Genomic DNA, 141,594 nt, shown 5'->3' with positions numbered 1-141,594 from the left:
AAGGTAAATGTTCTCTCACCTAAGGGTTGATTCCAGAACCGATTGATTGTGCACACTTTTGAAGTTGGCTTACCTTCGGTTGAATCTTTCGTTGGGGAAGCAACGATGATTAGGGCTTATATGTAACGAGAAAGGTATAACGGAACAAATTGCGTTCAGTCCTGGTGGGTCATGATCACATACTGACTAAATCAGTGGACACTCGTTACGATGGGTCATGATCACATACTGAATAAATCAGTGGACACTCGTTACGATGAGTAAATATAATTCTAGTATCAAAGTTGGGTTCAGTCCTGGATTACACGTTGGAGTATTGTAAGGGACTAGACAATTCGATTAGAAAAGAACAAGGAATATTTTATCTTTTATCGAGATTGTTAAACTTCTACTACTAGGTCCATCGTCCCCGATTCGGCTTCGATAAAGGCGGATAAGAACACTAATATGATAGTATGTATTATTATTATAATATCACTTGCTATAATAGAGATTGGCAGCAATTAATTCCAAAAAAGATATTTTGGGAATTAAATAAATATTTATAGTAAAGCTGTTTATTTGTTGCTAGATCAAGTAAATAAACTTTATATTTATTGTTGGACAAGTAAATATGTGTCAAATGTGTTTAAATCTATTGGGCTTTGAAAAAGTAAAATTTGGGCCCTCCCTACCTGTGGTAGTTGATTTTTTATCTGGTGTGCCAACCAGTATTCTTTCTGTTCCTAAAATATAGGAGAATAAATAGGAGATATGATTGTCCTATATTATCTCCTAATATTTAGGCTAAATATAAGGAGAATATTTAGGAGAATATATTTTCCTAAATTTTCTCAACAGCAAATATTTTATAGTGTTGTATAAAATAAAATCCTAGATATTGATCTGACGGATGAGAGAAAAAATAAGATTCACTTGTTGAGATCCAAGTGCTGAGATTTAATCCATTATTGTGAACACAATAAAAGGAAATAATATTTTCTAGAATATTCTGGAATATTCTATAAGATACCTTTTGAACTGCTATAAATAGAGGGTTAATGAGAAGCAAAATTTAACCTAATTGCCAAGGGATTTCGTGGCCTCTCTCCGTTGAGTGTGCCGACCTAATTTTTCTATGGGATTATTCCTATTCTATGACCTCCACAATGATTTTGGACCAAAATCAAATAAGTTCAATTTAATCCTAAACTATGACTATCTAATTTCTTTAAGTACAAAAATACCCTCAATTTTATTAACAATGTCAAACCTGTCGGTTTATTGACATTGATGTCAATAAACTGTCAGGTTTATTGACATCAATGTCAATAAACTGTCTGGTTTATTGACATCAATGTCAATAAACCGGCAGGTTTGACATTGTTATCAATAAACTAGCTACTGTCAACGACCCCGACAACACCAAACACATGTTATCAAAATTGGGAAACAACAGCTTTGTTTAAAAAAAAAATTTGGGCACCAAGAGTTAGAGATGCATTTTTAGTAACATAATTAACATCTCAACAACATAACCACGCTCGGCTTTGACCCATCGGCGCTGGGATGGGAAACGCGAGGACTTCTACGCACCACCGGGGGCGATTTCTCAGGCGAGGGTTTGGGTTTCTTGGCGGGGGATTTCTTTGTTTGGGTTCATCTTTCTTTAAGTCGTTGAATTTCTGTGCTTTTTGAAGTTAAGAAACAAAGAAAAAACGATTCTCGCGATTCTGGAAAATTTAGAAAGTTTATGGAAATTTCTGGGTTTTCGTTGAAGATTTATTGACATTGATGTCAATAAAAATGCATATTTATTGACATCAACGTCAATAAATCTTCAACGAAAACCCAGAAATTTTCAGAAACTTTTCAAAATTATCCAGAATCCCGATAATCTTTTTTCTTTGTTTTTTAACTTTAAAAACCACATAAATTCTACGCGGAATCCATGGCGGGCTGTTTCGGCGGACACTTCGAGGTCGCGGCCACGGGCTGCTCTCCGGCGGCCATGACCGTCGTTCCCAGGAGCTTCAGCGTCGGAGATGGGAGAAGATGAAGGTTTGGGGATAGAGCTGTTCATAATGAATGAACAAAATGCTTAAAAAAACAAATTCATGGATGAGAGAAATGGGGTTTTTTGGACGCAGAGAGAGAGAGAGGGAGGATGTGGATTGTTTAAAAAAAAAAAAAACTGACTAGAGGGATAAGAAATGAAAAGAGGAAAAATAAAGAATAAGGTTAAAAACGTAATTTAATCAAATGGGTAGTCATAGATTTGGATTAATTTAGACATATTGGATTTTGGTCCAAAATTAGTGTGGAGGTCATAGTTTAGGAATAATCCCTTTTTCTATTTCTTCCCCTTGGAATTGCTTCAATTCCATTCTTAGAAATAAGAGAGAAAGATCGGAAACACCTCGTTTCCAGATCTAGTGAGATATAACGAAGACCACTCTTTTATCTTATCTTCCTCGAAGATTACGTTTCGGAAGACTTTGGTGTCATCACATCGAGTCCTTGAAGGAGGAGTTCCAGATCTGATCGTGTGGAGGCTTGTACGTTTAAGACGAAGACGGATTGTGAAAGTTTTCGATTTGTGAGCCAAAAACTGTAAGTTTTCTTAAACTCGTATTTCATCTGATTGCTTGATGAAGTTTCTTATGTTTAATTAATTAAGTAATCTATATCTTGTTTAATAATCATATTAATAAATAGCTATTGTTAGTGTAATTATTATTATCCGTATTCAATTGGTTATTTAAGGTGCAATAATCACCAATAATCCAGGTGTGGCGTGTATCAGTCATCAACCATGTTTTAGCTCACCATCCGAACTCAGGTGCCCAACACGTGACTCGGTTTAATACGGATGCTACGGATGATAATTTCTATTGATTCTGATATTTAGAATTCAACCCACTAATCATATGATGCTAATAAAGTAAACCATTATTCTATTTAGAAATCATTTATGATTTATTCATTATCTCTCGTGGGTAAAAATTCCTAACACTTGTCTCGTTTGAAACCATGCATTTAACCCTATATAAATTATTTTGAACATATCAAAATTAAGACAAATTTTGGTGTAAACGAGGTAATTAAAATTTGGGGTAAAATTGAAAAATCATTTTTAGTGTTTACTTAGGTATATCTCTTTTTTCTGACTGAAAAAATTCAATTTTTTTTTAGCTAGACAAACATATAAAAAAGCCTTAAGCCCTGCTTGTTGACAAAGACATATAAACGTTATTACACCAAGAGTCCTAAACACGTGTTCTTTCATCCAATTTTAGCGTCTTGTGTAATAGTAGATGGACTAAAATTTGGCATTACAAACTTTTGAATAGGCCTGTGCACGGTCCGGTCCGGTCCAAAACCGACCAAAAAATCGGACCGGACCGTTCAAAACGGTCGAGAAAAACCCAAATCGGACCGGACCAAAAAACTGTAAAAACCGGACCGGACCGGACCGTTTTGAATCGTGTAGACCGGACCGGACCGTTTTGAACCGTTTGGACCGTTTTGAACCGTTTAGACCGGACCGGACCATTTTAGTCCGTTTGGACCGTTTTACATAATTAAAATAAAAAAACCATTAATTTTCCACCAAAACAAAAACATATAGTCATGTATGGGAGGGACATACATGCACAAATGCCTAATTTGGCTAATTGGACATTAATTTATTTTTTTTTTTTAAATAAACCGGTCCGGTCCAGTTTAACGGTTTTTTTTTAAAACCGGACCGGACCGTTTGAAGTGAGTAGACCGGACCGGGGAAAAAACCGTTTTAAACCGGACCGTCGGTCTAAAAATCACCGATCCGGTCCGGTTTACGGTTTTTATGCGCCGCCCTACTTTTGAACATCAAGCATATAAATATAACATATCATTAATTATTTTTCTCGCCGTTTTCTTTTTAAATAACAATAACAGTCGCTGATCTTAAAAAAAAATCCTTCTAAAGAAAAACAATCGCAGTCGCTAGTTGTGTTTCTTTTTAAATATATTTCTTAAATTAAGTAATCGTGTTAATCCATATGCAGTAGAACATTATTTCTTGCCCCATTACGTAACCCATACGTTAATTTCCACTCCAAATAGCTACGTCTCAGGTGTCTTATTATACACACATAAAGAAAACGTGTTACTTCTTTGAAATTTGATTACAGTTAATTGTCTAAACTCTACAAGTATCTAAAAATTTATTCTCATTCCTAAACTCTATTACAAAAAAAAATAAAAATAAAAATAAAGGAGCACAGCGGGGTGGAACGGAGAGTTGAATTCAGATTCAGCAATTAAAAAAGAAATTCGTGAAAAAGCAAGCACTCAACTGCGAACTTACTCTATTCTATAATTCCACTCTCATCCATGCGCTATGTATTAAATAGTGATAGCGGTCTCTACTTTGTTTCTCTTTTGGTTATTGACTGTATAAATAATTTTTTTCCATTTTATATTTTTTTAATATCATAATTTTTTTTCCGACAACAAAAATACTTAACATTACTTTTTAATATCATCATTAATCTCAATCCGTTAAGATGACACATAAAAGATTATTGACGGCATAAATACTTCAACTTTTCGATTTTATACACTTTAATACCACAATTTTTTTTTCTTCAAATAACAAGGCTTAAAAGACGTGACGAATTTTGTAAGTCTTTTATTTCTTAGCAACTTAATTTAAATTGCTACAAACTAGTTATTTTATTTTTTTTTACAAAACTACAAACTAGTAATTATACACGCCAAATTTTATAATTAAAAAAATAATTTGAGTAAGACAAGCTTAGAACTCACATTGGTTCATTGAGAAAAGAAAAAAAGAGACGCCATGAGCGTTGTTCTTCAATTCAAAGGGTTTACCGTCTTCTCTCGATATAAGCTAAGTTTCGGTGCCCAACATCACTGTTGCTTTCTTCACGCAACATCTTCATAAACAAACCCATTGATTTTAGATTTGGGTGTCATTAAATAGGAAGATGAAGAGAGAGGTGTCGCTATCGTTGTCATGTGGTTCCCGAAGTTTTCTCCGCTTTTTTTAAATTGTTTTTTTATTATGATTTTATTACTTAATTTTTATTTTCTTTTTTATTTTCTTTTTTTTACTCAATATATTCGATTATGAGAGCCCACGTGGAATTTAACTGATTAAAAGTAATGATGGTGGTATTTTTGTTGTCGAAAAAAAAGTTGTGTTATAAAAATATATAAAATCGAAAAGTTAAGACATATTTATGCAGTCAATAACCCTCCACGTTTCATTTTAACGGATTGAGAGTAACGATGGTACTAAAGGTTAACGTTATGTATTTTTGCCGTCGAAAAAAAAAATTATGATACTTTTTTTTTTTTTTGAGTGACAAAAAATTATGATACAAAAGTGTATAAAATCGAAAAGTTGAAGTATTTATGCCGCTAATAACCTTTTTCTTTTTAAAATAATTTCTTTCTTAATTAATCGTTCTTCTTCCGGAAATGATTTCTTGCCCCATTACGTCACCCATACGTCTCTGTTGTCTTATTACACACACATAAAGGAGATTCACACGTGGCTTCTTCCGTTTACGAAAAGAATGCAAACCCACAAAGGAACGGAAATCCCCAAATCCCCGAATCCCAATCGCAAACCCTAGCCATGGCGGCGACGGGGTTCCCGGAGGACATGATCGTCGAGATCCTGAAGCACCTGCCGGCGAAGACCCTGGTCCGATTCCGATGCGTCTCAAGATCATGGCGATCGCTCCTGACGAGCCAGGGCTTCATCAGAGCACACCTCGCCCGAGTCAAATCCGGCGAATCAAACGGCGTCGCTCCGGCTGTGATCTTGTCCCGTTACGGCGACTCTCTGATCTCGATGGACCCCACGGCAACGGAACCGCAAGAAGCGACGGAGCTCGATTTCCCGATGGTCCCGTACTTTCCGTACTACGTGAAAGGCCACTGCGACGGCCTGATCTGCTGCGTCGTCAACGACGGAGCTCACGGCCATCTCCTCCTCTACAACGCTTCCATCAACGAGCACCGGAAGATGCCGATCCCGCCGAATTTCCGGAGCACTCGCGAGGTCTTTGGAATCGGGTTGGACGCCGAGTCTAACGACTACAAGATCGTCCGATTCCCTTCCATGTACTGCCGCCTCAAGGTCCCCAACTTCGTCGCCGCCGTCGAGGTCTTCAGCCTCCGGACCAACTCCTGGCGCCGGATTCCGGCGGAGGACACGCCGCCGTACTTCGTCGAGCACGTCTTCCAGGCCACCAACGCCGACGGCGGAATCCACTGGCTCGCAGAGGAAGGAGACACTCTCCGCTGCGTGATTCTGAGATTCGATCTCTCGTCAGAGAAATTCTCCGTGGTGGCTCCTCCGCCGGATCCGGTGCACGGCCGCGGCGTCTCCTGGATTGGGACGCTCCGCGGTAGGCTCTGCGCGGCGCACACCCAGCGGATGGAGACCGTCGAGGTCTGGGGCTCAGTTAAAGGTTGGCAAAATGATCTGAGTAGTTTAACTATTTTACCGGTGGTTAATCGAGTTTCTTAGAATGGTTAACCAATTAAATATGAGTTTCAATTCAGTAGCTATTTAGCTAATAACAAACTTAAAGTTTTGCAAAATACTCGAGATTTTGTTAATTTTGTATTTTACCCGTTTACCAAAACTATTTTACCGGTTAATCGTGTACGGTTAACCAATTAACTATGAGTTTCGATTCAGTAGCTATTTAGCTAATAACAAACTTAAAAGTTTTGCAAAATACTCGAGATTTTGTTAATTTTGTAGTTTACCCCGTTAACCAAAATTAACGCGGGTAAAAATAACACAAGTCATGGGGATCGGTGGTTATATTTGAAACTTTTAATGAAACGTTGGTTAAATAGCAATCTTTAACACTTGAGGTGGCTTAATTCGTCTAATTAATTTGGTTAATTTTGACCAAAAAAATCACTTAAAATGTAAATTATTCGACACGAATATTAAGGGGACAAAATGCTGACTTTTAGGGGCAAAGGGAAACGGGGGTTGGACGGTGATGGTGTCGGTGCCGCGGTGGTGTTCGTCTCCGGAGACAGCGGTGTCGCCGTTCGGGTCGCGGTACACTCCGCTGTGCTTCACGGAGGGCGGTGAGCTCGTGATGGCAGTGGGAGGGGAGGGGTTCGTTGCCTTCGACGGAAAGAAGGGCAGTTTCCGGCGGATTGAGGTTGGCGGGGCCGAGCATTACCTTCAGGAGACGGTGGTCTGCGAGAGCTTGGTGTCTCCGTACATGGGCCGCAGGAGAGCCTCCGTCGACGACCACGAGTGGCTCGCCGACACCACCTCCAACGACGGGATTCGCCAGCTCATCATCGGCCTCCGCCGCGGCTTCTCGTCCAGGGCTTCCCGGAGTAAGCATCGATAACATGCTGTTATAAAATTATATGAATATTGTACATATTTGTTTGTTTTCTGGAGCTTTTGTTTCGACTCTATACAAAATACGAATTGGGTGTTTTCTTTGTGTTTGTTCTTCTGGGAATATTTTACAAGTATGTCTTTTTGCTCTGTTGTGTGTCTATGTATAATAGATTGAGATTGAATATCCAAGATGTTTGAATATTTAGAAGGGAATGAAAATAAATATTATAGAGATGTGTGTTAAAATAAAATAAAAATTAAAAAAAAAATATGCATATGAATGGCATGGTATTAACTCTAGTAGGAGAACTGAAAGCTCCTGGAACCAATCTGTCTTCCGACTAGAATGTCATACTTCTTCAACCTACAAATTTTAGTAGCAGCTAGTGAAAAGACCAGACTTGGAAAAGTCGGGATTCTGAACTCACAAGACAAGGGCTGAGTCTAACTGACCTGAGGTAAGCTCATCAACTCGAAAACAGCTTTCTTCGGCGTGAGCTCGTTGTCGATGATCCGAGCCACGGCGGTGAGAACTGGCATCTTTACTTTATATTTCTGGGCCAGAGCGACGACCGCTCCGGCCGTTGATACACCTTCCGCCACCTATTAGATACAGTAAGTCACCTCATTCGTTCATGCAAATATATATATATATAGCTTTCGAGTTTTAATCACCTGATTCATGGAGCTCAAAATGTCGTCCAGTCTCTCCCCCGATCCCAGGCGTACCCCGACAGTTCTATTTCTCGACAGGTTCACGAAACAAGTAAGCATGATATCTCCGGTTCCCGATAGACCTGTTATCGTTGTTGGTTTGGCGCCCATCTTCAGGTTAAAAAAAAAAAACCCGGAAAATGTTTAATTTATAGCAAAAACCAGGATAAAGAGATTTGTGGGTGAGCAAAAAGTTAAAAACACCTTTGTAGCTAACCAGCGTATCTCGGAGCAACCCTGCGAAACGAGAGCTGCCATGGAGTTATTCCCGAGATTCATACCCACCACGATCCCGGCGGCTATGGCGAGGACGTTTTTCAGCGCACCTGCAATTTCGACCCCTGTGACATCGCTGTAGTTATCAGAGGTTACGAGCCTCTTTTGACGTTACAATACAATTAGAAAAGAAAATGTACTTGATACGATGATTTGCCGTTCTTAAGACCGGAAATTTAAGGAAAAGGATCAGCACCTTGAAGTGCTGATTCTCAGATGATTGGAAGCGAGTAATTGCTGAACCGCGTTCGCCAACTTCTTGTCTTTCGACGCGACCACCAGCGCTGCGAGAGGGCACAAAAAATGGTTTTTTTTTTTTAAAAACGCTGACTTCATTGCTTATGCTAATGAATCCAATGTCACACCTGTCGGTAATTTATTCATGAGCTCCGACGCGAACGAGGGACCCGAAAGCGCCACGAAAGGCTGTCGCTGATTATTCAGAGCGTTCGGGATAATCTGCGACATCATTCTCAGCGTGTTGAGCTCCAATCCCTTACTGAGGGATATGAACGGCAATCCCGGGTCGACGTGATCCGCGATTCCGGAGAGGAAAGACGAGCTGAACTGAAACGATAATTAAGATCGAATTCAGATACGAAAAAAAAAAAATACAACTCTCGCTATAAATGAGTCTGTACAGACAGATGTGAATCGGAAAAACCTGAACGGGGACAGCGTGGAAGCAATAATCGGCGTTAAGCAGGGCGAGTTTGGCATTGCTCGTCGCGATCACGTTCTCGGGCAGTTTGTGGTTGGGGAAGTATTTACTGAGCAAATATTTCGGTTTATCTGACCGTGAATTGATCTCGGAAAAATGTAAATTGGGGTTGATAATAATTTGTTACCAGTTGCGGTGAGCTTCGTTGATGGATTGGCAGACTTGTGGGTCACGTACAAGCATGTTCACTTCTAGCTCCGGCTTTCTGCTCGCAACATGGGCAGCCATGGCTGTGCCGAACGATCCTCCTCCGAGCACCACAATCTGAGCACAACCAAAGAACCAAAAACTCAGGTACTTGGGCTATGTTGGAAATCAAAATTTGAAGAAAAATCAGAGTGAAACCCTATTGTGATTGAAAGTGAAGAAAAAAATTTGGATACATGTTTTATGGCCTCCACGTGCAAATTTGCTTAGATTTTCATTTACATGGGCAGCCATAGTAATTTTAGTTCTAACAAAAACCTAACTTTCCCTCGAATTTTCTCTATCCAAACGTCACAAAGAGATTACAATAGATTCCATTTGTTTTCCTATTTTTTTTTCCAATTCCTTCCAATCGAATCGTACCTTGAAGATCTACTGTATAGTTTACTAATAAAAATATATAACGGTCAATATTTGCTTATGAGCAAACATCTCATCCAAAGGCCAATAGTTGGGAAACGAAACAGAAATATCCAAAAACAAAATGGAAAAACAGAACCATATAATGTATACATATAGATTCATAGACGTACGTATAGTTAGATAACCTTGTTAGTTCTCTCGAGAACGTCGGTCTTGGCTTTGGAGCGCAAAGACCTAGACCACCGGACGAGCTTTTCCCAGGCAAGCCTCACCAATCTCCGCCGATCTCTGCTCCGCTCCGGCGACGAATCCGCTTCCGAGACTGAGTCCAACTCCGGAAGAAGCTTTTCTTCTCCGCGCGTCGTCGGATTCGCGTCGGACGCTGCGGCGGCGGAGATTGACGGCGAGTGGAGGCGGAGAGGAATCGCCGGCGGCGGTTTCTTGGGGAGGATTAAGGTGCGACGGTGGGTACAGGAGTCGGAGAGGAATCTCGAGTTCAGCAAAGACGAAGACGAGGGTTCTATTAGAGCCACCATTTTTGTGTGCTTAGAGAGAAAGAGGACTAGTCTACAGTGTATATGGAGTTTGTTTTTCCAGCGAATAATGAAAATTGAAGGAATGCGTTAGAGAGGGAATGTGAAAATTGAGCAGAAAACAAAAATTGATATTTTATTATCCGCTCTCTCTTTTCTTTTTTCTTTTTTCTTTTTTCTTTTTTCTTTTTTCCTCCGTTTGATTTCTTAGAAATGATGCTTGGTCTTCAACAGTGTTCCATTGGGCCTTATCTTATTGGGTTTTTCTCCTCCGCCTAATAAGGTGCTGAAAAGGACGGAGATTAGCTTTTTTTCAAATTTAATATCTCAAATGGCCATTTAGTTTTTTTTATTTCATGATCCTATTTTTTTTAATAGTATTTTACAGTTTTATTTGACTTTTTTTTTTACTGCTTGTAGTTTCATTTAAAATTTTCTTTATTGCTTACAGTTTCATTTAAAATAAAGTTAAAATTGTCTGTAATTTAAATATAAATAAGTACTTGTGAAAGGTTTGAAAATGGAAAAAAATTTCATTTGCATCCCTCAATCTTTTGTCAAATGTATCCACCATCCAAATTCAAATATTCTTTAGAGAGTGTTTTCGAATGGCTTGCCCACAAATGTGTTGATGCGGAGAATTTGATTATGTATCGAGTGTGTTATCACCCATTTGCTTGGGATCAATATGCTCGTGTTTTTTTAGATCAACAACTTATTAGCCAATAGGTTTCTACTAATTGGTTGGGTACATTCTCGATTATAGGTGATATTTTGGCTGCTTTGGTCGTGTCAATGTGTTGGTACATATGGATGAATAGCTGGGTTTGGAACCCGAAGGACCTCGACTATCGACGACAACTTTATCAAAGCACTCTAGATGAGCTTCGTGTTTAATATGAAGCTAAAAAATTCTTGATGCTTCTCAACCATTTTCGTGTCATACACTAGCCCCACCAAAGTGGACTCAAACACACGTCAACATCGTGAAGATCGATGTTGGCGTTTGCCACCTTTGAAGAGGAGAACAAATATTTTTTTGAAATTGGAGTTCGAAACAACAAATGGTGTATCATGGACAGAAGTTATGTAGTAGAGCCATAAAGCTGGATTTAACAATGGCACAATCTATCGGAGTACTCAAGAAGGCATTGAATATGACGAAACTCTTGGTGGCAAGGGCATATGCCCCTTGAACCGGTAGAGCCAACTAAGGACTAGGAGGCATCTGTCCTTAACTTTTAAAAATTATAATTTTTATTTTAATTTTTTATTAATCCTTCGTATTTTTATTTCAAAATGATATAATATTTTCATATATACCATCTCTGATTTTTTTTACAAATTTGGCCTTTTCTACAATTTCTGATTGTGCGACTGTCTAAAAAATACTACAGCAATTTAAAAATAAGTGGAGTGGATTACCAAAATAGATATTTTGCAGATGGTAAAAGAAGTTTAGAAGTTGCTATTTAACCTAATTTATCTATCATTATAATTAGCTTTCAAGTTTTGCGATGGAAATGAGAACCTTATTAACACGCCAAGAACACCATTTTAAATGAAATAAAAATAAAAACACGCAAAGAACACGCTATATTTCCATTTGATTAGTTCAAGAGAAAATCAAAAGAGCCTCTTAAACGGATATTCTCTCTATTGTTCTTTAACAAACATCTACTCTTTACGACTCCCAAAACAATTCACCCAGATTCATAAGCCCCGCGAAAATAATCATAAGCCCCACGAAATTTATGTGGTAGATTCTCTTTCGCGTCTTATTATTCTCTGCACCCAAATTCCATACTACATTAGTCTAAGATAACATGACATAATCATAAAAGTTGTGAAATCCCGAAACCTCCGGCGTCGAATTCACCCAAGATCGTAACTTTCTCTATATAAAAGATCTGGGTACGCCTAATTCAGGTAAACGATTCGTGGGTCGGTGTTAGTTTAAGCGATTATGCAGAGGAAATGAATGAGCGCACATGGGCAAGAACAAGAAGAGCAATAAAAAGAGCAGCCAAAACGGAATAGAGAACTGCGGTGGTGGGCGAGAAGACCAGAAAATCCGGCCACGTCATCTTCGTCGTCGTTGTGATTCTTGCTGTAATCCATGTTTTAATGTCTCGTCGATGGTTAGAGGGATCGGAAGATGCGTGTTCGTGGGTTGTTATCCTGTAATTCAGTGTCTGGGTTTGGATGATCATAGGCATCGTCATCACAACCATCACCATAAACATTTCTTTTGATTCTTTGTTTTATTTACTTTGATGTATAGAGATTTATATTTGTGATAAATTTTCATTGTGTATTTGAGATTTTGATAATTTATTTTTTCGATGGGAAATTGGGTTTCTTAGCACTTACTAAAAATCTAAATTTATGGCCCAAAAAGTGATGGAAACGTAATTAGTTAAATTTTCTCATGATATCATTGTGTTGTGAGACAATAATTTCATATAATGAACATACAATTATTTTGTATGTTTTGGTTACCATTGTTTGCCGTAAGATGAATAATAATGACAACACGCTCAAACATTTTTTTTTTGACAAGTCACGCTCAAACATTAAAAATAGAGATATATCCGATATATCATTTGATTTGATGGAATTAGAAGCGAAATAGGGTTTACCAATAAGTCCTACACACGTACACGTAAGTATGATATATGTGAGGTACCTTTGAGATTGAGACTAATTTGGCTTTTCTAATTCAGAACAAAATTAGAAGCTTTGAAGGGAATAAATTCCTATGCCTTGACATTTGTTAAAAGACTAGATAAATAACGAGTCTTCTCCAACAGAAATTAAAAAAAAAAAAAAAAAAAAAAAAAAAAAAAAAAAAAGAGTGAAAACAAGCTTGGCATTGCAAAAATGTGAGACGCTTAAAAACTAGAGTCCATCCATCAAACGACATCTCAAATTCTTGATGTCAGATAGCTTTACAGGCTTTAGCATGAACATCTGAGCTCCTTCCTCTAAGCACCTATACAACAGCATTGAAACATTATAATTAGAATTGGCTATCTCAATTTCAAAACAAAAAAAATTAAATAAATAAAAATTAATATTCGGCGAGTCAAAAAAAAAAAAAAAATTACTTGTTAATACGAGTAGGGACGTTTTCTGATGACATAATCACCACAGGGACCTCCCTCAAAACTGAAGATTCCTGGTTCCAGAGTGGCAGATATATAGACTATAGTGGTCAACTTCCATATGATTCAAATAAAATAAATAAATACATATACATAATAATATATCACTCATAGCATATTTAGATACCTTGATCTTCTTAAGTAGGTCATAGCCTGTCATTCCTGGCATGCAATAATCCGTAATAATCATGTTCACCTTTGAAATCTGCATAATAATAATGATAATATTATTAATCAATATATACATGTATTTTTTATATTCAGATCTATGATATATACCTACATAAATTTTGTGGGTCTATTTTTTTTTCACTCACATTTTTATCTTCCAAGAACTCCATCGCCCTCAAGCCATTCTCCGCAGTAGTCACTGCATCAACAATACAACCAATAAAAATCATCAACTTTTACTTTTTTTTAATCTAAAATGGATCGGAAATCAGCATTCGTAAAGCACAGAAAAAAATAAGAAAAATAAGAAATGTTACAAATCTGGACAATAGACGTTATACTACCACGTGATAATCTCGCACCAAAAATAAATATGGAGAGAAGAAAGAAGAGTTATTCTTTTTTATATTACCTTTGCAAGAGGAGTTCTTGAGAAGTTTTTCAATGAGTTTCCGATCAACGAGATTATCATCCACAGCCAAAACATGGGGTTGATCCAAGTTCTCCATTAGAGCTTTTGAAGAGCTTGCAGAAGAAGATGAAGGAGATCCACCAAACTCCATTTTTATATGTAATAAATTGTATATAGATATAACTCTCTTGTCTTACGAAAATGAATATATAGATAGCAAAGAGAGTTATTTATACACAACGAGGCTTCTTTGCTGATTCAAACCCCTCTCACCAACATTAAAAGCTACGTAACAGAAAAGAGAAGAAGACAACAAAGTATTAAACACGCCTAACTTGTAATAAAAGAATACCACTGCAAACACAAAGAATATTTATTGCCACAACCAAAAAAAAAAAAATTCAAACCTCTTGTGTTTTTTTGGGTTTTAATTTTCTCTGACAAAAGTGTAAACCCAAAACACCAATAAAAAAAAAACGCACAGAAGCTCACATGAGACGTATGAGCCTTATAATGTGGTGGTCGTTTTTATAGAGAAAATGAAACACCGTTAATTTGGTGTGGACTTGGAATTCTAGAGAGAGAATTCAGAAGGCTGTTAATAAATATATCCGAAGTCACAGATATTTCGTGATCCTTTTCGGGTTTCCCTTGGATTTGTTCAGTCTCTTTTTGTTCATTTTTCTTTTTGCAAATTTATTTTCCACCGTATCGTATAATAATTAATATGCAAATGATAATGTTACATAACTCTTTGTCTGTTTTCGTGTCCACTAAAGAATAATATTTTGGGTATCAGAATCTGCATTGCCACGTGTGCAATAGATCCTCTCTTATTAACTCTTTAAGATACACCTCGTGACGCATTAACTAAGCTCGTACCAAATATCTTAAATACATCAAAGCATATCAAAAGTCTTTTTTTATTATGCTGTTTATTGTTTTTTGTAACGGGAGAGTGTATTCTTTGTTATTTTATTTTTTTCTAATATCATTATTGTGAATTTACACATTTCAAAATATACCATATCTTTGTTTCTATTTTCGGAGTAATAAGATAAAAAGAAGAGCTTTCTCTCATTACTGCATAGCAAATAAAACCTTATCCATATGTTCGTTTTTGACATCGAATATCTATCTAAAATATCAATAAAAATATCACTCGAGACAATTTATTTCCTTCATTTAAAAAATATTTAGAATATAAACCATGTCGCAAGAATTTTTGGCAACAAATGATATATATAAATAAACAAGTATATGTATTTAATCATTTGATCATGATATACTTTATTAATGGCATATAATTTTTGTAATATGTAATTAAGCGATAAATTTTGATTAACCTAGATTAATTCTAACATTTAATAAAAAGTAAATAAAATAAAAGTTAACTAGGGTTAAGGTTAATATATCGAATGTATGCCATATTAATGAAAATACTACTTAAGGATATTTGTTTCCTTTCTTTTAAGTAAAAAATAAATAAATTGGAATATGAACCATGTGGCAAAAAAATTGGTAATAAATAATTTAAATAAGCGCGTACGAATTTAATTATTTGATCGCAAATAATTGAAAAATAAACTTAGTAATGTATAATTAACTATGAAATTTTGCTAATTAAGTTGATCTTCATATTTAATAATAAAAAAGATTTTAATAAGGTTAACATTCACCTGTTTTAACCATTTTTCTTTAATATTTTATATACAAATATGTCTTTTTATTTCGATGAATTGGAATTTTAAATGTCTAATTTGAGGGTCTTTCCTAAAAGAATAAATACAAGTTTTAAAATTTAAGTAAAATGTGTATTATTTTTCCTTAAAATTTCGTACGCATTATTTTTTTAATTAACTAGAGCTAATACAAAATATACTACGTAACATAAATAGATGTTCACACGTGTCAATATAATCATCTCTTCAAGATATTTGCATTGATATCGAAATTGTTAAGTTAGAGGTCTAAATCACGAGTTGTGCATTTTTATTTAGACTTTATAAAAAAAAGATTAGATATTTATTTAACTTATAAAACTTGTGACTATTAATTTTAATATCTGTTGAAAATTTGACTTGTATTCAATTAAAAAGCATGCACCTTCGAATAACGTGACCTAGTGGATACAAGAAAAGAGATTAGATATTCATCTAACTTATATAAATTGTGATTCATCCTGCGCTTTCGGACGGGAGAAACACGGAAGGACGAAATTCCCTGCCTCCATTGCGCCTTGTGGGAGTACCGATTCCCGTGAGCTGGCAGACGGAAATGTTCCTTCCGAACAAGTGACGGAACTTGACAGGGTACAGACGGAAGTCAGATGTCGATAGAGGTTTGCGGTTTTTTTTTTATAATATGAGCCGTTGGATGTAAAACCAACGGCCCAGATGTCCTCCACCATTAACGACCATGTTCAGAGTTTGGAAGCTCGTTCTTCCGATAAGCTCAACCTCGGTCGACGGAAATCCGAGTTCCGTGAGCACGGAAGCTTCCGATACCGTCTAGAAGGCTCGGAAATTTTCCGACCGTTTTGAGTCGGAAAGGGTCGTCGTCGGACACAGGTCTTCCGATACCGTCCGATGCGCAGCTTGAATTGTGATTATTAATTTTAGTATGGGTTGAAAATTTGACTTGTAATCAATTTTAAAAAAAACGTGCACCTTCTAATATAATGTGACCTAGCGGGAACTGGGAACATGATATATAAATATATATATATATATATATATATATATATATATATATATATATATATATATATAGCTACAATGGACCCAGAAGGAGTTAGAGCCTCTCCACAATTATTTTTACACTTCTTTCCAATTTTTCAAAAATTATTTTTACCCTAAAATTTACAAATTAGCTCTCTCTGAATTTTTGTTTGCATATTAGCCCTCTTTTGTTCCTATATATAACATAAGTTTAGAAACGCCCTATTTTTGTTCTTATATATAACATAAGTTTAGAAACTTAATATTATAAAGATAAAAAATTCAAGTGATATCTAGTTTGGTTTAATATAAATTTATACTAAACTTGGATTTATGAAGAAAAAAAAATTAAAATAAAGTGATATCTAATTTGGTCTAATTTTAATTTATACTAAGTCCAATAATAAATAAATAAAAGGAAAATTCAATATTATATGCGTATCTCGTAAAGCCTATAGGCTATAGGGTATGCTAGATAGGATTAAAAAAAAAGGTATGCTAGAAAAAGGAGGCATCAGATCAGGAACAATAGGAATAAGTCGGCGTTATAAAGATCTTTGGGAATTTCGAAAGAAGAAAGAAACTACATCATTTACCAATGAGAAAAGAAAAAGAAAAAAAAAATAAAGCAATGAGAATCAAATGGAAGTGTGTTGTGATTTGTGAAGTGAATTTGGCTATGATGTTTAAGATAAAATATGTTATCATTATCTAATAACAAGCTTCCTTGTTCCAAGTCCAACGTTGGCTTGGCTTAGTCAAACTTGTCAAAATAATATAAAATAACTCAACATACCAAGACAAAACGTTGCTTCCTTATTTTCTTCCAACAAAAAAAAAATCTCATATGACAACAAATTCGCAATCTCTTGAGCCAAACTGTCACAAAATCTAGCAGATATGCCATCGTCACTCTCTCTTGGGCTTTGTTTCGGAAACATCACAAAACCCCATGTTTGGGTTGGAATTTGGGAACAAAATCAAATCTTTTTCCTTTTTATTAATAAATATGTTTGTGTTCATGGGTATGTTTGACTTTTGCATTTCACACTCAATTGATTGATTGGCTTAGATGTACGGAATAAAGAGGTATAGAGAGAAACACCGATCGAACAAAATTATTTTCGAGACATTCAAAAGAAGATAATCTGCAATATCAGAGAGAGAATATTAGATTTCTGGATCTGGATTTTTTAAGTTGCTTTGGACAGATTTGACAAGTCTCTGGGTATGAGAAATTTTAAATCTTTTTTTATTTTCTCTCCAAAATTTGGTTACATGTTGACTTTGTGTGCATCACGATTGAACGTGTTTAAACTTTAAATTAAAAGAAAATCGAATATTTTGATTTGAGTTTGTGGGTATTCAGAATCAGAAGAATATGGACAAAAATTGTTCATCTCATTATCACCTACAGGAAGAAGAAAAAAAAAATCAGATTTTGAAACAATTTCTTTACATTGCTGTTATTAGCTGTCACATGACCTAGGAAATCTCGTATTATTCAAAAGATTGATTAGAGAATTTGTTTTTATTATGTTGCTATATTAGATGCATCAGAATCAGAAGACTTTAAAGACGAAAAACACAATATTTTCAACCAAATATACGAATGGTCTATTTCAAAAAATTACAATATTTGTTTGTGTTAGATTTGCCATTTGGGCGTGCCTATCTTCATACCCAATCTTTGAGAGCATGTTCACGTCTCTAATTATACAAGTAAACCACTAATTGCATGGATATAGTGTCAACTGTCAAGTAGGTTGAAAATGAGTAATAGCTATATCAACATGTAATATGTTTAATGACGGGTAAATCCATTCAAAATATATGTAAAAAGAAAAATAATAATAACAAATGAAGAAAAACATATTTTCGTATGTACGTCTCTTAAACATTAACATCAAAACTTATAATTAATTATATTTAGTTCATTCCATTAAAAAAAACGAGAAACAATAGAGTTTGCGGCGTTTAATATAAACAATATATTCTATTAGATTAATATATTTTTGATGGGTATACAATGATATACCACATACCATCATGAAAATATTGATTTCACATGTTAGAGAATGTGAAATCTGAAGGAAAATGAAAATTATTTGTGCTTTTCATCCGATTTTCCCAGGAGAATGGTATCCCCGCCTTATTTTCCTCCTATATTTTTTGCTCATATATACCTTTCCTACTAAAGAATATCAATATGCTATTCAATCAAGAACGGTTTTCTTAATTTGCAAGAAACTCAAACACCGCACTCAAAATAATGAACAATCAAAGGGCACAATGATTGTTCGGAAAACTGCATGTGTCCGTACTAATGAAGTTTTTGAACTTTTTCACTATTAATGAATAAAATTAAAAAGTGTTTACATATCCATCAAGAAATCACGTCCATTTGCTACCCCAATGTGAATATCACCTAAATAGTCAACCTAGGTCTCCATAACCCATTTTGGCAAAGACATGGAAAATCCATATTCATCTTGAAGATTTCAACTTTTTCCCACGAGTTTTTTTTTTTTTTTTTTTTTCAAAATGCACTCTTCACATTAGTAATTTTTTTTTTTCATCAATTTGTGATCACCAAAATAGTCATCATTGGATATAGCTCTTTCACTCACATGACCAAGCCTCAAATGCCAGAGTCTTGACCTTTCATTCTTATCCTCTTCTATAACAAAAGATGATCCAACGGTAGTACTATAGTAAGAACAAATATAGATCATTCCTTCTATATCCCTTCATGAGACAATCACATAATTCTCAGACATTAACATGTTTCCATTTCTATATTATAAATTACACCCCTATTGATCTAGAGTGCTTATATATATTAGATTATTTTCCAATTCATGGACATTATTCACATTATTTGAGATCCTCTCAAAACTATACAGCACATTGATTCTAATATTGCCCTTGCCTATCACTTTGCAAGTCTTGTTGTTTCCTAAAACTATCAAACTTTCGTCTTCTTTGATGAGTCCTCAAATCAATCTCTATTAGATGAAATATGGAAAGATAGTACAGAGGTAGGTCTGTGATCTTGATAAATGTACATCTACTGTCTAATGCCGTTCTTGTCCCCTTTCTCAAAGGTCTTGTGCTTGTTACTTTGGACAATCTTTCTCTATGTAACCAAGCTTGAGGGAATGATAGCACTTGTAAGAAGAAAAAAAAAACTTCAAGATCTTGGTTTGAATCCTTTCTTTTTCTAACTTGTGTTTGACACTCAAAGCCTCATCAGACGACCTCTTCTCTGAATTGTATTCTCATTTGTCTTCTGGAGATAGATAATCCATTGCTTACTTGATGGCCTCGACAAAGTTGGAACATGAATTGTGAAGAGCATTGAAAATTATAACTTCATGATCTTGATCTTAATACTTTTCAGATCGATGATCTGGCAATTGAATTCATCAAGGCTCTCTGAAATCGGATTGTTTTTTGATATCCTGAAACCGAATGACTGTCGCTTGTTTGAAAGAGGGTTCGTCGTGTACGGTGACTCAAATTTTAGCCAAACATTAACAATAGTGTTGTACGCCATTTCTTCCTTCTCTGCATGACTCATTGTCGTTCGAAAAGCTTTCTCTAACTTTTTAAAGTTTTGTAAGTTTCTTTGTACATTGAACGATATGTTTTTGTTTACAATGATAGATGTGTACTCCAAATGCATAACATTGTGTCAAGAAGGAGCAATATGTAAAGCACCATTAAAGTTCTACTGCAAGGCAATTTTTTAAAATTACATAACGTTGGAAACTAAAATTACGTTAATAAACAGAGACAATATATCAACTAGCAATGTTTATTATCAAGCCATTATTTATTTAACATTAAAGATATAGCACAACTTATATCGATGTCTCACATATGCTGCAAACGCATTGTCTTAGCTTGGATTACTTTCTTTATTATTAGATAGTTGAGCTACAATTTTAACATAAAAGGTCTAAAGTGGTCATATGTCTAATTCTTCGAGGTCAAATTTTAGGTTAACCATGTTTGAGCCAGATTTGACCCATTTCTAAATTATGTCGATCCAATTAGACCCTATTAATTCTTTTCCTTTTGAAAATTCACGGATCATTCTATTAGAATACGATTAAAATACACACACAATTTTTTTTTTTTTTTGGATGAAAAACGAGCAAGCCCGCATAAAACTCACACATAAGTGCACTAGCACTAGGATGATGGCAGGGACTCCGGTAAAGGATCATGTCATGAAAATGATTAATTACTTTACGTAAACTTAACTCCATGGGGCACAGATGGATGAGGTAACTCAAGTTGGGAATCATACTAAACTCACTATCGAGTGATTTCATACAGTTCACATCCAACTATATCAAATAAACCGAGTTATGGATTGTCTCAGTTGTTGAATGAATTACAGATTTTCGAGTCTATTCTCGACATGGGAAGATCATATTTAACGTTAAGTACATGTGTTCGTCAGGAATATATTAAAAGGAAAATTTATTTGAAGTACATTTCTAATATGTGAAATAACAAAAGGCACAACGACAACATCACTAGCATGTTGAGCTATGGTACATTTCCAAGTTCATTTCAAAATACATCCAATGATTGATGTAAAAATATAAACTACGATATTTCGAGCTTAGAGAATATAGTTATATAGACGAAAATCTAATATCACTAGCATAACGGAATAGTGGACAGTGACTACTCCGACATAACTATTACACGACGACAATATAAAAATACTAACAAAAGATTGTACATGTTATTAAAAAGTCAGATTAATTATACATTGTATTCAAAAGTAGAGTATCAGTAGTTACAATCTTTTTCAAATGTTAAATATCAGTAGTTAAGCTCATCCAATTTTTAGAGTTTATCCCCTAATGTGGGACACTACCCCAAGGTAGTAGGACAATGCACAATTCAATTAGTCTAAAATTAAGCTCACACTTCAACCAAAAAACAAGCTTTGGCCAAATTGGATGCAATTTAAGATTACAAGTCAAACTAAAATAAAAATACGCTGTGATAATCTAGGTACAACATAAACAACTAGCAGCATTGTGCTTAAAGAAAATCACAGCGCTACCGTTTTCTAAAATTCAAGAAAAATATATATTATAGCATTTGATTTTCACAAGATCAAAAATGAAAAGCTTCATGATTTTCGGTTTAAGTTAACAAAGGTATTATTTGATGGTTCCCTTGGCAATCGAAGAAGTGCACGGCCCGGCAGACGTCATAAACGATATTCCTTTGTATGTAGCGACTCCCTTATCATCGGTAAAAAGATGCTGCGCCCCGAACCAATCAAACATCAAGAGACGATTATCATTTATAATAATAGTTTTAATTGTGTTTAAAATTCAGGATTACATACCGGGGTTATCTTGTCGAGCTGTTTCTTCTTGGGGTTGAGCACATCCTCGGGCTTTCCATCAATCCTGAATTAAAGTTAAGGAAATGAGGGAAAAAAACATAAAGTAATTGCGAAAAATCTACAGTAGGTACAATATTGTTGCCAGCCAAAATACAAATTAAGAGAGACAAAGATTAATTTAATCTGCAGTATGAGATCAATGTGTCTTTGCTCGATCCACAGCTTAATCCTAAAATATTTTATATCAAAGTTTAACAACCCGTACTCCAATTTTTATTACCGTCGTTCAATTTCAATGTAAATTCCAATTTCTAAAGAACCCATTGATAGCGGTCAAGTTACTTTGGTTTAAAAAAAAAACAGTCACCAATCCCCCCATATAAATGGAGCACAGATCATATACGAAATAAAAGGGATCTTAAATATAAGTTTTGTTAGAGAGTTAATAAGCGTTTTAAGATATTTTACCCATCAAACGAAACACGCTCCCCTGGTTTGGCACCTTGTGGAGGTAGCAACGGCTCGACAACCGAGTGATCTTCGCTAGAAGCACATAAAACCTGAATTCAAGTATCAAGACCAAACCCGTTTTATGGACATAGAATTCACCAAGAACACAAAAACTCCACTCGCAAATTCTAATACCACATAAGATGCTGATAAAAAAAATGACTTTTTTTTATATATTGTGAAACATCGGAATGAAGATTACAAGAACATTAAAAAATGCGGAGTCTAAAACAAGAAAATATACCAATCCTTCTGACACCACATCACGTAGCTTCCCGGGTTTTACATTTGTGATAAGAACAACAAGTCGGTTCTACACTCGGAATAAGAGAACAAAAGTTACGAGACAATCCTTGTGATAAGTTTTCATGAGATAAGAGAGAATAAGAATTGAAAGAAAACTATCATACTGTTAACTCTTCTGGAGTGCAATATTTAGCCAGACCGCTGACTACTTGTCGCAATTTAGCCTCTCCAACATCTATCTCCTCCACAAGTAAACTGACATTTGCAGTAACAAAAAAAATTAATAAAATAAAATAATAAAAATTGGCGTAAGGCTATCTCCGCAAGCTAGCAAACTCAGTATGAAATTGAGAACAGCTATTTTTCCTCTGTCAGTTGAGCCATTGTATATTGATGTACATCCCAAATATCTGACTACCTCAAGCAACCATTGTATATTGCCAGAATTATACCTATCTGCAGATGGATGTTTCCATGCTTTACGAATAAGTCCAACCTGAATATTCAACAAACTGACACTAACTTCTTCGTCTTTTTTAGTCTTATCTGCCTCGGCTGCTTTGTTCTTCTCTTTCGTAGCTTCCTTGTCCCCTGTAGCCTTTTTCTAAATTTCACATTGATAGGGAAAAAAACAGGGGGGAATCAATTTGTAGGAACATCGAGCACATTGGGTGTATGAAAGACATCTTTGAAACATTCAGAATCTGATCCAATAAGACTCAGACTAGCATTTCAGAAGCCAATATCAAAAGTAAACATCAAGGATAGGAGAAACCCAACAAAATATTCAAATTATCGTATTATAAAATTTGAAGAGTAGCTCTATTATCATACCACCAGTTTTCATCGGAATTTCCCAACTTTACTAAAAAAAAAACATGTAAGCTGTATATTTGCAACCATTTAATGCGTTTATGTACGAATGTAATGACAGTGGCCACAAAGTTGCATGTCCAAAGACTAGTCGAAAAACGACATCCACAATCATCATGCTACCCATCATCCAAAACCCACAAAAACCAGCTATATGTTTATACCATAACTTTTCCCTATTCTTAAACCCTAATATAATCCAAGTATAACTGCTTCATTCTACAAACGAAAAAAAAAAGGTCACGGCTGGAAATCTTACCGTGGCATCACTTTTCTTTTTTGAGCTTTGTTCAGTCCTTTTGGCATCTGATTTTGCTTCCACCTTTACCTTATCAGCAGCTTTTACGTCAAGCTGCAGATACAACCAAGAATTTAGCACTGTTAATTCTTCAGCGGAAATAGCTCAAGATAACAGTCCCCGGTAGCTATTGATTTTATGCAATGAGCAATGTATTAAAGAATTATTTATCGAAGATATTTTTTTTTAGAAATATAACATGCATATTTCAACCGGTTTTGTTTTTTAACTAAACATGGATAATCTCAAGCACTTCCATTTCGAAATTATGAGCTTGACTATAAGAGAACAAATCTCTTTTCTGTATCTTAAAGTAGCAACGATGTGAAGAGTGGAGTGAATGTCATACCTTAGGTTCAAACTTGGACTTCTCAAGCGATAATTTCTCAAATCTATCTGCCAAATCCACCTTGCTCTGTAACGATAAAAAGCATGATACAATGGTAATAAAAACAGTTAGAAAGACCGACTAGCCTGAAAGACTGGTTTATTGAATCGATTTTGTAATCTATAAAGGTTATGAGGAGCTAATAGAACATGTCAATTCTAGATATACCTGAATGTAATCCATCCACCTCATAACATGTGGCAAATTTTTCCGATCTGAATCCGGAAGGGAAATCTGGGACAAGTAATACTCCAGCTCGTTAGGATTTGGAATTTAAGGAATTCTCAGTTAACAATATTCCAAATGAAAAGAGAAATTTGAAAAAAAAAAAGACAAAAGACAGAGAATAAATTGAAGTTTAGAGTTCGGAAATAAGACAAAGAAAATAAAGTGTGAAACGAATATGTTCGTGCAAAAGGGAATATCACGTGTTTACCACCAAAGGATGTATTGCTGAAAACACGGCAAAGTCTTGGTCGGAGGGTTTCAAACCATTTCCCAAAAGCACGGATTTTGTGGCCAGCTCTTCATTTAGCCCTTTAAGAGCTTCAGAAGAAGACGAACCCGAATCCTGTTTCAAGCTCTCAGCAAATTCCGCCCACTTCCTTGTCTGAAGTCGGACATCAAAAACCCCGATTAATTACCGAAACTAGCCTTCACTGACTGATCGCTAACTCAAACTAGCTACTTTATAACTGTTCGTACAACTACTAAAAATGCCTGATTCTAGCGTTGAGCTAATCTTAAGTACACTAAGCTTTTTTCCAAAAAAAAAAAAAAAAAAAAGAGAGAGGAAAAAAAAATCTAATAGTTCGTTTGACCTGATCAATGCTCTCGGAAGACGAATTCATGTCACTGCTTCCCATTATGTCACCTGAAAAAAAAAAAAAAAAAAAAAATGCATTGAAACAAAATTGATAAACAAACTTTGCATTGATTGTAAACTGTAGGTTTAGAGAGAAAGACTTAGAAAGCAGGATTCATAGTAACAAAAAATCAGATTAATTTCGGAATTCCCACAAGTTAAAATGCTACAATCAAATTGATTTTGACGTGATTACAGTTCTTTATTGAAGACAACCCTACCATTATTCCATCAAAACACTGAGTCCTCTAACATACTTTGTATTGAAGCTAGTCATAATTCATTTCACATTACGAATCAACCTAGAATCATCGATTAAGATTAAGACAAAAGTATATTAAAGTATATGAGCAATAAAAACATAATTTAACAAAGAGAAAAAAATAAAATAAAAAATTGAAAACAGCTTACGGAGTCGGAGCTATCGAGATTATTTCTCTTCGGTGAGCGAATAATTTACAGCGACAATGTTCACCGTCACGACTGACTGGCCAGAAGATCCATAGGGTAAGAGAATTGAATCAGTGGGCTTATTGGGCCACTGATTTGGGCCTATTGGGCTTCAATATTACAACACATTCTAAATGAGAAATTTCATTTTCTATACCTAATAATTATCAAAATACCATGTTTAGACCCACTACTTGAAAAATATCCAAAGTTGGACTTTTGTCACATTTTTGGACGAAAATACCCTAAAGTTTAAAATAAACCCTTAATCTCTCCGACAAGTTCTAAAAAATTTCCAATAAATCCTTCATCTGATTTTCCGAATATTCCGACAAGTTCCGACACTCTCCGATAGTCTCCGACAAGTTCCAATTAAACACACCGAGAGATGAAGGGTTTATTTTAAACTTAATAGTATTTTTGTCCAAAATTGTGACAAAAGTCTAATTTTAGATATTTTTTAAGTAGTGGGTCTAATTAAAATATTTTGATAACTATTAGGTCTAAAAAATGAAATTTCTCTTCTAAATTTGATGGGATTTTCACTTTACAGCACTTTCAAAAAATCTATAAAATTCAAAAATTTACCATTCTATGAGTGGTCAAAATTTGTGGGAAGGTATGAATAAAAAATTTTCTAGTTTAACCTCACACAATATAATAAATTATTTTTCATTTAATTTTCCAACAATTTCAATCGATTTTTTTTCTCTCTCCCCTTCTATTACACTGCGGTTTTCGCAAATCCCCACATCACACTGCATATTACCGCATATCATAGCATTTCACCACATTAGCCTTGAATGTTACGACCAATATTGATTTGGTTTGGATAATGGTAATTGGGCCAAATAATCCAGCAGAAATATCGCCTTTGACAAGTGGGCTTCATTTTGCAATATATGAGGGTACGGTGTAAATTTCCTTAGCTATATCATTTTCAAAACATTTCTTATAATAATCCCCTTGTCATTATTATTCTGAGAACATTACCTCTTTTTATAAGGCACTGAGAACATTACTTTCCAATGTGCATTTTTTAGTGGAATTTGTTGTTGAAATCACAACACATTATTTCATTTGTATTATGAGTCTAAATTGGATTCGTGTCTTTTTTTTTTTTTTCATATTTGTCACATATACAATATCTTAATTACCCTTCTATTTTATATCCAACAAGAATTCATATCCACACACAAACTCTAATCTCTCATCAAATTCCCTCTCAAACCCTAATCTCTTTAACTTAAGCTCCGACTATCGCGCCGATCGCCGCTCCGACGAGGCCACCGTCGCCGTAACCCTCGCCGGAATCACAGATTCAGCCTTCTAGTCTACTTATATTTTGTAAATATTTAACTGTGGTTCTACTTTCTTCTTCTAGTCTATTCTTGTTTTGTAAATATTTAACTATGATTCTACTTTAAGGGTATTTTGGTCTAATAATAAATAAAAGTGACTTACTTGCAACACGTTTTTTGGTGGTGACATAGATGCAATTTTGTTCATAAGAAGTGACTTTGGTGCAAATCTCTCATTCTTTTATTATGGCCTTGCTTTTCAAACATAGAGGAGAAAAACCATCTTAGAAAATCAGAGTTAATCAAAGTGCTACCTTAAGATTCCTTTATTATTATTATTATTATTATTACAAAACAACTAACCTTCTTAATCCGAAAATTGGAGTAAAATAAGAAAACAGAAGTTGTGAAAAAGTAAAACATTTGTTCATTGTCTTGAGCAAAAATTATATGTTATGTGCAATATTTGGAGCGTAATTGACAATTGATTTGAGTTTACGAAAATGTCAAATTACTAATGCAAAAAATTGACAAGCAATTTAGGAGAAACTTAAAATGTTGATTTGCAAATTTCAATGGAAAATCAAAATTTCATATGAAGTTTCCCAAATCGTTGGTTACATTTTTTTTAATAGATAAATTTTAATCTTTAGTTAATAAGCAAAAAAAACTAAATTGAACCATTATACAATTAATTTTTATACAAACAAGGTTGGATTTAATTTTTTTTTTTTTTTATGAAAATCCAATCTTTGATTTAATCAATAAAATTTGATGTTTTAAAAAGTCAACTTAAAAAATACTAGTAGACGTTTGCCAAATTAAATTATAATCGATATAAGACACAAACACGACATTCCAAACTAAAAATTATTATTCGTAATCAAATTCCTACGTGTTTCTATATTTTCCGGTAGAATGCGAGGAAATTCCTAGCGTACGTGTCACATATGTGGTCACCGTACATTATTCAAAGGGAAAATAACACATTTATACCCTGTGTTTTAGTGAAATGTCGAGTTTAACCCTCGATTTTCAAAAATGTCGAGTTCATACCCTCTGTTTAACTAAAATGACGAAATTATACCCCATGTTTAACTAAAATGACGAAATTATACCCTGAAATAGACAACAGTGTCACGAATATTCTTTTTATTGACTTTTCATTGACGTTGATTATAATATGTATATATAAACACCAATTATCTTTATTCATTCGCGCCATATATGTAATTTATTTAAAAACTAAAAAATAAACAACAGTCTCTTAATCGTGAAGAACACAGAAAGAGGCAAATGGGTAAACGTCGATAGTTGATAGTCATCAAAATCGCATATTCGAACAGAGAATCCAGAATTTAGAGTTACAATTCGAACACGGAATGAAGTCATTTCTTAGGAGGTATGAGTTTTATTATTTAATTTCAATTTAAGGCTATTTTTATTTCAAAATTGATAATTTGGAAGTTAGGGCACTGATTTAGATTTGATTTGGTTTTTCTTATATAAGAGTTAATATCAATGAAAGAGAGATTTGTGACGCTGTTATTCATTTCATGGTATAATTTCGTTATTTTAGTTAAACAGAGGGTATGAACTCGACATTTTTGAAAACCGAGGGTTAAACTCGATATTTCACTAAAACACAGGGTATAAATGTGATATTTTCCCTTATTCAAATGTGAAAAACGAAAAGTACATTTAGTTCATCTTTTAAAAAAAAAAAAAATATTTATGCATTGCAGCTAAAGTGTTTCAAATCGAACAAAAAAAAAAGCATAATAAGGACAAGAAGGAAAACTACAATTCACGCATGGTCTTCGTTTCCGTCTTGGGGCGGGTGAGAGAGAATTATATATCTTTTTTGTTTTATTAAAATTATTGTTTCATTATTCATTTACGCGTTTATTTTTAACAGAGAAAACATAACATAAAATAAAAAGTCAGACACTGTCAGGAAACCAATTCGCGCGCACTAATACAAACACACAGACAGGCGCCAAAAAACAAAAAAAAAAATTGTTGAAATATTATTTTATTTTATTTTTTAATTATTTTAGCTTATATACTTTTTTTGAAATTTACATCTTTCTTGAGAAAAATACCTCCTTTCATGTTTGGAACATTTTCTTCTCGTTTCTTCTTTACCTCTCCGCTTTGTTCGGTAACTGAAAGTTTTTACCATTTTTTATTGTATTTTTCTCTCAAAACAAAACAATTTATGCTCAGTGCATATTGCAGCGCACTCAGTGGTCACATCTCAATGCTTTAACAAAAAACTCACTGCCTCAATTTCGTTTTCTTGTCAAAACCAATTATCTAAATACTGTTTTGAGAGTCAAATTTTAATAGTATGACATACGGTAAAATACATAAAAAAGAAGGAGGAAACTGTGCCATTTGGAATGATACCGAACTTACATTTTTCATTTTTATCTTATATTATATTATGTATGATTTTTATAAAATATTTATTCATTACATTTCTCTACGTAAGCACATCATTTGATGATATTTTTCGACGGTAACGATAATTTCAAAGACACAGTTTATCATTTCCTTTTCTGGATATATCATTCGTTTATCACCTGATATCAGTAAAATCTGATTCCCGAAACGATCATCTTTCAAAAATCTATAAATTGGAATAATTATGGGCTATACATTGCATTTACATTTAAAAAGAAAATCTGAATATGCTCAAAATTGATAATGTTTTTCACGATTCAGTCGAAACATGAATAATTGGAGATACTTTTCATACAAGTTGAATAAAACTGATTTGAGAAATGTGAGCTATTTTACTATATCTTTATTTAAATTGAGCTAATCATTCTGTTGGTTGGTTGGAAAATTGAGCTATAGCTGTTTAACAATATCTTATATTATTTTGCCACTTCATGAAGGTATTTTTTTAAAAAAAATTACAAAATAATCATTATATAGCGTTAACCAAAGTTTAAAGTAGTCTCCTGATTACTTAAATTTGGAATTTGGCATTGATAAAATTACACTATAAAATTTATGAAAAACAAAAGAAGACAAAAAATCACCTTAACAACAATCATCCCCTGACTTAAAAATCACCAAAAACAGTTACAAATTACAATAAGAAGGAAAATACAACCCCACAACGACGCTTCATGGAACACAATCTTATAAAAGTACCTCCAAGTCCAATATTCTCGATCTTGAGGGAATAATGTACACTTATGTTATTATTAATAAATAAAAAAAGCCAGTTCATCAACGTCCTTTACAGTCTAATTAAAATCTCGGTGATGTTTTATCGCGGTTCGCTAAAACTTCAAAGCTTGAAAGCTAAAGGTCAAATATGCGAGTCCATATATAAAGACAAATACATTTATGTTGCCTTAACAAGTTTCACGTTCACCTCCTCAGCCGCTCAAAATGATTATAATGGCTCTTTTTTTTAATTGAATAACAAATATATTTGCACTTTTTTTTTTGTTGCTCAAGAGCATTCCTTTGGGCGAATTATTTATTTGCACATGAATTGGTCCTTTAGTTATTTTATTTTCTTACAAATTTGCTCATAGTCTTATTTTTTGGACATCAATAATCTCCGATATATTTTGGAAACTTGTAGAATAGTGAATATATGCCAAATATATCATAATTTTTTTTTTTTTTATGATTTCATAAGTGTGCAACTTATTACACGACCATAATTTTTTAATGATGATAAGTGATTAGTTTATCTCAAAATATTATTACCGAACCAGCTATATTCAAGTGTTTGAGCTATGAAACTCTGAGAGTTGCACACTTTTTCTCCAATTTTTTTTTTTTTTTTTTTTTTTCACCTGAACTTGTCAGTTTATCCTTCAAATAAGGTTACATACGCCAAGATTTTATCAAATAAAAATTTGTAAAAATCTCATAAAATTGTTATGGGTGTCAAATTTTGAGAGTTTATGAACTATTCATAATAAGGACATAAAAATCAGTTTGCCAAAACATGTAACGTTCGAGAATTGCACAAATAAGCCTAAAAAAAAGCCACGCTCTATGTAATGCCTTCAAGGCTTCAACTATATATAGAGATCTATATATAAATGTTTATTATAAGGATTGTATATATTTCAAAATTAAAAAAAAAAAATAAGAAACTGTTCAAAGAATAGACCCAAGTTGGAATATTTTTTTTTTTTGTTCACGTTAATCAATCATGGTAGGTGTCACAATAAATGTTGAGTAAATATACACGACTATGGGACTATGACTCCTGTCCCTGTGGTAGATATAATAATTTGTTTCAGTTTCAACATAGTAATTTGATCTGAATGATTCGAGAGAATATATCACATGTACAGGAAGAAGAAATAATAGAGGTCCCAACAAATTAAAAACGAATGTACGTAATTTCAGGGGTTCATTTAATCAGATAAATAAATCTAATAATTGTGTGACCAACAAATATAAAGTCGCGCGTCTAGATATTGTTTTATTAAAGTTATTATTATTATTAGATTAATATTAACAACAAAAATGTTGTTAAAGTAAGAATTAATATTATTGTAACGATAATCACAAGCACGCAATGCTTGCATGTATTTATATCGAAGATTTATTTTAATGTTTTATTGTTAGTGTCCTAAAAATATTGTATTCCTGCCGTACTTATTTTATTATTTAAGGATGTGTTCTTCTAGCTAAACACACAATAGACACTAATGAATATGCAAAACAATAAAATATTTGTCTTAAATTAACAAAGTAGTTACAATTTATATAAAAAAAATCATCAAAATAGTATCTCAAGTAATTATATACTTTTTTTTTGCATATATTTATTTACGTTAATATACATAATGTCAAATTTTTTTGTTATAAACTTATAATTTTAGTTACTTTACTAATAAATTAATTTTGTATAATAAGTTTGTCATTAAAAAAAATTGAAGAGAGAGAAAGTAGACATAAATTTAAGAGAAAGAAAGAGAAGACGAAGGAATTAGGTGGGGTAACTTCTTTTTTTTTTCCATTTGCTTGATATTGGAATTGGAGATGGATGGAATTTAAGAAAAAGCTCAAAAGCTAAGTTCCATCGCTCTCTCTCACTATCCTAATCTCTGCACTGCAATGCATTTCACTGCACCACAACTTCTCTCTCTCTCTCTCTCTCTCTCTCTCTCTCTCTTTGCCCTTTTCTTTTATTACGTTGCGGTGTACTACCACCCACTTCTCCACCTAATTTCTTTCCCTTTATTTATTGCTTTCCTCTCTCTTTTTTTCCCTGCATGTTTATTACCAAATATCACGTACCAAACAGTTCTATTGATATCCCTATTTTGTTATATTTTTACCCTTCTATTTACCGAAATTGCCATTCACCACTGGATTATACGTACGTACATATCATGGTTCATGGCAAGAAAAGGGTAACTAAGAGCATAGAATAAGATATCCCTTAAAAAAAATAAAAATTCATAGATTAGATATCTATATCATACAACCGAAGTGCCAATAGATTTATTTATTTATTTTTCTATAAACATTGGTATAGTTATGCATGGTGATTTTATCACGATATTTGTAACTCATAAATTCATTATTTCAAACTAGTTTAGGACTGAAAAATTCACTATTTAAACTTTTTTTTTTTTTTTTTTTTTGAGGGAAAACTGGACTTCATCTCATTCCATCGCAGAGGACTTACAAATGTCCTTAGAAATACAACTTGAAAGCCACTGAGGGCATAACAAAAGAAAACAATCCGTCATCGGAGAATACAACCGAGTTTTTGCAGCCAAGTTAGCTGGCGCATTACAATTCCTGGGAATCCAATTACAATAAACAGGAAGATCAAAAGAGCCCAGCAGTAACCGGATATCAGAAATAATCGCTCCTTGCCGACCGAGCCTACAGTTCCCAGCCACCAACTGAGTCGCTCGAACGCAATCCGTCTCCACCGCTGCTATGTTCCAGCCTCTATCCTTGGCAAACTTGAGCCCCTCCCGGATGGCATGGCATTCTGCGGTCAGGGCTGAGTCCACCTGCTCCAGCGCCGTCGCAAAAACACCCAACACTGCACCTTCATGATCTCGGACCACTCCCCCCGCTGCACCGCGTTTAGAGTCCACTTCCCAAGCCGCGTCCACATTCAGTTTGAGCTCTCCCACCCTCGGCCGGACCCACACCTCCGGGACTGTCTTAACCGCTCTCGACGACCGCTCCACCTTGCCGGCGAAGACCTTGAAACTCTCCAACCATCCCGCCACTTCGCTGACCCACCGCTCCGGAGACTTCACGAAGTTTTCGAAGAGCCGGAGGTTCCGGTCAGACCAGCACGCCCAAATAAGGCCACAGAAAAATCCCAGGTGCTCGTCCGACATACTATCGCTCGCGCGGAAGCAAACCTCCTTGAATGGTATCGGGCCGGTCTTGTCTACCCATTTGTGAAGAAAGGATTGTTGCCAAATTGATTGGGCACGAGCACATCCCCACACCGCATGAATGTCGTTCTCCGGGAGCTCCCCACAAAAAGTACAAAACGGCAAACACTTCACACCTCTCCTCCTCAAGTTACCAAAAGTAGGAGTAGTTTCGAACCAACATCTCCAAACTAGATGTTTAATCTTAGGGGGGATTTGCAGAGACCACAGTTTTTTCCACCACGATTTCTCCAAATCATTCGAGCATGAAGGGCCTCCGCACTCCCCTGCTCTCGCCAAACGGTATCCCGAGCGAACGGTGTAGTGGCCATTATCCTCATAGTGCCACACCAAACGATCCTCTTCTTCCTTCTCACTCACCGGAATACTCAACACCGCCTCCGCATCATAAGGGGACAAGTAAGTATTCACGAGATCATGCTTCCAGCCCCCTTGTGCCATAAAATCCGCCACTCTCCAAGGAAAACCGTCCTCCGGTTCGTCCGAGGTGAGGAAGAAAGCCCCGGCTCTAGGGATCCACGGCATCGAGAAAGCTCTCAAATTACCCTTGCCAATCCGCCATCTCATCCCCTTCCGCATGAGTTCCAAACCCCAACACAAACTCTTCCCTAAATGGGAGAAATGGTCTTTGCTCTTGAGCTCAAGCACCGAGGAATGCGGGAAATATTTCGCTTTAAGAATGCGCGACATCAAGCACTCCGGAAAGTTGATAATCCTCCAAATTTGACGACCCACTAGCGCTTGGTTGAAAGCTCCAAGATCTTTGAATCCTAACCCCCCCTCGAACTTCGGTCTCGTGAGGAGATCCCACCGCTTCCAAACAATCTTCTTTTTTTCCTCCGTACCCCCCCACCAAAACCGAGCGATCAACCGGTGGATCTCATCTATAAGCGTAGAGGGGAGCCGGAAGAGACTCATGGAATAGGTGGGAATGGCTTGCACAACGGCTTTAATAAGAATCTCTCTACCTCCCGCCGAGAACATCTTGGCCCGCCACGCAAGGAGCTGTTTTCGGATCCGACACGTGATGTTGCTAAAGGCCAAGGTTTTCCTCTTTCCAATTCGCACCGGTAGTCCGAGGTAGCTTTCCAATTCCGGTGTAGAAGGTATTCCGAGAAGAGACACGAAACCCGGGATTTGGCTTTCTTCCACATTCCGAGAGCAACAAAACACCGACTTGTCCAAATTGACCACTTGACCCGACCCCCGCTCGTAAGTAGCCAAAACGGACCGGATTGCACGACAATTTTCCTCAGTAGCGGAACAGAAGAGGAGGCTATCATCGGCAAATAAGAGGTGAGTCACCGTCGGGGCCGAGGGGCCACAAGCAAACCCCCTCCAAAGGCCTAACCTCTCGTGGCCCCGGATAAGAGCGGACAAACCTTCCGCACAAATAATGAAGAGATAGGGAGAGAGGGGACATCCTTGTCTCAAACCTCTCCCGGGAGTAATAGCGGTGCCGGCCCTCCCATTGATCACCACGGAAAAGACGGGCGTGGAAATGCATTTGAGAATCACCGCGACCAAGTTCGGCCCAAAGCCCAATCTTCTCATCATAGCACCTATGAATCTCCACTCAACACGGTCGTACGCTTTGCTCATGTCTAGCTTAAGAGCCAACACCCCCCGCTTGCCTTTCTTCCGCAATCTCATAGAGTGGAGAAGCTCAAAAGCAATGGCCACGTTATCCGAAATTAACCGGTCCGGAACGAAAGCACTTTGTACCTCGGAGATGATCAACGGAAGGCAGCCCTTAATACGATTCGCAATCGCCTTAGTAACAATCTTGAGTAGGACGTTACACAAACTAATCGGTCTAAAATCCGAAACCTTGGAAGGTTTTTTAATCTTCGGGATAAGGACTATATTTGTCTCATTCCACTTCTTGACACAATCCCCTCGATTAAGTATGCCGAGACATTCCTCCGTTATGGATGGGCCTACTACCTTCCAACTCTTTTGAAAGAAGAGAGCATGAAAGCCGTCGGGGCCCGGGGCTTTCCGGGGTCCCATCGCAAAGAGCGCCTTTTCTATCTCCTCTCCGGTAAAACACTCCTCCGTACTCGCCCTTTGCATATCCGATAGAGACATCACATCGCTGTCCGTGATTAGCTTGAAATCCGCGTCGGAAGCCCCATTAGAACGGAAGATATTATGGAAATATCTCTCAAAAACCCCTCGCACCTCCGGTTCGGACGTAACCCACCGTCCATTCTCGTCGGCTATTCCCCGGATGGAATTTTGACTCTTCCGTCTAGAAGCCCTTGCATGAAAGTACGCCGAATTTTTGTCGCCACCCTTGAGCCAATCCGCCCTGGCTCGTTGCTTCCAGTAGTACTCGTCGATAAGGACCAAGGCTTCAAGCTCATGCTCCAATCGCTTTGCCTCCCTACAATTGGAAAAAGAGCATACCTCGTTGTTGATTCTCTCGAGTCTAGCCTCCAAGTCCTTTATACGCCGTTCCCGGAACCCGAACGTGGTACGTGCCCATTCCCGGAGAGCTGCCCGACACTCGTTCAGACACCCCACACTCCTGTCTGGTCTGTCCCGCTGCTCACTCCGGTTCCACGCATGTTGGATAATGTCTAAACATCCCTCGTCTGTAAGCCATCCCGGTTCGAAGGCCCAACGCCCCCTAGAGATCGACCGGGAAGCAGAGACCGGTTGTCTTGCTTCCGTTTCGATCAAAAGGGCTCGATGGTCAGACCCCCAAAAATCCAAGACTTCTACGGACCCTGCTGGAAAAAGCTTCTTCCAACTTGCATTCGCACAAGCCCGGTCTAGCCTACACTTCACATTCGCCTCTCCGCTTCTTTTATTGTTCCACGTCAAGAGTTCCCCTTTGAAGCCGAGGTCACAAAGCCCGCAGTCCTCCAACGCCGAAGCAAACTCCCCCATGTCACTAGCCCGTCTCCTAGTGCTGCTAACATGCTCGAAGTCAAAAAGGACCTCATTAAAGTCACCACCACAGAGCCACGGCGTCCCAGACCCGTCATCGAGTCTCCGAAGAAGATCCCATGAGATGTGTCTCCGGGACTCCTTGGGTTCGCCATAGAATCCAGTAAACCGCCACGCTCTGCCATCCTTGTCCCGGACCTCCACATCGATATGGCCTTTACTTTCACTACGCAAAGCCACTCCTACCTCGTCCGTCCAAGCTAAGTACAGCCCTCCACTCCGCCCCACAGCCCGAACACCGACCCCATTGGCATAACCGATTCTCAGTTTAAGTCTATCCATCCGTACTCCTTTTAGTTTCGTTTCCGAAAGAAAAAGGAGGTCCGGACGCCTCTCGCGGATAAGCCTCCGCAAGCGGCCCATCGCTCGCGGGTTTCCCAACCCACGAGCGTTCCACAGTATGGTTTTCATTGGGCCCGGTCAGCCTGCCCCTTGGCGGCTGCCGATATTTCTGCAGAGGAATCCATACCGCTGTCCATATCCCTTGCCGGAGAAAGGCCACGCGGAGAAGAGGTAGTCGATATAGCCACATCAGCAGCGGAGATAGCCGTGCTTTGTTGTTGTTGATTTGAGCTGAGCCCGCGGTTTTTTTTTGTTACCTTCAGTCGCACGGGTTCAAGTGAAGAAGAGAAAGGGGCCAGTTGTTGCTTCTCAATAACCAACCCAGCACCCGAAGAGAATTTTTCACCACTCAGACCCAGGGGCGATTTAGGAGGCGGCCCAGGTGATTGGCCTAAAATCAGTGGGCTTTGCTGACCCGTAGAGACTTTAATAGGCAAGCTGGATGGACTAAATTCGTTTTGGGCCTTAGCCAAAGCCAAAGGGGGGTCCCGGCCCAGGCCCACTTCCCTCTCCTTAACCCTACTAGTCTCATCCCTTTTTTTCGTTTCAAAAAACTCTCGAGCCTTGCGCTTTGCTGAAGACGCAGACCGGGTAGCAGGTGAAGCAAGAGGACAAATCGGTGAACCTAAAAGGGAAGTCTGCAACATTCCTTTTGCCCTTTTCAGCGGCCTCTCCTCCAATCCGTCAACCTTCGTGTCTTTCCCCTGCTTTTCCACGGTTTCGGGGTTGACTGGAGCTCTGTCCTTGCCAGGAACCTCGTGATCCCCACCAGCTTGGATTGGGTGTTGACGCGTGTCCTCCACTCTTGGCACCTCCCCCGAGACACCCTCCACCCTCGTCGTCTCCGAGGAGACGTTCAACAATGACGAGAGAGCTCGACCGCCGTTGGTGAAGCAGGTAGGAATCCTAGACCGAGCATCCAACCACGCTCCATACTTAGGGACTTCTTTAAATCCCTGTTTACGGATTAGGCAATCGCGAGCTAGAAGACATTCAGCGGCTTCGTGCCCCAAAATTCCACATCTGTAGCAGAAAAGCCCGAGGTTTTCGAATTTCGCTTGAATCCAAAGCGTCGGCAAATTCGCTCTGTCCAGGAAGAAACCCGGGCACAGAGGCTTGTCGAGGTTAACCTCGACCTGGAATCTCACTTCCGGTGAGAATCTGTTTCTTCTTTTCAGGCTTTCTTCGTCGACTTTCCCAAAGAGCCCGGCGTATCTCTTGATATTGGCTGGTAGAGCAAAAGCTGGTGGCACGTCCAGGAGTTTCACCCAGAAAGAAGAAACGGAGAAGTCAACCTCATCTATATTCAGCTCATTTGGCCATGGCTTGACTACCATTTGGGCTCCTTTCACCGTCCATGGTCCACGAGCGAGAAAGGCCTCCCGATCGGCTCGCTTGACAAAGTTAAACAGGAACAGTCCTGCCTTCACTTCCTTAACTGACCACTTGCATGTGCTCTTCCACACCCGGGAAAGAATTGCTACAATAGTAGATTTGCTGATAGTTTTCCTCGACAGGACTTTAGCCAAAAGAACCTCCCCTCCACCCTCAGGATGAGCCTTGGCCGAGGGATCAGCATCCACCGAGAAATCCTCGGCTGTTATCGACAGAGTTTGGTCCGGCGAATCGCACTGATCGTAGCATCGATTTTGTCTCCCACCATCATCAGCAACACCCGCTGTATTACACGAGGAACTCATGTTGAGTTGGAAGGCTGGTATACAAAGCACGCCACCCCCAAGGACTACTTAAAAGTATCCTACTGAAGACTGAAAACTGTTTCCCTGTGTTTCCCACCCTCACAAGCTCTCAACACTCAAGCCGGACACCAGCAACCAGACGGGGATGTACGGATTCGAGACTATACATAATTGGAGGAACATCTGAGAGAGAGAGAGAGAGTTAGTGGCCGCTTTTGTGACAATATTCACTCACTATTTAAACTATCACACTTGATCGTGAGTACGTAGTTACATTTTAGAATAACTGGATGTGATCTTTTTTATATTCAATCAATGGATTGGAAGTAAATTTATTTTCTCTATACGAATAGAGTGGTTAGTGGTTTATGCCAATTAAACAAAGGATTTTAAGAGTGATTAAAAAGTACGCAATAATCACAATTATGACAATACAATCATGGGGCGGACCCAACTAAGTATGCCCTTTGAAATTTTGAAAATTAAAATCGTACGTAAATTTTTATATTTTTAATTCAAAATTATATGATTATTAATTTCATATATATTTCTTTGAATAATTTTTTTTCTTACACATGCTTTATAAAATTTGGAATAATTCTTTTAATCAAATTTGATTCCTGCCTATAAATTAAGGCTCCGCCATGGGTATAATATCCTACATGTATCTTATTATATCTACATTAACTTATTGATCTATCTAAATTTGACCATTCCTACTATCTATAATGAAATATTTGTATTTTATTAAGTGTATTCATTATTAATGTTTGGTAGACCAAGTTTTGATAATGTTTTCATCCATTTATTGAGGAAGAGGTTGTGACCTGTGATGCCACATCCTTTTTTTAATAATATTTTGGCAAGACAATCAAATATGCATATGCTCTGGTCCATCACAAATCGTACTTCAAACATTGTTTTAAATAGCTTATAAAAACTGAAATTGTATCAAACCTGGTAAGAACATAAAGACCATATTATTTTAGATCAGTATGGTCTCCTGTAGTGTACTTTAAATTATTTATAATATTATTTATTTTACAAATTTAACAAAAAAAGTAGGAAATAATTATTATTAAACCTTAACATAAACATACTAACAATTACTGTGTTTAGCTCAAATTTAATATGTTTAAGTCATACATTAAATTAAAATGCCTTGAACTGTAATCTTTTTTTAAAAAAAACAACCACCCCCCAGGACCTCTCTCCTCATTCAGGAGAAGAGCAGTAGAAGGAGGGGAGGCAGGGGAATCATTTCATACGGTCGAACTTTAACACGTTCTGCACAGGGGGCGGAACTTCCCCGTCCTTACAGAACCCAAATTCTTCAGAAAACGCAGCCCATTTACAGAGGTTGTCCGCAACACCATTGACCGTTCTACTATACCACAAAAACTTAACATCATCAAACTCTTTTGCTAAGTCTAAAACTGAATTATACAAAAGAATAACAGTCCAAAAAGGGCAATCTTTCGATCCTGCTAAGCTTTCCATGACGATTTTGTTATCACCTTCCAGCTCCAATCGCATGATGTTCGTAAATCTAGTAGTGAGCATGGGCCATCTGGACAGCCTTGAGTTCAGCTCCCGAGGTAGAGTCCGCTTCGATGCGACACCGCCACAGCCACAGCGGCACTCCAGCTTCATCCCGCGCGACGACTCCACAACGAGGCATCGACATTAAGTTTGATCCTCCTAGAGGCTGGAGGCCCCTATCTCGGACAGGGGAGAGCGGAGGGAACCTTCGGCCGGAGCCTGTCGCGCCGGGAGGTAATGTGACCAATGAGACGAGTCTCGATTATTCTGAGAGACTCTTCACTGTTGCGCCGGATTCCTTTGAAAATGAGCTCGTTCCGCCGATCCCAGAGTTCTTCAAAAATCACCCAGGCTCTAATGACAAATTCGTCCAGCAAGCCCCCATTTTTGCCTTGAAATGATATATGATCGTTTGAAACCAACTTAAAATTCACTGACAAATTAGAATAAACATATTTTAAGTCAAAATATATTCTTACTGAACTTCTGGCCTCTACTCTGTAAATAATTATAAGTTCATGTAATTATTGAATATATATCTAATAGAAATATAATATCTTGCGTGTTTTCCTTAAATTTAATTTGTAAACACACAAAAATTATAACAAGACAACGTTGGGTTTGACACGTGCCTATGTGGAATCCGAAAATCATGGGTTAATAATTCATTTACTTTGGAAGGTAAAAAGAAGCTCTGAATTCACATATTACCTCGAGACAATCTCCAACCCAAAACTCCATAAATATAATTGCAGTTTATGTCAATTCAAACAGTATTTCATGTTCAACCTAATACTATAGTTTATACATCAAAGTATTATAATCCATATTTTCTTTAATATTTTAATAATTTTAACTTCCTAATTATGATATTATAGTCCATATATATTTAATTTGTATGTTTCGTATTCAATTGTGCTCTATGATTTTATACATATTATATAAATTTAAAATAATCATGTGACTCTCCAATAAATTCAAAGTAATATTTTTCTAAAATAAACACACATTACATAGAACATTTAAATACTAGATGTTGTTTATGTCTATATTTTGTAATTTGCACTTGACTTTGTAATGTATTATGTTTTAGTAATTTATTTTTTAAAGCTTTAATTTATATATATACTATGTACTTTAATGCCTTTTGATCAATGTTCATGCGAAATTAGAATAATATAAAACGATTTTGTGATAAATTAATATTACATCTAAATTAAAATACATTAAGTTTTAAAATTATTTTTTCATTGATTAAATTATTTTTATATAATTAAAATCTCACTCTAAAATAAAGTGAAATAAATAGAAAAATTTCATATTTAGAGTTTTCATATTTAGAGTTTTCATATTCATCGACTATGTAATATCAAGGAATCAAATGCCGCGGAAATTCCAGGAATTTCGGGTGGAAATTCCATTTCCACGGAAAAACGGCCGACGGAAGACAAATATGTCGTTTCCATGTTTTATGCCGATGGAATTTCCACGAAACGACATTTCGTTTCTGTCGTTTTATGCCGATCGTTGTCGTTTCATTTTACGTATAAAAACTTCATCTTTTCCAGGAAATTCGAGGAAATTCCATGGAAAAGAAAAAAAAAAAACGACGCTTGGCCGTCGAAACACCATTTTTTCCTGCGAACCTTGAATTTTTCCGGCGACTGAAATAACCGAATTTCATGTTTTTTTTCCTGTTGTTAAGTAAGGTTATGTGTTTAATTCTTGTATATGCTAGAAATGAAATCATTTAAGAGTTAAGTGTAGGAATTTATTGATATGTTCATTATATTGAAATTAATTTGTTGACATGTATAAATTAGATTATGAAATGAAGTTATTATGTTTTGAATTGAAAGAAAGTATTGTGAATTCAATTTATTGATATCTTGAAATAAATTTGTTGACATGTAGAAATTAGATTATGAAATGAAGTTATTACGTTTTGAAAGAAAGTATTGTGATATCAATTTATTGATATCTTGAAATAAATTTGTTGACATGTAGAAATTAGATTATGAAATGAAGTTATTACGTTTTGAATTGAAAGAAAGTATTGTGAATTGAATTTATTGATATCTTGATATATGTATGATTTGAAGTGTTTTAAATTTGAACTACTTGTAAAAATATATATATTTATGTGTTTGTTTCGCCACATTATTTCCGTTCGGTTTTCCGTCGGCACGTCGAATTTCCATGGAAATCGGCATTTGAAAACGGCATTTTACTTGCCCATTTCCACAATTTTTCCGTTCGAAATTCCATCGGCATGACGAATTTCCGTAAATCAGGAGGCTCGAAACGGCAACGAAATCGGCATTTTTTTCCTTGTGTAATATAGTAAAAAACGGAGTTGAATTGGAGCAAATAACAATAAGTGAAATTATTTGTTAAACCCATTTTATCAAATGCTCTAATAACGATAAGTGAATTTAATGCGTCTTGGAATCGTTGCAATGGTGGTCTTCTAAAGTCTATAAACAGAATTGGTCAATGAATCTTCTTGGTGTCTACACTGCCCAGCTCTTTTTGACAAACCTATGCACTACTGGACTTAACAATTCTTTTTATAAAATTAAGAAAATATAATAAATAAAAGGAACAATGACGCAACCGTAATAATGGTGAAAAGCAAGGGCAGTTCCGGAATTTGGTCTGAAATCGTAATCCAAAATCCGGGCGGTAAATGTGAAGTCCACGTCAAAAGCTTCTTCCGACACGAGCAGTCTTAGCGAAGGTCTTAGCCACGTAGGATTATCTCTTCCCGTAAAATGACGCCACGTGTCCCTGCTCAATTAATGTAGACCCATCTACCAACCTGGTCCCTCTTTGCCGTTAATATACCGCTTTCCCTTTAATTGTTTTTATTTACTTTTTTTTTTTCCTTTCTTTTCTCAAAAGTCCAAACAAACAAGTCCCTCAGTCACTCAAGAGATAGATCGACTCTCTGAAAGAAAGAAAAAAGAAAGAGTTTTAGAGAGAGAAATTCTCCGACGGAAACGGCTTTTCTTCTCCGCTCTGGGGAGCATTGTCGAAACCCTAGCTCCGGCGAGTACCTTACCGTTCGAGCTCCGGCGAGGTGTGGCTCTGTACATTTCTATCCGGCGAAGCTCCACTCTTTTCCGGTCGCGGAATTTTGCGGAGCCTTCGCGCTCCGAGTTTCAGCTCCGGGAAGAGATTTTCTAGGGTTTCTTCACGCGTTTCGACTTTTATCTTTCTGAAAAGGGAAGGGTTTTGTTTTTTATACTTAAAGACTAAAGTTGAAGACTTGAAGTGTCTCATTTATCTCGCGTAGGTCGTTTGTTTTTTTTTTTCTCTTGTTTATTGGATTCTCTGTATCTTGTTCGTATTGCTTTTTTGGGCGTTTCTAATCTAGCCGTTGGACAAACTTTTTTTTGGCGATTTTCCAACACCTCATTTTCACACTGAAAGCTCTGCTCTCAGGAGCGAAATCAAGAAGTCTTTGTTGTTTTTTTTTTTGGGGGGGGTGTTTTTTTTTTCATTACTTCTGATGGATTTTCAGTTCCTGTGAGCGAATCAAGCGGGTTTGAAAATGAGAAGGCTCTTCGAATTACTCATTCTCGTGGTTCTAGCTCCGTCCCTGGCGAGATCCCTAAACCCGTCGCTGAACGACGACGTTTTGGGGCTGATAGTGTTCAAAGCCGACATTCAAGATCCGAATGGAAAGCTCTCGTCTTGGAACGAAGACGACGACAGTCCTTGCAACTGGATGGGCGTCCAATGCAACCCTAGATCCAAGAGGGTCACCGAGCTCAACCTCGACGGCCTCGCTCTATCCGGCCGATTGGGACGAGGACTGTTTCAGCTCCAATTCCTGCGAAAGCTCTCTCTGGCCAGGAACACCATCAATGGAACCATTAGCCCCAACATTGTGAGGCTCGAAAATCTCCGGGTCCTCGACTTGAGCGAGAATCACCTCTCTGGATCGATACCCGAAGAGCTTTTCAGGCAATGTGGGTCTCTCAGGGTTCTCTCTCTGGCGAAGAACAGGTTCTCCGGCGAAATCCCCGAGAGTTTGAGCTCGTGCCCAACAGTGGCTTCGATCAACCTGTCGTCGAATCGGCTCACCGGTGCATTGCCCCCCGGGATTTGGTCGTTGAGTGGGCTTAGATCGCTGGATTTGTCCGATAACGCGCTCGAAGGTGATATCCCTCAGGGGATCGAACGGCTAAACAACCTGCGAGGGATTAGCTTGGCGAAGAATCGGTTTTCGGGGACAGTCCCGGACGGAATCGGAAGCTGTTTGCTCTTGCGGTCGGTCGATCTCAGCGAGAATTCTTTCTCCGGCGGGCTTCCCGAGACAATGCAGAGGCTCTCTCTGTGCAATAATCTGAATCTGCGCGTGAACTCGTTCGAAAGCGAGGTTCCGAGCTGGGTTGGAGAGATGAAGAGCCTCGAGGTTCTCGACCTTTCGGTCAACAAGTTTTCGGGGCAACTTCCGAGCTCACTGGGAAACCTTGGATCCTTGAAAGTCTTGAATCTCTACGCCAACGGTCTGACCGGAACTTTGCCCGAGTCTCTGGCTTCCTGCGCAAACCTTCAGGCTCTGGACATCAGTCGGAACTCGATCACCGGAGATCTTCCTTCCTGGATTTTCAATTCGGGCGCGGAGCAAGTTTCTCTTTCCGCCGAGAGACCGGGAAGGAAGTTGAATATCGAGTCCTCGGCTTCGTTTCGGAATCTGCAAGTCCTGGATTTGTCCCACAACTCTCTTTCCGGCGAAATCGCAAGCCTCGAAGCTTTGAGAGGCTTGACGTTCCTGAACTTGTCGAGGAACTCTCTCGCCGGTGCTATCCCAGCGACTATCGGAGAGTTGAAGCTCTTGCTCAATCTCGATTTGAGTCGGAACATGCTCAATGGAAGCATACCCGAAGAAATCGGCGGCGCTGCCTCTCTAAAGGAAGTCAGACTGGACGAAAACTTTCTCGCCGGCGAAATTCCGACCTCGATTCAGAACTGTTTGGCATTGACAACCTTGTAAGTTCTCTTCTACTCCAGTTTTTCCAATTACCATCGAAGGTTTCGTAAAACAAAAGCTTTCGTACTAGAATCGATCCTGAGCTTCGTGTCTCGGATTTTTCGCAGGACAATGTCGCAGAACAAGCTAACCGGTCCGATACCGGCATCGGTGGCCAAACTGGCCAGCCTTCAAAACGTTGACTTTTCCTACAACAGCCTCACCGGAGCTCTACCGAAACAGCTGGCGAATCTCCCGAATCTCGTCACCTTCAACATCTCCCACAACAACATCCGCGGCGAACTCCCCGCCGGCGGCTTCTTCAACACGATCTCGCCGTTCTCCGTCGCCGGAAACCCGTCCCTCTGCGGCTCCGTGGTCAACAATTCCTGCCCGACAGTCCTCCCGAAACCCATCGTCCTCAACCCGAACGCGACCTCCGACTCCGACCCCGGCTCGAACCCCATGAGCGGCGCTGCGGCCCACAAGAGGATCATCCTCAGCATCTCCGCGCTGATCGCGATCGGCGCCGCCGCGCTCATCGTCGTCGGAGTCGTCGCCATCACAGTCCTCAACCTCCGGGTCCGCACCGAGAATTCCCGCTCCGCCGCAGCCGCCGCCGCCGGGGGAGGGATCGCGTTCTCCGGCGGAGACGAGTTCAGCCAGTCGCCGGAGACGGACGCGAGCTCAGGCAAGCTCGTGATGTTCTCCGGCGACCCCGACTTCAGCACGGGCGCGCACGCCCTCCTCAACAAGGACTGCGAGCTCGGCCGCGGCGGCTTCGGCGCCGTCTACCGCACCGTCCTCCGCGACGGCCGCGCCGTCGCCATCAAGAAGCTCACAGTCTCGAGCCTCGTCAAGTCCCAGAGCGAGTTCGAGCGAGAAGTGAAACGCCTCGGCAAAATCCGCCACGAGAACCTCGTCGAGCTCGAGGGCTATTACTGGACCCCGTCCCTCCAGCTCCTCATCTACGAGTTCGTCTCCGGCGGAAGCCTCTACAAACACCTCCACGACGCGAAACCCGAGGAATCCGAATCCTTCTCGTGGGACCAGAGGTTCAACGTGGTATTGGGAGCCGCGAAGAGCTTGGCTCACCTTCACCGCCACGGGATAATCCACTACAACGTGAAGTCGAGCAACGTCCTGATCGACGGCTCCACCGGCGAGGCCAAGATCGGGGACTACGGCCTGGCTCGGCTTCTCCCGATGCTGGACCGGTACGTCCTGAGCAGCAAGATTCAGAGCGCGCTCGGGTACATGGCGCCGGAGTTCGCGTGCAAGTCGGTGAAGATCACGGAGAAGTGCGACGTGTACGGTTTCGGCGTCTTGGTCCTCGAGGCCGTGACGGGGAAGAGGCCCGTGGAGTATATGGAAGACGACGTGGTGGTGCTCTGCGACATGGTCAGAGGGGCTTTGGAGGAAGGGAGGGTCGAGGACTGTGTCGACGAGCGGCTCCGGGGGAGTTTTCCGGCGGACGAGGCGGTTCCGGTCATGAAGTTGGGGCTGATATGCACTTCTCAGGTGCCCTCGAATCGGCCGGACATGGCCGAGGTGGTCAACATATTGGAGCTCATCAGATGTCCCTCCGAAGATCAAGAAGAGTTGTCGTCCGCGTAGGCTTCGAATATCATTTGATGAGATGAATGATCGGGCGAAGAAGAATCCGGTTTTGCGCTCCTTAGGATTTAGCGGAACAAGATTCCGATCGAAATTCTTGTGTTTAATTTGTTTCTCTCAGTCTTTTCTGCCTGTGATGTGTATGTTTGTAATTTTTTTTTTTTTTTTTTGGGTTATGTTTTGTTTACATTTTTTAGAGATAGGTGTCACCGGATTCATCTTCACCAGGTTCTATTTTGGTATTACTAATCCTTTTTCCTTCTCTGCTTTTTTTGTGTAACTCTCTAAATTGATTCAGCTTTGTCAAAGGCATTTCAGCTCCTTCGTTTTTTTTTTTCTAGCTTGGACAAGATGTGATAGATTTGGAGTTTCTAGACGTGTAAGTAATGTGTGTTTCAAAAAATCGACAGAATGGCCGCTAGAAAATAAAAATAAACTGCAACGAAGTTCCGTATGGCTGAAAAATAATTCTGTGTAAATAAAATAATAATTTTCCAAGTCAAAAAGTGAGTTGAGAGTCTTGAGACTTGAGTGGCAGTGGAGAGACCCTGAGATATGAGAATCTCTGCGCCTACTTATATGCAAATAGTCTTATGGAGAGATTGGGTAAAATAAATATAATCAAAAGGGACAGAAAATTCAGACAGATTGATAACTTATTTAAAATAAAGTGTGCAACAGTACAAGCTGATGCGTTGGATTGATATAATGAATGATAGCAATGGAAGTAATGAAAAATAGAAAATTTATTTACAGTGATGCTGTCGGAATAAAATAGAATAGAAGCCACTTTTTTTCTTTTCATGTATTTTTTTAATGATACATAATAAAACAACTGTTTCTCATGCTTGTTTCTTTGATTAGATTACCGTGTTTACCCTCTAATCTATGGTAGTATTGATAGGTCATGTGGAAATTTTTATTGGCATAGACGAAAAGTGAAATGCACTTGATACTTTATTATAAATTCATAGTATTAATATATATGTTTTTAGTGAAAGTAGAACCCTATCAAGTATTTTATAATTAGAGCCATTTTTTTTTGGTAATAAACTCTTTTTACTCATTCCTTTTGGCTTTATTCTCCGTTTCACATTCTTAGTCACAAATTTGAATATATTTTTTTTTTGTACAAGTTGGTCAAAATTTAATTTCTGTTTGTTTCCGATTGCGGGTATTTTTTTAGTCATTAAAGTTATTTCGGTCAAATGAGTCATTTTTTTTTTCAAATTATTGACACTTAAATATAGAAATGAAAATCGAATTTAGAAACTAACAAGTCATATTTTGTCAAATATCTTTTCTACATCTTCATATCTTTGTAAGGAGATTAATACTCTTTTATATTATGTAATTACCTCTCGATTTTAATTTTTTTTAATAATAAATTTGCTTGAGGAGGGAATTGTTTTTTTTTTTTTTTTTTTTTTTTTGTCACGGGCCTCACAGCTAAGACCATGTGGCACCGAGCTCAACATTTTTGTTTGGGGCCCAAGAAAAGGTGATATTAGGTTTAGGTTATTGGAATTATTATCAACACCAATCACATGGATTCTTTATAAACTAGAATTTCTTTGGGGCAAAAAGAATATCTAATAGGAGCCATAAGACACTTGATTGACAGAGTGGTACTAATACCTACTTATTATGATGATTGATTTTGTATCAATTCTATCCATGTTATACATTGGCTTGTCTAGTTGTCTTTGTTGGTTAATTTTGGCCAAAAACATAAAAAGAGACTCTGTATAGGATAAGCCACGTTACGATAAATTTAAAATATAAATGTTGCGCAGTGGACAACAGGAAAATGACACTACTGAAAAATTCTAAAAAATATTATGATTAGCTGAAAAAAGGCACAAAAAAAAAAGACCATGGCTAAATAAAAGCTGTCGAACGCATGATATAATATTATGGTGAAAATAAAGTGCACAGAAAGAAAGAATCAAGTGAGATTTCTTTCTGCAATGGCAAGTTTTTCTTACATGGTATTATTATTGTTGGCTTTGCTTTTTTTGAGGGGCAAAATTATTCCAATTACCACGAGGAGAAAAAAACAGAATAAAAGAAATAAAAAACGAACTTTTAGAAAACGCAATAAGGCGGTCGAGAGACTTGAGAACAGATGTGGGATTGGTGGGCTGGGAATTTGGCATGAACACCCACTTGATTAGCAATGATTCTTAATTATCAATTAAATTCAGTTAGTAATGGTGATTGAAACTTTGTTGTCACCTTGATTCCAATTTTGAAATGATATTAATAGTAGAGATGCTAGTTAAAAAAATGTAGATAAAGCATACACTTTTTTTTAGCTACTTGATAGTCTTTGATATTTAAAGAAGAAGAAAAAATGGAAATCAACTCTGAAATTTTTTGACAGATTTTCTTTTTGACAGGTTTTTTTTGTGTTTTTTTCAAAGGAAGAAGTGTTGATGGTACCAGGAAAATGAAAATTGTGTACAAAAAAAAAATAATGAATTTTTCATAGAAAATCATGAAAAACGACGATGAAATGAAGAATATTGCTTTCATTGATTGTTAGTTTTTAATGGGAAAATGTGGGTTTTTTTACGGCTCCTAGAACACTCATTTAACATATATTTATTTCGTTATTCGAAAATGCATTATCCTGCTGATGTATTAAATAACAAATACTCATATGGCCGTGAGATATGAATTTTTATAGAGAAAAGACATTCTTAATGAGAATGAATGAATAAAAAATTATAGAGAAATAACATTAAGTTAATGAGAATGAATGAATCATAAATTATGGTAGAAACAACATTTTTAATAACGTTTGTCATGCACATTATTCTTTTTCAGTGCCTTCAGATATAAGCAATAACAATAAATGAGTAAACCGTTGTTGTGGAGTCATTTTCTGTTTCTGCTACCAAACTCATTTTCACTTTATCAGGACTGCAATAAATCCATGACCACTCCAAATTCAAGTGCAATTCCAATAGCTAAAACACTTAATCAAAGAAGGCAAAGCCATAACAAGGGCAGCATATAGTAAATTGACAAAAAAAATGGAATAAACTAGTAATACATACAACGTGACCAAAATTGTTTCTAATGGGCACAAGTATATAATAAAAGGAGAGTTATTTTTTCAGTCCCCATCCAAATTTTATTTTTCCCCTGAATCTGTAGAGGTAGCTACTTCTTGTGTATGATGTATTAACTAACAAGTATAGACCTCACATTCTCTCAGTATTTTTTTTTTTCGGAGGCAATTACAAGAGCCTTTTTTTATACCCATGTATATCCGAATCATCTTATGTATTTATCATCCATCTCTAGAACTAGGACTGAAACTGGATCAGTTCGGTTCTATTTTGGCCATTTTTCATATCCAAATCAGAATTTTTAGTTTTTGAAAAATTGGTCCTATAACCAGTCCAGTAAGTCCGTACTCTAATTTTTTTATCCCATATAAAATATCCAAGTGTACTTATGCTTGCCTGGGCTAGACCTACGAATTTATATGGGATGATAACCGAAATTTTCAAAATTAAAAACCTATATATAATTGGATCGGTTAACCGAATCTGATTTTCAGTTTTCTGACATGGCACCGATTTTCAGTTTTGGATCGGTTCGGTTATCGATTTTATCCGATTTTCGGTTCATTATCGATGCGTCTCCATTTTGGTGTGCCTTTATTTCACCCCATTCCTTGTCCCAGCCTTGATCATCCCAACGGTCATTTGTTTCTCCTTTTAACACCTGAGGGAGACACTGACTTAGCGCGAAAATCCCATCCACTCAGCTCTCCTTTTTGCACAACGCACAACATGCCCAAATTTCGCCGGAGATCAGGGCGGTCATGGCTAGCAAGTAGGCACTGTTGAGCAGCGTCGCATAACCTGATTAGTAGTAATAGTGGAAGTGATTGAAGATGCTCTTTTTTCACGGGACAGTGGGTTCGAAGTCAATTACACACTCTTTGTTGGTCCTGGATTTTAGTGTTATCCGGGAACTATTTCCACCTGTGACATTCACTTGATAAGGTATGCGAATGCAAAAGAACAATGATCAAAAGCTCAATCCAGAAGGTTAGACATGGACAATAATAATGAAATGATTAACTCGTGATATTATTTAAACGTGAATATGCCCTCTTAAGATTGTAGTTCTCGGATTGTTGCTCGTTTGAGCTTTATGGTTCTATCTTGAAATCAATCGACAATAGGAATTGTAATTGCATATTATTATAAACTTTGTTAAGTCCAAATATATAAACGATGCGGAATCTACAATGCGCAAACCTTTTTGATACCATGTTTAGGTTGTGACATTCACTTCGACAGAGCTTTCTCTTCAAAATTGGACGAGAAGATATAACTCATTTTCTGTTCCATATCAGAAGGGAAACGACGATGAAAACGGTTATGGAATAATCAATTTGTTTAGAATTGAAAATAAGGAAATTATGTAGAGTGTAAAAAGAGAATGAATTTGCAATTTTTGACATAAAACTATTGGTTTCGAAAGTGCAAGAGTAAAGTAAGAACACATACGAACACAAGAGCCGAAGAATCCATGGTTCATATCAAACGATCTTACATCTAAGTTAGGGCATGAAGGTTCCTATTTGTCGATCCACTATATCCAAGTAACAATGTGCATTTGGAGCTCACGAATCAAAGATCGATCAAAATAATGTTAAGAACCTCAAGTGTTTCCCATAACAAGAACCTGGTTCTGTTCTTTTTACAATGATTTCAAATCTGTTGTCTAACTCGTCAACTCTTAGCTTTCTCTATATTGACGATCACAACTTTGACTAGTCTTTCCAAGGAAGGAACGAGGCTTGTATATATCAGCACGGTTTTAAACTTTTAGTTTCTGACGTAGCAGAATTCTAAGACACTAAATCTTACACCACGTTTATTGCGAAGGGTATATTTTCATAATCCAAACTCGCGTGTTATATGATCTGCTTTTGAAGGCACGGATTGATCCTTAACAACAATTAGGAACGGCTAAATTGGAAAATGTGTATGAAACATGTCACATGAGACCTTGACACATTTATACTGCGGAGCTTAGGAACCATAAACAATGTGTTATATCCCAAAAAGAGGTATAAAGCTCATTAATTCCAACAGAATAAATATCTCCAGTCTGCATGAAGGATATTCAAACCCTAAATAATAGTTTGACTTTCCGACCCTATCTTGTAACGTAAGTCAGAGATGATCACACGCCACAGAGAATCATAAAACCTTTTGAACAAACCTATTATAGAGCTAAAATAGTCTAAAACAGACTTCATTGTCAGAACTCAATCGAAGTCGAACTAGAAATCAAATACAGTGATGTGGAATTTCCTTGATGATGAATTGTGTTCGTTGATTGGTGCTTCTTTGGCGTTGTTGAAGTTCTGATAAATAAGCATATGAATCTAAAAAATTATAAAGCTTCTTCACTCAAAAAAGAATAAATCAAAACATATTGAACTCAATAGTAATTTAACTAGGCAAAACCAGTAAGAATCAGAGTTTCTCATACCGATTGATGAGAAAATCAGACAAGCGGTGATATTCATATGATATTTATCGTTGCAAGTCTCTAATGAGCTCTTGCAATTTCCGATACTCAGATGATCGATACGCGTTCCCGGCACCGGAGTTGGAGCCGGAAAATTTCTATACGAAGGAAAGGGAAAAAAATTAGAGTCTAATTTATCTAATCACTTTACCCCAAAAATGTAAAATTAAATCAAAGTTTCAAGAGAGAAGGATAAGCGAAAATTTACACCTGAGACCCTAAACTAATCCTGGAACAAGTCCGAACCGGAAGGGGAATTAGTTTTAAAATTATATGTTTTAAAAGATTTTGAATGTTAGTTTTTTAAGGTTTAGATACTGAAATGAAAATCTCTCAAGTGTTGAAAAAAAATAAAAAAAAAACACAAATCGTTAATATTTACGTTTGCGAAATCTAGATCAAAATCATCTATGAACTCGATATTAAACTCTGTCTTTTATAAGAAAATCCATACAAATAAGAATCTTTCATGTAGCCTAATTTTTTTAATTTTTCTCTATCATGGCTACAATACAAGGTTGAAATATTGTAAAATTTGAACTATCTTCAAAATCGCAGAAAAAAAAAGTTAAGAGATATAACAATATCACATGGGTTAGTGTACCATCACAACAACGATTAACATGTGATGCAATAATTTCATATTAGCCTTCAGACGATAGCTGGATAACATACAAAATGCGGATTTCTAATGGATCTTGTTTTCTAGATGAAGGGTTCTCTTATGCAGTCCATAAAGTAGAAAACGTATCTTAACTCTACTTTAGTTCTACTTTAGTTGTTGAACTATTGATCCAACTTATAGTGTCATTAATTTTTAAAATTGAGACATCCGATGTATCCGCTCTCCCTTTAACAATAAGATTAAGGGTCCAATGGCGCTATCAAGCCATATGAAACGTTAGAAATTTCTATATAAGTAACTTTTCGTTAATTTTTTGTAAATAACCACGTAAATCTATTTACGAGTTAGCTACTTCTTGTATATGATGTATAAACTATAGAGTATAAACTTCACATCCTCTTAGTATTTATTTTCCAGAGGCAATTACGAGAGCCTTTTTCTATACCCATGTATATCCTAATCATCCCAGGTATTTTCCCATCCATCTCTAGAATCAAGATCAACCTCAGACCTCGAACAATCGAGGCCGTTTATTATCGACTCATCTTCGTTCTTGCGCACTTTAATTTCGCCCCATTCGTTGTCCCAGCCTTGATCGTCCCATCGATTGTCTGTTTCTACATTAACACCCGAGGGAGACTCTGACACAGTGTGACCCATCTCAAGCTCTTGATAAGGGACAATCCCATCGGCTCGGCTCTCCTTTTTGCACAACACGCAACACGCCCAAATCCCGCCAAAGATCAGGCCGGCCATGGCTAGCAAGTAGGTCCCGTTGAGCAGTGTTGCATAGCCCGAGTAGTTGTAGTGGAAGTGACTAAATAGGCTCTTCTTGCCCAAGTTGGTAGATTCAAAGTGAATCACACACTCCTCATTGGTCCCGAATTTTAGTGCTATTCGGGAAGTGTTTCCGCCGGTGAAATCGACCTGAAAAGGTATGCGGATGCGAAAGATCAAATCATCAAAATCTCAAGCTTGAAAATTTGACATTGTATATTGTGTCGATAAGTATGATCGAGTTCCTTAACAAGACTGACTGACAATAAAAGGAGTAACTCATGATGTTATATAGCTTGCTAAGTCTCACTACTTTAACTGAGATGGTGGTTCTCGGATCATTGTTCGTTCGAGCTTTATGAGTTATGATATCAGTGTTAAGTATCACAGGGTTCCATCTCAAAATCGGCGAATGGCAATCGTACTACCTTGTTAAGTCCAATTATTTTAACAATGTTGGATCTTAATATGTAAAATATGCACAAACCTTTTTTATACCATGTCTAGGAATTGGTATGATTTGTGTGATTACGCCGGTTGTGAAATTCACTTCGATGGAGCTCTCTCCATGATTTTGGACGAGAAGATATGACTCCTTTTCGGCTACATATAGAGGGAAAACAATGATGAAAAGCGGGTACGAAATATTCAATCTGTTCAAAACCGAAAAGAAGGAAACCATGAACAATGTAAAATGAGAGTGAATATGAAATTTTCACAGAATACTGTGGTTTGAAAAGTTCAAGCACGAAAACTAACAGCATAGAGAATTCAAACAGAAGACTCAAACCCGAAGAACAATTGAACTAGAATAAAGTATGAATACGAGAGCAACTATCATTGGTTCCGATTAAACGATCCCTTGTCGATCCACACGGAGAAACCCTCAATAGCTTAACTTGCACACATTAAGATCGATCGCTCTTTAGAAACTCAGTGTTTCCATAGCAAGAACCCGATTTTTGTTCTTCTTACAATGATTCCCAATCTATTGTCTAACTCACCAACTTTTAGCTTTCTCTATACTAATGATCACAACTTTGATTAGTCTTTCCAATGTAACTAGAGAGACTTGTGTATCAACACGATTATAGAAGACATAATGGTATTAACCGTTTAGTCGTTGACATGGCAGAATTCTAAGACAATATCTCCTACCACACGTTCATCGCAATGGGTATATTTTCATAACCCAAACTCGCGTGTTTTATGATCTTCTTTCAATGACACGAATTGATTGATATCCTTAACACTGCTGACTTGGAAAATGTGTCGAGTCATGAAACATGGTTCATCTGAGAACTTGAAACGTATATACTATGGAGCTAAGGAACCATAAAATTCTAATATCCCCAGTAATGGCATAAAGGTCAATAGTTCCAGCAGAATAAATCTTTCCGTTCTTCATGAATGACATTCAAACCGTAAATAAGAATTCGAAATTTCGACCCAATCTTGTAGCCCAAGTCAGGGATGCTCACACATCGCAGAGAAACATCAAACATCTTTAACAAACCTATCATAGAGCCAATATGGTCTACAAAGAATTTCCAACGGTTGAATTTGAAAACAGTGATGTGGAATTTCCTTCTTCACTCTCACTAAATAACACAAATAAAACATGTTGAAGTATATAGTAATTCAACTAAGCAAAACCAGAGTTTCTCATACCGTTTGTTGAGGAAACCAGACAAGCGGTGATATTCAGCTGAGATTTACTGTCGCAAGTCTCCAATGAGCTCGTGCAATTTCCGATGTTCAGGTGATCTCTAGGCGGTCCCGGCGCCGGAGATGGAGCCGGAAAATTCTATAAAAGGAAAAGACAATCTAAATTATTTAATCACATAACCCCCAGAAATAAAAACTCCACTAGAGAAATATAGAAAGAAGAGTTGACCTGCTCGAAAGGAGGCTCGTGATCGGTTCCGAGCTTACGAAGCTGAGAGGGCATAAAGGCACTGGAATCTCGAGCGGCCATGGAAATGAATCCTAGTAGCACCAAGGCCATAATACTCTTCCCGTTCTGATTCCGATCCATAACTCTATGTCTCTCTCTGTATCCAAGGTTATGGAGTCAAACTTGTGCTTCGACGCAAGCCAAAGAATGTCATAGTCGTTGTTCCGATTCCTGTTAATAGTGACAAGTCAAAAGTCAACGATGGTTTGACTTTTTCTACTTCTTCTTCGTCGTTTCTTCACAAGCGTCGTTTCATTTTCACCCGAGGACCTGAACATGTTGCAACGACGCCGTTTCAGAAAGTTTTAAATTAGTGAAAACTGTTTAAACTCTTGAAAATTACATCTACACCCCTAAAAAGTTTCAGAATCTTAATTTTGTGCTTCTCCTCTTTCTCCGAGCAGACTTTACAGACAAATATACGGACAGGGAACGAATTTTCCATTCATACAGTCACTAACACACATTCCTGTTTACCTCTGAATCCCTAACCCTAGTCAGCTAAATTCTCTCTGTTTTTTTTTTAAAGAAAGTTTCGAATAAATTTACATTTTTGGGCAAAAAAAATGTCGTCGGAGGATATGAGCTTGGTTGCGTCGCAGAGGCTACAGAACGGTCTCGGCTCTCACCACCACCGTCACCAAATCGTCTATCAAGGCGACGAAGCTCTGCGCTTCAACTGCGTAGCTCCGGCGGCGGGAGATGAATCGGTCGGGATTCCCAAGACCAGAGATCTCAGCGGATTCATCGACGAGCGTTTCTTCGCCGCCACGCCGGATTTCCGCCGGGGAATGTACGGCGGCGATCGGCCGGAGCCGAGAAACTGGAGCGGAGCGGTCGAGGCGACGCCGAGCGTGGACGGCTCGGACGAAGACGAGGAAGAGGACGACGACGACGAGGATGACGTGGACGAAGCGGACGGCAAGGGCAACGGTGGTAATAACGCGAGTAACGAGGACAAGATGGGAAACGGAAAACAGAAGCGCCACAACAACAACGACAACGATCATCTTCATAACCATCACCACTTTGGTAAGAAGAAGAAGAAAGAAATGGTTAAATAGTATTTATAATGCAATTTTCAATTTCAGACATAAAGGACTGAAATTTAAACGCTTTAACTCATTATTACCACATTTAGGTGTGAATGTGATGGTCGGAGACGGATCGTCGACGATGGCGAAAGAGAGCGGGAACGGGGCTTCCACGGTGGCCATCACCAATAATAATAACAATAATAATAATAATGTGGTGAGTGTGGCGGAGAATAACGAGGCGTATTTATCGCATTATTATCAACGGGGCGAGGGGTCGAGGCAAAAGGATTCGAGGGCGGAGAACAATTGCGGGTTCAGTGGGAGGAGAGAGGCTTGCTTGTATTCCAACGAGTCCGGGGATTCTCTGAGGGCTATTCTTTCGGATCCATTGACGTAAGATCTTCGTTTCGTGTGATCATCGTGATGGGAGATTTATGTTCTTTAAATACTTGTTTCAGGGGAGCTCTAATGGATGACGCGATGATATTGCCTTGTGGACATTCTTTCGGAGGAGGTGGAATTCAGCATGTTGTAAGAACGGTGAGCTTCTTTGGGACTATATATGTGCTCTTTTTTTTTTCTTTTTTTTTTTTATAAATGGTAAAGTTGACTGAGTTTGTCATGGTTTCCGTTTCAGAAATCTTGCTATACTTGTTCTCAGTCGATTTCGGAAGATTCGGCTGCTCCAAATCTATGTGAGTTTTTTTTTAAGACAACTGACTTCTAAATTGTTTTTTTTTTTTTTTCCATTTACGGGAGTTTAACTGTAAACCATTTTAAGATAACTGACTTCTAATTTGTTTCTTTTTTAGCTTAAGGTCAAGAATTTTTTTTTTTTTTTTCTTGAGAGGCATTTTTTAGTTGATGGCGTTTGGTAAAGAAGGAAAACTAATTTTATTGAACCCTTTATAATATGATGGGAAATTTAAAAGTTGTCAATGCCACAAAACAGTTGAAGGGATGATTTGAAAACAATTCTCATAAGGATATTTTGTGTATAGAAAGAGCATCATTAAGCAAGTAAAGCCTTGACTAGATAACTTTTAGATGTCTTTGAACTTGACACTAATAAATATGTGGCCTTCAAAATATGCAGCACTTAGAGCTGCTGTGCAGGCATTCCGGCGGGAAGAAGAACTGCAATTTCAACGCTCAGCCAAAAGGAAGAGGGAAAGGTTTGACCAGGTGAAGCCAAATTTTCATGCCTTCAAATTCATTCTTACCAAAATCGACCAAGTAAAAAAAAAATACGATTATCGAGAAAAAATCAACAGCTTCTTCCTTGAAGCAACAAAGTTGCAGCTTTCCTAATGGAGATACGTGTTATAATTCCTCGATTCCGACATATAGGACAAGGCTGTTTATGGAGACTCGAATCTCATGGAAATACCAAGAGGAAGGGGTGTTCAGTTTCCTTTTGCTGTAACGGACCGTGTCATCATAAAGGTTGGACTAGTCCCACTCTTGGTATAAGTCATGATTATCAAAGCTTTTTTTTAATTTATTATTATTATTTATTAATAAAGAGTTGAAGTAAAAATGTGTTATCAGGGGAACAAGAGGACGCCACAGAGGTTTGTGGGCCGCGAGGCTGTTGTGACAACACAGTGCTTAAATGGATGGTTAGTTTATTTTCACTTCAAATGCCTCACTCTCTTGTACGTGCATTGCATGTAGTTTCACATAATTTGTCGCAATACAGGTATGTCGTAAAGACTTTGGACAATGCAGAGAGTGTGAAATTACAATATCGCTCGCTTGCTAAGGTACCAGACGATCTCTTGGCGAAGCCAATATCGACCAAGATGCCTCCAAATTGGCTCTAGATCCCGAAAGATTAGGCCTTTCTTTCAACTCTTTCCACAAACCTGCTTAATTTAACATGAATATCTATGCACGTCTTAACATGTATATAGCTTGTTTCGGTTACAAAGCAAACACTGGTTGTATTATCATTGATATCCAAGGCCTTGTAAATTATAGAAGCCTTTTGTCACACTCATCACTGCTTCAGGAAAACTATAGCGAAGAACTTAGGTAGGAGAAAGAAACTGGACACGCTTGTCATTTTTTTGTTCTTACATTTCCATATTCGACCTTATGTAATCATTTTTTTTTATATATAGGAGGAAGAGATTGATGATTTCATCTGTGGTGTCTAATCCATGCAAAATTCCATTTACATGCCCACTTTATGCTTTTACTTGGTAGAGTAGAGGAAGGTGAAATGAGAGAATATGAAAAGCAGAGAATATTTAATCAACCATTACAGAGGGAGTTTAAATGAGAGAATATGAAAAGCAGGGAATATTTAATCAACCATTTATTTCCACCGCTGTTAGAAAATTGGAAAGAAAAAAACAAGTATCATGTCAACAAGGCATTACATTTATTTAAAAAAATTCATTATTTTTGCTAGGAAAAATAAAGGTTGTGTATTTTTTACCAACTAAAATTTATGTTAAGGAAGAACCAACCATGGCGGGAAAGGAAACAATATTGATTAAATTTTCAATCAATGTTACAGACAGGAATGGGATACAAAAGGCCCTCTCTTTTTTTTTCTTTTTTTTTTTATCAAGTTGATAAGAAAGAAAGATTATAGTGAAATGAGTGAGAAGCGATATCAGAAACAAGATACATTGCTGTGTGTCAAAATGAAGTTGCAGGTCGAATATATGGAAGCCGCGGAAGCCCTCACCGCCATTGCTCTATCCGAATGCAAACCCCATCTGAAAGAAACATCACATTGTTCATCTCTCTTTGCAGTTTGCACTCATAGCTCATTTCACAGAGAGAGAGAGAGAGAGAGAGAGAGATTAGTTACCTTAAGTCGCTAGATGGTCCGAGGCTCAGTAGCGGGTTAGAATGAGCCTGGTGCAACCCGTGCTCGCAGTGTATTTGCATCTCTTTCACTTGGACCAGCCAACTTTCCTGATATCATTTAAATGAATAAAAAAAACACCACACAAAATTAGAGAGAGAGATGTTTCGTGTATAACTATTTTAAAACTTCTGAAAAGAGGATTCGTAATATACCAGCTGTCTCTCCTCCTCGCTGAGCGACTCGTCCATTTGGTCGAACAGCTTGTTCCATCGCGCTCGGTGCATCTCCGCCGCTGCGAAATGAGAAAACGCACTCGCTGAATTTCTCGCCGCAAAAGTGTCGTTCTCTTCGTCGCTCGGGAATTCCTTGGATAGCAAGAAAGGAAGCTCCGTACTGATCACCGCTCTCAGCCTCTTCTTGCTGCGCCGTAGTGCTGTGCATAGTTACAGAACCAAAGCAAAGGAAATCAGACCAAACTCTTTCACACCAAGTACTAGACTAGTAATATTAATAATATACTTGGGTTTTACCTGCAAGACGTCCTTTGACATCTTGACTAAGAAGTTCCAACCATTGAGAAGCCACCGTAGCAGCTGAGAAACAAGATTTGAGTTATATAAGCTAAGTAGATAAGTAAGAGGTTGATTAAGAATTCTTCGAAGTTAATTAGACCATAAACAAGGGGACCAGTGAAAAAGAGCATCATCAAAATTGAGAGATTAGTGGGAGGAAGATCACTAAAACATGCTTGGAGCAGAGAAAATAAACTAACCCTTAATAGAAAGCTGCGACTCTGAAGAGCCCTCGTTCTCGAGCAACTTAGTCGAAGATGATAGCTTCAAGGCTAACCCTTCTTCCCCGTGGACGACCGTGGATTGGGACGCCCCGGTTTTGAGAGCGAGCCCCTCCTCAACTGGCGGTATTACTTGGTCGCTTTCCACGCGTTTACCTTCGGCGATCGTCGAAGGACACCGAACCAGCGAAGCCGAGAATTCCCTCGACTGCTTAACCCACGAGGCCGTGTCCGCTTGCCTAACTTCGTCCGAAACGCCCGTCGGCTTCGTTCCGGCCTGGCTGTTCTCGTGATTCTCGGACCTCACGAGGGCCTTGATGATGGAATGGACTTGCTTCCTGTTCCTCACGTGGTTGATGATCCCGGGGTTCAATTCGTTTAGAAGCCCGCTCGGAGCCGCGATCCTCGTGAACCGATCGACCTGCTCTTTCTTCGCGATCTCCATCTTTTTCTTGAGCACGTCGGTCTTGGCCTTCCTTCCCCGTTGCTTCGGGATCGGAATGCCTCCGTGGGAAGCCGAGAGAAACCCGTTCTGCTTCATCTCGTTCCACACCTTCAACGGGTCGCTCTCTTCCAACGGACCGGTCGAGCTTGCGCACTCGGAGATCACGTCCCTCGGCGACTTCGCGTGGTTGAGACTCTTGTAAGGGAAGAACGGGTCTTGTTGGCTGTTCATCGTCATCCTCATCGAGCTAGAAACGCCCTCCGAATTCAGATCCAACCCGGCACACCTCGAAGTCCCGAAATCGGAGTCGCTTTTGGAGCATTCGTCGTGTTCGTCGTCTTGAACCTTGTCTCTCCGAACGACACGCTCGTCTGTGTTGAGGTCCGGTGTTTTTTCTCTTGCTTTATCAGCTCGAGACTCGTCGTTTTCATGAATGTGAAGTTTGGCGCCGCGTTTGTTCTTCAAGGACTCGTTATGGTGGGAACTAAATTCTGTGACATTAACATTTGTAAGTAACAGCAACGAACTCAAATAAACCCATACCCAAATTTGTGAGTTTAAACCATGGCATATCCAAGCGAGATTATTCCATAATTGCAATCCAGTTTTTTTTTCCATTAGATCGAATCAAACATACCGGAAAATCATTTGAATTGAAAAGAAGAAGTAAGAAAAAAAAAAAAAAAAAAAAAAAAAAACACTAGTTTGAAGGTAAAGAACAAATACCATCGTATCGACAAACAGATTTAAGATCCCACATTTTCAATCGTTTCTGAGAGCTGTGAAGTTCATCGCCTCCAGATTCACTACCGGTTCGCTTTTCGCCCAAAATCTATACAAAACCCAAAAGAAACAGAGGGAACAAAATTGGTTCTTTGTAACAATACCGGAAAAATTGTGCACAAAGAACCAACCTTTGAATCCGATTTCAACTCGGCCCGATTCTCCGTTTCCGATCCTCGAGAATCCATTTCGAATTCCGCAAATCTTCACGACTTTTCAAAGAGCCGCCAACTCTGGGTCATGGACCGAACAAAAACGACCAGAGAAATTTCGCGGAAAGAAAGTGTCTGAACTTCTAGAGACGAATCGAGAGTCGGATTGGGAGATGAAGATCGAAGAGGGTATTTGATTTTGATGACTAGGGTTTGGGTGGGTCAGCGAAAATGGTAAGTGGAGAGAGTAGATCTGTGTGGATTCTGATAAAATGATTTGAATATGTGCGGAGATAGAAAGAATTAAGAGAAAGGCGCGCTATTAGAAACGATTGAGTTTTTTATTTTTGTGACTAGCTTTTTATTTTTAGAGAGAAACGTGGGATTTTTTCAAATTCAAATAGTTTGGAGGGACTTACCTATGATTTTGGCCCATCGTCGTCTTGCAAGAGCCCAGGACTACAGGCTAGGGTTAAGTTGGCAAGTATTTCTTTTTTAAACAAAGTTGCCAACTATTTAAATAGATGGAAATTACTTGGCATTGTTTTTTTTTTTTTTTCGCTGCCGTGAGGATTGAACCCACGACCTCCACACAGAAGGTGGTGTGGAATTATCACTAGGCTATCCTAAGTATCACACTTGGCATTGTTATTTTCAATGGTCAATTAAGTATATAACTATATTTACAGTTTCATATTATTATATTATTATTATATTGTAAATTTTTCGTAACTCTTAAATAAATTATCAGATCCATTTATTTACACACATAAAATGACTAATATATTCATAAATTAGTTTCCCGCCCATTACACATTTTGTCTTAATTAAAAGGGAAATAATAATTACAATTATTAGAGCAATTTGATGATTATTATACATTGAATATTTACAGTTATTGATTTTTTTCTCTTGCATATTAACAACTATTTACAACTATTCATGTGTATTTTATGAAAAATTTTGCAGTCAACGTTTTAAACGTAGGTTTTTTCCCATAATATCAAACTCAACTTAGTACCATGTACATTGGTAATACATTAATTCAAAATTGACAAGTAATAAATTAATTTTTATTATTAATAGATAAAAAAGTACACCATTTTTTATACATTTGTAACTGTTATTTACTAACAACTATTTACACGAATATAACACATAACACCCTACCAAATATGTTACTGAAGTTTATTGAACCTAGGTTACCAGATCTGTTAATCAATAAATATAATTTTTTTAAATACGTCAACACTACCGCCAAATGTTTAGACTAGCGATCACCACCTATTAGCCTCCATTACACACCACCACCGTGTCCCCACGAACCAGTACCTCCACTTTTGCCACCTCTGTTTCCTCCTATGTCGCCAACGCCTCCGCTACAACGAGATGAAGCCTCGTTGACGGTGATGTTACAGCTATCAAGAATTTGATCCTCTAGATCTGTTGATCTCACGATTGTTGATGAACTGAAATTCACAAAACTAAAGAGATTTCTAGTCAGATATGAGCAACAAAAGAAGAAGAACGAAGATCGAGGCTTTCGACTGGACCAGATCCAATCTCTTGCGTCAAAGGAACCTTTGCTTTTGTGATGTCTTTGAGCGTAGAAAAGGCTCTCTTGAGAGACTGGTTCTTAATGACACAGGCAAGCTCTCTGACCAAAAATCTATATTCAATATCAATGGATCCAATCAGAGGTTTCTTTTTCTAGGTGGTTAGGGTTTCTTTTCGGAGGCAGACTGAGTAAATGAGGAACGAGAAAAAGGAAGTCAAGCTGCAAATAAATGATATGCATATATGCAAATATATTTCTAAATTGTTTGAATGAATAACCAATTTATTTCAAAATCCCAAAATATATTAAAAAAAAAGTAATGCTGGAATGCCAAATTCATCCACAAGATGCCACGTCACCGAATTGGTCATTTACCTATTATTTGCGAAACGTTTGCTATTTAGAAATTCCTCTAGTTTTAGTTGGTTAGTTTGCTAATTATTTGTATTTTCAAACATAAATTCCCCAATAATCGACCAAAAAAATTAACTGCCCATAATTTTTACACATTTTACTTTTTCTATGGACAATTGATTGGTGAATATTCTACCATCGGTAGAGCTCGTATTCATCAACGATACATTATCATTTACATATAGATTCTATTTTTCAAAAAATAATAATAATCGACCAAAAAAATATAATCCAAGCTTTACAAGGTTATACAAGTTTAATTTTCAATGTGTACTCTAGTTAAAAGTAAATTTTGTTTTATAAATTTAATGAATATTCATTCTCTCTCAGTCTAAAAAAAATTAATCTAAACCACCATTTTAATAAACATGGTACCAACGCGAAACCTTTGATGAGATAGTTTGTGTGGGGGTCAAAAATCAATTTTCTAAAAATAAAAATAGCAAAACCATTTAAGTTGGGTTTAGGTTCGACCAAAGCCCAACAACAGACCCAGTCCGGCTCTCAAGGACATATATGGACCCAGCTCGACTCCTGAAGCTCGGCCCAAGCCCAGCAAGGAGCCCAGTTCGCCACAGGAAAGACGAGCCGCCCGAGTTGACCCAGCGAGAGGAATCGGTCATGGTCAGATAGAAGACTCTGCCGCGAAGACCGGATCTGGGATAACTTCGACTAGCGACGTGGCATAACCGAACTGACGAACACGTGTCCACTTCAACAAACCAGCCTCGACTATAAATAAAAGCCGATATGTCAAATTTTGCACACGCAAGCGGTTAATCTTACTTTCGATCTCGTACTTCTATATTCTCTGAGTTCGTCCTTGTTGAGTTCGGCATTCCGCCATCTTCTAGTTTGTAATCCATTCGGTTGTTAATAAAAACTTTGAACATTTATATTCGTTTCTGTCCATTTCTTTTGAATTGACGAACTGACGAACACGTGTCCACACCGAACTGACGAACACGTGTCCACTTCAACAAACCAGCCTCGACTATAAATAAAAGCCGATATGTCAAATTTTGCACACGCAAGCGGTTAATCTTACTTTCGATCTCGTACTTCTATATTCTCTGAGTTCGTCCTTGTTGAGTTCGGCATTCCGCCATCTTCTAGTTTGTAATCCCTTCGGTTGTTAATAAAAACTTTGAACATTTATATTCGTTTCTGTCCATTTCTTTTGAATTTCCTTTGCTTCTTATACGACGTCTTCTGAAACTCATACTTATAATAAATCAATTATATATACTATATTATAATTTGAGATTGTTGAAATCGACATCAACAGTTCGTAAGTGATTTCCTTTAAAATTAACCGTGTCATGATAAATAAATAAAAACAATGCAATACATTCCATATTAAAAAGAAAAATAACTACAATTTTACTTAAATTTCAAAATCTGCGTTTGTTTTCTTTAATAAGAACTCCCAAATGTACTTTGAACTGTTTGTTTTCTTTAATACGAACTCCCAAAGGTACTTTGAAAGTTTGAACCACTTACTTAAGCCTTGCTTTTATTTGCCGCACACAAATTTATTTGGCTTATTTTTCTTGATGTTTTTATAATATATTTTTTATACTTTTTTATATTTAAAATTTCATTTATGATTAGGATTGTTTTGAATTTCAATTTAAAAAACTCGTATTTGATAAGTTTTTTATAGTTGGTTTGCTTGAAATGGGCACAAAAAATTAGTATATTAGAAATTCTCAATCGATAATCGTAAAGTATTTGCTTCGTAAAATATATTGAGTAATGGTTATATAATTGAATTTGCAACATTGATTTGAGATGAGTGCCCATGAGGTCAAAGTGAAGAGGATGGTCATAATAGGCTAGATTTGAAATCATGACATTGACATGAGATGAGGCCCGATGATGTGGAAAAGTGATTATGACGTAGATGATACGAAGAGCTCAAAGTGAATGAGATAGTTTATCATAATTTAGTCTCAATCTTCCCTTTTGAGATGTGCTCTGGTCACCGATTTGTAAGGTCTCTGGTCCTAAGCACATCTCCGATTTGCTTTAAATTATTGTTGAACATTGTTAATTTAATATGAATTTGTTTTTAGTTTTATTGTTTGTTGTTTGCTGTTTTGCTTTTGATTATTATGTTATGCTTAATGTTGTTTATGAATTCGTTTATAGGCTAGATTTTTATGGGGTTGCGATGTAGCCCGAACCGATTATAAGTCGTTGATGATTCTCTAGTTATTATCTATTGCTCGTCCCCATTCATGTTTGCTTGATTATTAGTCGTGCATATTGTTATGTTCGTTAATTAGCTATCTTTGACTTGTTATCTAAGATTGTTTGCATTTTGAAAGATAGTAAGTTATCATGCTTTTGCTATAATCATCATTGTTGGCCTAGGTAACTGAAAACTCTAGGCGAGAGTGCAATCGTTTGAATTATTGTTATCTATGTGCGTGATTGTTTTAATAAGGATTACAAGTCGAGAGATAATAATTCGTTAATTGCATAGTTTTGCTAGAGCACTCGATAGAGGATAGTGAATTGAATATGTTAGAAAAAATGAGATTGGTAACATAGGAACGAGGCAACAATAGATAAAATAGGGATAGTCATCGTAGTCGTTCGTGGTGAAGTTGTGACCCTTTCTCGTTGCTAAAACTCGTTTGATTAATTGTCTTATTGTCTTTGTTTAAGTTTTGTTTATTTGTAATTTGCGTTTGGCATTACTTTGAAATCAATCCACGTCAAGTTAATTTGATCGTTAAAATTGGTGTTTTCATGGGTTCGATACTTGTACTTCATGTACACTTTATTACTTGGACGACATGTACACTTGCATGCGTGATTTATCCCAACAAGCTGTGCAGGGATGTTCTTAGTTGGTGGAGCAATTTGTCTGGTTAATTTTGTTAACGAACGAGACCTCAGTTTGCTAACTAGCATAAGATAAAAAAAATGAGTAGTCAATGGTAATTGATTGATAATGTCATATCCCTATTTATTTATAATAGGTGAAGGATTGCTCTATCTTATTAAGTCATGTCGAGACCTGTTCTAGCTTGGTATTTTGTGGCATGCTGCGGAGCAACTTCCCGAAATCCATGTCAATTGATCTTAACTAACTTTGTTATCGTAAAATAAAAGTGTTGTTGGTCAAATAACTTACCTGGGTTGACTATCACAAAGACTACCTCCCCTACCTACGCTCATATGCGATTGATAATAACATTTTAATCATTTTCGAAATACATAATATTTTTGAGATTGAAAAAAAAAATGGGGCCTTGGCAATAGTTAGATTATCGAATAAAACATTATACATGTGTGAAAATCTTCTCCGAAGTCTAAAAAATGATGTCATTGAGTAACTCAGAATCATGTTTCGCTGCTATAGTAAAAAAGCAAATTCTCGCCATCCAAGCTTTGTTCTCCGACCTATCACCGTTATTTTGAGCATTCTTAAAATCCCTCAAGTGAGACGTTGTACTCTTACTTAGATAGAGCATCGTAACCCAGTTAGATTTTACTCATAAAGACATCGGAGTTCACTCGGATTAAGATAAATTAGTTTGTTTACAAAACGATTTGACATGGAGTTGCAACATATTAAAATCATTTATGGGAATATTGAGCAGTAAACGATGAAATCCTCCCATGCTCTTTTCATTGCCACACTATTAAAGCAACATAGCCAAACTCCAATTCCGTCAAAAACCAACAAATAAGTAAAACTAGATTCAACCTAAAAAAAAATACGATGACATAAATTAAGATTCATGCCTAAAACAATGCCTAGAGAAAAAAAAAATTCACTCTGAGTAAGACTAATATCACCGACGAAATCCCGATTTAGCTCAACGTTACAATACGTAATGTAGTGATGCACTTCAAGAGAAGATATTTACTCGGGAAAAAAATAAACTATATATGTTATGTTTATACAACTTGTGAACTTAATTTACCCACGTGTATTTAACTTGGGTGACACTATTTCTTATGTGTAATGTCTCATTCTGCGTGTGAGAACATGAGTTCAATTTTCGGAGATAGAGATTTGTCTCAATTATTTAATCTTTTAAAGATTTTTTACGATCTAAGTTTAAATGTTTCATGTAATTCAATATATGACTGGTATGAATGAAAAAATTGTAAAAAAAAATAGTTTTGAATTTAATTTTAATATAATCAAATGAATAATTTATCTCGCACTTAAAAGTCTGCGAATGGGAATTTTAGAGACATATTAACAAAAAAATAATCTCTCCCAACAAAAAATAGTTTGTACATGAAGCCAATCGTGGGCCGTGAAGATTGGGCCTAGGAGAGCCAAGAGTTCTTCAACTGAGACTCCGTGGTTTCCCTAAACCCATTAACCCTAACCAAGCAAAAGTGGGTACATCCAAGCCCACAACCCGACCCGTATCCGAAACCGGCCACGCTGGCTTTCAACAGATAACACACCGGAGGGCACTCCGATCCTCTCCCCTGAACCACCACTCCGAAAGCCTTTGTCACTCCGTCGCAAACGCTCTCCTCTCTTTCTCTCTCCTCTTCTCCGTCGCCGGCGATTCGATCGGAGAGCTCCTCCACGAAGATGAGCCCCTCCGGCACCGGAGACGCTCCGGCCTCCCACCGCCCCTTCGCCTCCTTCCACTCCTCCGCCTTCTCCACCACCGCTGCTTCTCCGCCGTACACGTGGACCATCAGCGGAGCTCGCCGGAGATTCTTTACGATGTCCGTCACCGAGTCTCGCATCCACTCCTCGAGCTTCTCGTACGCCACCGCGGCCTGCCTTCCTCCTCCTCCACCGCCGCCGCTTCGCCGTCCTCGATCGGACCGCGAGATCTGCGCCGACGAGGCCGAGATTGAGATCGCCGCGTTTCTCCGGAATCCTTCGCAGCGGCGGACGGAAATCGATGATCGACTGCGGATCTGCACGGCGGCGAATGATCGGTTGCTATTCGGGAGATCGCGTGTCGCGATTCCGCTGCGAATCGTCGCCGAGGAAGCCATGGGGATTTTTTCGATGCTGTTTCAGAGTTATTGCGTGACCTTGTAAACCTATCTCTTCTCTTCTCTTCTCTTCTCTCGTTGCGTATAACTCAACGTTGATATAGAAGCTTTTGGTGTATGGGTTGTGAATATGTGGAGGTGAGTTGTTTTTATAGGTGTGTGATTGACGAATCCTAGGGTAAATATTGTGTGTGGCTGAGACTTCCTGGAACTTCACTAACCGACCATATTCGATATTATACTCACATGATAAATCAATTATTTGGTGTTTTATTATTTATTTTGCTTACTAATCTCTTTTAAGCGTTTATTCTCAGGTTAAAAATGTGTTAAATAAGCCCTAAACTAAATATGTTAAATAATATGTATAAAATATATATTATATTTTTTTGAAGCATAAAATATATTATATTCAGTGATTCAGTGATCTATTTGTTACTCTTTAACCACATTGGACCAATAATAGCGTAGCACAGTTTCACTAGTTTCGGATACATGGGATAATGACCCAGCTCAGCATGTGCCATAATATGCAATTCATGAGCAAAACACGCTACAAAATATAAGCCGTTGATGTAATGACTCGTCAAGATCTAACGGACCAAAAGCATTTTAGAATAACGACTTTGGGTCCCATCTGGAGATGTTAGTTAACGCGTGCTAACACGTGGAAACTCTATTACATGTGGAAGCTGACACACTTCAAGCCTCTGCTCCGACCAAAAAAAGGCTGACACGTCATCAAATAATGACACGTCAACAAATAATGACACGTCAACAAGTAATAATCAGGACATCAAGAGCCAAGACGTTATTTCGTCGCTCAAAAGTCCTGAAATTTCCTCCCCTGAGCTAACACCTCGTTGGGTGACTAGTTATTTGTTCATATAGATTTTTATCTTTGCTTTTGGCTGACTTTTTTTTTATTTTTATTTTAATTTAATTCCTTTTTTACCCCCTGAACTCGTACGTCGATTTCATTTCACTCCCTGGACTCGGAAATGTTGCAGAACTAATCTCAGAACTTAAACACGTGTTACGACTTGCCACTTCCGTCAATATTTGGACGTTAAATTTAACTTTTTAATGACGTGACAATATTTTAAATGATATAAAAATATTTTCTATTATTCTAATTATTTTTAATATTTAAATATTATTATCATATTAAATAATTAAATATTTCTATCTCTCTCTCCTTTTTCTCTCTCTCTTTCCTTTCTTCTTCTTCTTCTTCTTATTCTGTGTATTTTACGCTGGTGAATGTATAAATACAGAGCTTTCGTTTTCCTTTTCAAGATATATTAAATATGGGTTTAAAACATTCGAGTTCTCGCGGTGAGGCCTCTTAATTACCGGCTTGCCATTGATGGCGTTGATCGTCGCCGTCGTTTTGCTGTTATCGGCGGTGAGTGGAGTTATCTCCGGCGACGCTGAGACTCTCTTGAGGCTGAAATCTGTTCTCGATCCCGGCGATTCCCTGCGGTGGCGCGTTGAGGAGAGTGGGCGACTCTGCGAGTGGGAGGGAGTTAGGGCTTGCAAGGGCGGTAGGGTTACGAAGCTGGTTCTGGAACATTTGAATCTCACCGGAGCTCTCGACGGCGAAGCATTGACTAACCTTGACCAGCTCCGAGTTTTGAGCCTCAAGGGAAACTCGATTTCCGGCCGAATCCCCGACCTCCCCGACCTCGTCAACCTAACGTATCTCTTCCTCAACGAGAATGATTTCTCCGGCGAGTTTTCTGGCTAGATCTCCGAGCTTCACCGCCTAAAGGTTGTCGTCCTAGCGGAGAACGAGATCTCCGGCGAGATTCCGCCTTCGCTGCTCAAGCTCCGCCGACTATACGTCCTGGTCTCTACGGAAACAGGCTCTCCGGCGAGATTCCTCCGCTTAACCAGACGAGTCTCAGGTCTCTGAACCTCTCTGGACACCTGCTCTCCGGCGAGATCCCTGCGAGCGCCGCCGTGGTTCGGTTCAATGCGTCCTCCTTCGTCGGGAATCCAGATCTCTGCGGCGAGCTCATCGGAGTCCCTTGTCGGAGCCTCACGCCATCTGAGAGCCCCGGCGGCGAGCCGACTCCGGCGAGGAAGCCGCGAAACCGTGAGAAACTGGCTTGGATCCTCGCAGAAACCCTGGGAGGCGCGACGATCCTAGTCGCATTACTAGTCCTGATGGTTTTCCTCCGGCGCCTTAATGAAGAAAAGAAAAAAAATGCAGAGAAGAAAATAAAAAAATGCAGAGAAGAAAAGAAGAAGAAGAAAAAGAAGAAGAAAGGAAAGAGAGAGAGGAGAGAGGAATAGAAATATTTAATTATTTAATATGATAATAATATTTAAATATTAAAAGTAATTAGAATAATAGAAAATACTCTTATATCATTTAAAATATTGCCACGTCATCAAAAAGTTAAATTTAACGTCCAAATACCGACGAAAGTGACAAGTTGTAATACGTGTTTAAGTTCTGATATTAGTTCTGCAACAATCCCGAGTCTAGGGGGTGAAATGAAATCAAGGTACGAGTCTAGGGGGTAAAAAATGAATTAATCCTTTTTATTTTTATTTATCAGAACTTTATGTAAATGAAGTGTTTTGTTTTTCTCTGCTGCAAGTCGACATGGCAAAGCACGAAAGAATGGGCACAAAATTGGCTTTGACTCTCATCTCCAACTCACTCCATAATAAATTTATTAAATGTGACAAATTAGAGTTGAATATAATAAATTTATGAAATGTGACAAATTAGAGTTGAATTTACTCTAATGTAACTCCATTTTCCACTCCATTATAAAATTTATTATTAATATAAAATCAGTTTAATTAATCATAAATTAACCACAAAACTTATTATAATTATATATTTTGTTTGTAATTATTTTAAATTATCACAAAATCACATATGAAATTATTTTAATTTATTATAATTTGATATAAATAATTAATCTCAATATGTGATAAAAAAAATTAATTACGCTAAAAAGAGTCATTACAAATATTAACCTTATTTGCAAACTAACTAGAAAATAAATAACATGATATACATATATAGATTTTAAAAAAATAGTATTTTGTATGATGTTACTTTTAAAATTTTGAACCAAATAACTAAATGTTATATACAATGTGTGTTTAATTTTTTTAAAAATATAACATTATTGGATGCAAAGTATACAAAGTCAAATAAATATGGGTTGAAGTGTAATAAACATAAAGATGTTTAAAATATGTTTTTTTCTTTATTTTTTTGTTAAAAATAGAGTGTTAGGTTGGAGACTGTTTGATGTGATAGAAATTGCAATTTGAAGTGCAAAAAATTGCATTTTTTGGATTTTTGAGCAGGAGATGATCTTGCACTTTAATTTTTCAAGTAATGTACATTTACACCAACTATAAAAGAATTACAATAATAAAAAAAATTAAAGAAAGAAAATAAAATGTTATATATATTATTTTGCTGCACTAGTTCCGTTGATAACTGAAATTTCTATCAAGAAATATGATTTTGTGAAAAACTTTTTCAAAATTTCCCAATATTTTTATTGTAATTTTCATCGATCATCGCATTTTTCAATTTTATATGCTATAAATACAAAATCAAGATTGATATTTCATCCATAGTTCGAGTGAGTGTTGAGAATGTGTCCACATCAGACAATACACGTCACCAAGAGGAAGGTCCACTTGCCAAGTGAGTCTGTTAGGACTAAACAAGTGGATGTAATTAGTTACATATAGTTAGGCAATAACCTTACGGTTAAGACCTTGTATATACTCCCAAATATAAATTAGTTAAATGGTCAATGAGAAATACAATATCTCTCAGGAAGAGTATATTCATTCCCTTCGGTCTCTTTTCTCATTCCCAAATTCTCATTGAGTGAATGAGTTTGAGATTGAAGCTTTAAGTTCATTAGATATATAGAATCATATTTACATTTTCACATTGCTATATATCTAATTTTTCGTAAATACTAGGTAAATGGTTACGTCTATGTATTTACACGCGTAAATTAACGTAAATATCCACTTTTTTTTTATTTCAATAGAAGAGTAAATTAGGAATGACACATCATATTTGTAATAGTTTATTTAGTATTTACGAAAGAGTGATTATATAGCAACGTAATAATGTAATATGGCTAGTTACCTAATTATTTGTTAATTAAATGAGACTCGATAAATGAATCACATTGAAGTTCAAAAAGGAAAAAAAAATGTACAAAAGAACGCTAGCTATATGTGCTTAACACAATCACGTCGAATGCTCTTGTCGGGGAAGCCGGGAGATAGGACATAGGAGTAGATAAAAAAGTGACTCACGAGTGACAATGAAGTGAAAAAAAAATGTTTACAATTTAAAAATGCTTCAGATATTAGATTGGAGTGAATTTTTTTTTTAGTATAATGACAATACGAAACTTGGCTCTTGGAAGAGAAAAACCAAAATTTTGTTATAGTACAATTAACATAACATAATTTATGGAATTGTTCTTGTACTGTTCACCGTTTTAAAAATATTATACATAGCATATTTTAGATTTATAAAAACATTGAACACAATCAAAACAAAGTGGAATAAGGTATTAACCCTTCAAAATGTTAGGGGACTAATCTTAACGGAACCCTTTTGGTTTTGAGAAATTATATAATTTAAATTAGAATCAATTGGAAAATTACAATTTATATTTCAAAATAATGAAATATGAACATTTATCATGAATAATAAAGATAATGAATAGTAAATACTCACATATATATAAAACACAACAAATATGTAATTTTTTAAATATAATTTTGAAAACTTAATAGTTATTTTTCAAAAGAGTAAATAAAGTTAAGGTGGATAATTGCTCTAATTTCTTCTTGAACAAAACACAAATGTAAGTAATAAATTCGGTACCTTGAAAGACTTTGGTAGACTTCATTATGTGTAGCGTGTAATCTTATGAATTGGCTGACGATGATAGTCACGGTGTCACGGCTAGCAACGATTAAATCGAACAAAGTGTCAAGAACCTCAACCTGCGACAACGGCTCTTCATTTTCGTCCTTCAGAAGAAAAAAAAAAGGGGTAGTGACTACCAGGGACGAAGCCAGGATTTCTATTTAGGGGGGGTTAATTTGTAAAAAAAAATCAGGGGGGCTAATTTGTAAATTTTAAGGGTAAAAAATTGTAAAAAAAAATAAAAAATGGGTAAAAAATGCAAAATAAAATAAAATTTGAGGGGGGTAGCCCCCCTCAATTACAGCTGGCTTCGTGCCTGGTGACTACGTCATTGTAAGACATCCCTTCTTCAATTTGTCTTTTTTTCTTCTTCTGATTTCCACGAATTTTAATAAATTTTAGCATAATTTATCTCATGACTTGAGTGAGTTGTGAAACATTGTTCTGGGAAAATATAGTGGCAATGACCATAGAGTTCGTCTTTTTTTTTTTTAAATGAATTCTCATTAACAAAACAGAACTGGCTACGACCTTACAAAGGTTTTGGACAAAGATCGGTACCTCATTCAACACTCAAATGTTCTCAACTGAAAATGAGAAGCAAATAACATGCAAATAATACAAAAGAAGACAATTGAGAATTCAGCTGAGTATAGACGTACTCCTCAAGAATATACTCGAAAATAATTCCATTAGACCCATTCAACAAAGATTTGTTGCAAATCCTGAACCGAGCCAAAATCAAAATTGACAAAAGCTCGAATCCTACGCCAAGTACAAATAAAGACTGATCTGGCTCTCCAAAAAACAATACTCTTTTTTTTTTTTTTTTTTTTTTTTTTAACCAGAGAGCCGGAAAATCTTTACCCAAATATGTCTAGCCCACTTGGAACTCCAAAACACCATCAATGGTGAACTAAATAAACACCCTCAGAATTTAAGGAGCTAACAAAACTAAACATAACCAGATCTAAAAACAAAAAAAAAAAAAAAAAAAAAAAAATTGGCATATCAACGGGCAGACCCGTCCTCGCCCGGAAAACCCCATCAGTCGCGCACTCTTCTCCACTGACCCGATGGGGACTTCAAAGGAAACCACCGCTGGAGAACCCAGCTGCCAGAAAACAGAGCCACCACGAACTCCAGACGATGCCACCACGGTCTTCAAAGTTCGTCTCTTGCTTCGCCGTCAGATAATCCAAAGAAAATGTTGCTAATGACATTAAATGTGACGTTCTTTATCAATGACATCATACATATCGAATCGTTAGCATCGAGTTCCTATAAATTGAACTCTGAATTTAATTGATCATACAAAACGCAACACGATGCTTAAAATGTTTGTCATAGTTATTTGTTCGATTTAACCGAAAACAAAGTATACTTCATGAAATGAATTTATTCATAATATATGCAAGGAAGTATCTATAAATTCGATTAATATTCCGATACTACAATAGATGGAAACAAAAATTATATTATATTCATATTTTTTGGATTTATTTCTCATCCTTCTAGTGAAATTAGACAAAGTGCAGTTATTACTTTTAAATTTACAAAATATACATTTGAATGCAGTTAATTCTTACTTTATTTACATGTAAGATCCATATAAATACAGTTTTAATTTCTTAAAAAATATTTATTAAGAAGTCAATTGGGACATTATGTACTTGAGGAGCCAACTTGACAAACAGGGCTATTTTTAAGATTTATCAAGTTTTAAAAAAAGAGAGATTTATCCGAAATGATATTAATAGATATTTCCCTTAAAAAAATGGATATTACGATAAGGCAGACCTTGTTGAGCTTGTCTCGGACCACATATTCGATTTGTCCTTGATATCTCTGGAATCTGGATACTCTCCGGCTTCAGAAACCCAGCCACGTCACCCCTGACGAGCCAGTGTTTCTGCCCCGTCATCTCGAATATTCCGTCAAAGCTCTGTCGTCGTCGCCGCCGAAGACGAACCGGTTACCTTCCTGGCCGGTCACCACCACCGTCTTCCTCCCCATCAGTGACATCTTGATGATCATTAAAAAATCCAAGTGATCGCCTCTCAGACGCTTATTCATTTTTCGTTACCAAGCAATATTCATTAAAAAATCAAATGTCACTTCTGCGAGGCGATCACCTCTCCGGTAACATTTTTCGTTTATTCAACCAAGCAATATTCATTAAAAAAAACAAAAAATTAGGTAAATAGTCAATTAAAACATTTGGAATTGCTATATAGCCAACGTAAATCTTAGATAAATAGTCACTTCCATTTATTAGACCACGTCATCTATATGGCTATTTACCTAAGATTTACGAAACGTTAATTATTTAACAATGTCAAACTGTAAATATGACTATTTAACTAATGGACCCCTAAAAAAAGTCTACAAGACTTGCCAAAAAAAAAAAAAAAAAAAAAAAGAAGAAGAAGAAGCCACAAATAAACTTTCAACAATTTATGATAAATAGGGACAACTTTCAACAATTTATGATAAATAGGGACAACTTTCAACATAGCCTTAGTTTCGTTTCCACGGTACCACAAAACGGCCAGTGGCGGACCCAGGTGTATCCATTGGGGTGTTTGAGCCCCTCAAAAATTTTAAATTTTTTTTTTATCTTAAATTTTTTTAATTCTGAATACTACTCGAAGTTAGAACCGGACTCGAATCTCTCAGGGTCTCTCCTGATGATCCACATTTGACTATGAGTTTGATGTTCTTCTAGATATCATAATCTGCGACATAGCACACCTCTTTGCTCTCCCTCGGGGCCAGCAGAGGCGCCAGAAGAGCCATAGGCCTTAGGGTCTCATTGATGACCAGCTTCAAGCAAATCATATGATTCGCATATACCGCTCTCGCATATTGTTTCGGTCTTCTTTCCTGAGAGTTTGTCTTATTATCTCCGCTTGCGTTTTCTTCATCACCCTCGCCTCAGATTTATGGTGATATTTAATTTTTTTTCTTCTTAAATGATAATATTTAAATTAAACAACATCGACTACATATAATTATTAGTTTTGAATTTTGATCTTATTTGACGTGCTTTATATATATTGCCATAAAAATCTTTGCCGTCACATGCTATCAAAGATATGGTACGTCAAAAACTTATTGACGTGCATCGATTATTATCACATAAAAATATATTGGAACTAAATCTAGCTTAATTGGTGACCACGAAAAGAATTCCACTATATATACATATAGATGTTATTTCTTCTAATAATTTACACATGAAAGATTTTTCAACCAATAATATCTCATTTTTAGAAGATATTCAACAATTAAGAAAGTTATTTTACTTCTTAATTTTTTACACAGTCCTCTGCAAATTTAATCAAAGCCCTTAAAGCTAGTAATATTGTTGCTCAAATTACATGCATTTGCGCCAAATAGAAGGAATAATATTTTTTTTATATAAGGACAGAAATTACAAATCAGAAAGAGCGTGATGGGTGTCGCGTGGCGGTTGAGAAAGGAAGACCAAAGCATCAAAGCAATGAATGACGGTTGGGAGGTCATTTCCGGTATTTTAACGTAATTTTAGAGAATTAAGTAGGAGAAGAAAAACAATCACACGTATAGTGAATCTCAACCTTATTGTTTCACCACCTAACACTATGTCATAGACCGGAAGATATACGGAAACGCATGCATAAATATACATATCACCTCTCACAACCCCCATAATTATCGATCTCTTACACTCTTCTTCTCCACAAGAACTCAGTTTACTAAATCAAATTACATCTGTGCAACCAGTAAGTGTACTAAAATAATTTTTTTTTTAATATTTTCGATATTTGTAACGTCTTGTAAAATAATATTTGTGTAAATATTTTCTTATTTTTGTAACATTTTTTTCCCTTTTGTAGTGGGTTCTGAAGTAGTGATGGTGGACGAAATCGCTTTCGCTCCGGAGATCACAACCACCAAGCCACTGTCTCTACTGGGTCATGGTAAGTGAATAGTGATCGATCTCTTATATATTTTTTTTGTACACTATATATAATAAAGAAAAAATTGTACAAAATAGTCAATTAAAACTAATTGATTAGCAAAATAATTAAAATTTCAAATTTTAAACAAATCGTTAACTTTAAATTGACTACTTAGCCAAATCACTCATAATAAAAATGATATATATATATATATATATATATATATATATATATATATATATATATATATAGGAAAATTGCTAAACGAAATTAATTGATTAGTAAAGTTGTCAAACCTGTATGTTCTCAGCAAAATAGTTAAAGTAAGGTCGTTTTTTGTTTGTTTGTTTTTTTTTTTTTACATTATCATTAATATTTTTGACGATTTATATAAATAAGTTATCATTTTTTAAAAATTTAATGACATAATCAATAATATTATTAAAACTTATTACATACATATTTTAACTATTTAACTAATCTTAAAAAAAATTTCATGCACATTTTGACTATAAGACTCATTTATTAATATATAAATATACATATATAATGTATTTGTAGGCCTTACGGACATTGTGATTCACTTCCTTCAAATCAAGTTCACGGCCGTCGGAGTCTACTTGGATGCTTCTGAGGCAGTGAAGCACTTAGAAAAGTGGAAGGGCAAAGAGGGAAGCGAGCTCAAGGAAGATGATGACTTTTTTGAGGCTTTAATTTCAGGTGAATTATATTTTTGGCTCAGATTTATTGTAACACATTTAACTTTTTTTTTCGAGCATTTGGTTCTAAGACTATTAATTTTGTAATATTTAAGTTATTTTTTGTAAAATAATTTAAATTCCTATATTTAAGTTGTTTAGTAGGTGTTGAATTTTACAAGTACATAAAGTAAGTTTTTCTTTTTTCTTTTTTTTTTTTACGAAAAAGACAAAAAAAAAAAAAAAACTGTAAACCTAATTATTTAGAGATTGACCAAAATAGTTAAAAACTTTGATTTGAATTATCCGGAGGATGCCATAACTATTATATAAAAAAGATGTACAATCAAACCTATTTCTCGATTCAATAAGAGAGTAATATTTGCGCATTTATTTTTTGCTACACTAGCTCCGGTGGAGAAATTAGTAAGAGTGGTGGTGATTAAGGAGATAAAGGGATCTCAATACGGGGTTCAGTTGGAGAGCTCAGTGAGAGACCGATTGGCGGCGGAAGATAAGTATGAGGAAGAAGAAGAAGAGGCTCTCGAGAAAGTTGTCGAGTTTTTTCAGTCAAAGTACTTCAAGCCTAACTCCGTCATCACTTTTCATTTCCCGGCCACATCTCCCACCGCCGAGGTAAACATTTGACCCTTTTTTTTTAACTTTTAAAAAAATCATCAATGGGGGATTATTTTGAACTTATTAGTCAATATATATTCATATTAAATATGCGTTTAAAAAGGTATCCATCTTTTATTATTTTTTTTGTTTGTTTCTTGATGTGCTGTGTATTTTCCTTAATTTTTGATCTGTAGAGTAAATGAGCGTAAGTGTAACTATTAAATTAGGATTTGATTTTAATAAAAAGCTGGCCATGATACGAATATGACATAGTAAGACATAATTAATATATGATGAATAAAAAATCTTTTGATCCGTTGATTTATGTTTTTTTTTTTTTTTGAAAACTGGACTTAATACGAATTTGACATGATAAGACATAATTAATATGATGAACGAAAAATCTTTTAAGTTCGTCCACGTGGAGTTTTGCAAATTTTTTTCTAAACGACTGGAAAATTTTCATGAACATTTTGAAGTCGTTTTTTCATGACTTGAATAGCTCCGTAAGCATTAGCTACAAACAAACACAATATTTCTCGTCACGTTACAGTTTTTACTATTCAAATCATACAACTAAAATTCGAATTTGAATCGGGTCTCCTTAATATTTGTTCCTTGTATTGTGAGTATTTTTTCTCATAGTAATTCATCTTTGAACTTTAAAAATTTAACACCCATCGTCATTTTTTTAACTTCCTTTAATTTTCTTTATATAATATCAAGCCTACAACTCCCGTGGCCTTATTCTTTAGATTAAAATGACCAACTGATGAGCAAAAATCATCACTGTATCAACCATCAGCGAATTCTTTGCATGTGTGACCCATGCATTTATTTATGTGTATATATATATATATAAAAATATATTGAAACTAAATTAAAGTTTATTTTGATTATGAATTTTTTTTTTCCAAATTTACTTGCCATTTTACCTTAAAAAAAATAAGGTAATGTAGGACGAGCACTAAATTTGCACGAATTCGTTTTGCCTTGCTAATGTTGTTTATATGATTTGATGTGCGAGTAGATCGTGTTTTCGACGGAAGGGAAAGAGGAGTCGAAATATGTAGTTGAAAATGCAAATGTTGTGGAGACAATTCAGAAATGGTATCTCGGCGGGACTCGCGCTGTGTCTCCCACGACCATCTCTTGCTTGGCCGATTCTCTCTCCGCCCAGCTCTCCAAATAATAATAAACTTGCATTTTTTATTTATTTATTTTTGTTGGAATGCTTGTTTGGTTTGTGAACTTAATTAATTATGCTTTGTTTGTTTGTTATGGACGAAATTATGAGAGATTAAGTAGCCAAATACTAAGATGAACTCGGCCTACTTTGAAATTCAAATCATTTGTTCATTTTAGTTCCCATATAATCTCATGAACCACTTTATTATATCATTTTCATTCTGCTTATTCGATTTCAACATACATCTTCAACGTGGTCGAAGATTTCATCAACAAGCTACGTATCTCAAGTGATGTTGGTGTGGACCGAGACGAGTGCGAGCATATATACAAGCGGAAACTTATGAATCAAAGCTAGACGTGTCTTTGCTTATTCTTTTCTAGACATAGCTGGCAAAGTTGGTCGTGAGAAAACGTTTCATGGCGTTGAATTTATTAGATGAAGGTTGAAGTATTTACTTTTGCAATCATATTTCGAAACAAAAAACTATTTCATTAAAATAAAATTTGGTAGCGTTGACCGTCATTCAGGAAGAATACTTTATATTTCTTAATTTCAATCCTTATTTCACAATATTATATAGCAAACTAAATGGATCTTAATAATAGATACACAACTTTTTATTGACCAAATGCTTTCCAACCCCAACCTTAATAGCAACTTCTTGTTTTTTTTAGTGTACAAAAACTATGTACGTTTCACTATTACCTCCGTATTTCTGCACCTACATCACCACAAACAAAAATGATAATAAGAATTTGATAGCTGCAATGTTTCGAATCAATGAGAGGAAAAAAATTCTTTTGGGACGATATTGATGAATAATGAATTTTCTAAATCATAGAAGATAGAGAAAAGTGTGGTCCAAAGTCCAACCAATTAATTTATTATGCTGAAGAAACTATCCACGTGAATGCCAAAGGTATCCTCATTACATACACAAAATGTTCCGAGGCAGTGCATGAATGAATTTGATTAATTATAGGCCTTTGGTTTGGCCCAAAAAGCGATAAGATGGACGGGAAAAGAAAACTAAATAATTGTTTGATTCCATTCTGTGAGCAAACAACTTGATGATTCCTTGTGTGTGTATGTTGTTTTTGTTCCTTTTCCTTGGTGTACTAATTATGCCCTATCAAATCAAACAAGAAAAAAAGGGGAAAAAATATTCAAGAGATTTTCTAGTTTATTAGGATTCTTCTCATAATGATGACACCTTTGTTGAGGCACAAATGTGTTTCAAACTTTATCTGAATTTTGGTATAAAAAATTATACTTATTATAGTCCCATAATACGAGGGAGAAAAAAAAGAGGGGAAACAAAACTTTTTGGGACTTTTGTGAGTGGAGGCTAAGAATAACTTTTGTTTGTTATTCCGACTGACTAATTTACACACTTTTTAACTTTTTATATTGAGTCCTCCTCTCTTGTTTCAATCAATGATTAAAATTTTGCGGATTTCAGTCCGGAATCCGTTTTTTTAGAGTCCCGATATTGGTATGAACGAAACCGAAATTTTCTTTTGATTTTGAGGAAATCATTTTTCCGAGAAATCTTTCCACTTTTTGGTTGTCTTTAGGCAAACTCTCACGCATTCCAACGAAAATTTACCGGTGGTCAAATACCGGCAATTCTTAAAATCTTATGATATTTAGTGTTTTTCACAAAATTTATCGTTAGATTTTGATAATTTAGTTCAAATTCTTAGTTTATAACTTCATTATTGTGTTTAATTGGAATTTGTATACAATTTTTTCAATTTTTTTGGTTACATCCGAAAATAGAGTTTATATTTGATTGTGTTTTTGGGGTTTTTTTTTGTTAAATTAGTTGTAGAATATGAAATTTTATGTATAATTAGTTGATTTTTAACATGAATATTATCATTATTTTGATTTTGTACTTTGTATTGAACTATGTCATTAAGTTTATGTTGGATTTTTGTTGAACTATTATTGTAGATTTTTTCCATTTTTATCTTATGTTATGTCTGGTTTTTATTTATTTATTTATTTATTAACTACTTTCTCTTTGTGAGTACGTTATTTAACTGTATTCATCGACGGCAACAACATTCTCAACGGTACAATTTTTCTTTTCCTATTATGAATTTTACGGTATTCTTCTAGTTTACCTACGAATATCAGTAAAATTTGAGTCACGAAACGGTAACGGTAATAGTATCTCAATCATTGGTTTCAATAGTACATGGAATACGTGGCGAGGCTATGGTGAACCCATTCCTTTATCTCATCACCATTGAGGCATTACGATATGTGACAATCACGCGACCAAACATCAACTTCGTTGTAAATAAGTTGAGTTAATTTTTATAGGCTCCTACATCGATTAATTGGCTCGCATGTAAGTGCGTGCTCGCTACATCAAAGGCACAACACATATGGCATTTCTTTTCGCCCTACGTCTCAACTCTGCATCACAAGCTTCTCCAACTCAGACTGGGCCAACAACATCGACGACAGGTGATCTACAAGTGCGTACTGTTTGTACTTAGCCGGTTGCTTGGTTTCGTGAAGCTCACGCAAACAAGCTGTGGTAGCTCAATCAAGCAATGAAGCTGAATATCAGGCTATAGCTCTCCGAACTTCATGTTGAGCTTTCACGAGCTCCCATTATTTGGTGCGACAATCTTGGCACGGCGGGTATGGCTACTAATCCGATTTTCCATGCCCGGACGAAACACGTGGAGATCGACCTGCACTTTATACATGAAATGATCCTTTAACAACGATCGAAATTTACTATGTCCCTATTGAGGATCAAACAACTGACTTGCTCACCAAATCACTATCCGTTGCTCATTTTTTGAAACTCAAGAGCAAGTTGCACGTCGCGTCAACACCGTCCAGCGTGAGAGGGGATAATAGAGTTTATAATACATTCTTAGATGAGTTGGTTAAAGACTCCACGTGTAACGATTACAACTCATTAGTCAAGGCTGAGTCATCAAAGATTGGTTGTTAGTCAGTTAGATTATTCAGTTACGTCAAGCATATGTAAACTAACTCTCAAGTGTAATATTCATTAAATTAATATCACAAAGAAAATAAACAACGAGAAGATAAGGTTCTCTCTCTTTCGATTGCAAATCCATCCCGAATTCCACATTCTATCTAGATATGTAAACAAAGATGCAAAATAAAATTTTAATATAATCTCTGTCGTTCTTCAAATCAACCATTGCTCGATCTCTCTTTTTCTTGAATGATCACATAAAAACAAAACTCCTCAATTTTTTAAAAAGTGTCCGTACTGACCACAACTACCTCACAAATATTCACACAAAAACTAACCCAACCAACTAAACTAAAACTAAAAACTAAACTACAAACCATATTCACTTCTCCAAATCTTTTAAATATATATTCCTACCCACCACCACTACCCTATAAACCGTAATGATATCACATACCACTATCCACTCGGACACGTGGCGTCACAGCAAACGTTCCACGTAAACTCGAATCCGAATCTCCATTAAAAAAAACGATGACGTGGCGAATTTCGATCCGGAGTGCTAAGCTAGCTCTCGTCGACACCGATGGCCACCTGGTGCTGATCGGCGGCGGAATTATTCCCGGCGACCACTGCGACGGCGACACCCTGGCAGTCGAGGAGAGATCGCCGGCACGTGGGACACGAGGAGTGAGAGGCGAGCCAGGGATCGATACAGCGCACGTGGAACCCGTGGTTGCAGAGAGGCAAAACCCTAACCCTCTCGCCGGACTCGAACTCGCCCAAGCAGATCGCGCAGTCCGTCCCCACCGCCGCCGCGCCGGGTCCGTACGCCGCCACGGGGATCCGCCGCAGCGCGCTCTTCTTCAGCCCACGCGCCGCCGAGCTCCGGTCGGCGGACTCCGGCGCGAGGCCGCGGCCGCAGCGCAGCGCGCACCGGACGATCGAGTTCAGCCCCAGAGCGCATATGAGCGCGCAGAGAAGCGCGGCGAGGATTATCACCATGTTCGTGTCGAAGCTCGCCTCGCCGCCGTACGCTCCGCCGCCGCCGATGGTCGTTCCGTTTCCCTGCTGCTGCTCCAACAGTGTCATCCCTCGCCGTTCCCGCCGTAGGCTCGGGCTTTCCATGTCCTATTATATTATTATTATTATTGTTATATATGTGTACGAATGAATTTAATTATTATATATCTGTTTGTGGGGTGGAAGTTTCCGCGCCGAATCGGACCACGAAGGAGATTGAGAGCAGGGAATTCATTGTCATTTATGGGGTTTTTGCCTTTGTGTTTTTGGTATTAATGGTAGTTGTGAGTTTGTGATGAGATATTTGGAAGAGAGCAAGCCGAGATAGAGGCACACAATTTTTATTTTTATTTTTTTTAAGTACAAAACTTTGGTTTAATTTGTTTGTTGTTGTTCAATAACTAGGGTGTGGTGTTGTGAGAAGAAGAGTGGAGAAGAAAGTGACGTGGGCTATTTTTGTGAGTTTGTGGTGTGAGAGGATTCCAAAACGAGAGAGAAAAGAGTAATAAAACCATATATGTATTATGTATATCAATATAGCTGATTGAGAGGAAGGAAGGAAGGGGTGATGAATATTGTTTGTTTTTTTTATTTTTTTTTATTTATAGCCTCTACACGATATATATCATATATATCTCCAAAAGATTATCTCCTAAAATGACAAATTTGTAAGCTTCCTAAAAAAATATTACAAGGTATAAATGAAAAGGATAAGGTCATACCATCTGCATATTTTTCTTCTCTGTTTTCAAGCTATAATGAGAGAGAGAGAGAGAGAGAGAGAGAGAGAGGTTTTGAATTATGTGGGAGGATTAAATGCAAGGTTTGGATGGGCACCAACTATGGGCATTGAGGATATTGATTGAAGGATCAAAGAAAACGAGAGAAATAAATAATTGGGTGTCTTTTCAATTCATAGTCTCTGGAATAAATGACAACCATATATAATAAATAAACAAATATTTAGCGCTATAAATCACAAAAACATAAGCATTTGCATTTTAGCCAACGTTTTGTAAATTTTTCGTCAATAGCTATAAATATTTCATAAATAACAAAATATATGACATAACCAATATTATTTTCACATATTTATTATAAATTTATTCTGCGTGAATAAATTTACGTGACTATTTATAAAAAATTAACAAAACGTTGGTTATTTAGAAATTTCTAATGTTTTATATGGCTAGATAGCCACTAGACCCTAATAAAAAAAAGAGGAAAAATGTTCCATGTGTCATTTTGATTAGAGCTCCATGATCCAACCTATGTTTTTGACATAAAGAGACCAAAGAAGAAAGAAAAGAAAATGCTTATTCCTACCACCGAATCCTTTTTTCACACCCACTATCTCAACTCAATTACCACTTTTTTCTTGTATTAGTTTAAGGCACAGTAAAATTAGCATCACCAAATTCAACCTTTGCACATCTGATATCCTAATAAAATTTTATTAATGTATACGTAGGAAGCTAATTTAGTTATGCACTACGTAATTCTCACCACCATGATACATATACCAACACTATATCTATATGTATAAGTATAACCACACAAGTTGGCAAAAAAACAATCAACTAGTTAAAAATAAAAATAAAACACTTGGTAATCGCTATCCGGGATTTGCTGTACTAAAATAAAACAAGAAAATCCAACTTTTTCAGCAAAAAAAAAAAAAAAAAACAAAAAGGAGCGGAAAAAAGAGAGATACATGAAGCTAGCCTCATGATTCAGGATTTAATAAAGGCGGCTATTTTGACTATTTTATTAAATTCTATTTCATTTCAATCTCGTTTATAGAATGCCTCGTAATAATTATGATCAGATTGATTTATGTGAGGTTGGTTGTGTTAGTAAAAAGACGCGTGGCAATAGAAATGTGTGGCTCAAGACCCCTAATAATATGATTAATATTACGTGTTATTTACTTCCTCTACACCACCGCTCAATATTTATAGCCCACTGGATCATCTAGTAGTAGAACAAAACCTGGATTGGACTTAGTCCATTCCAGTACTGACACACCTTTACCATCTCACCAAATTCCCAACTTCCTTGCTCACGCATTATATAGTTAGTATCACTACTACACCCATAACAACTCCAAGTCAAAAACCATGGGCAAAATATAGAAATAAAGAAAAACAAAATATGGGTTATTGTTTTGTGCCTCTTGAATGGGACAATATATTCCATGATGATTTGGTGGTGATGGATAACAATAATAATGGGCGTATTCAGTTTTAGGTGCTTTCTATATGTGATCCACTGTGTATGTGATAAAGTTTGTTTGTCACCCACCACGCATTAAAAGAAAATAAAGAATCTTATCAGTTAAAATTAATCAAGTAAATTCCTTTATTAATTGGTTAATTTCAATCAGTCCAAACATGATTGATCGTAATTAACTAAATTTTAGTAGTTTAAAATTTGACTGTCGTTAATCAGTTTAATATTCATGCTTTACGCTCATTTTTAATTTGTTATATATTTTGATAGCATAATGCAGTATGTTTAACAAATGTTTAAAATCAATATAATTGCCCGACAAGAGAGAGAGAGAGAGAACATTCAGTGTTTTACAAAAAAATTTATTCCAACAACTTTTCGTTCTTTTTAATTTTTTTGTATGTTTTCTAAAAAAAACGTACGATATCGATCTACATTAATTGAGCTTTGATTTTTTTGTTTCATTGTAAAAATTAGAAGGGGAGGGATTTTTTTTTAGTTATGGCTCATCCTGGCTTCTCGGTACGGAAGCACACAGAAGGACGGAATTCCGTGCCTCCATTGCGCCTCGTGGGAGTACCGATTCCCGTGAGTTGGCAGACGGAAATGTTCCTTCCGAACAACTGACGGAACTTGACAGGGTACAGACGGAAGTAAGCTGTCGATAGAGGTTTGCGTTTTTTTTTTTTTTTTTTTAATCAGAGCCGTTGGATGTAAAACCAGCGGCCCAGATATCCTCCGCCATTAACGACCATGTTCAGAGTTTGGAAGCTCGCTCTTCCGATAAGCTCAACCTCGGTCGACGGAAATCCGAGTTCCGTGAGCACGGAAGTACCGTCTTGAAGGCTCGGAAATTTTCCGACCGTTTTGCCTCGGAAAGGTTCGCTGTCGGACACGGTTGTGCCGATACCGTCCGATAGCCAGGATGAGTTATGGCAAGGAATTTCCGAAAATAGTGTATTAGAGATTTAATAAAATATAATTTTACAACTTTAGTTGCAACAAATGAAACTTTGAGCTATTTTGTTAAAATGAAACTTTGGTTAAAATCTTAAAAGAATAAAGGGATTGGATTGTTGCAACAATTTTTTCTAATTTGACACGGGATTAATGACCGGTTAAATTGGTCAAAGCTCTTACCGATTTTTGGAGCGATCAATTTATAAATGTGAGGTTAGATTAACCGGACTTTTTGGTTTATTTTTATTTTTATTGGTTATTTTTTATGAAATTGGAATTTTTTTTCTTTCTATTTTTGTTTGTAAACGTTTTAGGAGGGAGAAAATATATTGAAAAATGATTAAAGGTTAAGGCTAACATTAACCAGCATCTTTAGCTTGTTATTAGATGCTTCATAAATTTATTTTTGGGATAATAGCATCGTCTATCAAACACACAGATTTGAATAGTTCGAGTCCACAATATAATCTATGGATCCTTATAGCGAAAAAAAAAACCATGGATCATATACACACGTATCTCGGTTCTCTTCGATTGTAATCTCTTATCATAACGATTCAGGCACAAAAGACAAGAGAGAAATTAGTATGAATATCAATTCCGTAGGGAGTGGAAAAAAAAAAAACCTTTAAAATAATGACAAAATCGAAAGGGGTATATGGATAAGATATATGACTTGATTGCAATAATTATGAACTAGAATGCGAGTCACTACAAAAACGTGATTGATTGAGCGTGCAAAATACATAATTTTCAGTTAAATTTTGAGGAAAGTAAAATCCACTTGCATCTAACAATATCTTGTATATATCTATAACATAGATAATAAAGAGGAGAGCATTTTTAACTTTCATCCACACGACGCAAAGTGGCGGCTTTTTTTTTTTTTTTGGCCCTGTGCCTTTCCGGTTTGTTTGTTTGTTTTTTTTTTTCTTTTTTCTTTTTACTTTGCCTTTCGTTGGGGTTTTTTTTTTTTTTTTTTCAATCTATTTTGTAAATCCTTTTTTTATGTTTTTTTCCCCTTCTCTCATCAATATATTTCGTATAATTTTTTTTATGTATTTTATAATCATAATTACTAATGTTATATTATACTTTCTTTTTCTCTTTGATATTCATTTCCTTTCACCTTATATGTGTCTCCATATTTCATTGGTTCTTTTTTTTTTTAAATTTGTTTTCAATCTATTTTGTAAAATTTTTTTTATGTATATTGGTATTTTCCTCTCTCTCTCATCGATATATTTTGTATAATTTTTTTTATGTATTTTATAATCATAATTACTGATGCTATATTATACTATGACCCCGTTTAACATAACTTTGTTTTTAAAAAAGTGCTTTTAGATTGTTTTTTTTAAAAAATGACAAAGTGTTTGGTAAACTGTTTATAAAACAGTTGTTGCTGGTAACATAAACTGATTTAGCATTTGGTAAAAGAAATATATTATAGTAAAAAAACTAAAATAGACATGTTCTTAATAATTAAATAATAATTATTCATATGCTTATTTATATACATATATATGAATAATATTTTGTACGAGGATATTACAGTAATTTATATAGCAAACTTAAAAACACTTTTTCTAAAAGCTAAGAATCCTAGCTTTTCCTTCTCATGTACAAAATCTAAAAACGTTTTTGAAATTTTTTGTAAAAACAGTTTTGCCAAACACCGGATAAACAGTTTAGTTTTTTCTAAAAACAAAAACAAAGCTTTTTAATCTCAACCAAACGCAGCCTATATCAATAACATACATTATTTTGAGTGTATGTTAGTTTTATATTTTCTTTATTAGTTTCTCTTTGATATTTATTTTCCTTCACCTTATATGTGTCTCCATATTTCATTGGTTCGTTTTTTTTTTCAATCTATTTTGTAATTTATATATATATATATATATGCATATATATATATATATATATATTGTTTTTTTCCCTCCCACTCTCATCAATATATTTTGTGTAATTTATTTTATGTATTTTATAATCATAATTACTAATGCTATATTATACTGTGGCCCCGTTTGACATAGCTTTGTTTTTAAAAAAAAGTGCTTTTATAAAAATAAAAATAAAAATTCAAAAAAAGACAAAGTATTTGGTAAACTATTTATAAAACAGTTGTTGCTGGTAACAAAAATTGATTTGGCGTTTGATAAAATAAATATATTATAGTAAAAAAACTAAAATAGACATGTTCTTAATAATTAAATAATAATTACTGATATGCTTATTTATATACATATATATATATATATAAATAATATTTTGTACGATGATATTACAGTAATTTATATAGCAAACTTAAAAACACTTTTTCTAAAACCTAAGAATCCTAACTTTTCTATCTCATGTACAAAATCTAAAAACGTTTTTGAAATTTTTTTTAAAAACAGTTTTGCCAATCACTGGATAAACAGTTTTGTTTTTTCTAAAAACAAAAACAAGGCTTTTTAATCCCAACCAAACGTAGTCTATATCAATAACATACATTATTTTGAGTGTATGTTAGTTTTATATTTTCTTTATTATTTTCTCTTTGATATTTATTTTCCTTCACCTTATATGTGTCTCCATATTTCATTGGAAAGCGAACGCAAGTCTTATTTACTCATGAAAGTCTAATCAATGTACAAAATAATTTTTTTACATTTTATTATTCGTTTATGATTTTTAAGGGTTTTTCTTAATTACCGGTTTCTTTGGTGCCCATTGTTTACAAATCTTGATAACACAAATTAACATCTACAAATTTTACTTGTTATTATCATTTATAATATGCTAAAATCATTCGCGCGTAGCGCGATGCTGAAAAACTAGTATCTCTAAATATATAAGTTCAAATCCCAGATTTTATTCAGTGTAATGATTTATTATTTTATCTACAGACAGCAGTTTCTCACGTGGGTCATGGTAAACAAGAAATTCAATTAAAAGAAAGCAGCACATATTTGTTATCCATTGAATTAAGGATGAGTTTACAGATTTTTTAATTTTTTTTTTAATCTTAATTGGTAAGTTGTTAAGCATATATATTTTCTCTTTCACGTAGAGAGATTAATGAGACAGCTTCATGTTTGTGAAGCGAATACCGGCTGGAAATTTCTAATTGAAGACAATTCACTCTTCAATAATTTTATAAAATAAAAAAAAAATCCATTAAATTGCTGGAGTGAATGGTACTTACAGTGTGATTAATGTTTTTAAACGTCCGTAACCACTCAAAGTTAACACATCCTTAAATTGGTATTTTCTGAAACAATTTTGACTTTGCTATATAAGATTATAAGTAAGCCTAGTGATTTTTATTTCGTAGTCCTATGATAATTTATGGCACAATTTCAAGTTAGTTGGGGTCGATCTTTATGGTCCATTGATCGTCTCATTGTCCTTGTATTCTAAGAATAGTTTTGCTCATTGCTTCCAAGTCCGTGAGAGAGCAATAAAAGTTTCAAAAAAATCGTCAAACGATCGTCGACGTGTCTTTAGACATTTCCTTTCTTTGTGAAGATTTTATAACAATTAGTTAAATTCTGAAAGCATAGGTAAACTCATGAAAAATTTAGTTAAATTCTGAAAGCATAGGTAAACTCATGTTTACCTAAAACATAAGCCGAGGCATAGTTGAAACTTGAAAAGTGAAACAAATGAATGTTTGAATGTCACGGAATTGATCAGAGAAATGGAAGGGTTAAGGCTAAGTTGTTTTCCTTCCTTCTATTAAATTATATATATATATATATAAATAAATAAAATCATTATCTTTGTGACAATGACAAGAGAAGAGGATACATATGTATTCATATCCTAATAATATATATATTCGAGTCGTATCATGTGCGAAAGCGTGAATGCATGTGATTTTGCGTAACAAAAAGTCAGTCCAATTCCTGAGTTGCCCACACTAACGTGTCTGTGTGTGTAATCACGTTCCTTTCTCCCACCACACGCCCGCTTTACAACCACCAGAGAACAACTATTGAAGTTCCACATCAGATTAGATATATCATTTGTGCTCCTACTATAAGTAATAGTTATTCCTTTTATTCTATTACTGCGGATTGATTTTAAGATAGAACCCCTTAATATTTTAACTTGGTATCAGAGTCAAAACTATTCTCGATGTTAGTCACACATCGATTGAGAATGTATCATTTGTGTTCCTTATAAAAGTCATGAGTTATTCCTCTTATTGACAACTGGTGTTAAGATGAAATCTCATGATATTTTAACAAGAACCCTAATAGTTTTTTTGTTTGGCATCAGATTGAATGCTGTTATGTTTATATGACCGCAATATAATTCCGTCAAACATAACGGTCAAATCAATAACGGCGGAACCCAAATCATATATTAGGTATTTTCGCCGACAAAAAAAATAATAAAAGAGTGTCTCCAACTTAAAACATTAAGTATTTTTGTCGACATTTCCTCTATTTTTTTTTTTTTACTTTAACGTTCTCTTATTGAAGTGCACACTGGATCGGGCTTTTAATAGTTTAAATTGGGGCTATTTTTGGATGTCACACTTGGGGCCAAGGCCCATGTATTGTTCTTCCATCATAAATATGCCTACTTTTTATGTTCTACGTGAATGCTTTATTTTATTTTCCATGAAATTTATCTCTCTTTTTTTTGTTCTAACAACTCTTATCTATATCTTAAAATTATTTGCACAACGAAAAGCTATGTAAAATCTTACAACAACAAAAAAAAAAATTCTGTAAAATAATAATTGTTTTTCTTCCAAAGCAGCCGAGCATAAAAATAATAATCTGAAGAGTTAATATTCGTTTTTATTTATTTTTCCCTCCTGATTTATTAGCCGCTCAAGAAAGTCAAACCGTCGTCGTATCACTTCATATCCCATAAATTCGGGAGGTAAAACGACAGCGTTTCACTCGGCGTTGAAGAAAACCTGACGACAAGCGAAGAGAATTACTCTCTCGCGCGGACACTAAGTACGGAGAGACACAGAACCGATAAATTATACTACACAACTCACACACACACACAGAAGGAAAAGAAAAGAAAAAGGAAAAATAAAAACTTCTCTGATACGAAACTCGGACCAAACCTGAATGGAAATGCGAGATCCAACGAAACCGGATCCGAACCCTAGCTCCGAGAATCAGAGACTTCTCTCCCGGCCCTCGCCCTCCGGCCACACTCCGGGAGCCACAATGACGTCGTCGTTCTCCACCGGTCCGGCCGGACGCGGATCGCACCACCGCCGGACTCAGTCGGAGGTTCAGTTCCGGATGCCGGAAGACCTCGATCTGCTCGGAGATCCGTTCGACGGACCTTCCGAGAGCTTCGAGGAGGACGATCTGTTCGCGTACATGGACATCGAGAAGTTTGGATCCAAATCGCCGGACGGTTCGGCTGCGCTCAAGATCGACAATGGCGGCGGCGGAGGGGAGGCGAGCGCGAGGCCGAGGCATCGGCACAGCAATTCAATGGACAGCTCGTCGCTGTTGGAGACGATCGATGCTAAGAAGGCTATGGCTCCGGATAAGCTGGCGGAGCTCTGGAGTATTGATCCGAAGCGTGCTAAGAGGTATATCTATGAATGTGTATTTGTTTGGTGTGAGTATATTTGCTGGTTAATTTTTGTTCGATTCTGCATCGGTTTCGTGATGGTTGTGAATTTTAAATCGTATAATGTGGATTCTAAATTTGCTTCAATAGTGAATGCATACAAACTTAGCAATGATTCTGTGTGATTCTCTTTGCCTGTGAACTTTATGATGTGGTTTCTTCAAATTGAGCTCATTTGTAGTTGCCGTGTTTGGCGTTTTCGGTGATATAAATTGCTGTGGTCTTTTAGATTTCACTCTATCTTTGGTACAGAAAACAATTTTGACGTTTAAAGTATGGTTTTTTTTTTTTTCTTTTCATATCCCTCAAATAAATTAGTGATTTTTTGTTTCACCTGAGCTAATTTAGAATGGTATTGTATGAGTCTCGTGAGCAAGAAAATTATTATGCATATATATCATAATGTTGATTGTGATAGCTTAATCTGAATTTAAAGTTTATGTTGAGGATTATTGCTTTTGGAATTGAGTCTATTATAGGGTTTGTTAAATGTCTATTCAGCATGAGTATGTTAAATACAGGGATTTGTTGATAATACTTTCGCTGTCGGGCTTTCTTGAAACGTGAATGAAAAGAAAATTCAGTTGAGTAGCATTCTAAAAAGCTAATTTCCTTTTGTTTTTCTTCTAGAAACAAAAGCGAAAAGCTAAAAGCGCTGCAAAAAACGGTTGAAATTTGATGTGCCATGGATGTTGACTAGCTGGGACCTAGTTGTCTGGTTTACATCGAAGCATATTCTCATTCATCAGCCCACTCTCACCCGATAACAAATCCAAAATAGGAAACCTAATATTCGCTTTGATTTTCACCCGCTCGCTTGTTTTTGTTCTGCTTTTCATCATTGTCAACTTATTCGAGACTTCATCTCGCACTCGTATGCTTCTTAAAGTGTGTTTGGTGGTTTAAGAACTGCTAAATCGAACTTTCATTTCTCTGCTCCCATATAGAGGGCAGGTTTTCCACGATTACTATCACATAACTTTGATTTAATTGTCGACACAGGATTCTGGCCAACAGGCAATCTGCTGCTCGCTCTAAGGAGAGGAAGGCCCGTTACATCACAGAGCTTGAGAGGAAAGTTCAAACCCTTCAGACAGAAGCAACTACTCTCTCTGCACAACTCACCTTGTTCCAGGTTCTTGCGACAATGCCTGTGTTACTTCTTCACATTATATTTTCGATATACCTCATTTACACGACTGTTGCATCGGTCTTCACACATATTCTTCATTCATTTTTATATATTAGTACTGCCTATTGATTCACAATCAAACTTTTTTATTCGATATCTCTGTGATTTTTCATAACAATCCCTTCCATTTGAAACATCTAGACTGTAACTCGGGCCTGATCTCTTCTCTCTCTTTCGCATTGCTTACTCAGAGAGATACAACTGGTCTAAGCTCCGAGAACACAGAGCTTAAGCTTCGACTGCAAGCCATGGAACAGCAAGCACAGCTGCGTGATGGTATTGAACAACTGCTCGTATTTTCATTACAAACATTTGAGTATCCCAATTAAAGAGGTGAAAATTACGTGACGTTTGTGCAGCCTTGAATGACGCATTGAAGAAAGAAGTGGAGAGACTAAAATTCGCGACCGGGGAAGTGATGACTCACACAGACAGCTACAACATGGGAATGCACCACATTCCCTACTCTCAACAGTCCTTCATTCCTAATCAGGCGCAGTCAGGCTCAGGCGATCCCCGCAACAACGCCCACCACATCCACCATCAGTTCAACCCGTTCCACCACCCAAACGCCTCCGCACCGATGCACCACCACCACCAGGCTCCGGCGACCTCGTCGGAAATGTTGCATCTCGATCACATCGGACGGCTTCAGGGGCTCGATATCAACAGCAACAGAGTGAAGCCCGAAGGGCCTTCCATATCCTCTAGTGATAGTAGCAACAGATTTTAACGCGGCGAGGGATATGCTTTTTTTATTTCAACTGTTCATAGACTGACCTTATTTGACAGACCGCCGGCCAAAGGTACAGTTTAGGGTTTTTCATCTCAACTTAAATTCTTTTTAGTTTTTTTTTTTTTTGGGTGGGTTTTTTTAGAAGTTATTGGTTAGCTTGCTAGGTTTCTTTCATGGTGATGAATTGTTTCGATTCAATTGATTGGGGGGTTTTTTCATTTGGGAATAGGGTTTGTTTGTTCTCAGTCATATAGACAGTTTAGTTTTTTTTTTCATTTCTGACTTAAAGATGTTATTCAATCTTCTCGTTCTGTATTTGTTTTTTAATTCATTGAGTGAAAACCCTCTCACTCTCACTTATCACACATTTGTATAACTTATTAGATCATGTTGTCTCTGGATTTGAATCTGACTTGATTTTTTTAAAGATCCTAGATCTGTTTGAGCAGCAAGTTTCATCAAAAAGTCATATTTATAATTTTAAATACAGTTGACATTTGGTTAAATTAAAAAAAAATGCTAAACCCATCAGGTTCTTCGATGAAGATTCCTAGTAGTTGAAGTTGGTTATCAACCGAGAGATTGAATCAATGCTCAAACTACCTAGAGATATTAACCCTTTTATGTTCCTCGCCAGCTTTGTGTTTAATTGCTTTGTCTGATAAATTTCTTACATCTATTGTTTCCTGATACATGATACGGCCTTGCCTTCCAAATTCCAATCGTTGCTTTACACATATGCTCTACTTTAGGCCACCTTGAAAGAAGAGCTGTAACTGCAAGTCCGCTCTTGTTTGCTCGAACTGTGTGCCATTTTGAGAGCACAACATGCTTACCACCCTGCAGCCTTTTCTTTTTCTATTTCCGTGTTTCAATCCTAAACCGATTTCCAAGTATAACCTACTCCATATTGTTGTGCATATTTTTTTACTAATCTTTTTTTTTTAATACTAATACTTTTTTTTTTTTTTAACTATCCCGAATCCCGATTGATATTACAAATTTAATTATGAAAAGTTGTAGAGCTAATTGGAATATCGATTCTCATCCACTATAAATGATTGAATTAATATATAGATATATATATATATATATATATATATATATATATATTTTTGGGATGGACCATTGTCCTCTCATCTCGCTGAAGGTTACCTCATGAGGAAGAGATCTCCCAAATCAGAGTAAGTCATTGTCGGTCACCATCCGTTTGTCTTCTTATTTATCTAATGTCTCGTACTAACTTAATGCATGGAGCCCAAATTTGTCTCTCCTTTTTCCTCTTCTCGTTGTCTTCTCAATTTGTTCTAATCTTTGCACATTGCGTTGCGTTTGAAGTTCATACATAAACTATATTATGATGTAAAATCATTCTAATTGGTGTTTGACATATGAAGTTAGGTCACCATTCTTAAAAATAGTTTTAGAATTTCATAAGACATGATTCTTATTAAAGAATTGGACTCGAATATTAAAAAAAAAATTAGGAATTTTCTCAAAATTAACACACACAAAAAAATACAATTACGACAAATATATAGAGGGTCCCATAAATATATATTTTATACAACTCCGTAATTTGTTAACATAAATCTTATTGAATCATAAATTTGTGTTGAATTACATATCAACAAATTTTGGATTTACATATATTTATGAGGTTAACTAATACATCTGTTCTGATTATACTTTTGGTTGATTTTTTGAAAAAAATTAAATTAATTTTACTAATATTTTGGTTGTATTAGAGTAAAAAACTTCCCAATAAAATTCTATCTTAAAATCTTCAATTCTTTTTTATTTCTTTTTATTTTATTAATAACTTGTGTTTAAAGTCATTCACCTAACTTTCCAATGAAATTATATTATAAGAAATTTCACACTGACTTGTTAAACACTAGTTTAAATATTTATATTTGATTTAATGAATTTTCCAAAAGTGACATTAATACTTTTTTTTTCAACCTTACATTATATCTTACATTATATATAGGGAAAATATCTAGAGTATCCCTCATGTTTAATCGAAATGCGAGATTTATCCCCTCTATTTATAGAAATATCAGACATATCTCTTCAGTTTAATATAAATGACATATACCTCCCCTAAAAAATGTTATATTACAAATATCACCCTTTTCGTTTATGTTTTTACAAAATAATAATTTGAACTCCTCAAAATACCCTTAATAGAATAAATATTTATTTACTATTTTATTAAAAAAAATCAAAATCTCTCTTTATAAAAAAAAACCTTAACTTTTTATAAAGAAATTTTTTAATTTAATTTTTTTGTATGTAAAATAGAAGATAAAAAATTATTTCATTAAGGGTATTTAGGGGATTTCAAATTATTTTTTTGTACAAAATAAACGAAAAATGGTGATATTTGTAATATAACATTTTTGTAGGGGATGTATATGTCATTTATATTAAACTGGAGGGATATGTCTGATATTTCTAGAAATGGAGGGGATAAATCTCGCATTTCGTTTAAACACAAAGGATACTCTTGATATTTTTCCTTATATTATAAGTACATCGTCAGTTACATTAGCCATGTAAACACATATAGCAAGAAATAGGTTTAAAGCTTCAACATGGATGACTTTACGTTTCGTGAGAATTGAATCCCTGCCATCTCATATAAGCTTCCCACCGAACATGAGGTCTCACTACCAAAGTTAAGCAATTATGTTAATGTTAAATCATCTGCGGTGATATTTTGATACAAATTAGTTGTTTCGGTTTTTTTTTTTTAATATTTAAAAATTGTCATTATTTAATCAATGTATTTATGCAATTGGGAATTAATTTACGAATTTCTATACATACGTTAAATCCAAATATATGATGGAATAAATAAATATGAAAAATGAAATTTATTGCTAACCATTAATAAAATAAAAAAATTTAGATAACTTGCCAGTTTAAATGTTTGAGATTGTTACATAGCCAACGTTTACTAAATATTTTGTAAATAACCACAAACATGACATGGCATTCGTGCTTTGTCTTTTCATTAAAATAAAATGGTGGGATATTTGCGTCAATTTAAGCGTGTAAATACGTGAATGTAACTATTTACCAAATATTCTCCACACATTGGCTTAATAATAATCTCAAAGTGTAAATATAGCTATATACTGAAAGGACCCTAATAAAATATATAAATCATAAAAGATGTACAAGTATATAATTAAAAATTGATGTAAATGTATATCAACAAATATATTTGAGTGAAAATTGAATGTCTTGAAAGAACTGAAAATTGGTGTATAATGCCATTTTGGCTTCAAATAAATAATGCCATTTTTTTTATGATCCACCAATCCTTGGGATTACCAATGCCATGGAACTTGGAACTCATGAATCGATTAAAATATAGGAACTTCGTCTTAATATTTACGGTAAAAATAATACAACTATCCAAAACCGACTGGTCTGCAAGATGGAAAGTGCGTATAATAAAGCCTTGTAACACGATCGAAACCCTAGAGTGAGTTTCAGAGAAGAAAAGGAACGAAGCTTGAATTGTGAAAACTGAATCAAAACTTCATTAATTTCCAAAGAAAATAATACAGAGTATATAAGAGGTCAAACAACTGACCGAAAAAAAAATCTAAAAGGACCTTACTAATGGTTCATTAGTAAGGGTAAAAAAGTAAAAGCTAACTTAAGAAATAAGCTAACCAAGTACATCAAAGAACTAATTACAAAAAAAATGCTCAATTCCAATACTCCCCCTCAAGTTGGACGATATATGTCCTTGAGAGTCAGCTTGGACGTAAAAGACTTCAACGCCGGAGTTGGAAGAGGCTTTGTAAATATATCAGCCAACTGTTGTTGAGAACGAATTGGTAAAAGCTTCACATCATCGCGCTGCACATGATCCCAGACAAAATAGAGATCGATCTCCATATGCTTTGTCCGTTCATGAAATGCAGGGTTCGAAGCTATATACACATCTGCTTGGTTGTCGCAAAACAAAACTGTTGGACTAGTCATAGTGACTTGAAAATCCTTCAGCGGTTGTTGCAACCACACAAGCTCACTAGTAGCTGCCGCAAAGGCTCTGTACTCTGCTTCTGTCGAGGACCTAGAAACCGTGGTCTGTTTTTTTTACTTCCACGCGACCAAATTTTCACCTATGAACACGCAATATCCAGACACATATCTTCTAGTACTCAAGCATCCACCCCAATCAGCATCGGAAAACCCTCTGAGTTGTGTAGATGACTTGGCCGGATACAACAAACCTTGTCCTGGATTTCCCTTAATGTATCTTAATAGATCATGCACAGCTTGTAAGTGTAAATCACGTGGAGCCTGTAAATATTGACTCAAAGCATTCACAGAAAAAATGATATCAGGTCACGAGATAGGAGTTGAAACAGGCTTAGAATCTAGAAACCCATAATCATCCAAAATTTGTAAGGCATATTGGCGTTGACTCACCACAATACCAAGACTAGACTTTGCAATTTCCATTCCAAGAAAAAAACTTAACAATCCCTCAGTTTAAATCTGGAATGTAAAAAGGCTTTGGTCTCGTCTATGGCAACAAGACTTGGTCCTGCAATAATGATATCATCTACGTATAACAGTATAATAATCAAGTTTTCCTTAGAACCATGTGTAAATAAGGAATAATTACACCTGGATTGAGTAAAACCAAAAGAAATTATCGCCTCCGTCAAGGTGATATTCCATTGCCGTAAAGCTTGCTTAATGCCATATATCGACTTATGAAGCTTGCAAACCAGCTTGCCAGATCCTTTTTCTCGCTCCCCTTGTCTATCATAACCTAAAGGCAAGTCCATATAAACTTCTTCAAACAACTCACCATTTAAAAAAACATTATTTATATCTAATTGGGCAAGAAACCAATTGTGTGAAGCAGATAAAGCCAATAACACTTTGACAATGGTAAGTTTTGAAACCGGAGAAAAGGTGTCGATAAAATCGACTCCTTCTACCTGGTTATAACCTTTTGCCACTAAACGTGTTTTTTTACGAGCAAGAGATCCATCTACGTTTAATTTGTTAGTAAAAACCCATCTGCAACCGATAGATTTTTTTATCACTTGGTAGATAATAGACCAATCCCCTTGTTGATCGGTGGAAGAGGATCCATGAGTAGGATTTGGCCACGAACGGTGTTGAAAGAGTCATTGAGCCCCATGAGAAACTTCATGACATACTCTCTGTTGATGAAATTGACCAAATCTTTTGATCCTCCACATTTGTAGGTACACGGTGGTTTGTAGTGCTCAATTCTTCCCAAAGAATCTTGAGCTTTGTGTAGTATACACCATCAGTCATCTGATCCTGTATGAGATTCATGATTTCTTGCCTGAGTTCGAAGATTCTAGGCCTGTTGCTCTGCTCATACCTCTCCTGAAGATCCTTCCAGATGTCAATGGCTGAGTCGCCATAGGTAACACTCGAGGCAATTTCTTTAGAACAATAGTTGAGAATCCACGCGATGACGATGTTTTTGTTGGACTGCCAGGCTTCGAAATTGATCCTTCAATGAACCCTAACTTTTCTTGATTTGGAGAGCCATCCTCATCGATCGGCTCCAAGATTGGTAGTTCTCGCCATTCATCTGCTGCGTAACCAAGGCCATTCCTGGTGAATCAGTATGATGCAAGAAAAAAGGATCAACGACATCGTCGATCGAGGTTTTTCGAGATGTAACTCCACTCGCAGAGAGATCTACGATCAAGGTTTCATCAGCCAACATTTTGCGGAAAGAGATGAAAGAAAATGAAACGGAGAAGGAGAGATTTAGGCTCTAATAGAGTTCCGATCAGGATTGATTCGGGGAGAATCGCTCTGATACCATAACACGATCAAAACTTCATTAATTTCCAAAGAAAAGAATACAGAGTATATAAGAGGTCAAACAACTGACCGAAACCAAAAGACTAAAAGGACTTTACTAATAGTTCATTAGTAAGGGTAAAAAAGTAAAAGCTAACTTAAGAAATAAGCTAACCAAGTACATCAGAGAACTAATTACAAAAAACAATGCTCAATTCCAATACCTTGTAGCACCAAACAGAAGCCAAATGTGTCACATTTTATTATAATGGTGGTGTTATAAATATTCGCCAAGTAAATGTCACATGGTGTGGAATTCGAAACTGGAAACTGGAAACATATGAAGTTTAGTTTTGCCAAAAATTTCAACAAATTTGAAACTTGAAGCCTCATGTGGGTTTGGTTGGTGCAAATGTGTGACCATGTTAATAACTCTGCTCATTTGATAGTGACCGTTCGAGACTCCTCTCTTACCATTTGTCCATTCCATGTTCTTGTGTCTTTTTTAGCTAAAGACAACCCTTGTGGTAGCCATTTTCGTTGGTCCCTATATATAGAGGAAAGAAAAAAAAAATTGGATAAAATAATTAGTTCCACTTGACCTTTTTAATCTGTGGATCTAAATTCAGATCCGTTGCTGAAATTTATGTTTGTTGAGATGAGAACTTAGGATCACGGATTTTGTTGATACTGTGGGGAAACACTTGTTTTTATGTGACAAATATATAAAGGTCTAATAAATTCATGTTTTCTTCTTCCGTTTTTTTTTTTCTCTCACTTTGAAAGGGATTTCTCAGCTGTGTAATGCCAAATTAAAACATGAAATTAAATGAATTGAAGAGGGTCGTGATCACAATTTGATAAAACGTATTGTCTTTTCTTTATCATGAGTAATTTTATTTATTTATATGTATTGGTTTTGATCATATGTCTGTTGGTAGTTTTCTTGGCATCAATATTCAGATACTTACAGCCCAAAACATATTCTCTATCAGGAGGTTAAATTAAATTTCTTGCTAATTAAATTGTTACAAATCTCATGGTTGAACTTAAGTAGAAGATATTTAAGTGTTTATTATAAGGATTGAAAAGGAGCTGAGTGGTCAAATTGGCGTTTAATGCACTTTGTACGTACATACGTAATATTTAATTTGTTAAACGAGTAATAGACGTGTTAACAAATAAAGATGCGTTCATTAACATATTTTACTATGATAAACTTAATAAATTTATTTTGCTACCGTGTTTGATAAAATTCGTATTTCCGACTTAACATTAAATACATTTAGGAGTATATTTTCCATTAGTTTTCAATGCTCACCGGAACGAAAAAGTGGATGTAAAATTGTTTTCCTACATAAAAGTCGGTGGCAACAAAAACAACGAAGGAAAATAAATGTTTCATAATAATAATAATTACTATTATATTACATATATTCAAGACATTAAATCAAATCATACTAAAAAAACATATACAAATATAGTGGATAAAAGTTAGAATCGGAATTCCCGTAAATAAAAAAAAAAAAAAAAAGACTCGGAGATGAGAGCATGGCCAGAGAGAATCAGTGAGAATTCTCCGTCACCGCCGGAGGCGATCTTCGTCTCTCCGCACCATACCACCACCAACAAGCGCTTTCAATCTCCGCCCATCAACCTCACGCGACCCCGATTTCCACCACGAGTCACCACCACCGATCTCCTCACCTCCGCAAAGCACCACTACACACCCTCCTCGCCACCCATATCTATCACCGCCTTCCTAATAAACCAGGTCGGAGACGTTGTGATTTTTTGCACAAGCTCATCATAGCCAGACTATAAATTTTCAATGGTGAGATCGCGGACCATGGAGATTGAACGATCCAGGCCGGAACTTGATCGATGAGGTTGCGGATCTCATTTATCAAAGGCCTCAGCTTCAAAGGATCGGTCCGCCATGGCTGTTATGGAGCTTCTTTTGCAATCGGATCGATGAGGTTGCGGATCTCATTTTTAATGTTGACGTAATTTTGTGTTAATTTCAGTATATTCATGTTTATTTGTGTTAATGTTGGTTAACTTCAGTATATTCGTGTTTATTTGTGTCGATGTAAAATTCTTCCACAGTGTGGCTAAATCTGTGAGACTGATTCGACGGCATGGTTAAGTTCTTTTGGTCGTTCTGATCGGCAGGAAGTGAAGATCTCAATATATATTTTCAAATTATAAGGGATTTTTGTAATCTATAATAAGAAGAGATATTTTCTTTTTTTCTCCTTTGATTTTGTATTGATTAGACTTGTCGTGTATAAGTGAGTATAATAGTTTGATTTCAAATTTATTTTATATTTAATTTAATATCTTGTCTATTTAATGACGTATATATTTGTTTGATCAAGTGGGTTAATTTGATTTATTTACTATTTCGAAAAATAAATCGAACATTGATTATTTTGATAATTTTATGTTTTTTATTGACTAATCTATTCAAACAAAAATGTATGATTGTTAATTACGGCAAGACAAGGAATTCGGGGTTCAGACAAGGTATACATTCATAGTCCCTTCCATCTCCTCAAGCCACTATCCTCTTTCTCGACCATTTTTTTAACAGACGCGATAACCCCAATTCTCATGACTAAACACGATTAGTCACCCTTGTCACGACTTGTTTCCTTTGTTGTAGTTATGGTGTGAATAAAACCTTATGATCTTGTAAATTGTAATAATAATGTGTGAAAAAGAGGTTGACAGAATTATATATCAATATTAATGCATAGTTTCTATAAATAATTCAAAATAATAATAATAATCTACACTTGACTCGACTATTTGCAGACATTGTTACGTGATAAATAGGTAATGTTAGAAATAGCAAGAGGGGTTTAGACTTTAGACTTTAGACTCTCTCTCTTCTTTCGACTGTTTTTATTTGTTCTTTCTTTGGTCCGTTCACCGAGAGAAAGAAATGATATTGTTAAGTTGACAACATTTTTCATGCCTTAACGAACAAGCGATTAAACTTGACTTTGAATATTTCTTGTGTTGGATAATCACATTAATTCACACGCGACATAATTTACTCTTATGTCTATGGATAATTATATTCATGGAGACCTAAATAGACCAAGGATTGCTCAAACGCAAACAAATAAAAAATAATAAACAAACATCTGAAGAGTATCAGAGATATATTATTGATTTTACAAACCTTTCAAAATGATTCGAATAGATAAAAGAGACAAATTTGTAGATGCGAATTTCCATTTTAGAATATAAAAGAAATGGCATTTTCCGTGACTCATTTTCCACCGCACATGAAATTAAATTAAATTCAATTAAGAAATTAAAATAGAAAGAAAGAAAAAGGAAACATGATACGTAAAAAAATGCCTGCCATTTTACATTAATCCTTGAAGTGGTTTCTTTTATACTAAAAATATAATCTTATCGTATATTTTTCATCGTCATAAATGCAAGTAGCCATAAATTTCATCGATATTGATGCGTGAATAAAATAATGGACCGCTATGGCCGGGACTTGCATGTGCCTTCTAACGTGGTGGGACCCACTTAAGAAGCTCTCACAACTCTTTCACTCGCATAAATAAATCCAAAGCCTACTTTGCAACTGTATTAAATTAGATTATTATTCAGATAATCCACGTACTTCAATCATGGGGTTATGTAACGTTATGTTATGCAGCTTATGCTAACCCACCACACGTTCAGTTTTTCCTTCTAGCTAATTATATTTATATATAATTAAGTTGACAATAGCTCAATGTAAATTACATAGTTAGGAAAAAAACTCTATTAATTGTGAAATTATTATTATTTAACAGTAACCGACATTTTGATCCTGCATCTCTATATTATATTACGTCTCTCGCTTAAAATCTGATAGGATTCTTTTTGTAATTAATTGTAATATAAAAATTAGCCTGCAAGACATGGAGGTGGACAAAGACATATATGTATAATGAAATTATGTCAAAACAACATATAAATATAAGATATAATATAACTGATAATACATATGCCTTTTTCTTCAACACATTCATGGTATTTAAAGCATTAACATCTATTGATACTTTTATTTTCTATATTGATTAATATTTTGTTTTTAGAAATGATTGATAATGCATGTGTCAAATATGTAATTTTCTTGAATAATATGAAATGGGGTTAATTAAGGGGATAACTTTAATGGTGAAGCTAATATCACTTTGGCTTCACTTGTCACCTTTGATTCTCAAGCTACATCCATTAATCAAGAACCTCCCCTAATGATAAATTAATACCCTTCTTTGCTTTAGCATGGATCTCACATATCAACATCATCCAATAACAACCCAACAAATTTTCATTGGGCCAACAATTTTTTTATAGAATCAATTTGTTTTACAAAACAAATGGCTTAAATGTGAAACAATTGTGAAACTACTATTATTTCAATTTTATGCTATTTATTAACAATTTTTTTGGACAATCATATTAAGGATGCTCTAATAAAATTAAGTGAAACCCAAGTTGTTTGTGCTATTTAAAACCCAAGTTGTGGTATAGGCAAAGAATGTATAGTACATGCAGTAGAGTAAGTAATTTATTGCCTATTAGTCTCTAACGTCCTCCAATAATAATGATTCTACATTATATGAGTTAGGTACATATCCTCCAAAGCCACCAAACTAGACGTCTAAGACTAAGATTCCAATTAAAAAGAACACCCTAATCAAAGCCCTCAATTTGTTAAGCTAATTAAGCGTAAATCAAGCGAACGAATAAAGTATAATACAGATGCATTGTTGCTAGCATAATAAAACACCATTTTCCTCATTTGTTGAAGAAGAAGAAAAAAATTAACATGTCAACATCAAGTAAGAATAATGTACATATATATTTTTAGTGATAATATGAATGTAGAATACAATATAATAATAATATAATGTGTGAATATTTGGAGATGAAGAAAACGGTTGAAGAGTGCATGTGCAAGTGGGGCCATTTAGGGTTATCAGTTGGTAACACTTGCATGTGCCTCATTAGATGCTTTGTAAACGACCTGAAAATATGAAAAATCTGTTTCTGTGGTTTTTGCCTTCTCTCTCTCTCTATTTGAGAGCTGAGATGAGCTAACTTGTCGTTTTCACACTCAAATCACTCTCTCATCTTTATATACATGTATTCGTTATTTTATTTTAGCATACTCTCTCGTCCCTATAAAAGTAAACCCCTTTATGCTCTTTTTTCTACAACACAACACAACTCTCAGCTCGCTTAACTTTCAACTCGAAGTCTCTCTCTTTTCTCTCTCTTTCAGCCATGGTTTCACTCTCTGCCTTGTCTCTTCTATTCCTTACCATTCTCATCGTCCTTCTTGAAACCACAAACGGCGACTACGGCGGTTGGCAGCCCGGCCACGCCACCTTCTACGGCGGAGGCGACGCCTCAGGCACAATGGGTACGTTACAAACCGAAATTCAAATATCTAAAAAAAAATGTATTACCTTGGTTAATTGTAGTATAGTGAAAAATGTCACATGTTGCTACGTGACACATATCATACTATTTACATGTTGAAAAAAAAAAAAAGTCTCCATTTCTCATTTAATAATACACGTGGGTTAGGGACTCAACGTGACATGGACGGTGTCACAAAAACTCAAATAAAAAAAATAAAAATAAAAAACTAGGGGCCAAACAAATAGTTGGTACAAAATTAAAAATAAAATTAATTTATGGATTTTAATTAATATAAATATAAATTGATAATTATAGGAGGAGCTTGTGGGTACGGAAACTTGTACAGCCAAGGGTACGGGACGAACACGGCGGCGCTGAGCACGGCTTTGTTCAACAACGGGCTGAGCTGCGGCGCTTGCTTCGAGATGCAGTGCAGCAGCGACCCGAAATGGTGCCTCCCCGGCACCATCACCGTCACCGCCACCAACTTCTGCCCTCCCAACTTCGCTCAGGCCAACGACAACGGCGGCTGGTGCAACCCTCCCCTCCAACACTTTGACCTCGCCGAGCCCGCCTTCCTCCAAATCGCACAATACCGCGCTGGCATCGTCCCCGTCTCCTTCAGAAGGTATAAATATACACACATATATAACACACAGGCCCGGCTCAAACTCACTCAGGCGCCCCTAGGTGAATTAATATTTTGGAGCCCTTCGATAATAGTACAAATTTAAATATAAAAGAAAAAATATAAATATTTAAATATTTTGGACATATATATAATATATATTTAAAATTTTGGGGTCCAACCCAATCAGAGGCCGACACCGGCCTTGCTCGCCTATAGTCAGGGCCGGCTCTGATAACACACACACATATACACTGCGTCATCATTTTTTTAAAAAAAATTAATCAAAAAGTGACGACGCAGTGTATATATTTATTGGAAGGACACGAAAAGAGACATGAAAAATCAAATAATTGATTTCGATAAAGTCAATTGCTTTCTAATCAATTTCTTTGGATGGGATTAGGGTGCCGTGTATGAAGAAAGGCGGGATAAGGTTCACGGTGAACGGGCACTCGTACTTCAACTTGGTGTTGATCACGAACGTGGGAGGCGCCGGAGACGTTCACTCGGTGTCGATAAAGGGGTCGAAGACGGGTTGGCAAGCCATGTCTCGGAATTGGGGGCAGAATTGGCAGAGCAACTCTTACCTCAACGGTCAAGCCCTCTCTTTCCAACTCACCCTCAGCGACGGAAGGACAGTCACTGCCAACGATGTCACTCCCACCAACTGGCAGTTCGGCCAAACTTTCGCGGGGCCTCAAGTTTAATCAATAATTTAATACTCTAAGACCAACACTTTTTTTTTTAAGAAAAAAAAAATTCTAGTTTGTTTGGTTGCTTGTGTCACAAGTTTGTAACATATGTACTGTTTTTTTTTATATGGTGCTTTTGGGTTTGTGATAGAATAGGAAACAAAAAGAAAGAAGATTGAAGAGAGAAAAAGAGGCAAGGCTTTTGTTTGCCTGGTAGAGCTGAGCTGAGGTGGCTTATTAGCACCCGCTAAGCCTTCTTTTTCTTTTCTTTTTTTATTTTATTTTTATTTTTACTACAAGGATTTAGAGACAGGAATACTTTTTATTTGTGCGCCTTTTTTTGTCTGAAATGAATCAATCAAAGGCCATTTTTAGTATGTTGGAAAGAGTCGGTTTGTTGTTCAAAACAAGAGATGGGGTGACTTTATAAATTACAGTCATGTCAAGTGCTACTTTGAAAAGTCAAGTCTGCTCTAATCCCATCTCTGGGAAACTTTATATTATTCAGTTCTGTTCCACAAAGTGCATATTATCCCATTCCCTCCCTATTTAAGCCCAAATAAAAACTGAAACAAACGAACAAGCTATATGAAAGAAGAGGTAATTAGGTTCAAAACTGAAATTTATCTATCATTTGAATATGAATATGCACACCTTTCAAGATTCAACTTTGTGGACCCCCGGAATCCTACGACGTGTAGGCTTAAAAAATTTAGATATTTTTTTAGGTAACCTAATTGTATAACTCTATGCAGTCATGCAAGCTTCTCTGTTTTTGCAAAGTCAGCAGAATTATTGCATTGACTTAACTTCTGATTAAATATATTATCCAATAAAATTAAAATGTAGTTCGTGTGACAAGAACACCCTCGGCCCCGAAATGAGGTCATGGATAAATAATAAGAAAAAAGTGGAGATCATCTTTTTCTTTTTTGTGCTTGAACCAAACATATGATATGATTAATGATATCACACAAGGATAACTTATAACATTAAGTTGAACCATACACTGAGGCGTCAAAAGTACTAGACCTGAATTTGATCATCAGTCTCGCTCAAGGATTTACAAACAAAATAGCTTCCAAAAAATTACATGGAATTATTTTCAGCTCAGTCTTTCTCTTCGCTGTCTCTCGAGCTCTTTGACCATCTGCCACCGCTCCCAAGACAGTGACGACTCGCCATAACTCATGCACGCCAGTCGAGCCATAGTTAGCAATCTGTAGGCAATATTAATAAAGTTAGATATGAGCTCATCGACTATACCATCATGAAAATTTGGACATTCCTAACCTGTGAAAATCTTGAGCCTCCAAGCTTTGATCCACTTGCTTTGCCCGAACTAAGTCATTTTCAATAACCTGAAGAAAAAAAAAAAAAATTCAAATGTATGTCTCAGCACTTGCTTTTGAAATCAACTGGATTCACTTGTGAATAAACAAATAAATATAAATTGCAAGAGAATGAGAGTGTACAATTTGAAGTTCTGTGTCGATAGTATGAGGCAGTGATCTCAGAGTAGCCAAGTACCATCTCCAAGCATCTAATGACTCTGGTGAAGCTTCGGAAGAACAGCCAGCCGAAGAAGGTCGGAAAGGCAAAACTAAATCAGCAGGGCAGAGATTTGATTTCCCTTCGGAAAGTACAAGCAACTGGATATCCGATAACATCTCGGTTTCAGAGTACTTAAAGTCATAATACACCTGCCAAAAAAAAAAATATTGTTATATGAAGTGGTTATATGAACATCCGACATTTGGACAATCCAAACGAAGATTAAAACTGACCTTTTGTAATTCAAATAGAGTTTTAAGTGATCTGGTGTTGGCAACTCCAACAGAGTTGAGAGTGCCTGGGTCTAATTTGGTCTCGTCGAGTATCAAGTGCGAGCCATCAGCGAGTTGTAGAAGACCGGTTGTGAGCCTGTAGAAGAAGTATGCGTTTCTCAAATAAAGAAACATAACAAAGTAATTATTTATTTGATCCAGAATTGGTGCTGGAATATTTTATGTACCTATTTGCCTCGTGATCCTTTTGTGGCGAAAAAGAAGCGGCATTCAAGGACTCGATGGTTATCGGTAAATAGTTGGAGAATGGTAAAAGGTCCTTCAATGCAAGGTTAAGCAAAGCGCCAAACAGAGATGCGTTTTCTTTGTTAAAGCCCGTGAGATTTACTGAAAACTTCCCCACCGCATAGTCACCGGACCTGTATTGCACCTATCAAAATTTAACAAAAAAATACAATATTGGATAAGAAAGAATGAAGTAAGCAGAGATTGTAAAGAAAATAAGATAAAAATAGCAATAATTAAATGCAAGGGAAACGTACTTTGGATAAAAGATGTAATAATACAAATTGTGCTGCTAGACTGTCATGACCGAGAAGATCAGTAAGATTCCGTAAGAGACTTTCCCGTATCTCTTTGACCACATGGGAATTGGACTGTCAATGAACCAGTAAATCTCAGTGAGAAAAGTTTGAATTCCTTCTAGGGAATTGGCATCGTAAAGAGGCGAATTTCTCGTTCATGTGAGAAAACTGAAATTATTCAGTGCAGAAAATCACCTCAAACTTGGAGGGTTTGGGGATAAAGTCGTCAATTGCAAGTTTCCGATGAATGAAGCAGTGAATATGTGGCACCTGCGGTTAAATAAATAGAGGATCCGTAAATAAAAGAGATCACGAACTAATGCATAAACCATGTCACTTTGAGCGGTAAGGCTGAACTCTGTTATCTTCGATACACCATAGCATATACATACACACACACACACACACACACACACACACACACACACACACACATATATATATATATATATATATATATATCAACTAGGACATTCTAATATATTCAGATACAACTCATAAATAATCATCAGTATGAAGCGGTAGCAAGTCGTGAAATTGTTTATATGCACCGAAACTAGTTAATTTGTGCACATAAAAGACTAAATATATTGATTTCGTATACCTTGACAGCTGGCGGTAAACCTACTTGCTGTGTTTTATCCTTAAAGCCATCTTCGAATTCATCGTATGAATCTTGATGTTCTGAATCTAAAGTGAAGATGCCAATGAACTCAAAGACTTCATTCAGCTTAAAGTCAGACTCTGGGGTATCATATATCTGATCATAAGCCCACACACAAAAAAAAGAACCTCGTCACTTCTGATGAAACAGAAAAACTTGTCTATTTTTTCTCTGTTCAACTGATTGGCTTAGAAGATCAAATAATACCTTGACGATACAAGAAACCTGATCTCTGGGAATTTCAGGAAGAATACTAGCCGTAACCTCAGAAACCGAGTCCTTAGGATGAGTTGGCTCGGAAGGATGTCCATCCTCTCTCTGACAAGTCAAAAAATTTAACAGCAAAGAATATCTCAGCATCATATAAATTGATGTAAGAACAGAGATGATTACACGAGAACAACAAATTTCAGCTTTACCCTCTTTTTGGCACTCGGAGAACCTTCTATTTCATTAACTGTGTCCTGTTATTAAAAAGGAGTAAAAGAATCAAACATGTGGCCAATAAAAGAGCATAGTCAATTAAGAACTTGAAATCTCATGCGACAATGAAATGCCTCCAAAATAAGAAAACTTGGATAAAAATTAACCTATAAATTATATTAAACACCAACATGGACATGATCAATTGAGAATAGAGAAATTACCCCCAAATCCATGGAATCAACAGCTTCATCCTCCTGTCTAACTCTCTTCTCTCTGTTATGTTGACATGCCCGGTCCATAATTCTCTTCATCATCGCTTCAGAAGACGATTCGATCCATGAGTTCTGACCCGGGACCTAACAACAAGAATCAAACAGAGATGAGCTAAGTCACACATACAGATATTATGTGTTCATGTCACCTAAAGAAGGTAAATTACTCGGTAGAAAGAACTCACAGGGACACAGTGGAACAGGTTTCGTTGCCACATTCGCATATCCATTGATGGCTGAATCGGAACTTCCGAATAATCAATGAACTTGTTGGTTCTCCATACAGAGCCATCCTATACAAACCATAAAAATCAACAGGAAAAGCAAGTCTCAATTGTATGGGTGAATTATAAAGACACGAAAATCATTTAAATTTTTTCCACGCAGTAATGTCCAAAATTAAAAATTGAACCAAAATAGATACAGTAATAAAAAAAAAAAAAAAAAAGAGAGCAATAGAAAACCTTGTAAGCACCGACGTAAATCTCGTTTCCAAACATATCTTGAATCATGCCACGAAATCGGACGAGAGTGTTCGGTTGAATCCACTTCGCGGTTTTCTGATCCAGAATCGGAACCTTACAGAAACACAATTCCGTCAACAATCACTCATTGCCAACTCATCGAAACCCTAGAAATTAAGGATCTTTGGAATCAAACCTGAGAGAGGCCGTTCTGGTGGAAGATAAAGTCCTGAAACACGTCAACCGCTCCCCAGTCCTTGCCCTCGAAGAAGGTAGGGTCGTTCCCGGCGGCCATGGCTTCCTTGAACGTTGATCGAACGGCTCCGATGGGGTTCGCCAATAAATCGTACTGTAGTCCCACCATTTTCAGGTTGTCTTTGTCCTCTCTCTCTCTTCTGTCTCTCTCTCTCGGTAGAATTTCTGCGTGAGACTCTCGGGGAATCGAAAGTGGGTTAATAGATGGAGGGTTTTCCCGCTAAATCCTGGACGGGGAGGTATGATTCCCGCCAAATTTGGTGTGCTTTTGAGGGCCTTGGTACCAACTTACCTGAGTGTGAATTGGGCTGAATTTCCAACGAGCCCATGGAAATTAAAGTAATCAGCTGAATAAAACTGTGTCGTTTTGTATATATATATATATATTTTCTTTCTTCTAGTCTTCTTTATTATGAGAAACCGGGTAGTTCCCACATCCTGCCGACTATGAAAACTGGCATTGATTCGAATAAAACCGCAATATTTTAGGAGAGTTGGTGACTCTTGGCAGTTCGGATAGTGAAATACATATGTCAAAATCTTATATCGATATTGCAGAGATTGACCATACGAATCTTATCTTAGATCGCGTTCTCGTCTACTTGTGAGATGGTTCATACAAAACTTATAAACAAATAAGCCGTCTATCGCGCAAGAGGAGGAGAAACTTGTTATATGCACTTACAACATGAAAATTGAGTCTTGAGGGAATTGACAAGGAAGTATCGACGACGCTTAGAGATTCTTTAGATATCATCGAAGGACAATGCTCTAAGGCCTCACCACTTTTAAGAAAAAAAAGCCCAATTTATTCGGAATTTTTTTTTACTAGAATAATTGTTTTAAAAAAAAGATAATTATACACAAATAAGAGTAAATAAGTTGGTTATTCCACATTTTTTTTTCAAATTAGACAAATTTAAGAGTATTTAGTTACAAACATGTAACTAATAGTGTCAATTTTGTCAATATTAATTATATGTTTGTAACTAAACACTTTTCAATCTGTCTAATTGAAAAAAAAAAGTAATAATGTGGCTCGCAATAAGAACCACCATCAGATGAAGACCACGAACATTTGCGTCCTTATTTTTACATGGATATGAAGATGGCTGACAAATAAGAATGACTGATGCAAGGAACCAAATCTAGTGTGAATGGACTCGCATTCACAAACTTCGTGGTTACTTGACTTACGTTGAAGTATTTAGAGGCCGTTTGGTTTAGTTTTCTAAACTCGTTTTCTGTTTTTAAATTCTGTTTTCTGATTCTAATTTTTAAATTTAAAAAACAGATTTAGAATTACGTTTCAGAATATTTTAAATGTTGTTTGGTTATGTTTTCCATTCAATTGTATAGAGATAAAATAGAAAACAATTTTTCATTGTTTTCTGTTTTCTAAACAAATTTCAAAGAAAACAGAAACATGATTCTAAATCATGTTTTCTAAATTCATAACCAAACAGTTTTACTAAAACTGTGTTCTAGAATTTAGAATCAGAAAACAGAAGACGGGAACAGAAAACATAACCAAACGGCCCCAGTGTTTGCAATTAAGCATTTATGATATTTATTAATTTATAGAATAAAATCAATATTTAGCCTTTCTTATTTGTTTTAGTCGTCTTTATTTTGTAATTTTTCGAATAGCTTTTAAAACTCAAATACAAGACTTAAAATCAAACTTTAGTCGTCTTTAGCTAAGTTTAATTTTTTTTGTCTCTCTCTTAAAGTTTTGTATTTGATTTTTACCTGCCAAAACTTATTTTGACATTTGGTTCCCCCATTTATTTTTTGAAATTTGACACCCCTCCGTCTTAAATTTAGTTTCTCGGTTCGCTCATGCACTCGCCACCAATCAACGGTGGTGGAACCTACAAGGTTTTGAGCCTTGAAATACCGATGATGATATATGTGTTAGCCATAAGCTCGACTTGGTCAAGCAAGTGGATGAGCAAATAAAGCACATATTAGTGTGCATGATTTTAGGAACGTGAGTGGTCAAAAGTGCAACTGATGCACCAAAAAATAGGATCACGTAGTTAGTGGTTTTAGGGTTAGTTATTTAGTGGAAATGGTCTCACGTGTTGTGAAGATCATGGAGCAAATATAGGGTTTTCAAGTTATGTTTTATTTTCTTATAAATAGCTTATCATTTGTACGTTTTTATTCAGAGAAAATAGATAAGAAAATTGTCGCAAATACCATCTTTTGATATATTTATTTCTCTCCTCACCATTTCATTTTGTGAGTAAAACACAGTGTGTTTATTTATATTAGTGTGCGTATGTGTGTATATTTTCTCTTCTCAGGTGCTGCAACAACAAGTGGTATCAGAGCATTTGGTGTTCGATCCAAGACTCTGTAGCCGATCGGTGTTCGATCCGCTTCGGCAATGGCAAGACAAGGAGAAGAAGGCAACAACAGCAAGGCAGTGATTTCATCATCTCCACCGAAGGCACGACTGAGCAGCGGTGGCGGTGACGAGCTGCGCACCGTGGAGCGGGTCGTCAGGGAGAGCGACGGTGCAGTGCACTTTCCGCTCCTCACGCGTACAAATTACGCAGATTGGGTGATCCTCATGAAGGTACAACTGCAAGCGCAAGGCTTGTGGGATGTCGTTGAAGACGGTCCTGGCGATCACCGCGAAGACAGGCGGGCCATGTCGGTACTACTCCGGGCAGTGCCGCCGGAGCTGGTACGTACACTTGGCGTCAAGGAGACGGCCAAGCAAGCTTGGGACACACTCAAGATCATGCGGGTCGGTGTAGAGCGTGTCCGGGAGGCTAAGGCGCAGACACACTGGACCGAATTCGAGAACCTCACGTTCAAAGACGGCGAGGGGGTGGAGTCTTTCGGCATTCGACTCACGGCGATCGTCAACGACCTCGAGGTGTTGGGCGATCCGGTGACCGAGCACAAGGCGGTGCTCAAATTCCTTCGAAGCGTACCGCGCGCATACAAACAGATGGCCATGGCGATCGAATCGCTGGTGGATCTCAAGTCTTTGTCCATCGAAGAACTCACGGGGCGGCTCCTAGTCGTAGAGGAGCGCGGCGAACTCGACGACCCTCCGCCTTCCGGTGGGCACCTACTCCTCACAGAAGAAGAATGGCAAGCCCGACAGCGACAACGCGAGCGTGGGGACAAGACAAAGTCGTCATCGAGTGGCGGTGACAACGGCGAACGCAAGAAGGGTAACTGCCGCTATTGCGGCATAGCCGGTCATTGGGCTAAGGAGTGCCGCAAGGCAATGCGCGACCGAGAGCAGCAAGAGCAGGCCAATCTCGCGCGTGCCGAGTCGGAGGAAGATGATGAACCGGCGCTGCTCATGGCGCAGACCTGTACATTGGCTCATGAAGCTGCCGAAGACGCACCCAACAAGCTGTTTATGAACGACACGACGTTCACAACCCTCGACGAGACCACGCACGGCATTGTGCACTTCGACGAGTGCTCGGAGTGAACAATTTGGAACAAGTCGAACTTACGGGGGAGATTGTTAGCCATAAGCTCGACTTGGTCAAGCAAGTGGATGAGCAAATAAAGCACATATTAGTGTGCATGATTTTAGGAACGTGAGTAGTCAAAAGTGCAACTGATGCACCAAAAAATAGGATCACGTAGTTAGTGGTTTTAAAGATCATGGAGCAAATATAGGGTTTTCAAGTTATGTTTTATTTTCTTATAAATAGCTTATCATTTGTACGTTTTTATTCAGAGAAAATAGATAAGAAAATTGTCGCAAATACCATCTTTTGATATATTTATTTCTCTCCTCACCATTTCATTTTGTGAGTAAAACACAGTGTGTTTATTTATATTAGTGTGCGTATGTGTGTATATTTTCTCTTCTCAGGTGCTGCAACAACAAGTGGTATCAGAGCATTTGGTGTTCGATCCAAGACTCTGTAGCCGATCGGTGTTCGATCCGCTTCGGCAATGGCAAGACAAGGAGAAGAAGGCAACAACAGCAAGGCAGTGATTTCATCATCTCCACCGAAGGCACGACTGAGCAGCGGTGGCGGTGACGAGCTGCGCACCGTGGAGCGGGTCGTCAGGGAGAGCGACGGTGCAGTGCACTTTCCGCTCCTCACGCGTACAAATTACGCAGATTGGGTGATCCTCATGAAGGTACAACTGCAAGCGCAAGGCTTGTGGGATGTCGTTGAAGACGGTCCTGGCGATCACCGCGAAGACAGGCGGGCCATGTCGGTACTACTCCGGGCAGTGCCGCCGGAGCTGGTACGTACACTTGGCGTCAAGGAGACGGCCAAGCAAGCTTGGGACACACTCAAGATCATGCGGGTCGGTGTAGAGCGTGTCCGGGAGGCTAAGGCGCAGACACACTGGACCGAATTCGAGAACCTCACGTTCAAAGACGGCGAGGGGGTGGAGTCTTTCGGCATTCGACTCACGGCGATCGTCAACGACCTCGAGGTGTTGGGCGATCCGGTGACCGAGCACAAGGCGGTGCTCAAATTCCTTCGAAGCGTACCGCGCGCATACAAACAGATGGCCATGGCGATCGAATCGCTGGTGGATCTCAAGTCTTTGTCCATCGAAGAACTCACGGGGCGGCTCCTAGTCGTAGAGGAGCGCGGCGAACTCGACGACCCTCCGCCTTCCGGTGGGCACCTACTCCTCACAGAAGAAGAATGGCAAGCCCGACAGCGACAACGCGAGCGTGGGGACAAGACAAAGTCGTCATCGAGTGGCGGTGACAACGGCGAACGCAAGAAGGGTAACTGCCGCTATTGCGGCATAGCCGGTCATTGGGCTAAGGAGTGCCGCAAGGCAATGCGCGACCGAGAGCAGCAAGAGCAGGCCAATCTCGCGCGTGCCGAGTCGGAGGAAGATGATGAACCGGCGCTGCTCATGGCGCAGACCTGTACATTGGCTCATGAAGCTGCCGAAGACGCACCCAACAAGCTGTTTATGAACGACACGACGTTCACAACCCTCGACGAGACCACGCACGGCATTGTGCACTTCGACGAGTGCTCGGAGTGAACAATTTGGAACAAGTCGAACTTACGGGGGAGATTGTTAGCCATAAGCTCGACTTGGTCAAGCAAGTGGATGAGCAAATAAAGCACATATTAGTGTGCATGATTTTAGGAACGTGAGTAGTCAAAAGTGCAACTGATGCACCAAAAAATAGGATCACGTAGTTAGTGGTTTTAAAGATCATGGAGCAAATATAGGGTTTTCAAGTTATGTTTTATTTTCTTATAAATAGCTTATCATTTGTACGTTTTTATTCAGAGAAAATAGATAAGAAAATTGTCGCAAATACCATCTTTTGATATATTTATTTCTCTCCTCACCATTTCATTTTGTGAGTAAAACACAGTGTGTTTATTTATATTAGTGTGCGTATGTGTGTATATTTTCTCTTCTCAGGTGCTGCAACAACAAGTGGTATCAGAGCATTTGGTGTTCGATCCAAGACTCTGTAGCCGATCGGTGTTCGATCCGCTTCGGCAATGGCAAGACAAGGAGAAGAAGGCAACAACAGCAAGGCAGTGATTTCATCATCTCCACCGAAGGCACGACTGAGCAGCGGTGGCGGTGACGAGCTGCGCACCGTGGAGCGGGTCGTCAGGGAGAGCGACGGTGCAGTGCACTTTCCGCTCCTCACGCGTACAAATTACGCAGATTGGGTGATCCTCATGAAGGTACAACTGCAAGCGCAAGGCTTGTGGGATGTCGTTGAAGACGGTCCTGGCGATCACCGCGAAGACAGGCGGGCCATGTCGGTACTACTCCGGGCAGTGCCGCCGGAGCTGGTACGTACACTTGGCGTCAAGGAGACGGCCAAGCAAGCTTGGGACACACTCAAGATCATGCGGGTCGGTGTAGAGCGTGTCCGGGAGGCTAAGGCGCAGACACACTGGACCGAATTCGAGAACCTCACGTTCAAAGACGGCGAGGGGGTGGAGTCTTTCGGCATTCGACTCACGGCGATCGTCAACGACCTCGAGGTGTTGGGCGATCCGGTGACCGAGCACAAGGCGGTGCTCAAATTCCTTCGAAGCGTACCGCGCGCATACAAACAGATGGCCATGGCGATCGAATCGCTGGTGGATCTCAAGTCTTTGTCCATCGAAGAACTCACGGGGCGGCTCCTAGTCGTAGAGGAGCGCGGCGAACTCGACGACCCTCCGCCTTCCGGTGGGCACCTACTCCTCACAGAAGAAGAATGGCAAGCCCGACAGCGACAACGCGAGCGTGGGGACAAGACAAAGTCGTCATCGAGTGGCGGTGACAACGGCGAACGCAAGAAGGGTAACTGCCGCTATTGCGGCATAGCCGGTCATTGGGCTAAGGAGTGCCGCAAGGCAATGCGCGACCGAGAGCAGCAAGAGCAGGCCAATCTCGCGCGTGCCGAGTCGGAGGAAGATGATGAACCGGCGCTGCTCATGGCGCAGACCTGTACATTGGCTCATGAAGCTGCCGAAGACGCACCCAACAAGCTGTTTATGAACGACACGACGTTCACAACCCTCGACGAGACCACGCACGGCATTGTGCACTTCGACGAGTGCTCGGAGTGAACAATTTGGAACAAGTCGAACTTACGGGGGAGATTGTTAGCCATAAGCTCGACTTGGTCAAGCAAGTGGATGAGCAAATAAAGCACATATTAGTGTGCATGATTTTAGGAACGTGAGTAGTCAAAAGTGCAACTGATGCACCAAAAAATAGGATCACGTAGTTAGTGGTTTTAAAGATCATGGAGCAAATATAGGGTTTTCAAGTTATGTTTTATTTTCTTATAAATAGCTTATCATTTGTACGTTTTTATTCAGAGAAAATAGATAAGAAAATTGTCCCAAATACCATCTTTTGATATATTTATTTCTCTCCTCACCATTTCATTTTGTGAGTAAAACACAGTGTGTTTATTTATATTACTGTGCGTATGTGTGTATATTTTCTCTTCTCAGGTGCTGCAACAACAATATGTGGCACCGAGGCGTAACGAAAGGAAATCATCGTGATTTGAACTTGCACCGCGCCTCTGCTTTCAGCACTACGTAACGTTCTCAAGAGTAACTCTAAACTCTAAACCCGCCTCCCATTGAAGACCAAATTGTGAATCTATTCAGAATGAACACGCTCCTTCGTGCTCCCGATGAAATAGCACTCGGAAATTTGCTTCTTCCATATTATTTTACTTTTCATTCATGGGCCTAACACAATGGTTTTTCTTCATCCACTTTAATTACGTACGGTTTTTCAAATAAAAGAAATAAGCAAAGCAACAACCTTGTGAAAATGATTCACCGTCGACAAACAAAGTCAAATTCTTTAAGAGTTTTGGACATGCACAACAAAACATGTGTTTGATAAACCAATTGCAACTTATCATTGATCAACTCTTCTCTTATACTTCCAGCTCGGAAATTGCTGCCAAGGCTTACAAAACTCATTTGAATTTAAGTCATTTCTTTCACTATTATATATTGGTTTAGTTTGAGAAGAGCCTGGTGAAGAAGTTGCCTGGCTTGGGATTCTCTAAGCAAGCCACGTGGGCATATCTCCCAAGCTTATCAACTTGCCTTGCCTCGCCTCTCGTGTCCTTCTTGCAAACTTTGCATGTTTTGTCAACCCAACCTTCTTCCACATATTGGCCATCCACTAAAATAAAATAAAATAAAAAAATCAATCCTCAAAGGCTATTCTTATTTGTTTTACGACACATGAAGAATGAGAAATAAATATTACCTTCAACATAGGATTTGAAGAAATCTTTGTATGTCCCGCCAATTTTCCTTCTCAGAGCCCCATACTATTGCAAAACAAGAAAAATGAAAATTGAATTTCACAATATCATTAAATTATTTTAATGATTATTAGTTATGAAATTTTTACAAACCTGCTCTCTAGTCATTTTGTCTCCGGACTTTGTGGCTTCTCTGGCCTCATCTAGAAGCTCAGCATCTTGAGAAGACCTGACTTGGGAAAAATCAAGCGCGTCCATGACACCGCCGAGCAGAGACTGTTCGCTCTTCTTCTTCTTCGGTGCCTCTTCTTCATCTTCTTGCTTTTTGGCCAACACGCTGAGCTTCGAGCTCTTGCTGAACGCCACGTGGCTCGAAGAGCTTCTGGGTAGTACCAAATTCGGCAGGAAATTGGTTTTTGGGGGTGTGAAAGAAAGGGTTTTTAGTCCCATTTTTCAAGCTTCGAGTTTTTTTTTTTTTTTTTTTTTTTTGCTGACACTAGATTTTGAGCGCCTCAATGGCTCCTTTTATTATTATGGCGTGGTGATTTGGCTTGGTTGGGCCACTGCTTTGCTGACACGTGGAAGTGAATATGGCATGGTTGATATTAATTTGAGAAAACCGGGTGGTTCCAAAGAAAGAGGACTACGTGGCCTCTTACGAGCTAATGGATTTTCCAACGTAATTGCCTGGTTTTGAGTTTTTGACTTGTTTCGATCAAAAAGTTTTGACTAGTTACGTTCTAAAACCATAAAAATCAAGTTTAATCAATCGTGTGAGAAAAAAAAAAAAAAAAATTTAATCAATGGTCAGGGAAAGAGGTTGTAAACAGTGTGGTTGTGATTTTAAATTAAGTTACAATGTGTGTTTTGTGAAAATAAAAACAGCCACGCATGTCTAAATATTCCAAAAAATCTGTGAAAATCTGCATCGCAAATGCCAATCTTTTTTTGGACCTAATATAGATTTATGCATTCTATTAGTGTTTTAGTCGGGTTTATAAACGTGAAAGGTATCCGTCATTAATTGATAATTACATAAATGAAATCAATTAAAAAAATAAATAATTAAATTATCAATAAAAAAACTCATGTTATAGATTGGATTGGATGTCAAGGTGGCTTGTGGGACGGCAGAAGCACGGAAGGAAGCTCTTCCGTCTGTTTCACGTGCCTGACGATACTGCCGTGTACCGTGAGTCTCGGTAACGGAAAAAGGATTTCCGCCATGTGTCGGAAGCGGGACTGGGAGCTCGGAAGTGGGTCAGGGAGTGTCAGGCTTTTATTTCCGTTGCTTTTTGCATTTCATGTGTGTGTGAGTAACGCATATAATAGGTACCATTGATTTTTTGTCTTTTCCTGTGTTACTTGTGTGTGTGTCGTGTGTGATATATGATATATATGTCTGTGAAGGTTCATTATAGTGTTATACATTGTAATGTTAATATTGAGTTAATATATGTCACTGAAGGTTTTTTTTTATTTTTTTAATTAAATCTCAGCCACTAGATTAACATTTGTTTGGATTTGGACGGTTGAAAAAATTTGTCTATAATTTGACCGTTGGACCTCCGAATTTACACAATTTATAAAATTTTAACCCATTCCTTTATTTCTCCTATAAATACATCTCATTTCTCACCATTTTAATCACAAATCAAACTTTCTTCTCTCTCAAACTCTCAAATCCTCTCCAATTCTCTACAAATATTTGTCTACAACAATCTCTTCATATAAATTTATATACTTAATTTTAAAAAAATTTCATTACATAATTAAATTTATATTCTAATTTTTGTTATATAGTTAGTTTTTAAATTTTTTTATTACATAATTAAGTTTATATTCTAATTTTGGTTAAAAAAAATTTATTACATAATTAAGTTTACCATTAAATTTGATTTTTTTATTTTTTTTTTTAATTCCTTATTGGAAGTTAATGGAAATATGGATTTCCATTAAGATTAACGGAAATTCCATTTCCAATAAACAATGGAAGGCACCAAAATGCCTAATGAAAATACCATTTCCAATAAGCAATGGAAGGTGGCTTATTGGAAATGGAATTTCCATTTCCTTCCAATAGCCAGGATGAATTGGATGTAATCATATTTTTCATATCTAAAGAATCTCATATATGTTGCTTACATATGTATACAATAAAATGAATCTCATATAGCAAGAAAAGAAAACAAATGCCCATATACACTATGAGGATCTTGATCAATGAAATATGGTGCTTCAAGATTTTTCATGCGGTTAAGGTCTTTGAAAGCAATATTTTATTACGATTTCGTTTTATAAACTAATCAACAACTTTTCAAAAATTACAAACGATTCGTAACTTTATAGTAGCTACTTTACATTGGTTAGTACATCAAACAGGAATCTTCCTAAAATCAACTCAAAATTACACTAAAACAGGTATGTATAATTTATATGTATTGATTCTCTATCACTTCAAGATCTTTCACAAACACCTTTCGAGCAAGCTCTTCTTTGATCGCCAACCAAGCTTCTCTCTCTCAAACAAATTATCATGTGCATTTTCGAGAACACGTAATGTGCCATTAGCGCAATGTTGGTGCCCAATCGGAGAAGACGAGTTTATCATTCTTGGGAGCGGTGATAACGGCTCTGGCGGTGTCAATGGTGGTCCTTTTGTTGGAGTAGTTGCCACTTTCTCCGCCGCTAGAATCATGGCGGGTCTAATTTTCGTTTTTCTTCACAATTGAGTAAGAGAAACCATAACTAAAATTATTATTCATGTCCATTTTGCATGTATGGACTTCAAAACCAATATAACCAAATAAATTGAAAACAAAGAGCCATAAATAGATTTAAATACTCCATTGGAAGTTGCTCATGCTTTGTCCATCGCATTGCGAGGAGCAACTTAGAGCTTTATAATTATTTAGGTTTAGGTGCTAACACTAATGCTCACCGATATTTTTATATATTTAAAGTAAAAGTAAAATAAATAAATAAACAAAACACATTAAAGTAGCATTATATTTAAGCGATATTTTTAAGAAAAAAAAATTATATTATTTTTGAAGATTTAATGATGTAAGTGAAGTTTGGAGTTGCTCTATAGGATTAAGCTTATTTCAAGCTTCAAGCTTATTGCGCATCATTATAACGTTACCAAAATAAAATAATTACGAACATTCCAATAGGGATGCACTCTGTAACCGTCTGTACACAATCCCTCTCTAAAATGAAATTGTTATCGACTTGAAAGGTAATATCGTTAGTTCGTAACTAGAAATTATTAGTTTGTTAAAGCAATTACTTAGTATAACTGAAAGGAGAGTGAAAGAAAAATATTGAATGAAAATTGGGATGTTTCTCTTGAAAGGGATTGTAAAATCGTATCTTATCAATTTCGTGACTAATGGAATATCTTGGCTCTTATCAGAAGTCCAGCTTAATTAAAAAAAAAAAAAAAAAAAAAAAAAAAAAAAAATAGCGATGCAGTGACTTAAAAATTGCTTTAGTATGACTTTGACCATCACAAAGACCACAATATTAACGGCTAAATCATGCTTCATTTGATACTTATGCGCTAAACAAATGTATATTCAAGACAAGAGCATTCCCGTGGATCACTTTTCTTTCTTCTTTTTTCTTTTGTTTGACAACACTAGTTAATATTGGAGTTACTTGCCAGCTAAAAAAAAAAAAAACCCTGCACAATCACTCACATTACATGCACAAGTTTCCTCTACAGAAAAATAAGGCAAAAATTTGAAAGGGACTAATTACATTATATTCTCGGCCTTTGAGCGGGTTTTACACGATATAAACCATGCCAACCTCGAGAAGCGAAACCGGGGGAACCTTGAGAGCCACGTCGGGTCCGCGGCAATTCCTCCGAAGGAAATTGTACCCGAAATTAATGGCGACCCGCTTGAACACCGACGACCCGTGCTTGGCCTGCACGTGAGAGTGTCCCAATATGAACGCCGTCCCCGATTGCTGCGCTTGGTACAGATCCCCGAGCTCGTCCCTGAGCCCCGCTCGAGCACCACCGTCCGATCCGGACTCAAACCCGTCATAATCATCGTCGTCGATCGCGAACCTCACTCGCTTCTTCTCGGCCATCTCGATCACGTCTCCCACGCTCTCCACGGTCGGGAAATCGATCGAGACGCTCCGCTGCGGCGGCGGGACCTCCTCGATCTCGAAGGACACCGTCCCGATCACCGCGAGCCGGCTCTCCCCCGGGGAGTCGTTGGACCGGGCGGGCCCGTCTAGCCCCGGGCCCGGCCCGGAGCTCTGGGTCCAGTCGTACCGGATGAAGTCCGCGAGCCGCTCCACGAGCTCTGTCTCGAACGAATCCACGTCTTGGTGCACGTCTCGGTACCCGTACCTAAAGACGCAACTTCGGGTTAACACTCTCTATAAAGTTGGTATGAAGTACTAGTTCATGGAATTTCTTAAAACATACGGGATTTGTGGCATTCATCGACTTGAAACCGGTGTTGATGTTCTTATCTATAATTGTTTGATTTTGAATATTTTTAATTGAAAATTAAATGGAGTACTTTTTAGCCGAATTTTTAAAAAAAAAAAATTAAGAGAAATTAACCATACTTTTATGGAAAATGTTCTTTTGTCATCCGGATAATGCATCAAAAATTACTGTGTGTCCCACCCTTACTTTTCCATGCGCATCAGTTCTCTACTTTCAAAGTTAGTTTTGGCATTCAAAAAACGGTTAATTTCGGTTAATCTAACAAAACAATTCGACTAAAGGGTAGTAGTTGAAATTAACCTAAAATTCATCTTTTTAGACAACATCTCTTGAAACAAAGTATTATTGGTGCCCATATCCATTTTTAATTTAATTGATTTATTTTAGTCGAAAACCAACCCGAGAAAAGTAGCCGCATTACTCTTTTTTAGCCGAATTTGTACTAGTTTCGGCATTAAAAACACGATTAATTCTAACGCAAGAAAACTCAACCGAATCGACACGTTATAGACGTAGGGGGGTATACCTGACGATGCAGCGGTAGGAGCGGTGGGCGGCGGGGCCCACGCGGCCGACAAGGTAGCGCTCGGCGGGGGTGACGTGGGGGACGGGGACGGACTTGACGCAGACGAAGACGAGGACGCGGTGGAAGGCGGGGAGGTTGGTGACGAAGCGGGAGAAGTTGGCGGGGACGCCGGAGGTGAGGTCGGTGAAGACGAGGCCGATCCCGGGGACGCGGGCGATCCCGAGGCTGGGGCCGAGGGCGAGGAGCCACTCGAGGGAGACCTTGTTGTGGAGGTCGTACTCGTACTTCTTGATGGTCGCGTAGTGCCACACGAACATGATGGCCATCAGGAAGAGAGCGAGGAGGATCGGGAGCCACGCTCCCTCCGTGAACTTGGTCAGCGACGCCGAGAAGTACAGAAGCTCCACCGACCCGAAGAACACCAGGAACAGCACCGCCACGATCGGCGGCTTGTTCCAGCAGATTACGATCACCAGCGACGTCAGACACGTCGTCACCAGCATCACCGTCATCACTGCCAGACCTGTGGAGAAAAAAGGAAAAAAAAAACAAATCTAGTTTACATTACAGCTCTCAAGTCTAATACCTACCCACGAACTTCACTTAGAACCTTTAATAATAGGGTACAGCGGATATATAGCCATATGAAACGTTAGAAATTTCCAAATAGCAAATGTTTCGTTAATTTCTGGTTAATAGCCACGTAAATCTATTTGCGCAGAGTAAATTTCTAGTAAATATGTGTAAATAACGTTGGTTACGTCATATTTTTGGCTTTTTACGAAATATTTATGGCTATTTACGAAAAATTTACAAAACGTCCGCTAAAATGCAAATGCTTATGTTTTAGTGGCTTATATCGCTGAATATTTGTTTAAAATATTATTGCTGATATAGTTAATAATAATATCCCGACTTTAATGTGCTCTTCTATAACATAGCTAATAAGATCTCAAGTTGTAATCAAGTATTATGCGCATAAACACATACTAAGAATGAATTTTCCTTTAGTTTTGTCAATGGTGTGTTTTGCATAGATAATAATTAGCTTAGTTATCTAATGTTTAACGTTGTAAATTTTTCCGAATATTAGCCCTCGGAATAATTTTTTATGATTTAGTCCCTAATCTCTAATACAGCCCTTGCGTTAATCTCTTAATTCATTAGGAACAGGGACCTAAACTGACTAGGAATAATATTAGCCGAGATATGCTAAAGTTAGCTCACCTGACGCGTTTCCCATGTGTTTGGTGTCTCTGAATCCGATGGTGACGGCGATGCAGAGAATCATGAGGATCCAGTTGATCTCCGGGATGTAAATCTGGCCGTGGATCTTGTCGGAGGTGTGAACGACCTTCACTCTCGGGAAGCAGCCGAGAGACTGGCTCTGGTTTATGATCGAGAAAGTCCCGCTGATGATCGCCTGGCTTCCCACGACCGAGGCCAATATCGCCACCACGAGCACCGGCCACCTAACCAGCTCTGCGTTCAAAGCATCATCGATTGGAACGTCATTTCCGAACTCAAACACTAGTACATACAGATCATCAACTCAAATAGCGGCTCGAAAAACGGGACGTACTTGGAACGGAGAGGTAGAAACTGATTCGGTGGCTCGAGTGATGGTTCTGCGACAAGTACGCGGCTTGTCCCATGTACGCCAATATAAGCGCTGGGTACACCAGAAAGGTGAAAGCAATCTGCGCTCGATAATCACCCGATTGAATGTCATTATCCATATTTCGAGGAAAAAAGTAGTTCCCTTTTTTTTTCGTTTCCATTCACATAGGAATGATTACTAAGTTAACTATACATTGTGTCTGATCGGGGATTTCTCGTACCTGAATGGCAGTGTATGAGAAGTGCCCGAGATCAGCAAACATTGCTTCCGAGCCTGCATTCGCAAAAAGGCGAGTTCTTTATCAAAATCGAAGAATGAAAATTAAGAAGAAAAAAAAAACACAAAGTTAAATGTTGGTTTCTATAATTACCTGTGATGCATAGTAAAATTCCGCCGAGAGACATCCAACCGCTGCGCCTCGTCTTCTTCAAGAACTTGAACATGTAGTACGGAGAGAGAGCCTGGTAAACGTGCGGGTTCCAGTGGATTATATTGTACAGCCCGAGCGCGCTGATGCACAGAAGCCACGTCAGCACGATCGGCGCGAAGATGAAACCCACTCGGTGGGTCCCGTAGTGTTGCAGCGCAAACAGGCATACCAATATGAAGCACGTGATCGGAATCACCGCATCTAAAAATAAAAACAACAAATCAAATCAACGATGAACAAATAGCACGCACAGATTTATAGCGGGTCACAACAAAACAGGAGTTTTTGTACAATTTGTCTCTCTCACTCTTCTGAGAATGAGAGATCACTAAACAAGCCCGAGATTCCCAAAAATACCCTTACAATATAAAAAATCGCCCTTTCTCGTAAAGTTTTCATAGTGTCGGCGACGAATTAAGCTCCACAACTCATCAAAACCACCTCTTACTCTCATCCCTCTACTCTGATGCAACAAAATTCAAATCCATATGTTGAAACAAAAAACAAAAAACAAAAAAAAAAAGCTTACACTCGTGATGTTCTTTGGACATGGAAAGCTCTAGTCCAGATACCGCCGAAAACACTGCCAAATTAAAAAATCAGTGAGCCGTGATTAATTAACCGAAAAAAAACAAAACCGAGATCGAAATAATGTATATATACCGGAAATGGCCGGGGTGAGAAGTCCATCGCCGATGACCATGCAAGTCCCGAGAAGGACCAAGATCAGCAGAGCTGTGTGCAAACCCTTGTACTTCTCGAGAATCTGCTTCAGCTTCGACCCGGGCTTGTTCTCGGGCAAATGCTCGAGCTTATAAGTGGACAAGGACTCATCCGAGGCTTGTCTGTTCGGCAAAAGGCTCACTTTCGCGTGTCTGCATATGAGCGAATACAGAGCAAAAGTCCCACCTATATAACCACCAAAACCAACACTTAGAAATATAATCACGTACGAGTCTCTCATCAGTCACAAGAGCTAGCAACTATTTTTTTTTTTTTACTGGCTTACTTACCTTCACCATTGTCATGGGCTCTGAGGACGACGAAGACGTACTTGAAGAGAGGGACGACCGTTAGAGTCCAAAAGACGAAAGAGAGAGCACCGTAAATCTCTTCGTTGGTCTCAGAGTGTTTGATATCTTCGGCGAAAGTGCTCGTGTAGACATATAGCGGCGAAATGCTTAGGTCACCGTACACTACGCCGAGGCTTTGGTAAGCCAACAGAAGAATATTCTTCCATGAATCCTGAATAAACAAAAAAACAAAGACAGAAATGTGGGTCTTTTACTCAAAACAAGTTCAGATCTTTCACAGGCTCTCTCACCTTCTGAGGGTTCCAACATTTCCCGGGTCCAAGATCCATTTTTTTTTCGGGTTCTTTTTCACTTTCAAGGCTCTCAGTTGGTGTGACAGATCTGCATTGAGATGAGAGACTTAGAAGATTTGTTTTTTTTTTTTTCCAGGTGAAGTGAAGAAGAAAGAAGAATATTAGGCAAAGGAATTTCTTGGCACTCCCAAGAGAAGAGTTATTACCCGCAAATAGAGGAGACAATGGGACACGTTCACCTATAATTATTTTTTATGTTATTGTATTTTATTATGAATAAATAAAAAATAAAGTCCCATCCCAACCATATCTTTTGAGTGCTGAGCAAAATATATATAAATATATATATATATATATATATATATATATATATATATATTGCTTCCTCACTCCTTGTAATGGAAACTCCTCTCGCTATGTTTAATTATTGGGAGTTGAATTGAATCTCAAATCAATTATTGAGGACCCTCATAAGTATGATGAGCTATAGCTATGTTGTTGTGTGGTTCAACTTCAACTATCTTCCTGAGATTTTATTTTAATTGTTCTTCATGGTTAGGTGGAATAGTGGAGGAACTTAAAAGTTAAAACAGGTTTGGGTTTAATATCCAACTTTCTCTTAAAATGAGACAAATATTTAATGAGTAGTAGAAGAAACAAATACTTACAACTACAACAAGAAGATCGAATTCAATTTTGACAGTCTCATCTCATCTTTGCTCAATCATTCAAATGCAATAATATAAGAGCTTTGATAAAGATAAACAAACACTTGTAGCCAAGAGAAAGTGACGTCAATTCCTAAAAGGCATAATCACGTGACAAACGACAATTACATTACACTCATACAAACAAACACACACACACACACACATCACAACCTTCACCAATACCAAACAATAGGCCACGCATAAAATAAAGCTGATTTCAAGGAGCTTTTGTTTAATCACGCCTAAAATAAGTCGCGATTCTCACGACCTACCTACTTCATTTTTTTTTATCATTAATTACCTCTTGATGACCATTTATTTCTGGGGTAATTTACGTAAATAGTCCCCCTTCACTCTATGAGTTACATTTCTATTGTAAACTTAATTTATTCAATAGGCAAAGCTATTACATTTGGCGTATAAGTTGTTTTTTATGATTTAATTAGGCAAAGCTATTACATTTGGCGTATAAGTTGTTTTTTATGATTTAATTAGGCAAAGCTATTACATTTGGCGTAACTGTAGGTTATTTTTTATGAGTTCTTTAATTTGAATTAGTTGTTCTTAATTTTAATTACGTGTATACTTTATAGGTGCTAGAACTCTATTAAAAAGTTCAAGATTGTTTAAAGCAACTAAATTTGTCAAACAAAAGTGATAATATAACATTTTTTTGTCTATTGAGTTAGGTTTGGCCGTTTGGAAATTGGGACCATAGTATCACTTTAACAATAATTCAAAGTCTATTTTAGGCAACATACCATTCCTTCATTTCTGAATACTTATTTGGTCGGTTAAACTTCAAGTAAGTTATGTGTTGGTGAAATAAAAATAAAAAGCAATTCATAACTCTCTTGCTTTATTGAAGCTAGACTTCAGAGTTTATTCTTTGAATAATATAACTATATTTTTAATACATTTGCAGGTAAGACATTATCATCATGTTGACCGATTGAGTTAAGAAATGTGGAATATGACCTAATTATGGAGAAAGTGATTGTCGCAAGACGTCACAAGTTTTTTTTTTTTTTTAAATAAGGCTCAACGTTAGAGGTTATAAGTTTATAACAAAAGAAAACAATATTTTTTTTATTTGCTATGCAAAAATAAATTTATTCGGAAAAGAAATACATATTGCCGGTAATTTAGGCTTGGTTATCTTTTTTCCTTTTTCCCACACATGTGAACCGAAATGCTTGGTTTTGTAAAGATCGTGAAAGGCCAAGACGTGCTTTGTCTCAAATCTCAGCTGCCAACAACACAACATCGAAATGGAATACGAAGCAATTCGTAACAAACTTTTAGCCAAAAAAAAAAAAAAAAAAAATTATCTAAAACACAAAACTCGGAACGTACCTTCGAAATTCCCTTTCCTCAAGCATTAATTGTTTGTTCTTGATCAAACGCTGAGAAAGATCTGATATTAAAGGACCTTAAGCTCACAGTCTGTATCGATTTATTGAAATATGGGATATAATATATATGTGTGTGCTTTCAGAAGAAAAAAAATGAAGGTTCAATGAATGAAGCAATCGTGAAACTAGCGACAACGGTGAATGAAGCAGCGAAAATGAAAAATACTATTAAAATACACACAAAAAAAAATGGAAAAGTAAAGAAAGGAACAAGGAATGGGAATAAAAAGAACGTGACTTAACTTTTGTTCACAGGCCGGCCATACTGATTCGGTGAAGATTTTGGTTTTGCGAGCATGATTAAATTGTTTATTGAATATTTAGAGTACTCACGCAAGAGCGGATAAATAAATATCAAATGTATAGTTATGACACTATTGAATAATTAATTAATTGATTGATTAATAATAAGGTAATTTTACAGTAAACAACAAACAATTTTGAAACTAAACACGTACCCGATATAAATTAATCTTCATTTTCACGCTTGAGTAACGGTGGAAAAAAATCTAAAACATTTGTGTCTGTTGTGTATCTAACCTCATCAATCGTCAAAGTCCTTTTAATAATAGAGAAGTTTAATTTAAGTTCGTATCAATATTCTTTATCCATTCTTTAATAATACATATCAGTTTATTTATGGTGTGATGTAGTATTTTCGCTTTTATGGTTAAACAAGTTAAAAATAATGACAAAAAATAAAAATAAATAAATAAATACTAGGTAATTTTAAAATCATTGATGTCCATCCGATATATTTTTCTTAGTTAGAAACTCAGGCTAACGAGAACTTCAAGAAGAGTGACTAAATAAAATCTTTGTTACTCTCAAACGATTTTTTTTTTCAATTAATAATGAAAAAAACCTATTTTAAGTCATATATAAAGTATATTATGATATTATTTTAATGCTATATTATTTTAACGTGGAACGGTTTTAATGTCGTAACTTGTAATACTAAAACATCTAATGTAGAGCAGTCATAATATATGTCTATGTAAAATAATAAATAATAATTTGTTAAATTATCACTTTATACCTTAATGAGATCATATGCAATTAAAAGAAAATAGATTATCACTTTCCATATAGCATGCAGTCTCGTGTAATCAGTTTGCTTGTTAGGGCGACACCACGGAATGAATTCCTGCCTCTAAAGCTTTAACACTTCATCAACAATGGAGAAATTCTTTGTTCCAAAAGAAGCGAAACACTTCTGATTTTTGTGGATGTATTCAATTACATTGACGAAAGACTTTATCAATACTAAAGAGATATCAATAGTTTGCAGTTAAACAAAACCCTAAGTCATCGTCAAGTCCTAGGATAAGAAAAATGTATGTTCTTGTAATAATCACGAAGAATGATGGCACTGATGCTGTTCAAAGTTGTTGGGCTCTGAGCTCGGACAAAAAATCCATTGCTATCTCCGATTGGAAGAAATTTAAAGCAGGCAAGTCATGTCAACGAGGCGAGGTCATAAATTTTTCATTCTCCAAGGGCATCTACACTATCAGCCTAACCAATACTCTCTCTCTCTCTCTCTCTCTCTCTCTCTCTCTCTCCCCGATTGGAAGAAATTTAAAGCAGGCAAGTCATGTCAACGAGGCGAGGTCATAAATTTTTCATTCTCCAATGGCATCTACACTATCAGCCTAACCAATACTCTCTCTCTCTCTCTCTCTCTCTCTCTCTCTCTATCTATCTATCTCTCTCTCTCCGATTGGAAGAAATTTAAAGCAGGCAAGTCATGTCAACGAGGCGAGGTCATAAATTTTTCATTCTCCAAGGGCATCTACACTATCAGCCTAACCAATACTCTCTATCTCTCTCTCTCTCTCTCTCTCTCTCTCTCTCTCTTTTTTATTGAGGATATACTATTGGACTACTGGTCTAATTGTCTACTTTAATGTTATATTATTTTAATGGTATAATACTCAAGCATCTAATGTAGAACAATTATAATACATTACTATATGAAATAATAAATAATAATCTATTCTATTATCACTTCATACCTTATTTAGATCATTTGCAATAGCAAATACAAATGAAGTATTAGTGTAAATAAACTAATTTAGTGTTCGACAGTTCTAAATGAAAGTTCTTTTATCTCGAATTCATTAAAAATCAAGACAATATACGCTTCACAGTTTTAATTAGGAATCTATCTCAATTTTATACTCTAAATTAAGTCTACGATTCACGATTTACAACATAACATACCGTTGAGTTTGAAATCTCATCCTCCACGATATTTTCTCCAAATATCATATGAGGATGAGATTATAAATGAGAAGTTTTTAAATCTCGTGAAAAGTGATTCACTGATAACCATGAAAAAAATACACTTCACTCTTAAACTCTGTGAGTCTAACTCGACTTGTGTATCCTAATTTCTTAGGAAAAAAAACCTCACTTAAAATTTCTCTTGCCCTTGAAAATGTGCGACGGAGAGGAAAAAGTACCCTACTACATCTCATTCAATAAAGGCCTCCACCCAAACCCCTGCACAAGGGGCAGAACCTCCAATAACGAACTAAAACTCAAAACTTGAGAGACAGCCGGCCATTTGCATATTTCATGGGCCACTTTGTTCAAGTTTCGCTAGACCCAATTTAATTCTTCCAAGTTAAGAACACGAAATGGAATCTAAGACGAAAAAAATAGGTTGGAGATGCCATTTCGAGCAAACGCCCCTATCCTTCAAGTAGAACCAAATACCACGGTTTTCGCCTTCAGAACTATGTCGATATTGTTCCTGAATTTTGCCAACAATAGTCTCACGTACGACCCCATCAACTCACAAGTGGAATGAATATTATTAATGGACAATGAGAACAAATCTTCAAATTAGTTATAGTTTAAGAATAATCCCTATATGATATATGTCTTCACACATTTTTAACTAGATAACTCTCAAAGGATTTTCAAGGGATAAAGTTATACAATTCCGCAGTAAATTATAGAAGTCGTAATATGATCTTTCAAAATTGCACGAAATGTATCTTTGCTAAAAAAATCGATATTTTAAAACTATGTATTTGAATATGATCATAATTTTTCAATTTGAAATCCTAAAAAGTTGAAATATATACACGTGTTAGATCATCCAACTAAAATAAGTTTTATGAACCAAACATATATAAGTATACTTATAATTACGCATGTTATCAGAATGTTCCAATAAATGTAAGATTATATGATATTTGATATATATTTGGGTATTTGACTAACTAGCTAGATGTTCACACTCGCGCACATGCTACCTTTAAAAAATATAAAAACCAACCCCAACCTAACATTTCTTATCTAAATTCTATAAATTTTATATAGTAGTGCACTTTTTTTTCTTGTACATCATAGGTTTGAATATTTTGACTAACTATAGTAATAAACATGCACTAATTCTAGTGATAAAACATGACTATTCACTTCCATGTCCATAATGCTCTATCCACACAACAATAAAAACTCAAATAAAATATCATTGATACTCTACGTGACTTAATAATCATATTATTTTGGGTTCTATTCAATATTACTATGATGATTATTTAATCAAATCTGTCTTTCCCTTCCCTAAATCTAGATGCTAATTGGGCATAAGAAAAGGGCATATGGACCATAGAAATGGCATGAGCGTGTTAGGTTGAATTAGAACCCCACATTACATGGGTGGTAGTTGACGCTTTTGGGCTCAGTCTTTTTTCCATTCTAGGATAGGCTTTATCTTAGACCACTAAAAAATAAGAGGATAGATATGGACTTTAAAAAAAGAATAGCGAAATTCCACAAACTTTAAGCATGCCATGAAGAAACAACCTTACTGAGCTTTGGTCCACAATTGCACAAGTCTCAATTAGGCTGTCTATATTTTTAATCTAAAAAAATGTAGCCTTTGGGGTTACTAATCCGTCATTAACTAGTTCATTATGCAAAGTGATTCCTTTAAAATAATGTCTCATTTTTTTTTTAATATATTCTAATTATGTGCTTCATCCACAGGATCACACATCCTACAAGCTTGTAACACACCTCAAATTGTTTCTATATCTAAATAAAAATTACTTACAGTTCACCCTCTTAAAAATAAAAATTTGCTTCTGAAAGCGTGATAATAACTCTTTTTTTTTATATACTTATTGGCTCTACTTTTCACGGTGTAAATTTAAGGATTAAAAACTCAAGAATATTAAAGTTCCAAGTGGTGATAATACGTTATGAAAGAAACTAATATAATTCTAACAATATTAAAAGAGGCCAGGGCATAAAAAAATATTATATATTCAAATTTGTATCCAATTATTTTGCAAATAAAAAAAATGAATTTTTATGGTCAGCAGTACGTCTGTCGAGCAACATCATTTTTTCACACTAGTAAACTTTCACTACCAGGATCATAATGATTAAATTCCAACAGTAGAATATACTAAGGATTACATATAATATAAGTAATTTCTTTACTACTACCATGATCAACGTGGAAATGACAAACTCAAGCCCTCACTCACATGCACTATTGGATTCACTACAAGGCGTCTCATCTTCATGGTTTCATTAAATATAATTGGATGCATGTGTATATGTATCTCATTATTTTCTTGTCTAATTTTATATTAGACAAGAAATCGTGACACTCGTACAAGTTATAAGCTTTATTTAAAAAAACTAGTGATTACTATTCATTCGGCTTACAAAATACAATATTATATCAATCCATGTCGAAGATTTGTTTCCTCGGAAACCGGTGAAACATAGCCGCGCTTCAAGCACAATCTTCATTAAAGACTGTGCTAAGTTTGGATTTAAAGACTCAAATCAGACTTTAATAATCTTGACCTGGGAATACGTGACTAATCCTACTTGATGATTGCAAAAAATACAGGCCCAAAAAACACGTATTTGATGGGCCGCTCTTTTCAATTTCCGAATTATGTTCTTTCTAGAAAGTCAAAAGACAAAATTACGCTTCATGTAAAGAAAGTGAGATCAATAAGAGGGAGGGAAAAAAGGAGTGAAATAGGGGAAAATGGAATCAATTAGTAGTCATTTTGATATTTTTAACTAAAATAAGTCAAATTATAGTTTTTGACACTTTTATTAGTAACTGTAGATTTATATATCTACAATTGTTGTATTTATAGACTTGTTAGTTTATAGTTTATGACAATTATATATTTTCATGTCTACGGTTATTAGTAGAATTGTCTAAAAACATAATTTAGTTTATTTTGATGCAAAATATCAAAGTTGTTATTATTTGTGGTTATTTATCTGAAATAAGAGGAAAATGAGAGATTAAAAACAACATAAATCATAAATGAAGTTGTGAGTGTATTTGGCTGAGGGTAATATAATAATTTAACCACAAAAAATGTAGAAATCTAGAATCACATATAGTCATAATAGGTTTGGACAGTGAGTGCTAGATATAAAAAGGTTTGGAATATTAAACGAAAAAATTAGATTCTCCAAGCAATTGTGTTTTACTATTTAGAAATTTATTTATCAGGCTTTTAAACTAGGCATTACTCGTTTGTTTCATGTACCTTCCTCCCATGTTTTTTTTTTCCACAGTGAGGAAAGATTACAATACCTGTATAAAATAATCATATATAATAAAAGAACACAATGAATCGCATGAAAATCAAAGATGAAAAAAATATAATTCCAGTCCTCCAGAAAGTAAGTCCATTTTGTTATAAATAAAATAAAAAAAAAAAAAAAAAAAAAAAACCTTTTAATCACATTCCGTTCCTCGATCTCATTCTAACTTCATGCGTTTGTTTAATATCCCATCGAACCTCATTTGCTTTTTTTCATTTCTAATAGTTTGCCAAAAGACATGATAAGAGACCAATTGATCACTCAAATCTTTGCTCAATGTGAGCCATATAGCGTGAGCTCGACCAGTGTCGGAGCCACATGTGGACCATGGGAAAAATACCATTCTCCGAATATTAATGAAAACATGAAATTATATAAAAATAATAATAAAATATACTTTAAAAAATATAAAATTACTCAAATTTAATTTGTTAATGCATTTAATATTATACTATTTTTGTACTAGTTTATGTTAATTTTAATATTAAAAGCACTTGTTATGGTTTTATTTATTCATCCGCTAGCAAAAATATAAAATTATTAAATTAAAAGGACTAAATTTTAATATATTTATCATTATGTACTTACAAATAAAATATTAATTAAATTTTGGAAAACGGGATCAATTTTAGAAACTTATACAAAATATAAGACTAAAATATAATAACTTGACAATTTTTGAGTGTGTGAATAGTGGACCCTCAAATTTGAGAGTCCACTGTTCAAACTCATAGAACGAAGGTTTAAGTATTTTCATTGGAGCACCTAAAATCCTCAAAATGGTCTTTTGAAAATTTAAAAGTCTCCAAAGAAATGTAAATGGCCTAAACATGATTTCTCGCACATTAAGACAATCTAGCCCAACTTGAACGCATTGATGTTTCGTCCTAATTACAATGACGAGTCTTTCACCCACATAATCGCTTGATTTGGGCATAATTTGGAGTTAATACTAAAAAGCCATAACACAAATAAGCCAATTCTTTTTTTTTTCTTTAAAAAGATACCAACACATACATGTTTTAGATTGAATTTTTCAACAATAACTTTGATATTCTAAATATATATTAATCTTCGAAGTATGTGAAGATGTGGAACCAAAAGCTAATAGGAGTCGCATAGTAATTTGTTGACGAAAGTATATTTTAAAAAGTATTACATATGTACCAACAAATCCAACTATAATATACGAGATATATGGCGTATAAAGTATGTATAAAAAAAAGAAAAAAAAAAAAGAGGAAAACAAAAACAATAACATCACACTAATTCAATGCCAACATAAAATAAATAAATAAAAAAAACTCCAAAAAAATATGTGTGTATGTTATGATCAGTGACCAATACCAGGGCTTGGTACATCACCGTACTGTCTATAGAAATCATTATCATCATCATCTTCATCACCTGGCTCAGCTTCCTGTTCATCCGATGGTCTAGGATCCAACGGCCTCTGTTCCTCTACTTCCACGTGGCAGTCATCCGAATACAGAACACAGCCTCTGCTCAGAAACCTGGCCTCGGCAGATAATACTTTCATGTGACACGTCGGACTGGACAGAAGAGTCACCAAAACCAGCAGTACTAATAAAAGGAGTAAATTACTACTGCTCTTCTTCAAGAACTCATTTGTACCCATTTCATACTATGAGAGAGAGAGAGAGAGAGAGAGAGAGAGAGAGAGAGAGATTTCTTTTTCTGGAAGAATTATTAGATTTTAGGAAATTGGCAATATTATTTTGAATTACTTATAGGGCATGAACCCAAACACGATACCAACCATCATTGTGTATCATTGTCATTATAAAGATAAAGTAAAGAGTGTAATTAACATATTTTATATATAAATTCATATTTATTAATCTTATGGTTTTCATAAAAGATGACCACACTCATAGGATTAGGAACATATATATAACGATCTCTGCTTTCCACACAGTGTCAAAAGCAATAAATGAAACCAAAGATTGTCATTTTTATTTTATATAAAAAAAAAAGTATCTCCATTTTTGTAGTATTGCTAGATAGTCTACAGGTATTGATCATTCTTGATGCCTAAGGAAGCATGATGTCTATTTTTCGGTCAATTAGATTTTATGTTGCCATTCTCTCTCTCTCGCCATATATATTATTATATTTGAATAAATAAACATAATGATTAAAGAAAGAAAGGAAAAAAAAAACAAGAAAATCAGTAAATCACTACTCTCTGTCTAATCTAATTATTCCTTAAAAAAAATATCACTCATTTAATTTCACATGATAGACCACCCAGCAAGGATATCACGCTCCAGAAAATAATGCACAAGAAGGCAATATATGTACATATATTACGGCTTGTGATTTTCCGTGATAAGTGAAATTTGAAAACCATGTGCATATATTACGTAGACTCTTGATTTTTATGACTTCCATATCACATGTTCCTGTACACCAAACTATGCTAGTTTTGGTAGCGCAATTAAAGATGGAATTGCCTGGATTGTCAATAAAAAGTAGAAATGCATATATCACAGCATGGAAAAAAAAGGAGATATGGTTCATTGTGACATGTCGTCTTGAGACTTTGAGTGGCTTTGTTTTGACATTCATGCCTTGTCCATGTCAACCGTTTTGTTTATGCTATAATATATATATATATATATATATATAAACATATATAGTCGTTGTATGATAGTAGAAAAAATGGAAAAACACAAAAAGAAAATCATTTAGTGTGTGATTTTTTTTATATAAATTGAATCAAAATTAAAAATTGTATTTATAAACCGAAACAAATAAAAAAAAAATCAAACCTCGAAAATAAGAAGCTGCTGAAAAATACAAATTAAAATCTGACGTAAGTGTAAAGCTCTGTATTTTAATTGTTCAACCATTAAAAAAAAAAAAAAAAAAAAAAACTCATTTCTACTAAAAATTTACTAAATCCACGTTAATTTATTACAAATCATGACTCCATAATTTCTAGGCCTTATTGTATTGAGTGTTTACATAAAGTATATCGATTAAAGAGTTAACTCGACATGTGACGTCAATTGCATATACGCTTACAAGATAAAGAATTTAGAAGTCAACAAATACAGGTAAGTAACTGTATTATCTTTAGATTTTTTTTAGTGCTCTTGTTAGGTATTGAAAGGTCCTATCCTTACCGGAAAATTTGCCTTAGTCTAGGCAATTAGAAGAAAAAAAAAATACATAAAAATTAAAGAATGGTCTTAGTGGGTCACCATGTCCTATGCATGTCCACTCCAAAAGGGATATAAATTCCATGCACTTGAAATTCTCTTTCTTAGTCACATTCGGTCACTCTTCATCTTGACCACCACCTAACCAAAGAAGGAGGAAGAAAAAAACCATGACCTCATAATTTAGTAAAAGCTTGAAAGATTATGAAATTCTGATTAGTCGCAAAGACAAGATGTCGCACACTAAGTGTTGACAATGTGTCTGACAACTTGTTTGAACACAGATAATGGATAAACAACAAAAGTGCGATAAGAAAGAACACACAATATGGTTACCCAGTTCGGTGCAATACACCTACGTCTAGGGGCATTCTGCCAGTGGAAATGATTTCACTATATAGTAGTCAATAGTACAAGCAAGGTCTTATATGATTACAACGCAAAATCAAGGCCCTAGTAACTATTACCACAAGTGAATACCTAGACCAGGGACTCCCCCTGAATATGAGATCCTCCTCAATTCCACTCTTTGAGCAACCGCCTATGCTCGGATGTCTTCAATATTCAAACGCACGCGAGTCTTCAATCACGTAGACACAGAACCCAAATCGCTCAAACACTCAATCTTTCTGGAATAGTGCTGGAGAGAATACACCGCTCTTAACAAAACACAAAGCCTCCCAATCCGTCGGTCTTGCACGTCTAGGAGCTCTAAGTGTTTTTATCAAAAGCTTTAAGGCTGCTAAGGGGGAAGCACATGGCTTTTATAGCAGCTGTACATGCTTGGATGTGTATCTAGGGTTTCCTTACCCATCCTCACACGAATATCACGCAATAAAGTCACCAGCGAGGCAATCTGACAAAATTGGAAACTTGCCCGAAATACTCTGCGCACAGGAGGAAGGATGTCTTACCGGAAGCTGGAACATGAAGACCGACATCTTTCCAAACAACTTGCACTAAAAAATAAAGCCAACATATATAACGTAACAACAGATTTATTTGTGATGACTTTGCTTATCTACTCATATGACTCATTATGTCATCAAAATTCTACTCGGTAAATTACATTTCATGTATTTGTTCCACTTTTGGGCTGAACCAAAATATCCAAATTTTGATTGAATTTCAGTAGGGAATGACTCAATTACTAGCAACTTTGATATTTTGGATTAAAATAATAGCAAGTATGTTTTTAGACACTTTTACTAGTAATTATAGGCTTATAATTCTACAATTATTGTTAATTGCAGACTTGTAAGTCTACAGTTTACGATAACTTAATACTTTCATGTCTACAGTTACTAGTAAAAGTGCCAAAAAAATATAATTGTTACTATTTTGGTCCAAATTATCAAAATTGCTACTAGTTGAGTCAATTTCTCATTTCAGTATGACTGTAATTTATTATTAGAATTTTTTTTAGTGTGTGTAGGTTTGTAAGTTTGCTTGGATGTGCACTTAGGGAATTTGTTATTAGAACTCTCGTTTCGATTTTGGTAAGTATTTCCCACATACAACCGTTTGAAAAATTTATATTTGGAATAAAAAAAAAAAGCCAGAGAATAATGAACATTCTTCTTCTAACGTACATTCGTCAAAGCTAAAGATTGAGACTTGACTTCAATACTGAAGCTATGAGGATTCATGCGAAGCACCAAAAAATTTATGTTGTTACGGCCCGTCTCTTCACTATATTATATTTGTTCTTCGGTATATGTTCCGATCAAATCCAATTTGATCAACCTGCTGAGTCGTTATCGAATTTTTATTATGTTCAAAATTTATTCTAAAGTTATTGAGTGTAATTATACTTTTAACCCGTTGATACATACCAGAGCCGGGCCATGTGATAAGTCAAGTAAGCCTAGGCTTAAGGCCCAAGAAAATTGAGAAAAATAAGTCCCCCAAATTTTATATTTGATAGGAATAGTTTTGATCTGATATGCCCCACGTGATTAAATATTCAACAAGCACACAAAATTGCCATTTGGACCTTTAAAATAAAGAAATAAAAGCAAATTAAATAACTTAAACGCTGAAACAAAACAAAGTTGTGTACTTGCACGCTCGACCATAGCATTTTCCTCTTCTTTGTGCCGTTACATACACACAAACAATCAAAATTAGCTTTTTTTTCTCTTACTGATACATTCTCATTCACATGAGCTTCATCAAAGACTTAAACTTAAGGTAAATTTTGATTTCATAGAGTTTTATTTATTTCTATTTTATTCTCATAATCACCAAATTATTTTTCTCTCAAAATTAGTGATCATTGAGGAAGTTTAGAGACAAGTACATTGATTCCAATATGCAAAAAGCAAAAAAGAGAAAAACAATCATCCATTGACTTCAAGCAAAGGTTTTAGGGAAAATAACACATTTATACCATGTGTTTTAGTGAAATGTCGAGTTTAACCCTCGAATTTCAAAAATGTCGAGTTCATACCATCTGTTTAACTAAAATGATGAAATTATACCATCTGTTTAACTAAAATGACGAAATTATACACTTAAATGAATAACAGCGTCACAAATCTCTCTTTCATTGATATTAACTCTTATATAAGAAAAACCATATCAAATCTAAATCAGTACCCTAACTTCCAAATTCTCAATTTTGAAATAAAAATAGTCTTAAATTGAAATTAAATAATAAAACTCATACCTCCTAAGAAATGACTTCATTCCGTGTTCGAATTGTAACTCTAAATCCTGGATTCTCTGTTCGAATATGCGATTTTGATGACTATCAACTATCGATGTTTACCCCTTTGCCTTTTTTTGTGTTCTTCACAATTAAGAGATTGTTATTTATTTTGTAGTTTTTAAATAAATTACATATATGGCACGAATGAATAAAGATAATTGGTGTTTATATATAAAATATTATAGTCAACGTCA

At 36.5% G+C, this 141,594-nt stretch overlaps 16 protein-coding genes and 1 pseudogene across 22 annotated transcripts; 7 read left to right on the top strand and 10 right to left on the bottom strand.

The window, feature by feature from the left end:
* The first annotated feature begins 5,536 nt into the window (after nt 1-5,536).
* LOC149379771 (putative F-box protein At3g16210) lies at nt 5,537-7,616 on the top strand. Its single transcript, XM_089604297.1, has 2 exons — nt 5,537-6,473; nt 6,994-7,616. Exons 1-2 carry the CDS (start codon nt 5,633-5,635, stop codon nt 7,386-7,388), a joined length of 1,236 nt encoding a protein of 411 aa, XP_089460423.1. The 5' UTR covers nt 5,537-5,632; the 3' UTR covers nt 7,389-7,616.
* A 4-nt stretch (nt 7,617-7,620) lies between these two features.
* On the bottom strand, nt 7,621-10,602 carry GLY1 (NAD-dependent glycerol-3-phosphate dehydrogenase family protein). Of its 2 annotated transcripts, none has more exons than XM_089604294.1 (9): nt 9,851-10,602; nt 9,223-9,359; nt 9,039-9,144; nt 8,740-8,941; nt 8,571-8,658; nt 8,303-8,450; nt 8,060-8,209; nt 7,838-7,987; nt 7,621-7,748 (listed from the first exon to the last, which is right to left on the bottom strand). In XM_089604294.1, the coding sequence occupies exons 1-9, from the start codon at nt 10,199-10,201 to the stop codon at nt 7,734-7,736; spliced, it is 1,347 nt and encodes a 448-aa protein (XP_089460420.1). In that variant the 5' UTR covers nt 10,202-10,602; the 3' UTR covers nt 7,621-7,733. The 2 variants fall into 2 exon arrangements, with proteins under 2 accessions (XP_089460420.1, XP_089460421.1); XM_089604295.1 differs by having other exon boundaries at nt 9,836-9,949.
* Nucleotides 10,603-13,019: 2,417 nt separating this feature from the next.
* LOC149379769 (two-component response regulator ARR17-like) lies at nt 13,020-14,540 on the bottom strand. 3 transcript variants are annotated; one of them, XM_089604299.1, is made up of 6 exons: nt 14,356-14,519; nt 13,949-14,233; nt 13,683-13,735; nt 13,493-13,570; nt 13,309-13,379; nt 13,020-13,193 (listed from the first exon to the last, which is right to left on the bottom strand). In XM_089604299.1, the coding sequence occupies exons 2-6, from the start codon at nt 14,097-14,099 to the stop codon at nt 13,100-13,102; spliced, it is 447 nt and encodes a 148-aa protein (XP_089460425.1). In that variant the 5' UTR covers nt 14,100-14,233; nt 14,356-14,519; the 3' UTR covers nt 13,020-13,099. The 3 variants fall into 3 exon arrangements, with proteins under 3 accessions (XP_089460425.1, XP_089460424.1, XP_089460426.1); XM_089604298.1 differs by having other exon boundaries at nt 13,949-14,519; XM_089604300.1 differs by lacking the exon at nt 13,309-13,379 and having other exon boundaries at nt 13,949-14,540.
* A 7,069-nt stretch (nt 14,541-21,609) lies between these two features.
* LOC149379768 (Nucleic acid-binding, OB-fold-like protein) lies at nt 21,610-25,749 on the bottom strand. The gene is made up of 12 exons (XM_089604306.1): nt 25,643-25,749; nt 25,188-25,240; nt 24,803-24,976; nt 24,535-24,600; nt 24,328-24,393; nt 23,940-24,032; nt 23,260-23,411; nt 22,972-23,062; nt 22,806-22,874; nt 22,520-22,611; nt 22,052-22,115; nt 21,610-21,965 (listed from the first exon to the last, which is right to left on the bottom strand). The coding sequence occupies exons 2-12, from the start codon at nt 25,230-25,232 to the stop codon at nt 21,861-21,863; spliced, it is 1,017 nt and encodes a 338-aa protein (XP_089460432.1). The 5' UTR covers nt 25,233-25,240; nt 25,643-25,749; the 3' UTR covers nt 21,610-21,860.
* A 17,058-nt stretch (nt 25,750-42,807) lies between these two features.
* LOC149379767 (Leucine-rich repeat protein kinase family protein) lies at nt 42,808-46,871 on the top strand. The gene is made up of 2 exons (XM_089602681.1): nt 42,808-44,944; nt 45,053-46,871. Exons 1-2 carry the CDS (start codon nt 43,500-43,502, stop codon nt 46,539-46,541), a joined length of 2,934 nt encoding a protein of 977 aa, XP_089458807.1. The 5' UTR covers nt 42,808-43,499; the 3' UTR covers nt 46,542-46,871.
* Nucleotides 46,872-52,909: 6,038 nt separating this feature from the next.
* Nucleotides 52,910-55,611, bottom strand: LOC149379766 (uncharacterized). Its single transcript, XM_089603679.1, has 4 exons — nt 55,409-55,611; nt 55,183-55,318; nt 53,999-54,114; nt 52,910-53,661 (listed from the first exon to the last, which is right to left on the bottom strand). Exons 1-4 carry the CDS (start codon nt 55,547-55,549, stop codon nt 53,191-53,193), a joined length of 864 nt encoding a protein of 287 aa, XP_089459805.1. The 5' UTR covers nt 55,550-55,611; the 3' UTR covers nt 52,910-53,190.
* Nucleotides 55,612-55,870: 259 nt separating this feature from the next.
* Nucleotides 55,871-58,651, top strand: LOC149379765 (U-box domain-containing protein 62-like). The gene is made up of 8 exons (XM_089602288.1): nt 55,871-56,500; nt 56,610-56,898; nt 56,964-57,045; nt 57,143-57,200; nt 57,602-57,690; nt 57,856-57,951; nt 58,057-58,127; nt 58,208-58,651. The coding sequence occupies exons 1-8, from the start codon at nt 56,035-56,037 to the stop codon at nt 58,329-58,331; spliced, it is 1,275 nt and encodes a 424-aa protein (XP_089458414.1). The 5' UTR covers nt 55,871-56,034; the 3' UTR covers nt 58,332-58,651.
* Nucleotides 58,652-58,984: 333 nt separating this feature from the next.
* Nucleotides 58,985-61,904, bottom strand: LOC149379764 (uncharacterized). Its single transcript, XM_089603678.1, has 7 exons — nt 61,485-61,904; nt 61,297-61,402; nt 60,105-61,061; nt 59,863-59,925; nt 59,545-59,765; nt 59,333-59,439; nt 58,985-59,237 (listed from the first exon to the last, which is right to left on the bottom strand). The coding sequence occupies exons 1-7, from the start codon at nt 61,539-61,541 to the stop codon at nt 59,132-59,134; spliced, it is 1,617 nt and encodes a 538-aa protein (XP_089459804.1). The 5' UTR covers nt 61,542-61,904; the 3' UTR covers nt 58,985-59,131.
* Nucleotides 61,905-67,675: 5,771 nt separating this feature from the next.
* LOC149379763 (uncharacterized) lies at nt 67,676-68,678 on the bottom strand. Its single transcript, XM_089602397.1, has one exon. The coding sequence runs from the start codon at nt 68,470-68,472 to the stop codon at nt 67,777-67,779; it is 696 nt and encodes a 231-aa protein (XP_089458523.1). The 5' UTR covers nt 68,473-68,678; the 3' UTR covers nt 67,676-67,776.
* Nucleotides 68,679-69,788: 1,110 nt separating this feature from the next.
* Nucleotides 69,789-75,470, top strand: LOC149379762 (inactive leucine-rich repeat receptor-like serine/threonine-protein kinase At1g60630 pseudogene; annotated as a pseudogene).
* Nucleotides 75,471-76,995: 1,525 nt separating this feature from the next.
* On the top strand, nt 76,996-80,408 carry CHIL (Chalcone-flavanone isomerase family protein). Its single transcript, XM_089602557.1, has 5 exons — nt 76,996-77,184; nt 77,299-77,382; nt 77,926-78,084; nt 78,472-78,698; nt 79,714-80,408. Coding segments are annotated over exons 1-5 (633 nt in total). The 5' UTR covers nt 76,996-77,183; the 3' UTR covers nt 79,876-80,408.
* A 2,608-nt stretch (nt 80,409-83,016) lies between these two features.
* Nucleotides 83,017-84,787, bottom strand: LOC149379760 (RING-H2 finger protein ATL74-like). Its single transcript, XM_089602558.1, has 2 exons — nt 84,595-84,787; nt 83,017-83,980 (listed from the first exon to the last, which is right to left on the bottom strand). The coding sequence occupies exons 1-2, from the start codon at nt 84,601-84,603 to the stop codon at nt 83,417-83,419; spliced, it is 573 nt and encodes a 190-aa protein (XP_089458684.1). The 5' UTR covers nt 84,604-84,787; the 3' UTR covers nt 83,017-83,416.
* A 7,186-nt stretch (nt 84,788-91,973) lies between these two features.
* On the top strand, nt 91,974-94,959 carry LOC149379759 (Basic-leucine zipper (bZIP) transcription factor family protein). The gene is made up of 4 exons (XM_089604215.1): nt 91,974-92,630; nt 93,674-93,806; nt 94,055-94,139; nt 94,223-94,959. Exons 1-4 carry the CDS (start codon nt 92,152-92,154, stop codon nt 94,594-94,596), a joined length of 1,071 nt encoding a protein of 356 aa, XP_089460341.1. The 5' UTR covers nt 91,974-92,151; the 3' UTR covers nt 94,597-94,959.
* Nucleotides 94,960-105,606: 10,647 nt separating this feature from the next.
* EXPA8 (expansin A8) lies at nt 105,607-107,576 on the top strand. The gene is made up of 3 exons (XM_089602714.1): nt 105,607-105,874; nt 106,192-106,504; nt 106,911-107,576. Exons 1-3 carry the CDS (start codon nt 105,736-105,738, stop codon nt 107,212-107,214), a joined length of 756 nt encoding a protein of 251 aa, XP_089458840.1. The 5' UTR covers nt 105,607-105,735; the 3' UTR covers nt 107,215-107,576.
* A 587-nt stretch (nt 107,577-108,163) lies between these two features.
* Nucleotides 108,164-111,785, bottom strand: ETG1 (E2F target protein 1 (ETG1)). The gene is made up of 14 exons (XM_089602713.1): nt 111,593-111,785; nt 111,397-111,510; nt 111,118-111,225; nt 110,882-111,016; nt 110,654-110,698; nt 110,442-110,552; nt 110,175-110,330; nt 109,766-109,840; nt 109,529-109,642; nt 109,214-109,416; nt 108,987-109,122; nt 108,675-108,902; nt 108,493-108,560; nt 108,164-108,419 (listed from the first exon to the last, which is right to left on the bottom strand). The coding sequence occupies exons 1-14, from the start codon at nt 111,758-111,760 to the stop codon at nt 108,305-108,307; spliced, it is 1,776 nt and encodes a 591-aa protein (XP_089458839.1). The 5' UTR covers nt 111,761-111,785; the 3' UTR covers nt 108,164-108,304.
* Nucleotides 111,786-119,028: 7,243 nt separating this feature from the next.
* On the bottom strand, nt 119,029-119,875 carry LOC149379756 (potassium transporter). Its single transcript, XM_089602365.1, has 3 exons — nt 119,537-119,875; nt 119,386-119,449; nt 119,029-119,298 (listed from the first exon to the last, which is right to left on the bottom strand). Exons 1-3 carry the CDS (start codon nt 119,831-119,833, stop codon nt 119,129-119,131), a joined length of 531 nt encoding a protein of 176 aa, XP_089458491.1. The 5' UTR covers nt 119,834-119,875; the 3' UTR covers nt 119,029-119,128.
* A 3,084-nt stretch (nt 119,876-122,959) lies between these two features.
* Nucleotides 122,960-128,501, bottom strand: KT2 (potassium transporter 2). 4 transcript variants are annotated; one of them, XM_089602364.1, is made up of 12 exons: nt 128,433-128,501; nt 127,971-128,003; nt 127,762-127,852; nt 127,451-127,682; nt 127,101-127,346; nt 126,967-127,020; nt 126,378-126,638; nt 126,228-126,280; nt 125,969-126,086; nt 125,614-125,868; nt 124,387-124,909; nt 122,960-123,755 (listed from the first exon to the last, which is right to left on the bottom strand). In XM_089602364.1, exons 3-12 carry the CDS (start codon nt 127,798-127,800, stop codon nt 123,176-123,178), a joined length of 2,361 nt encoding a protein of 786 aa, XP_089458490.1. In that variant the 5' UTR covers nt 127,801-127,852; nt 127,971-128,003; nt 128,433-128,501; the 3' UTR covers nt 122,960-123,175. The 4 variants fall into 4 exon arrangements, with proteins under 4 accessions (XP_089458490.1, XP_089458487.1, XP_089458489.1 ...); XM_089602361.1 differs by having other exon boundaries at nt 127,762-128,003; XM_089602363.1 differs by lacking the exon at nt 128,433-128,501 and having other exon boundaries at nt 127,971-128,098.
* Between the last annotated feature and the right edge of the window lie 13,093 nt (nt 128,502-141,594).

This window comes from Urtica dioica, chromosome 12, assembly GCF_054948205.1.
Source record: "Urtica dioica subsp. dioica isolate 48M chromosome 12, U.dioica_male_clone48M_v1_H2, whole genome shotgun sequence".
Lineage (NCBI taxonomy): Eukaryota > Viridiplantae > Streptophyta > Magnoliopsida > Rosales > Urticaceae > Urtica > Urtica dioica.
This window is presented reverse-complemented; position numbering and strand designations above follow the sequence as displayed.

Coding starts and splice junctions, on each gene's coding strand:
- LOC149379768 (XM_089604306.1), bottom strand. CDS start 25,232: ATGGGAAGCAGTGACATGAATTCGTCTTCCGAGAGCATTGATCAG. Junction 24,033..24,327: donor AGTCCAAGTTTGAACCTAAG/GTATGACATTCA, acceptor TTGTATCTGCAG/CTTGACGTAAAAGCTGCTGA. Junction 21,966..22,051: donor AGCTCGACAAGATAACCCCG/GTATGTAATCCT, acceptor TTCGGGGCGCAG/CATCTTTTTACCGATGATAA.
- LOC149379759 (XM_089604215.1), top strand. CDS start 92,152: ATGGAAATGCGAGATCCAACGAAACCGGATCCGAACCCTAGCTCCGAG. Junction 92,631..93,673: donor GATCCGAAGCGTGCTAAGAG/GTATATCTATGA, acceptor TTGTCGACACAG/GATTCTGGCCAACAGGCAAT. Junction 93,807..94,054: donor CACAACTCACCTTGTTCCAG/GTTCTTGCGACA, acceptor TTGCTTACTCAG/AGAGATACAACTGGTCTAAG.
- LOC149379763 (XM_089602397.1), bottom strand. CDS start 68,472: ATGGCTTCCTCGGCGACGATTCGCAGCGGAATCGCGACACGCGATCTC.
- LOC149379756 (XM_089602365.1), bottom strand. CDS start 119,833: ATGGGACTAAAAACCCTTTCTTTCACACCCCCAAAAACCAATTTCCTG. Junction 119,450..119,536: donor ACAAAATGACTAGAGAGCAG/GTTTGTAAAAAT, acceptor GTTTTGCAATAG/TATGGGGCTCTGAGAAGGAA. Junction 119,299..119,385: donor CTTCAAATCCTATGTTGAAG/GTAATATTTATT, acceptor ATTTTATTTTAG/TGGATGGCCAATATGTGGAA.
- EXPA8 (XM_089602714.1), top strand. CDS start 105,736: ATGGTTTCACTCTCTGCCTTGTCTCTTCTATTCCTTACCATTCTCATC. Junction 105,875..106,191: donor CGACGCCTCAGGCACAATGG/GTACGTTACAAA, acceptor TGATAATTATAG/GAGGAGCTTGTGGGTACGGA. Junction 106,505..106,910: donor GTCCCCGTCTCCTTCAGAAG/GTATAAATATAC, acceptor GGATGGGATTAG/GGTGCCGTGTATGAAGAAAG.
- LOC149379765 (XM_089602288.1), top strand. CDS start 56,035: ATGTCGTCGGAGGATATGAGCTTGGTTGCGTCGCAGAGGCTACAGAAC. Junction 56,899..56,963: donor ATTCTTTCGGATCCATTGAC/GTAAGATCTTCG, acceptor TACTTGTTTCAG/GGGAGCTCTAATGGATGACG. Junction 57,046..57,142: donor TTCAGCATGTTGTAAGAACG/GTGAGCTTCTTT, acceptor TTTCCGTTTCAG/AAATCTTGCTATACTTGTTC.
- LOC149379766 (XM_089603679.1), bottom strand. CDS start 55,549: ATGGATCGGAATCAGAACGGGAAGAGTATTATGGCCTTGGTGCTACTA. Junction 55,319..55,408: donor ACGAGCCTCCTTTCGAGCAG/GTCAACTCTTCT, acceptor TTCCTTTTATAG/AATTTTCCGGCTCCATCTCC. Junction 54,115..55,182: donor TCTGGTTTCCTCAACAAACG/GTATGAGAAACT, acceptor CTCTATATGTAG/CCGAAAAGGAGTCATATCTT.
- GLY1 (XM_089604294.1), bottom strand. CDS start 10,201: ATGGTGGCTCTAATAGAACCCTCGTCTTCGTCTTTGCTGAACTCGAGA. Junction 8,659..8,739: donor CATGAATAAATTACCGACAG/GTGTGACATTGG, acceptor GCCCTCTCGCAG/CGCTGGTGGTCGCGTCGAAA. Junction 7,988..8,059: donor TTTTGAGCTCCATGAATCAG/GTGATTAAAACT, acceptor TGTATCTAATAG/GTGGCGGAAGGTGTATCAAC.
- LOC149379769 (XM_089604298.1), bottom strand. CDS start 14,099: ATGGAGTTTGGTGGATCTCCTTCATCTTCTTCTGCAAGCTCTTCAAAA. Junction 13,736..13,948: donor CAAGAACTCCTCTTGCAAAG/GTAATATAAAAA, acceptor TTGTTGATGCAG/TGACTACTGCGGAGAATGGC. Junction 13,380..13,492: donor ACCTACTTAAGAAGATCAAG/GTATCTAAATAT, acceptor CTCTGGAACCAG/GAATCTTCAGTTTTGAGGGA.
- LOC149379764 (XM_089603678.1), bottom strand. CDS start 61,541: ATGGATTCTCGAGGATCGGAAACGGAGAATCGGGCCGAGTTGAAATCG. Junction 61,062..61,296: donor ATCTGTTTGTCGATACGATG/GTATTTGTTCTT, acceptor TTAATGTCACAG/AATTTAGTTCCCACCATAAC. Junction 59,440..59,544: donor GCGAGGAGGAGAGACAGCTG/GTATATTACGAA, acceptor AAATGATATCAG/GAAAGTTGGCTGGTCCAAGT.
- LOC149379767 (XM_089602681.1), top strand. CDS start 43,500: ATGAGAAGGCTCTTCGAATTACTCATTCTCGTGGTTCTAGCTCCGTCC. Junction 44,945..45,052: donor TGTTTGGCATTGACAACCTT/GTAAGTTCTCTT, acceptor GATTTTTCGCAG/GACAATGTCGCAGAACAAGC.
- CHIL (XM_089602557.1), top strand. Junction 77,383..77,925: donor ACTGTCTCTACTGGGTCATG/GTAAGTGAATAG, acceptor ATGTATTTGTAG/GCCTTACGGACATTGTGATT. Junction 78,699..79,713: donor CCACATCTCCCACCGCCGAG/GTAAACATTTGA, acceptor ATGTGCGAGTAG/ATCGTGTTTTCGACGGAAGG.
- LOC149379771 (XM_089604297.1), top strand. CDS start 5,633: ATGGCGGCGACGGGGTTCCCGGAGGACATGATCGTCGAGATCCTGAAG. Junction 6,474..6,993: donor GGTCTGGGGCTCAGTTAAAG/GTTGGCAAAATG, acceptor GCTGACTTTTAG/GGGCAAAGGGAAACGGGGGT.
- ETG1 (XM_089602713.1), bottom strand. CDS start 111,760: ATGGTGGGACTACAGTACGATTTATTGGCGAACCCCATCGGAGCCGTT. Junction 110,699..110,881: donor TTGATTCCATGGATTTGGGG/GTAATTTCTCTA, acceptor TTTTAATAACAG/GACACAGTTAATGAAATAGA. Junction 108,561..108,674: donor TCGACACAGAACTTCAAATT/GTACACTCTCAT, acceptor TTTTTTCTTCAG/GTTATTGAAAATGACTTAGT.
- KT2 (XM_089602361.1), bottom strand. CDS start 127,800: ATGGATCTTGGACCCGGGAAATGTTGGAACCCTCAGAAG. Junction 127,021..127,100: donor TCTCACCCCGGCCATTTCCG/GTATATATACAT, acceptor TTAATTTGGCAG/TGTTTTCGGCGGTATCTGGA. Junction 126,639..126,966: donor GTCCAAAGAACATCACGAGT/GTAAGCTTTTTT, acceptor TTTTATTTTTAG/ATGCGGTGATTCCGATCACG.